This window comes from Myxine glutinosa, chromosome 1 (genome assembly GCF_964187855.1).
Source record: "Myxine glutinosa chromosome 1, kmMyxGlut1.1, whole genome shotgun sequence".
In the NCBI taxonomy this organism is placed as follows: Eukaryota; Metazoa; Chordata; class Myxini; order Myxiniformes; family Myxinidae; genus Myxine; species Myxine glutinosa.
In genome coordinates, this window is record NC_136261.1 from 111,039,861 (window position 1) to 111,175,915 (window position 136,055).

Genomic DNA, 136,055 nt, shown 5'->3' on the forward strand with positions numbered 1-136,055 from the left:
AGGAGAGGAGAAGGTCGTTGGTGATTTTGAGGAGAGCAGTTTCCAGTACTGTGGTTGGAGCGGAATCCGGATTGGAATGTTTCATACAGGTCATTGGCAGAGAGGTGATGTTTGAGTTGAGTGGCTACAGCGTGTTCCAAAACTTTCGACACAAAGGGTAGGTTGGAGATGGGTCTGAAGTTGTTTAGGGTGTCAGGGTTTAGTCCAGGTTTTTTCAGAATGGGGGTAACAGCAGCAATTTTGAGGGATGGTGGGACGATGCCTGTAGACAGGGAGGAGTTTATTGTTGCAATGATAAGTGGAGAGAGAGAGAGCACAAAGGGAGGCCTTGACAAAGCTGGAGGGGATGGGGTCAAGAGTGCAGGTGGCAGTTTTCATTCCTATGAGGAGTTCAGAGAGGTCAGTAGGGGAGACTGGGGAGAATTGAGACAGGGGATGGCAGGATAAGGGGGGGCAGGTGCGGCGGTGGTCAAGCTGTTGTAGATGTTTTCAATTTTGCGTTGGAAGAATGAAAGGAAGGAGATGCAGTTGTCTACTGTGAATGACTGGGTGGCGGTGTTCAGGGGGCTGAGGAGTTTATTTATTGTAGAGAAGAGTGCTTTTGGCTTTCCGGAGCCAGAGTGGATAAGTTGAGAGTAGTAGGCGGAGCGGGCGCGGGAGAGGGCATCTTTATAGTGTTGTAGGTGGTCCTTGTAGGCTTGGGAGTGAACTGTGAGACCTGTTTTATTGCTGAGTCTTTCAAGTTGGTGAGCACGAGTTTTCATCAGGCGGAGTTCAGGGGTAAACCAGGGAACAGAATGGGTGAAATAAACGGTTTTGGTTTTTATAGGCGCAAGTTGGTCAAGGCAGGAGAGAGTGCGGTTGTAGTAGTCAGTGAGGTCAGAAGGGGTGTCAACGAAGGAGGTCAACGAAGGGAGAAGTGGACATTTTTTCAGAGAGGGTGGATGACAATGAGGTAGGTGAAAGAGCGTTTAGCTTACGGAAGTTGATCGTGCGATAATGCCTTGGTGCTGGGGTGGGAACGTTGACGGTCATAGTGATGGCTAAGTGGTCAGAGAGGGTGAGGTCGGAGCCAGAGAGATGGTGCAAAATCAATCCAGTAGAGCAGACAAGGTCCGAAATGTGACCACGGTTATGGGTAGGAAAGTTGACATGTTGAGTGAGGTTAAAGCAGGTGAGTAAATCAGTGAAGTCAGTGGAGTCCATGTGGATATTGAAATCACCAAGGACGACGACGATTGAGGGGGAGAGGGAACATAGCTGGGTCAGAAAGTAGGAGAAGTCAGACAGGAATGATGGGTGTGGTTTGGGAGGGCGGTAGACAACAGCCATGACTGACTGTGCGTGACCAGAGAGTTTAGATACAGCTATTTGATCTTCATTTCAACAATATTGATATTTAAAGATGATATAATAAAACAAATATCATGAAATATTTACATTTTGTAGTCCATTGTATATTTTAAATAAACATAAATGCAAATTTCGCATGTGGAAAAAGTAAGTACACCCCTACATTTATTACTACTTCAAATACCTAAAATTAGAATCAGGTGCACCAGCTGAGGTGCAAATGATTAGAACATCGTTGGAGAGGATCTTGGAGGAACCTGTCTTATTTAAATCTGACATTTCGTTTGGTTTGCTCTTTGTTGTTGAAGTGTGCGGCGTCACCATGCCAAGATCAAAAGAGCTGTCTGCGGCCTTCAGAAAGAAGGTTATAGATGCCTACGAGTCTGGGAAGGGATTTAAAAAGATCTCCAAACAATTTGAAACGAATCATTCGACTGTCCGGAAGATCATCTACAGGTGGAGAAGATTCCAAACAACTGCCAACTTGTTCGGGCCATGCCGCCCCGGCAAGTTCAGCCCGAGAGCAGACCGCAAGATGCTGAAATAAGCTTCCGAGCACCCCAGAATGTCATCACGGGACCTACAGGTAGCTCTCGTCACCGTCGATGTCAAAGTGCACGAGTCCACCACTAGAAAGAGTCAGTCATTAGAGTTAGACTGTCCGCCCCATCCTTCCCTTTCTCCAAGCTATTCTGAAATCTCTGACACACCTTCAACGGCTCTCCCTACCTCTTGCACATCTTACCCGACCCCTCGTCCCCCCTGTTCTGTATCCGATGGTCCCCCTTCCTCTTCATTAACGAACGGTATGGACCTCAAACATCTGGGGCCTTCGTTCAAACTTGACCGATCTCTCCATACAGGTTGCTTCTGACAAAGCAGACGTGATCTGCTTAACAGAAACTTTCCTCCTTCATGATGTCTCTGATTCCTTGGTATCTCTCCCAGGTTACTCCCTCCTCCGGTATGATAGACCTGAGCCTCGTCCTGGAGGCGGGGTTGCTGTCTTTATCAAAAACTCTCTTCCTCAGTCGCCCTGCACTGCAATGCACTGCACTGCACTCTCTCCACCTCACCCCCTGGAATACCTGTGGCTACGGCTTCCCCTTCGCTCCCACCTCTTGTTCATATGTGTGTTGTACCGTCCACCAAACGGTGATGACTCCATCTACATGTCGCTGTCTGATAATATGGACCCACTTCTATGCACTCATCCCAAGTCTCTCTTCCTCATATGTGGTGATTTAAATTGTCACCATGCCAGTTGGCTGGGTGTGGGTACCTCTCTCACCAGCCATGGCTCCTCAGCAAAGGACTTCTGCGACTCACTGGGACTGACACAATCTGTCAATTTCCCCACCCGGATCTCAGTCAACGGAGCATCTTCTCTTCTGGACTTGGTTATGACTAACTTACCTGAAAATGTCTGCTGCTCTTCTTCTGCTCCAATCGGCTCTTCTGATCATGTGCTTGTTAAAGTGGACATCTCTCTGACCATTCTCAGGGAGCTCTGCTCAGCGTCGACGAGTCTGGCATTTCACTCAGGCCAACTGGCACGGTCTTCAAGCAGCCATCAATCATCTGGACTGGTCTCCCATCTCTACCACCTCTGACAGCAACTGACATCATCCTGGGAATTCTTCCAAAGTAAATTGCTCTCTCTCTCTCTCTCTCTCATGCACAGATTTATGCCATGTCGTCTTCAGTTGTCGTACGCTTCCTCCCGTCCATGGTGCAGCACGGAATGTTGCGGTGAGGCTGTTGCCCAGAAACAACTTGCCTTCGTCTCCTGGAAAGCAAATCCAACGGAAGGAAATGTCATTTCCTTTCACAAAGCCCGAAACAAGTGTGTGTCCACCCTCAGGAGAGCCAGGAAACAATATCTCTCCGTTCTCAATACCGAACTGTCTTGTCTGTCTCCCTCTTCCGAATCCTGGTGGCGTCTGGTCAAATCTGTTTCTGGTGTTTGTTCCCCCTCCATCCCCCCCCTCAGCTCAAACGGCTACACGGCTGCCTCCGCACGTGAAAAAGCTGAATGCCTCAACTCTGTGTTTGCCTCTAAATCTTGTGCGCCACACCCATCCCTCTCTGTACCCAGTCGTACCCAGGTGCTCCGTGTCCTTTCCGCCCGACGAGGTGGAAAAGTTTCTGTCAACCCTCGACTCCGATTCTGCAACTGGACCTGACGGCATCAGCCCACGGGTCCGAAAATGCTGTTCTTCCGCTCCTTCACTCCCTCTCTCTGTTCTCTTCACCCTCTCTTTTGCTCAAGGTCAACTGCCATCTGCTTGGAAATCAGCCAACATCACCGCTTTGCACAAAAACAGATCCTAGCGACTACAGACCAATCAGCCTTCTCCCAATTATTATCAGCAAAGTCCTGGAATGCATCATTGCTTCGGATATGAAATGTTTCCTCTTCTCCAATGGCTTGATCTCTGGTCATCAATTTGCTTCCAGACCAGGTCACTCCACTCTGGACATGCTGCTTCTGCTGTCTCAACAATGGATGGAGGGAGGGAGGGGTCCTCAATGCCAAACGGGAAATCAGAGGCGTCTCCCTCGACATACGACGTGCCTTCGATACGGTCTGGCACGCCGCTCCGCTCACCAAACTCTCCTCCTTTGGTATCCATAGAAATATCCGCGCATGGCTGGCGCATGGACTTCCTCTCTAGTCGTAGTGAGCGTGTGGCCCTGAATGGCTTTCTCTCACCTCCTCTTCCTGTTCAGGCTGGAGTTCCCCAAAGCAGTGTTCTGGGCCCTGTGCTTTTTCTGGTCTTCATCAATGATCTCTCTGACTCTTTGCTGACGACTGCACTCTGTTGTGCCGCTCCATTGCTCATCCCTCAGATCGGCAGTCTGCAGCCTCCTCGCTCTCTGCAGACCTGGACAAAATCACAGACTGGGCAAACAAGTGGAACGTGTCTTTCAATCCGAAACAAATCTCACACTCTTACGATGTCTCTCCGAAAAGACCGACTGGACAACCCTCCCATCCACTTTCTGAATATTCCTCTCCAAGAAGTTCTGTCACTCAAGCTTTTGGGTTGGGTCTCACTATGTGCCATGATCTTTCCTGGAAAAAAAGCACATTTCCAAGCCGGCCTCCAAAGCCAGTCGCCGACTGGGCATCCTCCGTCGTGCGAAGTCCTTCCTTGGCACACCTGAGCTCCTCGCCACATACGAGGCTTTCGTCCGCAGCTCAATGGAGTATTGCTCTCCCCTCTGGGCCGGTGCTCCTGCCTCACACCTAGCTCATCTTCACGCTGTTGAAACCAAAGCGTTCAGAATCATTGGAATCTCCCGCGATGACGCCATCTCCGAGGGCCTTTCACTTACTCACCGCAGGCAGGTTGGTGGTCTTTCCGTCTTCTACCGACTCATCTCCGGCGTAGCCCGCCCCCTCACCCCCCAGCCCTGTCTGTGCTCTGTCCCCCAAATATTCCTACAGGTCGCACAAGATCTGCCTGCAACCCTCTTGTGGTTAAACTGCCAAAATCAAGACTCTCCGCTCACCTTCACTCCTTCATTCTTCTTTTGTCCCGCCTCTGGAACAAACTCCCTCACTCTCTTCAATCGCACTCCTCCCTCCAGGTCTTTAAAACAGCTGTTCGCCACCATCTCTTATCTTCCCCAATCCAAAACCTTGATCTTTTCTACCCCCGCTAATTTCACCCCAAATCCACTTTTTTGAAATACCAACTTCTTTGCTGAAAGTCCTTGGTGTCCTTGCATTTTATACCGATCCTGCCTCCCCCCAAGCCCTCTCCCTCCCACACATCTCCCGATGTCCCTGCTCTCAAATGTTGTGTTTGTGTGCTTCCTCCCCTTCTCTCCCCATCTTGTGTACCGGTCCCCTTTTTATATACTTTGTTTGATAAATGTTAGCTCTTTCACGAGCCTCGATTCTGTATATAAAAAAACAAAACAAACAAAAAAAAGTCTTCTTCTTCTTCTTCAAATAAAATGACCACACTCTACATTAACCCTCTTAATTGCGTTAATTCCGCCAAGACCCTTCAGGCCACCAATACCCCAAAAGACCCCGAAGGCCCAAAACATCCCGAAGACCCAAAGCACCCCGAAATGGTCAAAGATGCCGACCCCTCCGATACGACGTGCGGTGAAGCGCGCGGGGCGCGCCGAGTCACGCACGCTGGACGCTAGTATATATAAATAAATCAAGCACCCTTCCTTCGCCAATATATCCACACTTTTGAGTACAACATTAAATTTAAAAAAAACTCAAAAGTATTTTTACATTTTTTGATTTATTTCACGTTCAATTGCACATTCATCCAATAACCTGAAACACTACTTTTCCTTTTGCCATTTTATATGTGGAGGCATTCTCGAATAAATTCTAATTTATTGATCATTCGATCATTCATTCGTTCATTCATGTAAAGCTCTTCACAAAATGCAAACACCACATATAGAAAATACCTGGGGTGATATCCATATCCATGTCACATGTCACATGTCACATTCATTGCGTCACTGAGAACGTTATTATACGAGTAAAAACAAAAACTGATCATTCTCTGCACAAATGATTTCTTTTTTCATGAATAATCTTTGCTCTCTCTCATTGGGAAATGTTAAAGGTACAATTATTTTGTTTGCAATGACTGCAGCTTTAAAACTATTTCACAAGGCTGTAACAAATGACCCTTCGTCAATGGAGCGACCATATTGGGGAAGACGGAACACTATGGGGGGAGCACAAGAAAAATGGACACGGGCGGGCGGGCGGAATGCCCATTGCCCAAGCATTTATAACTTTGAAGGTAACGGAGCGAAAAGGTAACAGTTCGGTTAATGCCTTTTTTCCTCGATTCTTCTTGAAGACGAAAATGTTTTGAACAACCGCTGTTCAAGAATCACACGTCAAGCAACAATCATAACATCGACGTTCGACGTATTCATGATGTATAAAACCGCTGAATGAGGTGGATTTCATTTTTCCATTTCCATCGGTGGATGAGCATGAACACCAGGCAAGGTGGTGCCAGGACATCACCGGTCCTGGCACTGCCAAAACGAATCAATCACCCCGAAGGTAATCGAGATCAGGCCTCCATTCAAGCTACTTCACCACAGCACTGTTCTTGCCCAACCTGAAAGGAAGACAAGGACGACAACAATATTTCAGGGAATGTTGCATCATTTATCCTGAAATATCATTTGGCAACATTCAGAAAATGACTACCGACCGCCAACAAAAGATGCCCTGACATTTGACATCATGCGAGCTACCTATCGAGCCCTGATCTGGACACATGCAGGACAGGCATATCCTGACCTTCCTCCACCAGAGGAATGTGGATAGCACATCGATGGCGCGAAGTTAGTACCAAAGCTAATGAGCCTCGTACCTGTACCAGATGCCTGCCGCGAGTTAATAAGCTGTGGATGCCAGAGAAGTTGTGCATCGTCAAGATGCTCGTGTAAAAGCATGTCCGTCTCCATGCATTGGTGCATGTAAATGCGGACCAAGATGCACAAAGCCGGCAAACTCTCTGGCTGGTGATGAGACATCTGATTCAGAAGCAGATGATTCGACTAACCGATGGACTTTCAGATGCATTGTAATTACCGTATGGTGGACATTTAAGTGAATTGTGAACATGATAGACATTAAAATGGATAGTTACCAAGATGGACATTCAAGTGAACTTTTATTTTGCTCGACATCTCAGTTAAATCATGAACATGATGGGCATTCAACTGAATAGAAAATATGATGGACATTCAAGTGAATTCTGATTTTGTTGGACAAACATTTAGTATTATGAAACACATTTGTATCTCCAAATGAAACATTTATGGTGTATTTTTGTGTTTGTGTGTATTATTCCACAGGTGGCCAAAATAATCTAAGGCATCTTTAATTCAGGTCTCTTTAGTCTTGATAATGTGCAATGCAGTCGCGAAAATCATGATATTTATCTCGATGTTATACCTGAAGTAATTGCCAATATCACATCGACTGTATCCAAACTTATGTTGTATGCATATTGCATATACCATGAAGAAAATAAGGGGGTACACTTCGGTTTTGCGGTATTAAACTCAGAAATATTAATATCAGATATATTTGTGTGGTATCATTATTTTGCACAGTGTACTGGGAAACTTTTAGAGTACACATTAAACCAATACCTTCGTTATTCTCTGTGTTATGAAGACAATTTATGATGTATCAAAATGTAAGACAAAATATACATTTCACCATTTTTACAGATTTCTTGACCCAGAGGTAACCGCAGATGTCACCGACAGCTGGGTTGCAGCTTCCATATTGTATGGAAGTACTCTGATCATTTTGACACCTCACACGACCCTCTATGTCCATTATTGGCAGAGTGATGTGTGATTTTAAGAATTCAAGAAAACGCGTTTGGACCCTGACACCGGCAGACATTAATCGCATTGTCGTAAACCCCCGCACACCGCGACAACTTGACAACCCTCCTAATGTGGTCCAAATGGGTGCACTTAATGAAATTATTGGGGATGTCGGTTTACACAAGGTGGGGGTGGGTGCAACGAAGTTTTAAAATATGGCCTATGGCCGCCATACGAACAACATTCACCCTAAATATTGGCCACGCGTGGGCGTGGCCTGTGCACGACCACATATACATGTCATGTAGGCCTACTCCCACAAGGGAGTGGCGCAGTTTAGGCTTGTCTGCGATTATTGGAGCCATTACCATTGCCTTCATCCATCATAATAAGAATGGAAATATTGTTCGAGTTTTTGGCCAATGCGCGTTATGCTGTCCCGAGGGCGGAATATTGACCTCGGCCGTTCGGCCCTCGGGACAACGTAGCTGCGTATTGGCCTGAAACCCAAGCAATATTATAATCTGACTATAATCCACCGACACCCACATTGCCAAGGTCACAATCACTGACATTTGTTTCGTGACATTCAAAGCACTATTAATATACCTACATGCCAACAAACCCAATAATAATATTGTATTGCAGAGTGTGCCTCGAAGTGCCAGGAAATGGCATCTAAGAGTTATTTTTTCAGGTCACTTTAATTTACCATAATTATTGTAGCTAATCTGAGCCACTGCCTAATCTGAGCCATAGTGCCGTGTCTGCATTCCTTAAAATTGTGACAAAGAACACTCACCACAAGCACTTGACCGCCTGGATGCTCCCCCGCAGCGTTGCATCTTCTCGGCAGATTGGTCGGCACGTCCACTTGTGTCAGCTGGCTGCAGAAACGGTGACGGGACAAAGTCGGGATGGGTTGGATTGTTCACCTCTTCTTCCCCTGTAGAAAGGACAATCAATTATTGTCAAATCAAACGTATGCAATCGATACGTTTACGATATTTTTGAACCATAATCATTGGGCAAACGCCGACCACTCCTATTGGGCTAGCCTTCAGCCTGAACCCGGACCCGAACCCCCCATCCCCGGTGACTTTCAACGTGGCACCGTCAAAGGATGCCACCTTTGCAACAAGTCAGTTCGTCAAATTTATGCCCGGTCGCAGCTGCCCACGGAGTGAAAAATACAATCTGGAGAGCCGATGAAGCCTCTCTTTTGAAACAGCCGGAAGTAATGAGACGGCCATGTTGGAGGGCCGATTGTTTGGACCAAGGGCACATTTGGAAGTAACATTTTGGAAGTGGGATGATGAAGTTGGAAAGAGGATTGACGAGAAGAGGAAGAAGTTCAAGGAGTGGCAGAAGGCAAAGGGTACGGGAGCAGAAACAGCAGAGCATGAAAGTTATAAGGCAGCCAGGAAGGCTGCAAAGAAAGAGGTAGCAAAGGCGCAGGAGGCATGTAGGAAAATGTTCGGAGAACGCTTGGATTCGGAAGAGGGTCAGAAAGCAGTATTCAGGATTGCAAAGCAGATGGCGAAAGAGAGGTGTGATGTGATGGGGGTGAGTTGCTTGAAGGATGAAGTGGGACAAATCGTTGTCGACCCAGATGGAAATAAAGGAAGATGGAAAAGATATATGGAAATGCTGTTGAATACAGAGAATGAATGGGATGGCAACATAGAGAGTAACCCAGTTTTAGGACCGGCAGAGAAGATAACTGAGAAGGAAGTTGAGGAAGCGATAAAAGCAATGAAGGGTAGAAAAGCCGGAGGGCCGACGGGAGTTGTGGGAGATATGTTGAAGGCAGCAGGAAGTTGGGGTGTGAAGAGAATGACAGAGATCTGTAATCTGGTGGTGAAAGAAGGCTGCATTCCAGTGGATTGGGAACTGAGTACCTTCGTCCCTCTATACAAGGGGAAAGGTGACCCTCTGGAGTGTGGCTCGTACCGAGCGAAAAAGTTATTGGAGCATGGAATGAAGGTATTGGAAAGGGTGTTGTAGAGGAGGATAAGGAAGAAAGTGAAGATCGACGAAATGCAGTTTGGATTCATGCCAGGAAGAGGAACGACAGACGCGCTTTTCATTGTGAGGCAGTTGCAGGAGAAGTACATGGAGAAGAGGAAGAAGTTGTTTCTTGGGTTTGTTGATCTGGAGAAAGCATTCGATCGGGTTCCACGCAAAGTATTGACATGGGCATTGAGGATGTTAGGAGTGGAGGAATGGTTGATCAGAGTAGTGATGGCAATGTACAAAAGAGCCGCACAGCTGTAAGGACGAAGGACGGGAACAGTGGTGAGTTTGAGGTGAAGGTGGGAGTGCATCAGGGGTCGGTACTAAGTCCACTACTATTTGTAGCTGTGATGGAGGTGCTGGCTCAGAACGTAAAGGAGGGTTTACCATGGGAGTTGTTGTATGCAGATGATCTGGTGTTGATTGCGGAAAGTATGGATGGACTGAAGGAAAAGATGAACACGTGGAAGGAATGTATGGAGACAAAAGGTCTGAAGGTGAATATCGGAAAGACGAAGGTGATGGCAAGTGGTAAAGCATGTGGTGAGGTGGAAAGAACTGGGAAGTGGCCCTGTGCTGTGTGTAGGAAGGGTGTCGGAGTGAACTCCATTCAATGTACAATGTGCGCTGAGTGGGTTCATCAAAAATGTAGTGGTCTGAGAGGGTCATTAACCAGTGTGGCAGCTACATTCAAATGTAAGGTGTGCACAGAGGGAGCTGCAGATGGAGGAAATGTTGAGTTGGATCTTGGAGACGGCGTGAAGCTGGAAGGTGTGAAAACATTTTGCTACCTCGGAGACATGCTGAATGGAGAAGGTGGGTCAGACTCGGCAACGGTTGCTCGAGTGAGATGTGCATGGAAGAAGTTTCGGGAACTGAGTGGCGTGCTGATGATGAGGGGAGTGTCGTTGAAGCTGAAGGGAAAGGTGTATGCTGCATGTGTGAGAAGTGTTGTGATTTATGGGAGCGAGACATGGGTAATGAACGTCGAGCAGCAACGAAGGTTGGAAAGGGTGGAAATGCGAATGGTTCGACGGATGTGCGGAGTATCGGTGAGAGAGAGGAAGACAAATGATGAATTGCGAAAGATGATGGGAATAGAGCCTGTGATTGATGCTGTGAAGAGGAACAGGTTGAGATGGTTTGGTCATGTGTTGAGGAAGGATGAAAGTGACTGGTTGAGAAGAGTGATGGAAATGAATGTAGAAGGAAGCAGAGGACGGGGAAGACCGAGAAAGACTTGGCTAAAGATGGTGGAAGAAGAAATGCGGGCAAGGGGGTTAACAAGGAGAGATGCAGAAAATAGGGCAAAATGGAGAAGATTGTCATGGGGACTGCAAGGCTAACCCCCGCTCTAGCAGGGAAAATGGCCTTTAAAATGCATGTTGTTGACACGACCATGAAGAAGATTTTGCCTTGATAGGACAAATTCTAACTTCACTTGGTGGGGAAAGTTAACCTGAAGTTTCCAACTGAGCATAAATCTCTTTATATTCCTCATCACATCCTCATGGCAAAGATGGATCGCAACGATTTAAATGTCAGACAAGGAAGATTGGATGTGGGATTTCAACTGTGTACCAACACTCACTGACCTACTCCTTTTCAAACGCTGCTCCTGGAATCTTTGATTTATACAAAAAAGTACTGCAAGACAAGACAGCCGATTTAAGAGTGATAAAAATTAGCAAATCAGGAGGACCTGAGGAGATATGAGTGAAGTATGGACCTGCCTCGGTGAACATGGGGTTCAGGTCCTGAATAAACTATTTAACTGTGTTTTGATGAGAGGAAATCCAAAGGGAATGGAGGCAAAGCATTCTGGGAAAAACATTTCATAGTCCAGTTGCCAGATGCATATATTTTAGATAATTTAAGTTATTTAAGATAATATAATTTAAGTTAGATAATTTAAGTCCAACAACATGAAGTTGTGCACATAAAATGTTTTTAAATGGTTTCTGGTGATTTAAGGTCTCCTGAATCAGAAACTGCATCACAATACTCTGTCATCATGAAAGATGTTTTATATATATTGTTGCGGATATGAGGACTGTATTTTTTTTTGATTGTGTGCTTTATCATTATTATTATTATTGTTATTCTGCGCCTCCTGCCTCCGCCGGAGCTGTGTAAAGGTCAAAAGGGCGTCCCATAACTAGTCCACAAGCATACACGTCAGCCAATAATAGAATACCCCTGTTCGATAGTTATATCTTATTCTGTAGCGGTTACCGCTGGATGCACACATTCGCCTTGCACCGGCCAGAACACGGCCAGACGCGCCTCTCCCGGGCATGCCCGGACTCACTGTTCCCGGGCACGCCCGAACCTCCCGGGCACGCCCGGTCTCGTCTTTCCCGGGCATGCCCGCTCTCGCCTTTCCAGGGCTCGCCCAGAGCGTCCGGGCATGCCCGCTATCGCCTTTCCAGGGCTCGCCCAGAGCGTCCGGGCATGCCCGCTATCGCCTTTCCAGGGCTCGCCCAGAGCGTCCGGGCATGCCCGCTATCGCCTTTCCAGGGCTCGCCCAGAGCGTCCGGGCATGCCCGCTATCGCCTTTCCAGTGCTCGTCCAGAGCGCCCGGGCACGCCCAGCCTCGACTTGCCAGGCCGCAGCCAAACACGCCCGGGCAGGTCCAGACTCACCTTTCCAAGGCTCGCCCTTGATACCCGGGCATGCCCGGTATAGCTTTTGCCGGGCAAACTTCCCGACATACAACAACAACACAACATGCATTTTAAAGGCCATTTTCCCTGCTAGAGCGGGGGTTAGCCTTGCGGTCCCCATGACAATCTTCTCCATTTTGCCCTATTTTCTGCATCTCTCCTTGTTAACCCCCTTGCCCGCATTTCTTCTTCCACCATCTTTAGCCAAGTCTTTCTCAGTCTTCCCCGTCTTCTACTTCCTTCTACATTCATTTCCATCACTCTTCTCAACCAGTCACTTTCATCCTTCCTCAACACATGACCAAACCATCTCAACCTGTTCCTCTTCACAGCATCAATCACAGGCTCTATTCCCATCATCTTTCGCAATTTATCATTTGTCTTCCTCTCTCTCAACGATACTCCGCACATCCGTCGAACCATTCGCATTTCCACCCTTTCCAACCTTCGTTGCTGCTCTACGTTCATTACCCATGTCTCGCTCCCATAAATCATAACACTTCTCACACATGCAGCATACACCTTTCCCTTCAGCTTCAACGACACTCCCCTCATCATCAGCACGCCACTCAATTCCCGAAACTTCTTCCATGCACATCTCACTCGAGCAACCGTTGCCGAGTCTGATCCACCTTCTCCATTCAGCATGTCTCCGAGGTAGCAAAATGTTTTCACACCTTCCAGCTTCACGCCATCTCCAAGATCCAACTCAACATTTCCTCCATCTGCAGCTCCCTCTGTGCACACCTTACATTTGAATGTAGCTGCCACACTGGTTAATGACCCTCTCAGACCACTACATTTTTGATGAACCCACTCAGCGCACATTGTACACTGAATGGAGTTCACTCCGACACCCTTCCTACACACAGCACAGGGCCACTTCCCAGTTCTTTCCACCTCACCACATGCTTTACCACTTGCCATCACCTTCGTCTTTCCGATATTCACCTTCAGACCTTTTGTCTCCATACATTCCTTCCACGTGTTCATCTTTTCCTTCAGTCCATCCATACTTTCCGCAATCAACACCAGATCATCTGCATACAACAACTCCCACGGTAAACCCTCCTTTATGTTCTGAGCCAGCACCTCCATCACAGCTACAAATAGTAGTGGACTTAGTACCGACCCCTGATGCACTCCCACCTTCACCTCAAACTCACCACTGTTCCCGTCCTTCGTCCTTACAGCTGTGCGTGCTCTTTTGTACATTGCCATCACTACTCTGATCAACCATTCCTCCACTCCTAACTTCCTCAATGCCCATGTCAATACTTTGCGTGGAACCCGATCGAATGCTTTCTCCAGATCAACAAACCCAAGAAACAACTTCTTCCTCTTCTCCATGTACTTCTCCTGCAACTGCCTCACAATGAAAAGCGCGTCTGTCGTTCCTCTTCCTGGCATAAATCCAAACTGCATTTCGTCGATCTTCACTTTCTTCCTTATCCTCCTCTACAACACCCTTTCCAATACCTTCATTCCATGCTCCAATAACTTTATCGCTCGGTACGAGCCACACTCCAGAGGGTCACATTTCCCCTTGTATAGAGGGACGAGGGTACTCAGTTCCCAATCCACTGGAATGCGGCCTTCTTTCACCACCAGATTACAGATCTCTGTCATTCTCTTCACACCCCAACTTCCTGCTGCCTTCAACATATCTCCCACAACTCCCGTCGGCCCTCCCGCTTTTCTACCCTTCATTGCTTTTATCGCTTCCTCAACTTCCTTCTCAGTTATCTTCTCTGCCGGTCCTAAAACTGGGTTACTCTCTATGTTGCCATCCCATTCATTCTCTGTATTCAACAGCATTTCCATATATCTTTTCCATCTTCCTTTAATTCCATCTGGGTCGACAACGATTTGTCCCACTTCATCCTTCAAGCAGCTCACCCCCATCACATCACACCTCTCTTTCGCTATCTGCTTTGCAATCCTGAATACCGCTCTCTGACCCTCTTCCGAATCCAAGCGTTCTCCGAACATTTTCCTACATGCCTCCTGCGCCTTTGCTACCTCTTTCTTTGCAGCCTTCCTGGCTGCCTTATAACTTTCATGCTCAGCTGTTTCTGCTCCCGTACCCTTCGCCTTCTGCCACTCCTTGAACTTCTTCCTCTTCTTGTCAATCGTCTTTCCAACTTCATCATCCCACCACCATGTTTCCGAGTGCCTTGGTGGTCCTTTTGTCCATCCACATACCTCACCAACGGCTCCCAACAGACTAGCTTTCATTGACATCCAACCACTTTCAAGCTCAACCACATCATCCTCGACCCTACTCAGCCTCTCTTTTAATGCCTCCCTTACTGTCACCTCTTTCAACCTCCACACCTTCATTCTCGGTTGGTACTTCACCCGCCGAGCTCTCCTCGCACCTTTCACCCTTACGTCGCAGACAACCAAGTGGTGCTGTGAAACAGCCTCCTCCCCCGGGATCACCTTTGTGTCTCGGAGGTGCCCCCTATCTCGCCTACGCACCATCAGGTAGTCAACGGTTGTCGTCGACCCACCTGACGTGTATGTAACAAGCTTATTATCCTCTTTCTGGAACTGAGTATTACAAATCAACAAATCAGCTCCATCAGCAAACTCCAAAATCCTCCGTAACCCCCATGAACTCCTTCAAAACCATCCATACTCCTTCCCACATGTCCATTTAGGTCTCCTCCTACCACAACAACTTCCTCATCTTTCACGTTTTCCATCAGCTTCTCTATCGCACACCAGAACATGTCCTTCTCTTCATCGCTCCGACCAACCTGCGGAGCATATCCCGAGATGACGTTCACCAAGAGCTTTCCAATCATCATTTTCACCATCATCAACCTATCACTCACTCTAGTCACACTCACCACACTGTCTACAAACTCCTCAGAAAACAGGACACCAACACCATTCATGCCCTCCAGGCACCCTTGCCACACAAACTTGTATTTCTGTCCCTGCCTACCCTTCACCATTCTCACACCACTTCCCTTCCATCTCGTCTCTTGCACACAACATATGTCCACTCTTCTTCTGACCAATACTTCCACCACTTCTCCTGATCTCCCTGTCATTGTCCCTACATTCCATGTCCCAAACCTCAGAAACCGATCTCCACTTCGGGCTGTACCCTGCCCACATGTAGTTGTAATTGTCATGGTTCTCTTTTTGAGGCAATGTTTTTTTTTTTTTATGGCCGGATGCCTTTCCCGACGCCAACCCACTTAGTCGCCTCCTACGACACGCAGGGATACGGCGTACCTATTCTTATCCAGGGTACACACTGGGAAACGTTTAAAACATGGAAATCCTGGGGGGGGGGGGGGGGGGGGGATCACCGCTGCGGTTTAAACATATTTAAAGAAATATTTCAACAAAACCATGAAAACAATCTGGGAAAAGTCTCTAAGTGAGAACGTGGATTTGAGAAAGCAGGAGCAGAGGTGAAAGAACAAACGAGAATATAGGGGGCGGGGCACAAGTCGAGACGAGGAGGCCGCACGAGACACCAGGCCGCACGAGGCGCGGACAAAGAAACGACTAATTACACACAAATTTGCAACAACTACAAAACCAAAACCAAATAGAAACACACAATAACACATACACAACAAAATACGCAGCGGAAATTTGACAAAGAAACGAACGGGAAAACACTCAAACTTTGATGCCGTGGAGAGATCAAAGCAAGCCCCGTCGCTCGAGGGACCGGAAGCGGATTTGGGAACTTCACGATTGGGAACAAACTTCCCGACATAAATGTGTATATATATTGCTGCCCGATAAACGGGCTTTTGAGAGTACCCGAGTGTGATACATTTATTAAACCTACTCGGACGAATTTCCATCTTTGGTCGCGTCAATTCTTTCAACTCGCGTTGGAGCACAGCTCCTTCAATTCTGTGTTTTAGGGTAAGGCTGTGTCTCCCATTAATAGAAATACTCCATTGCACCAGTGAAAGAGATAGATTCCCTTCATTCCCACTCCCAAAACTTCCATTCCCATTGCCAATTACCTCCCTTCCAATTGCCAACTGCATTTTGGGCGGTTTTCCCTTCATCCGCCATTGACCACGAGGCAGGGTTGGGGAAGAAAGGCGTGCCTCCACCTCGTCATAGAGGGGAGGAGTGAGCCAGCCCCACTCGACCAACCATGAACAAGGGGTTTGGCTTGAGAGGGCGGAGAGAGAACGTTTGGGGGAGGTTCGCAAAGGTTGAGGGGCGGGGCCTATATAACCCACGGCGGGGCGTTTCCGAAAAGAGATGCGCTTTGAGTAGAGTCGAGGAGGGAGGAGATCAGAAGACAGGAAGGCCTTGAGTTGGACTAAGCAAGAGAGGAAGTTGTTGGACTGGGTGGGACTAAGAAAGAGAGAGAAAGAGTCCTGAAGCTTGTGAGGGAAGGAGAGAGAACCCGTCACACCAACCCTCCACCAAGCTCCGCGTTGGCTCCACCAAGCGTTCACCTCCACCAAGGCTCCACCAAGCTCCGCGTTGGCTCCACCAAGCGTTCACCTCCACCAAGGCTCCACCAAGTTCCGTGTTGGCTCCACCAAGCGTTCACCTCCACCAAGGCTCCACCAAGCTCTGTGTTGGCTCCACCAAGCGTTCACCTCCACCAAGGCTCCACCAAGCTCCGCGTTGGCTCCACCAAGCGTTCACCTCCACCAAGGCTCCACCAAGCTCCGCGTTGGCTCCACCAAGCGTTCACCTCCAGCCATCCACCTCCTGCCATTCCTGTCATTCCCCGCGTGAGTCTGTCTTTTGTTTGTTCTGTCCTGGGTTAATTAAGACTGTAGGTAAGCTAGTATTTGCACTGTGTCACCTGCGTCTTATGTGTTGTAAATAAACGTGACTGCTTTCTTTTTGCTTGTGTGTATAATAAATCCTGTTATTCCTCCGTACTCTGTTTTCTTCTCTCTTCCTCTTTACATTCGGTCGCTTTAGAGGTTTCCCGATTGAATACCTGTGGCGCGATCTGGTCAACGTTCAGGAAGTCGGGCCAATCGGGGATCCTGCAATGGTCGCGGTTGACCATCCGCTCGGCCCAAAGTAACATCTTGTCCGCGACCCGTAACAATATATATATATAGATATTTTAAAAATACCGGGATCGAGTCTTAAGACGTCTCCTTTTTCAGGAGTAGAGGAAATGAAGTTTGGCACCATTCCACCCACAACTTATACTCCTTTATTAACAATCTTCGTGCGAAATAAGTTGTATAAGCACAAAGTAGAAAAATAATAGCTTCGCAATAAATTTAATTTCTGTCGACAGAGGTCAAAAGGTCATCTAAATTGGCAGAAGCCCAACATTGTGTTAAAAAAAATTTGTTTTGGTAAAATTCTTGAAAAGTTTATTTTGAAAATAATGTTACGTTTGTGGGGGGAGGGTGGGCAGTAGGCAATACCTTAGCCCAGGTAGATTTGCATAGATAGTGTGCTCTGATTGTCATGAAGAAGAAGAAGCCCCATGTATCATAAGTAGGGATCCGGTAGACCGTATGTCGTGCAAGAGCGTATTTTCGTTCCCATCACGAGGGGTGGGGTTATGTTAATTGGTGAAGGACTATGGGTAATTAATCCCTTGTATGTAATGGCCTCTGTTATTTTCCTCTGTTTCTTATGACACCAGCAACACACACAGATAGCCAGGCAATCACGCATTTATAACACTAAATAAAAACCAACTGGAAGCAGGACATTGAAAACTACCACTGATACCACCGACCTGGTGAGCACACAGGCACAGGAGGTCCGGGAGGCGACGCCCTGAAGAGCAGTGATTGGTCCGGGATTGATTGGCGCAAGGACTGCTAAGATGGGATTAGTGATTGGTGGAGTAGGCACGGATGAAGTCAGAGCATTGAGTTTAAAATAACGCTCTCCCCGACATTTTTTCCTCTTTGCTGTCCCTCTAGAAGACAAAAGACGTTGTTCCGACATTTTCTGCCCCTTACACCCGGGAGATCATAGCGAACGGTGGCATTTTTGCTCTCTTGCGTTGGGCATTGGTGCTGTGCAGTCAGCATTTCATATCCGTAACTTTGGGTTTTGACGATCGTGAGGAAAGGCGGTCGTGGCTTGTGGACTCTGGCACGCTTGGCCGTGGCTTTGTGATGGCTGAGGGCCATGCCGAGTGAACCGGAGAGGCGGCGGTGCTGTGTGGAGCAGAGACGAGTGAACGGGCGCGGCCTGCTCGCTGCGCACTCGACAGCTAGAGGGGTGAACTGTGCACGGAGGCCTGGTTCCTGCTCGCGTGCTGCACGACAAAGCGTGCTGTTCCCGCCAAGGACGCGGGGGTTTGGACGATTCCTAACGAGGTTTAAGAGCAGATCGGAGCTATGTGCCCACTAAACAAACACACATTTTTTACTTTCGTTCTTTTATATTTCCCTATGTGTGTATTTGAGTCTGTCTGGGGACGTCCCATTTAGGATATTAGTTTAACGTGAATTTTTTTGTTGCTGGCATTTATTTTCAATAAACCTGTATATTTTGAACATTTTAATTGTGTGTCGGTTTGAGTTAATTGTTGCAGGTTCAAAGACTGCTGGTGGACCCCGACTTCCCCCCCCTCTCCCCCCCAGCCCCACCACCCACTCTTCCCCCGTGCGTATAATGAAGGTGCGCCATAGGTTTGAACGCCTTGGAGTTAAAGCTCGTTTGGTCATCTGTGTCGCCCTGCGGTGTTCACGACAGGGCAGACACGACAATAACATTACCCCGTACCCCTCCATCTACCAAATGGTACACCTGGACACTCACCTTTCTGAGAAACCTCAGAGGAGATTTCCAGGAATGCCTCATTCTGAGATGTGGGAAAACCCCCAAAATATTCCACATTGAAAAGAAAGGAATCCTGATCAAGTTGCTGTTGATGTAAGAGAATAACTATTTTTACTCCGATAAATGTATTTTGATTATTGTTCTTTGAACAAATACAGGTTTGTAACATTTATCCCACAAATCGATCAACTTGTCCTATTTAAGGACGCTCAAATTAATTCTTGTGGAGCCCTGCTTGTTATTGAACGTACGAGGAAGATAATCAATTCAGTTCTTGTGAGATGTTATTGGGGAATATTGGATCAAGAGTGGACATGGGGTGCAAATTATTGTCAATAACTAAGTAAATAACGTCAATTGTGGTTATACACCTGTTATGGGAATTTCCCATTGATTTCAATGAAAGTTAAATACATGTGTTGACAAATATTGCAAAACAAATCAATGTAACTTATCAATGAAATATTTTACATGCATTGGGTCTTGACCCGCTCCATCCTCGGTGAAAGTACTTTCGTCTAAGATTGCACTTGTAAATGATTCGGTCAAATCGTGAAGAATTTTCTTTCTTTGTTACCTCCGCCACCAAAGGTGGATGGGGGTTATGTTTTTACCCCTGTTTGTTTGTTTGTGAACACGATATCTCAAAAAGTTGTGGACGGATTCGGACAAAATTTGGCAGTGAGGTAGTGTATGTGACAAAGACGAAATGATTAGATTTTGGTAAAGATCCGGATTCGGCTACGAGAATGTTTTACGTGATCCTTCATCATTGAGAGATAGGGTCAGAAACGGTACATAGCAGGATATCTCAAAAAGTTATGGACGGATTTTGACGAAACAGATTGCACAGGTTGTGTGTGTGACAAGGAAGAATCGATTCAATTTTGCTGAAGATCCGGATCCGACGAGTCACATTTTTTAAAGTGATTCGTCACCAATGGGAGATTGGGCCAAAAACGATTTTGTTTCACAAACGATTTGCCAAAAACGACAAAAACGATTAATGGGAAAAACGATACAGCAGGAAATCTCCAAAAGTTGTGGACGGATGATTTTGATTAAATGTGATTCTGTATTGTGATTTTCTGGTCTACTCTGGGATACAAAACGTAAACTATCCACCTGGCAGAGGTATGCTCTATACTGAGTGCCGTTCTCGTGAATTCAGTCTGCATTTGATGGGCCAGCGTACTCCTGACCACTTGCGCACAAGACGGAAAGCGAAGCGGGTTCCTTTAGTGGATCCGACCGTCATGTTTGAATAGAGTTTGGACGTTTGGGCGATTTGGTAGGTCTCGACCGGCGATTGTAGGACCGAAAGATCCATGAGGGTGAGAGTGGATCACGTGCAGGGTCGTGTTCTCTAAATTGCTGGATTCCTTTCTTGAAGTTTTACTCTTTGGTCCAGCATGAATTTTATGGGTTCTTGAGGTTCCCGTCAGTGGTTGGGGTGAGCACAACGACCAAGGTCAGTGGATATGTTGAGGGCAAGGGGTATTGCTCTCATGGTGGTGGATCGTGGCACTGGGGGCCATCTCTTCCCTTCCCTTGGCTGGTGATCTCATGTGACTTCACACATCTGCAGAGTTCCCTCCGGGTCATACTCCTCCTTACATCCTGTGAGATGGGGTAGGGGTTGAGCAGAGGCAGCCTCACTGAACCTTCTCGGGTGAGCCAGCTAAGGGAAGGGTGCATTTTCGCGATGCCCGCCCACCAACGTTGAGCTGTGATCCAGGGTCGTGTGGTCCATCGTATACTTTTCATCAACCATTTTGGATAAACACATTTCTATCCGTTCAAAAACATACAGAACGAGAAAGAGCAATTAATGGTTGCACACCCTCGCTTGGACTTTCTACCTCTGCCATCGAAGGTGGATGGAGGTCTGTATTTTTTTTTTTTTTTTTTGTTTGTTTGTTTGCAAGATCGAGGCTCGTGAAAGAGCGAACATTAATCACACAGAAAGACAAACCGACACACAAACATATAACATCGGGAGCGGTAGACAAGATGGGGAGAGAGGGGGAAGGACACAATCACAACATTTGAGAGCAGGGACCGAGAGACATGGAGACATCGAGAGATCTGAGAGAGGGCGAGGGCTTTGGGGGAGGGCATGGGAAGGGGGAGGGGGGGTGGGAGAGGTATAAAACATATGGACACGGCCAGGACTTCCAGGAAAGAAGTTGGAATTTCAAACAAGGTGGATCTGGGGTGAATTAGCGGGGGTAGAAAAGATCAAGGTTTTGGATGGGGGAAGATAAGAGATGGTGGTGAACAGCTGTTTTAAAGACCTGGAGGGAGGAGTGGGATTGAAGGGAGTGAGGGAGTTTGTTCCAGAGGCGGGAGAAAAGAGGAATGAAAGAGTGAAGGTGAGCAGAGAGCCGAGATTTCGGCAGTTTAACCATCAGAGGGTTGCTGGCAGATCTTGTGCGACCTGTAGGAATATTTGGAGGACAGAGCACAGAGAGAGCTGGGGGTGCAAGGCCGGAGAGGAGTCGGTAGAAGACAGAAAGACCACCTACCTGCTTGCGGTGAGTGAGTGAAAGGCCCTCAGAGATAGCTTCATCGCGGGAGATTCCAATAATTCTGAAAGCTTTGGTTTCAACAGCGTGAAGCCGAGCTAGGTGTGAGGCAAGAGCACCGGCCCGGCCCATAGGGGAGAACAGTATTCCATTGAGCTGCGGATGAAAGCCTTGTATGTGGTGAGGAGCTCAGGTGTGCCGAGGAAGGACTTCGCACGACGGAGGATGCCCAGTCGGCGACTGGCTTTGGAGGCCAGCTTGGAAATGTGGTTTTCCCAAGAAAGATCATGGCAGATAGTGAGACCCAAAAGCTTGAGCGACAGAACTTCTTGGAGAGGATTGTTGAGAAAGTAGATGGGAGGGTTGTCCAGTCGATCTTTTCGGAGAGACATAGTAAGAGTGTGGGATTTGTCAGGATTGAAAGACATGTTCCACTTGTTTGACCAGTCTGTGATTTTGTCCAAGTCTTCAGAGAGTGAGGAGGCTGCAGACTGCCGATCTGAGGGAAGAGCAATGGAGCGGCAGAGAGTGGAGTCATCAGCAAAAAGATAGAGAGGATTTTCAAGTGAGTCAGAGAGATCATTGATGAAGACCAGAAAAAGCACAGGGCCCAGAACACTGCCTTGGGGCACTCCAGCCTGAACAGGAAGAGGAGATGAGAGAACCCCATTCAGGGCCACACGTTGACGATGACTAGAGAGGAAGTCAGCCAGCCATACATGGAGATTTCCATGGATACCAAAGGAGGAGAGTTTGGTGAGCAGAGCGGGGTGCCAGACCGTATCGAAGGCACGTGATATGTCGAGGGAGACAGCTCTAATTTCCTGTTTGGCATTGAGGACCTCCATCCATTGTTGAGACAGCAGAAGCAGCATGTCCAGAGTAGCGTGACCTGGTCTGAAACCAAATTGATGCTCAGAGATCAAGCCATTGGAGAAGAGGAAAGATTTCATATCCGAAGCAATGATGGATTCCATGACTTTGCTGATAATTGGGAGAAGGCTGATTGGTCTGTCGTTGCTAGGATCTGTTTTTGCACCTTTTTTGTGCAAAGCGGTGATGTTGGCCGATTTCCAAGCAGATGGCAGTTGACCTTGAGCAAAAGAGAGGGTGAAGAGAACAGAGAGAGGGTGAGATAGAGCGGCAGAGCAGGATTTTAGGACCCGTGGGCTGATGCCGTCGGGTCCAGTTGCAGAATCAGAGTCGAGGGTTGACAAACTTTTCCACCTTGTCAGGAGGAAAGGACACGGAGTCCAGGAGCAGCTGGGTACGACTGGGTATGGTGGGTACAGAGAGGGATGGGTTTGGGACACAAGATTTAGAGGCAAACACAGAGTTGAGGCATTCAGCTTTTTCACGTGCGGAGTCAGCTGTGTAGCCGTTTGAGGTAAGGGAGGGGATGGAGGAGGAACAAACACCAGAAACGGATTTGACCAGACACCACCAGGTTTTGGAAGAGGGAGACAGATAAGAGAGTTCGGTCTTGAGAACGGAGAGATATTGTTTCCTGGCTCTCATGAGGGTGGACACACACTTGTTTCGGGCTTTGTGAAAGGAAATGAGATTTCCTTCCGTTGGATTTGCTTTCCAGGAGACGAAGGCAAGTTGTTTCTGGGCAACAGCCTCACCACAAGATTCCGTGTACCATGGACGGGAGGAAGGGTATGACAACTGAAGACGAGATGGGATAAATCTGTGCATGAGGGAGAGCAATTTACTTTGGAAGAATTCCCAGGATGAGTTGATGTCAGAGGTGGTAGAGATGGGAGACCAGTCCAGATGATTGATGGCTGCTTGAAGACCGTGCCAGTTGGCCTGAGTGAAATGCCAGACTCGTCGACGCTGAGCAGGCTCCCCGAGAATGGTCAGAGAGATGTCCACTTTAACAAGGACATGATCAGATGATCCGATTGGTGCAGAAGAGGAGCAGCAGACATTTTCAGGGAAGTTAGTCAGTACCAAGTCGAGAAGAGAAGACGCTCCGTTGACTGAGATCCGGGTCGGGAAATTGACAGATTGTGTCAGTCCCAGTGAGTCGCAGACGTCCTTTGCTGAGGAGCCATGGCTGGTGAGGGAGGTACCCACACCCAGCCAACTGGAATGACGACAGTTGAAATCACCACATATGAGGAAGAGAGAGTTGGGATGAGTAGATAGAAGTTGGTCCATATTATCAGACAGCGAGATGTAGATGGAGTCATCACTGCTTGGTGGACGGTACAACACACATATGAACAAGAGGTGGGAGCAAAGGGGAAGCCGTAGCCAGAGGTATTCCTGGGGGTGAGGTGGAGAGAGTACAGTGCAGGGCGAGTGAGGACGAGAGTTTTTGATAAAGATAGCAACCCCACCTCCAGGACGAGGCTCAGGTCTATCATACCGGAGGAGGGAGTAACCCGGGAGAGATACTAAGGAATCAGAGACATCATGAAGGAGGAAAGTTTCTGTTAAGCAGATCATGTCTGGTTTGACAGAAGCAACCTGTATGGAGAGATCAGTTAAGTTTGAACGAAGACCCCGGATGTTTGAGGTCCATACCGTTAATGAAGAGGAAGGGGGAGCATCGGATACAGAACAGGGGGGAGGAGGGGCAGGGTAAGATGTGGAAGAGGTGGAAGAGGTAGGGAGAGCTGTTGAAGGTGTGTCAGAGATTTCAGAATAGCTCGGAGAAAGAGAAGGATGGGGCGGACAAAATGTTTGATGGTGATTGGGTGAGGCACAATGAGGTGTTATTTGAGGAGGGGGAAGAGCGAGGCAGAAGGTTGGGGGAGATGGAGGTGAGAGTTGGAAGGGGGAAGAATCGGGGAGGACGCTTTGAGGAGGGGGAGTGAGAGGGCGGAAATTGAGAAGAAATGAGGGTGGGGAGATTTGAAGGGGAGGGGTGAGGGGGGAGTTTGGGAGGGAAGGGACAAGGGGAGGGATTTGAAAGGGATGGGATATGGGGGAGATTTGGAGGGGAGGGGTGAGGGAGGAGTCTAGGAGGGGAGGGGTGAGGGGGTAGTTTAGGAGGGAGGGGCAAGGGGGGAGATTTGAAAGGGATGGGTGATGGGGAAGATTTGGAGGGGAGGGGTTATGGGGAAGATTTGGAGGAGAGGGGTGAGATTTGATTTTAGAAAGTGTACGATTAATGGGAAACGAACATTTATTGCAAAATGAGTTTCTTGGTTGCACACCCTCGCTTGGACTTTCTACCTCTGCCATCGAAGGTGGATGGAGGTCTGTATCTGTTTGTGAACAGGATATCTCAAAAGTTTGTGGCCAGATTCGGACAAAAAATTGTGGACAGGTTGAGTGTGTGATGAAGTCGAATCGATTCGATTTTGGTGAAGATACGAATCCGGATACGAGAATTTTTGAAAATTTTAAGTGATTCTTCACCATTGAGTGATTGGACCAAAAGATATGCAGCATCATATTTCAAAAAGGTGTGGATGATTTATGACAAAACTTGGTGGATGAGTTTGGTAAGTGACAAGAACAAGCCGATTAGCTTTGAGTTCAGGTCCAGGTCTAGATCCGACCTGTCAGTGGATACAAAACGTAAACTGTTCAGCCTGGCAGGGGTATGCGCTCTACCGAGTGCCGGTCTAGTTTTACATGCGACCTGCTGCCATGTTCGAATCTGGGTGAACATTTCCAAACAGCAAACTGACCAAAGCCCTCACCATGCATGCCCAGAGATAATAAAAGGTGTTGTAGCTGAGAGAAGGCAAGGGCAGGCAACAATCATATCACCTGAGAAATAAAACTTGATCAAAATCCAGATATGACTTTACAATACCAGCGACAGTCCAACTACCTACATCTCCAAACACCAAAAACTGTCCAACTACCTACATCTCCAAACACCAAATCACAAAAACTGTCCAACTACCTGCACTCCAAGCAGCATCCCACAGAGACTGTGCAACTACACACACCTCCAAGCAGCATCCCACAAAAACTGTCCAACTACCTACATCTCCAAACACCAAATCACAAAAACTGTCCAACTACCTACACCTCCAAGCAGCATCCCACAGAGACTGTGCAACTACCTACACCTCCAAGCAGCATCCCACAGAGACTGTGCAACTACCTACACCTCCAAGCAGCATCCCACAGAGACTGTGCAACTACACACACCTCCAAGCAGCGTACCACAGACACTGTGAAACTACCTACACATACAAGCAGCATACCACAGCGACTGTACAACTACCTACACATACAAGCAGCATAACACAGAGACTGTACAACTACACACACCTCCAAGCAGCATCCCACAGACACTGTGAAACTACCTACACATACAAGCAGCATACCACAGCGACTGAGCAACTACCTACACATACAAGCAGCATACCAAAGCGAATGTGCAACTACCTACACCAACAAGCAGCATATCACAGCGACTGTCCAACTACATACACCTACAAGCAGCATCCCACAGGGACTGCAACTACCTACACCTACAAGCAGCATACCAGAGACTGTGCAACTACCTACACCTACAAGCAGTATACCACAGACACTGTGCAACTACCTACACCTACAAGCAGCATACCACAGGGACTGTGCAACTATGTACACCTACAAGCAGCATACCACAGCGACTGTGCAACTACCTACACCTACAAGCAGCATACCACAGCGACTGTGCAACTATGTACACCTCCAAGCAGAATACCACAGAGACTGTGCAACTACCTTCACCTACAAGCAGCATACCACAGAGACTGTGCAACTACCTACACCAACAAGCAGCATACCACAGCGACACTGCAACTACCTACACATACAAGCAGCATACCACAGCGAATGTGCAACTACCTACACATACAAGCAGCATACCACAGCGACTGTGCAACTACCTACACATACAAGCAGCATACCACAGCGAATGTGCAACTACCTACACCAACAAGCAGCATGCCACAGCGACTGTCCAACTACATACACATACAAGCAGCATCCCACAGAGACTGTGCAACTACGTACACCTACAAGCAGTATACCACAGCGACTGTGCAACTATGTACACCTACAAGCAGCATACCACAGAGACTGTGCAGTGTGCAACTACCTACACCTTCCAGCAGCATACCACAGAGACTGTGCAACTACCTACACCTACAAGCAGCATCCCACAGAGACTGTGCAACTACGTACACCTACAAGCAGCATACCACAGCGACTGTGCAACAACCTACACATACAAGGAGCATACCACAGCGACTGTGCAACTACCTACACCAACAAGCAGCATACCACAGCGACACTACAACTACCTACACATACAAGCAGCATACCACAGCGAATGTGCAACTACCTACACATACAAGCAGCATACCACAGCGACTGTGCAACTACCTACACATACAAGCAGAATACCACAGCGAATGTGCAACTACCTACACCAACAAGCAGCATGCCACAGCGACTGTCCAACTACATACACATACAAGCAGCATACCACAGCGACTGTGCAACTACGTACACCAACAAGCAGCATACCACAGCGACTGTGCAACTACCTACACCTACAAGCAGCATCCCACAGACTGTGCAACTACCTACACCTACAAGCAGCATACCACAGAGACTGTCCAACTAACTCCACCTCCAAGCAGCATACCAATATGACTCAGCCAGCTGATTCAGAGACAACGCAGGAATTGCAAAGTTACCATCATATTGAGTCAACTTACACACTGGTCTTTGAGGAACAATAAACTGCTCTATTCAAGGTGCTTAAGTTAATCCTTCAAATCATTTAAAAACAACCCAACGTTGACGAAGCATGGCATACGAGGCCCGTTCAAAAAGTTCACGGAACGACGTACTCTCAAAGGTCTGAGGCCAAAATGTTTGTTTTTTCCCCCCCTTACACAACGGAAACAACAACTGGATAGGTAGGGCCGAGGCCTACGCCTACGTTTCGTCACTCGGCGAAGTACACTTTGTTTTAAGCTTTCAGAAGCTGAAGCCTTGGTATTTATTGCTTTATATGATACTGATGGGCTGCTGATCAGTTTCACTTCGTTGTAATCACAGTATATGGAAGACATTATGGTAAACCCACCTGATGAGGTTAGCGTACAGCGCGATCGACGACACCGGCACAAATGGCGGAATGCATGATCAGGATTGTCCAATCAGCGGACGGCTTGTTGCGCCTTCACCCAGCAGACGCCAATACGATGGAGTCGTAAGATGGCGTCGTATCGGCCGTTAATCGGATGCTTTTGGGCCCCAACGTCGGCTAATTCAGATTTTTCGAGTATGGCTGTAGGTGATAAACAAAGAGCGCGGTTCGTAGATCGTAAATCCATTAGTGCCGGGGCATTGGGTCACTGGGTGCGGCGTAAAAGGGATAACAAAGTCGAGTCCTTACGGTATTATTATATAGATAATAATAATAATAATAATAATAATAATAATAATAATAATAATGCATTTATTTTATATAGCGCTTTTCAGGAAGCCCAAAGACGCTTTGACAGAGTGTAAAACATAAAAACAATTGCAAAAAAGACAAGAATCAACAGGGAAATATTCAAAGCAAAAAGGAGGGAGAAGGACAACAGATAGTCAGGGGTTAAATGCTGTGGGTTAAATGTTGAATGCAGTGTTGAACAGGTGGGTCTTGAGTGATGTTTTGAATGTGGTGAGTGAGGAGGAGGAGGACGAGTCTCTGATGGTGTGAGGTAGTGAGTTCCAGAGGGTGGGAGCAGCGATGGAGAAGGCCCTGTCCCCCCAGGATCTGAATTTGGTCCGGATGGGGGTGGGAGTGTGTCTGGAGAGGAGGTCAGCCAGGTAGGATGGGGATGGGGCCAGGTCATGGAGGGCTTTGTAGGTCAAGAGGAGGATTTTGTACTGGATTCTCTGGGAGATGGGGAGCCATCGGGGGGGTGATGTGGTCACGGGTCCGGGAATGGGTGAGTAGACGGGCAGCGGAGTTCTGAATGTATTGGAGTTTATTGGTGATTGTTGAGGGTGAACCATAGAGGAGGCTATTGCAGTAGTCCAGACGGGAGGTGATGAAGGCGTGGATGAGGGTTTCTGCAGCCGTGGAGGAGAGGGATGGACGGAGACGGGCGATGTTTTTCAGGTGAAAGAAGGCTGTCTTTGTGATCTGTTTAGTGTATTTGTCGAAGGAGAGGGATTGGTCAAAGATTATGCCAAGATTCCGGATGTGAGGGGACGTGGATACTGGGATACCGTCGATGTTGAGGGCAAAGTTATGGGTGGATTTTATGAGCGTTTTTGGGCCAATGATGATTATTTCAGATTTATCATAGTTAAGTTTGAGGAAGTTGATTTGAAGCCAGGATTTTATTTCAGTGATGCAATTTGTCAGGATAGAGTGGGTGGCGGTGCAGATGGACTTGGTGGAGATGAAAAGCTGGATGTCATCGGCGTAGCAGTGGAATTGGAGACCATGACGGCGGATTAAGTGACCGAGGGGGGACAGGTAAAGGATGAAGAGGAGGGGGCCAAGGACTGAACCTTGGGGGACACCTTGGGGGACACCTTGGGGGAGGGGAGCAGTGGGGGATTTGCAGTTATTGATGGAGATGAACTGGCGTCTGTCAGAGAGGTATGATTTAATCCAAGAGAGGGCAGTGCCGGTAACGTTAAAGGTGGTTTCAAGTCGGGTGAGGAGGATGGTGTGATCGATAGTGTCAAAGGCGGCGCGGCGCTCAGGTCGAGGAGGATGAGAATGTTGAGGTTGCCAGCGTCAGAGGAGAGGAGAAGGTCGTTGGTGATTTTGAGGAGAGCAGTTTCCAGTACTGTGGTTGGAGCGGAATCCGGATTGGAATGTTTCATACAGGTCATTGGCAGAGAGGTGATGTTTGAGTTGAGTGGCTACAGCGCGTTCCAAAACTTTCGACACAAAGGGTAGGTTGGAGATGGGTCTGAAGTTGTTTAGGGTGTCAGGGTTTAGTCCAGGTTTTTTCAGAATGGGGGTAACAGCAGCAATTTTGAGGGATGGTGGGACGATGCCTGTAGACAGGGAGGAGTTTATTGTTGCAATGATAAGTGGAGAGAGAGAGAGCACAAAGGGAGGCCTTGACAAAGCTGGAGGGGATGGGGTCAAGAGTGCAGGTGGCAGTTTTCATTCCTATGAGGAGTTCAGAGAGGTCAGTAGGGGAGACTGGGGAGAATTGAGACAGGGGATGGCAGGATAAGGGGGGGCAGGTGCGGCGGTGGTCAAGCTGTTGTAGATGTTTTCAATTTTGCGTTGGAAGAATGAAAGGAAGGAGATGCAGTTGTCTACTGTGAATGACTGGGTGGCGGTGTTCAGGGGGCTGAGGAGTTTATTTATTGTAGAGAAGAGTGCTTTTGGCTTTCCGGAGCCAGAGTGGATAAGTTGAGAGTAGTAGGCGGAGCGGGCGCGGGAGAGGGCATCTTTATAGTGTTGTAGGTGGTCCTTGTAGGCTTGGGAGTGAACTGTGAGACCTGTTTTATTGCTGAGTCTTTCAAGTTGGCGAGCACGAGTTTTCATCAGGCGGAGTTCAGGGGTAAACCAGGGAACAGAATGGGTGAAATAAACGGTTTTGGTTTTTATAGGCGCAAGTTGGTCAAGGCAGGAGAGAGTGCGGTTGTAGTAGTCAGTGAGGTCAGAAGGGGTGTGGAGGTCAACGAAGGGAGAAGTGGACATTTTTTCAGAGAGGGTGGATGACAATGAGGTAGGTGAAAGAGCGTTTAGCTTACGGAAGTTGATCGTGCGATAATGCCTTGGTGCTGGGGTGGGAACGTTGACGGTCATAGTGATGGCTAAGTGGTCAGAGAGGGTGAGGTCGGAGCCAGAGAGATGGTGCAAAATCAATCCAGTAGAGCAGACAAGGTCCGAAATGTGACCACGGTTATGGGTAGGAAAGTTGACATGTTGAGTGAGGTTAAAGCAGGTGAGTAAATCAGTGAAGTCAGTGGAGTCCATGTGGATATTGAAATCACCAAGGACGACGACGATTGGGGGGGAGAGGGAACATAGCTGGGTCAGAAAGTAGGAGAAGTCAGACAGGAATGATGGGTGTGGTTTGGGAGGGCGGTAGACAACAGCCATGACTGACTGTGCGTGACCAGAGAGTTTAGATACAGCTATTTGATCTTCATTTCAACAATATTGATATTTAAAGATGATATAATAAAACAAATATCATGAAATATTTACATTTTGTAGTCCATTGTATATTTTAAATAAACATAAATGCAAATTTCGCATGTGGAAAAAGTAAGTACACCCCTACATTTATTACTACTTCAAATACCTAAAATTAGAATCAGGTGCACCAGCTGAGGTGCAAATGATTAGAACATCGTTGGAGAGGATCTTGGAGGAACCTGTCTTATTTAAATCTGACATTTCGTTTGGTTTGCTCTTTGTTGTTGAAGTGTGCGGCGTCACCATGCCAAGATCAAAAGAGCTGTCTGCGGCCTTCAGAAAGAAGGTTATAGATGCCTACGAGTCTGGGAAGGGATTTAAAAAGATCTCCAAACAATTTGAAACGAATCATTCGACTGTCCGGAAGATCATCTACAGGTGGAGAAGATTCCAAACAACTGCCAACTTGTTTGGGCCATGCCGCCCCGGCAAGTTCAGCCCGAGAGCAGACCGCAAGATGCTGAAATAAGCTTCCGAGCACCCCAGAATGTCATCACGGGACCTACAGGTAGCTCTCGTCACCGTCGATGTCAAAGTGCACGAGTCCACCACTAGAAAGAGTCAGTCGTTAGAGTTAGACTGTCCGCCCCATCCTTCCCTTTCTCCAAGCTATTCTGAAATCTCTGACACACCTTCAACGGCTCTCCCTACCTCTTGCACATCTTACCCGACCCCTCGTCCCCCCTGTTCTGTATCCGATGGTCCCCGTTCCTCTTCATTAACGAACGGTATGGACCTCAAACATCTGGGGCCTTCGTTCAAACTTGACCGATCTCTCCATACAGGTTGCTTCTGACAAAGCAGACGTGATCTGCTTAACAGAAACTTTCCTCCTTCATGAAGTCTCTGATTCCTTGGTATCTCTCCCAGGTTACTCCCTCCTCCGGTATGATAGACCTGAGCCTCGTCCTGGAGGCGGGGTTGCTGTCTTTATCAAAAACTCTCTTCCTCAGTCGCCCTGCACTGCAATGCACTGCACTGCACTCTCTCCACCTCACCCCCTGGAATACCTGTGGCTACGGCTTCCCCTTCGCTCCCACCTCTTGTTCATATGTGTGTTGTACCGTCCACCAAACGGTGATGACTCCATCTACATGTCGCTGTCTGATAATATGGACCCACTTCTATGCACTCATCCCAAGTCTCTCTTCCTCATATGTGGTGATTTAAATTGTCACCATGCCAGTTGGCTGGGTGTGGGTACCTCTCTCACCAGCCATGGCTCCTCAGCAAAGGACTTCTGCGACTCACTGGGACTGACACAATCTGTCAATTTCCCCACCCGGATCTCAGTCAACGGAGCATCTTCTCTTCTGGACTTGGTTATGACTAACTTACCTGAAAATGTCTGCTGCTCTTCTTCTGCTCCAATCGGCTCTTCTGATCATGTGCTTGTTAAAGTGGACATCTCTCTGACCATTCTCAGGGAGCTCTGCTCAGCGTCGACGAGTCTGGCATTTCACTCAGGCCAACTGGCACGGTCTTCAAGCAGCCATCAATCATCTGGACTGGTCTCCCATCTCTACCACCTCTGACAGCAACTGACATCATCCTGGGAATTCTTCCAAAGTAAATTGCTCTCTCTCTCTCTCTCTCTCTCTCTCTCTCTCATGCACAGATTTATGCCATGTCGTCTTCAGTTGTCGTACGCTTCCTCCCGTCCATGGTGCAGCACGGAATGTTGCGGTGAGGCTGTTGCCCAGAAACAACTTGCCTTCGTCTCCTGGAAAGCAAATCCAACGGAAGGAAATGTCATTTCCTTTCACAAAGCCCGAAACAAGTGTGTGTCCACCCTCAGGAGAGCCAGGAAACAATATCTCTCCGTTCTCAATACCGAACTGTCTTGTCTGTCTCCCTCTTCCGAATCCTGGTGGCGTCTGGTCAAATCTGTTTCTGGTGTTTGTTCCCCCTCCATCCCCCCCCCTCAGCTCAAACGGCTACACGGCTGCCTCCGCACGTGAAAAAGCTGAATGCCTCAACTCTGTGTTTGCCTCTAAATCTTGTGCGCCACACCCATCCCTCTCTGTACCCAGTCGTACCCAGGTGCTTCGTGTCCTTTCCGCCCGACGAGGTGGAAAAGTTTCTGTCAACCCTCGACTCCGATTCTGCAACTGGACCTGACGGCATCAGCCCACGGGTCCGAAAATGCTGTTCTTCCGCTCCTTCACTCCCTCTCTCTGTTCTCTTCACCCTCTCTTTTGCTCAAGGTCAACTGCCATCTGCTTGGAAATCAGCCAACATCACCGCTTTGCACAAAAACAGATCCTAGCGACTACAGACCAATCAGCCTTCTCCCAATTATTATCAGCAATGTCCTGGAATGCATCATTGCTTCGGATATGAAATGTTTCCTCTTCTCCAATGGCTTGATCTCTGGTCATCAATTTGCTTCCAGACCAGGTCACTCCACTCTGGACATGCTGCTTCTGCTGTCTCAACAATGGATGGAGGGAGGGAGGGGTCCTCAATGCCAAACGGGAAATCAGAGGCGTCTCCCTCGACATACGACGTGCCTTCGATACGGTCTGGCACGCCGCTCCGCTCACCAAACTCTCCTCCTTTGGTATCCATAGAAATATCCGCGCATGGCTGGCGCATGGACTTCCTCTCTAGTCGTAGTGAGCGTGTGGCCCTGAATGGCTTTCTCTCACCTCCTCTTCCTGTTCAGGCTGGAGTTCCCCAAAGCAGTGTTCTGGGCCCTGTGCTTTTTCTGGTCTTCATCAATGATCTCTCTGACTCTTTGCTGACGACTGCACTCTGTTGTGCCGCTCCATTGCTCATCCCTCAGATCGGCAGTCTGCAGCCTCCTCGCTCTCTGCAGACCTGGACAAAATCACAGACTGGGCAAACAAGTGGAACGTGTCTTTCAATCCGAAACAAATCTCACACTCTTACGATGTCTCTCCGAAAAGACCGACTGGACAACCCTCCCATCCACTTTCTGAATATTCCTCTCCAAGAAGTTCTGTCACTCAAGCTTTTGGGTTGGGTCTCACTATGTGCCATGATCTTTCCTGGAAAAAAAGCACATTTCCAAGCCGGCCTCCAAAGCCAGTCGCCGACTGGGCATCCTCCGTCGTGCGAAGTCCTTCCTTGGCACACCTGAGCTCCTCGCCACATACGAGGCTTTCGTCCGCAGCTCAATGGAGTATTGCTCTCCCCTCTGGGCCGGTGCTCCTGCCTCACACCTAGCTCATCTTCACGCTGTTGAAACCAAAGCGTTCAGAATCATTGGAATCTCCCGCGATGACGCCATCTCCGAGGGCCTTTCACTTACTCACCGCAGGCAGGTTGGTGGTCTTTCCGTCTTCTACCGACTCATCTCCGGCGTAGCCCGCCCCCTCACCCCCCAGCCCTGTCTGTGCTCTGTCCCCCAAATATTCCTACAGGTCGCACAAGATCTGCCTGCAACCCTCTTGTGGTTAAACTGCCAAAATCAAGACTCTCCGCTCACCTTCACTCCTTCATTCTTCTTTTGTCCCGCCTCTGGAACAAACTCCCTCACTCTCTTCAATCGCACTCCTCCCTCCAGGTCTTTAAAACAGCTGTTCGCCACCATCTCTTATCTTCCCCAATCCAAAACCTTGATCTTTTCTACCCCCGCTAATTTCACCCCAAATCCACTTTTTTGAAATACCAACTTCTTTGCTGAAAGTCCTTGGTGTCCTTGCATTTTATACCGATCCTGCCTCCCCCCAAGCCCTCTCCCTCCCACACATCTCCCGATGTCCCTGCTCTCAAATGTTGTGTTTGTGTGCTTCCTCCCCTTCTCTCCCCATCTTGTGTACCGGTCCCCTTTTTATATACTTTGTTTGATAAATGTTAGCTCTTTCACGAGCCTCGATTCTGTATATAAAAAAACAAAACAAACAAAAAAAAGTCTTCTTCTTCTTCTTCAAATAAAATGACCACACTCTACATTAACCCTCTTAATTGCGTTAATTCCGCCAAGACCCTTCAGGCCACCAATACCCCAAAAGACCCCGAAGGCCCAAAACATCCCGAAGACCCAAAGCACCCCGAAATGGTCAAAGATGCCGACCCCTCCGATACGACGTGCGGTGAAGCGCGCGGGGCGCGCCGAGTCACGCACGCTGGACGCTAGTATATATAAATAAATCAAGCACCCTTCCTTCGCCAATATATCCACACTTTTGAGTACAACATTAAATTTAAAAAAAACTCTAAAGTATTTTTACATTTTTTGATTTATTTCACGTTCAATTGCACATTCATCCAATAACCTGAAACACTACTTTTCCTTTTGCCATTTTATATGTGGAGGCATTCTCGAATAAATTCTAATTTATTGATCATTCGATCATTCATTCGTTCATTCATGTAAAGCTCTTCACAAAATGCAAACACCACATATAGAAAATACCTGGGGTGATATCCATATCCATGTCACATGTCACATGTCACATTCATTGCGTCACTGAGAACGTTATTATACGAGTAAAAACAAAAACTGATCATTCTCTGCACAAATGATTTCTTTTTTCATGAATAATCTTTGCTCTCTCTCATTGGGAAATGTTAAAGGTACAATTATTTTGTTTGCAATGACTGCAGCTTTAAAACTATTTCACAAGGCTGTAACAAATGACCCTTCGTCAATGGAGCGACCATATTGGGGAAGACGGAACACTATGGGGGGAGCACAAGAAAAATGGACACGGGCGGGCGGGCGGAATGCCCATTGCCCAAGCATTTATAACTTTGAAGGTAACGGAGCGAAAAGGTAACAGTTCGGTTAATGCCTTTTTTCCTCGATTCTTCTTGAAGACGAAAATGTTTTGAACAACCGCTGTTCAAGAATCACACGTCAAGCAACAATCATAACATCGACGTTCGACGTATTCATGATGTATAAAACCGCTGAATGAGGTGGATTTCATTTTTCCATTTCCATCGGTGGATGAGCATGAACACCAGGCAAGGTGGTGCCAGGACATCACCGGTCCTGGCACTGCCAAAACGAATCAATCACCCCGAAGGTAATCGAGATCAGGCCTCCATTCAAGCTACTTCACCACAGCACTGTTCTTGCCCAACCTGAAAGGAAGACAAGGACGACAACAATATTTCAGGGAATGTTGCATCATTTATCCTGAAATATCATTTGGCAACATTCAGAAAATGACTACCGACCGCCAACAAAAGATGCCCTGACATTTGACATCATGCGAGCTACCTATCGAGCCCTGATCTGGACACATGCAGGACAGGCATATCCTGACCTTCCTCCACCAGAGGAATGTGGATAGCACATCGATGGCGCGAAGTTAGTACCAAAGCTAATGAGCCTCGTACCTGTACCAGATGCCTGCCGCGAGTTAATAAGCTGTGGATGCCAGAGAAGTTGTGCATCGTCAAGATGCTCGTGTAAAAGCATGTCCGTCTCCATGCATTGGTGCATGTAAATGCGGACCAAGATGCACAAAGCCGGCAAACTCTCTGGCTGGTGATGAGACATCTGATTCAGAAGCAGATGATTCGACTAACCGATGGACTTTCAGATGCATTGTAATTACCGTATGGTGGACATTTAAGTGAATTGTGAACATGATAGACATTAAAATGGATAGTTACCAAGATGGACATTCAAGTGAACTTTTATTTTGCTCGACATCTCAGTTAAATCATGAACATGATGGGCATTCAACTGAATAGAAAATATGATGGACATTCAAGTGAATTCTGATTTTGTTGGACAAACATTTAGTATTATGAAACACATTTGTATCTCCAAATGAAACATTTATGGTGTATTTTTGTGTTTGTGTGTATTATTCCACAGGTGGCCAAAATAATCTAAGGCATCTTTAATTCAGGTCTCTTTAGTCTTGATAATGTGCAATGCAGTCGCGAAAATCATGATATTTATCTCGATGTTATACCTGAAGTAATTGCCAATATCACATCGACTGTATCCAAACTTATGTTGTATGCATATTGCATATACCATGAAGAAAATAAGGGGGTACACTTCGGTTTTGCGGTATTAAACTCAGAAATATTAATATCAGATATATTTGTGTGGTATCATTATTTTGCACAGTGTACTGGGAAACTTTTAGAGTACACATTAAACCAATACCTTCGTTATTCTCTGTGTTATGAAGACAATTTATGATGTATCAAAATGTAAGACAAAATATACATTTCACCATTTTTACAGATTTCTTGACCCAGAGGTAACCGCAGATGTCACCGACAGCTGGGTTGCAGCTTCCATATTGTATGGAAGTACTCTGATCATTTTGACACCTCACACGACCCTCTATGTCCATTATTGGCAGAGTGATGTGTGATTTTAAGAATTCAAGAAAACGCGTTTGGACCCTGACACCGGCAGACATTAATCGCATTGTCGTAAACCCCCGCACACCGCGACAACTTGACAACCCTCCTAATGTGGTCCAAATGGGTGCACTTAATGAAATTCTTGGGGATGTCGGTTTACACAAGGTGGGGGTGGGTGCAACGAAGTTTTAAAATATGGCCTATGGCCGCCATACGAACAACATTCACCCTAAATATTGGCCACGCGTGGGCGTGGCCTGTGCACGACCACATATACATGTCATGTAGGCCTACTCCCACAAGGGAGTGGCGCAGTTTAGGCTTGTCTGCGATTATTGGAGCCATTACCATTGCCTTCATCCATCATAATAAGAATGGAAATATTGTTCGAGTTTTTGGCCAATGCGCGTTATGCTGTCCCGAGGGCGGAATATTGACCTCGGCCGTTCGGCCCTCGGGACAACGTAGCTGCGTATTGGCCTGAAACCCAAGCAATATTATAATCTGACTATAATCCACCGACACCCACATTGCCAAGGTCACAATCACTGACATTTGTTTCGTGACATTCAAAGCACTATTAATATACCTACATGCCAACAAACCCAATAATAATATTGTATTGCAGAGTGTGCCTCGAAGTGCCAGGAAATGGCATCTAAGAGTTATTTTTTCAGGTCACTTTAATTTACCATAATTATTGTAGCTAATCTGAGCCACTGCCTAATCTGAGCCATAGTGCCGTGTCTGCATTCCTTAAAATTGTGACAAAGAACACTCACCACAAGCACTTGACCGCCTGGATGCTCCCCCGCAGCGTTGCATCTTCTCGGCAGATTGGTCGGCACGTCCACTTGTGTCAGCTGGCTGCAGAAACGGTGACGGGACAAAGTCGGGATGGGTTGGATTGTTCACCTCTTCTTCCCCTGTAGAAAGGACAATCAATTATTGTCAAATCAAACGTATGCAATCGATACGTTTACGATATTTTTGAACCATAATCATTGGGCAAACGCCGACCACTCCTATTGGGCTAGCCTTCAGCCTGAACCCGGACCCGAACCCCCCATCCCCGGTGACTTTCAACGTGGCACCGTCAAAGGATGCCACCTTTGCAACAAGTCAGTTCGTCAAATTTATGCCCGGTCGCAGCTGCCCACGGAGTGAAAAATACAATCTGGAGAGCCGATGAAGCCTCTCTTTTGAAACAGCCGGAAGTAATGAGACGGCCATGTTGGAGGGCCGATTGTTTGGACCAAGGGCACATTTGGAAGTAACATTTTGGAAGTGGGATGATGAAGTTGGAAAGAGGATTGACGAGAAGAGGAAGAAGTTCAAGGAGTGGCAGAAGGCAAAGGGTACGGGAGCAGAAACAGCAGAGCATGAAAGTTATAAGGCAGCCAGGAAGGCTGCAAAGAAAGAGGTAGCAAAGGCGCAGGAGGCATGTAGGAAAATGTTCGGAGAACGCTTGGATTCGGAAGAGGGTCAGAAAGCAGTATTCAGGATTGCAAAGCAGATGGCGAAAGAGAGGTGTGATGTGATGGGGGTGAGTTGCTTGAAGGATGAAGTGGGACAAATCGTTGTCGACCCAGATGGAAATAAAGGAAGATGGAAAAGATATATGGAAATGCTGTTGAATACAGAGAATGAATGGGATGGCAACATAGAGAGTAACCCAGTTTTAGGACCGGCAGAGAAGATAACTGAGAAGGAAGTTGAGGAAGCGATAAAAGCAATGAAGGGTAGAAAAGCCGGAGGGCCGACGGGAGTTGTGGGAGATATGTTGAAGGCAGCAGGAAGTTGGGGTGTGAAGAGAATGACAGAGATCTGTAATCTGGTGGTGAAAGAAGGCTGCATTCCAGTGGATTGGGAACTGAGTACCTTCGTCCCTCTATACAAGGGGAAAGGTGACCCTCTGGAGTGTGGCTCGTACCGAGCGAAAAAGTTATTGGAGCATGGAATGAAGGTATTGGAAAGGGTGTTGTAGAGGAGGATAAGGAAGAAAGTGAAGATCGACGAAATGCAGTTTGGATTCATGCCAGGAAGAGGAACGACAGACGCGCTTTTCATTGTGAGGCAGTTGCAGGAGAAGTACATGGAGAAGAGGAAGAAGTTGTTTCTTGGGTTTGTTGATCTGGAGAAAGCATTCGATCGGGTTCCACGCAAAGTATTGACATGGGCATTGAGGATGTTAGGAGTGGAGGAATGGTTGATCAGAGTAGTGATGGCAATGTACAAAAGAGCCGCACAGCTGTAAGGACGAAGGACGGGAACAGTGGTGAGTTTGAGGTGAAGGTGGGAGTGCATCAGGGGTCGGTACTAAGTCCACTACTATTTGTAGCTGTGATGGAGGTGCTGGCTCAGAACGTAAAGGAGGGTTTACCATGGGAGTTGTTGTATGCAGATGATCTGGTGTTGATTGCGGAAAGTATGGATGGACTGAAGGAAAAGATGAACACGTGGAAGGAATGTATGGAGACAAAAGGTCTGAAGGTGAATATCGGAAAGACGAAGGTGATGGCAAGTGGTAAAGCATGTGGTGAGGTGGAAAGAACTGGGAAGTGGCCCTGTGCTGTGTGTAGGAAGGGTGTCGGAGTGAACTCCATTCAATGTACAATGTGCGCTGAGTGGGTTCATCAAAAATGTAGTGGTCTGAGAGGGTCATTAACCAGTGTGGCAGCTACATTCAAATGTAAGGTGTGCACAGAGGGAGCTGCAGATGGAGGAAATGTTGAGTTGGATCTTGGAGACGGCGTGAAGCTGGAAGGTGTGAAAACATTTTGCTACCTCGGAGACATGCTGAATGGAGAAGGTGGGTCAGACTCGGCAACGGTTGCTCGAGTGAGATGTGCATGGAAGAAGTTTCGGGAACTGAGTGGCGTGCTGATGATGAGGGGAGTGTCGTTGAAGCTGAAGGGAAAGGTGTATGCTGCATGTGTGAGAAGTGTTGTGATTTATGGGAGCGAGACATGGGTAATGAACGTCGAGCAGCAACGAAGGTTGGAAAGGGTGGAAATGCGAATGGTTCGACGGATGTGCGGAGTATCGGTGAGAGAGAGGAAGACAAATGATGAATTGCGAAAGATGATGGGAATAGAGCCTGTGATTGATGCTGTGAAGAGGAACAGGTTGAGATGGTTTGGTCATGTGTTGAGGAAGGATGAAAGTGACTGGTTGAGAAGAGTGATGGAAATGAATGTAGAAGGAAGCAGAGGACGGGGAAGACCGAGAAAGACTTGGCTAAAGATGGTGGAAGAAGAAATGCGGGCAAGGGGGTTAACAAGGAGAGATGCAGAAAATAGGGCAAAATGGAGAAGATTGTCATGGGGACTGCAAGGCTAACCCCCGCTCTAGCAGGGAAAATGGCCTTTAAAATGCATGTTGTTGACACGACCATGAAGAAGATTTTGCCTTGATAGGACAAATTCTAACTTCACTTGGTGGGGAAAGTTAACCTGAAGTTTCCAACTGAGCATAAATCTCTTTATATTCCTCATCACATCCTCATGGCAAAGATGGATCGCAACGATTTAAATGTCAGACAAGGAAGATTGGATGTGGGATTTCAACTGTGTACCAACACTCACTGACCTACTCCTTTTCAAACGCTGCTCCTGGAATCTTTGATTTATACAAAAAAGTACTGCAAGACAAGACAGCCGATTTAAGAGTGATAAAAATTAGCAAATCAGGAGGACCTGAGGAGATATGAGTGAAGTATGGACCTGCCTCGGTGAACATGGGGTTCAGGTCCTGAATAAACTATTTAACTGTGTTTTGATGAGAGGAAATCCAAAGGGAATGGAGGCAAAGCATTCTGGGAAAAACATTTCATAGTCCAGTTGCCAGATGCATATATTTTAGATAATTTAAGTTATTTAAGATAATATAATTTAAGTTAGATAATTTAAGTCCAACAACATGAAGTTGTGCACATAAAATGTTTTTAAATGGTTTCTGGTGATTTAAGGTCTCCTGAATCAGAAACTGCATCACAATACTCTGTCATCATGAAAGATGTTTTATATATATTGTTGCGGATATGAGGACTGTATTTTTTTTTGATTGTGTGCTTTATCATTATTATTATTATTGTTATTCTGCACCTCCTGCCTCCGCCGGAGCTGTGTAAAGGTCAAAAGGGCGTCCCATAACTAGTCCACAAGCATACACGTCAGCCAATAATAGTGTTACAGACGTGGCTTAGATGTTATTCACCGAGCGGTTTTGGGATGACCACGTCTGCACAAGATTATGCTCGATATTATACCCGAACGTTGACTAGTCGCGCGATGCTGGCTCAATAAGAAAAAGAAGACACCCGGCTGGATTACAATAACACAATACGACACCAATGGTTCAATTCTCAAGACCTCCGGAGGAGATTATATTCGTACGGAAAGGTTAGATTACAAGGACGAGAGGTACATCATAGGAAGACAGGCACTTAGACACAATCTTATATTATTCCCGACAGACCACAGAGAAACAGGACAAAAACTGACTCACACGGGGATTGATGGCAAGGAAAGCGGGTATTCGATGGCCAGCACAAGGTGCACCTTGTGCTCAGGGACAGGATGGCGCGGCCCAAAAGATGCAGGAGGTCTCTCAGCGCTCGAGGTGGCGTCTTGTCGTCTCAAGCTGGGGGCGCATCTGACGTCACATCCGGCGCGTGGCCGCGTATATCCGGCGGGGAGTGACACGCCCTCGGCTCGTTAGCTCCGCCTCGTGGAATCGGCACGTTGCTTCTCATTGGGTGCGTGCGGGGGGTTTACCAGGCTCCGCCCTTGACGAGGAGCTGACAAGGAGCCCCTTCGTGGTAACCCCGTGGAGCGCGTGGTCAATGGCGCTAATCGAGCCGGTGTGAGGACGCATCCTCCCCCGCTCCGCCGCCATCTCCTCTGTTGTTGTTGTAATTGTTGGGGAAGAAGATGGAAGGAGGTATGGGAAAGGTCCTAAACTCACTACTGATGCCATATAATCACATTCTGGTGCAACGAAGAGTCATAATTAATGGAGACGAGGCCTTAACTGACATAGAATAAGAATAACTAGGAAGATGTCCGAAAGTTGTCTACGTGTGGTGCGGTGGACCTGGGCACGACATTTAATGGGGGAATAAGGGGAAGGTCGGCTCTACTGATTGTTATTTACATGCAATGGGACTAGGGAATGGGGGATTGGGGAAAGTTGGGGAGTATTGGAGAAAATAGGGGAATATTTACAAGCGGATATGGAGGCCAAATTCCATATTCGCAACATTGCACCCTTCTCTACCCTCGGGGCGTCCCGACCCGATAAATTTTTACCTACTTTAGTGTGGCACGCAATGTAGTTCCCTCTACTATTAACTCTACCCTGAGTGCGACAGTTTTACAGATATTCACAAATGAGTAAATATGTCCCCCTGCGACGTTGCACCCTTCTCCTCACAGAAACACACCCACAGGATAACCGAATCCGGAAAGAATTCTCAAACTAAACATACAGCCGGTAGGGAGCATTATTTACAAGACTACGCTGCTATTTACACTACGATCCAGGACCTGTTTTTGGAGGAACACATGCAGATGTTATGCATAGAGAGAGCGCGCTTGCCAGCATCGATACACCAACCCACGAGTGCTCTGTGGCCGACGGCCTTTAATAACGTGCAGAGCACCCCATCCCAGCATCAAAAGCACCACCCCACCACCAATCGGTGCAGTCACCATTGTTCAATGAATAAAAATAAATTCGACAACCCCTAACCCTGCAGGTGTCTCTTGCTCTTCGTGTGGCCTTCAGTGGTGTTAATTAACAGTGGTTCACCTTTATGGCATAGGTGCCACGTTGACCCATAGGTCCATCCCCGGGTGGTGCTTGGCCGCAAACGAACTGCGGTCCATTGTGGGTGGCCACAAACATTGCGGTCCGTATGGTGTATCGATCCCGGCAGCAAACAGCGAAAGTGCAGGCCCACAACTGCGCAGCCAGCACCTCTCTCTCCTCTCTCTCTACCCCAAAGCCAGATCCTCGGAGGTGGGAGACAAAAGAAGCAGACAAGTGAGTAAGGTGGTAAGGGCGCAAAAGTGCACGCAATACAAGATGATGCACACTGGGGGCACATGGGAACCAGGTGAGACAGGTACGTTCCTATCGTACGCCCCCCCCCCCCCACCAGGTAACCTACATGGCCCCTCCCTTACCCCTTACTGTATCCACAAAACACAACACTACCCATAAACATCTACTTTACAAATCAACAAACATCCCTACTGTCTTCCCCGTTCCTCCCATAAACCAAATTCGTCTTCTCTCCCTCCTAACCAATCAAATTTGCCATTTTCAACTCTCCTCAAAATTTGCCATTTTCAACTCAACATCAAAATTTGCCATTACCAATTCATCATCAGTCCCTCCTAGGGAGGGAGAGATGGAATCACCCCAATGTCTCATCCACGTCGTGATGCGTCTCACAAATCCTCACAGCAATTCTCATTTCCTGCCAAAACAAAGAAAACACCGGTGTGGAGTCATCATCATCACCACAGGTAAGTGGCTGCGTATGGTGCGACAGGTTCTTCAATCCTAACTATCTCCTAAATGACTTTAACAACTTTACACTACCCGGGGTCTTTCTCCGGCCAAACCATTGGCCCTCTTACACTATGGGTTCTAAAAACCAATTCCCATTGGCCAAACTGTGGTGCTCTTCAATTTGGGGTCTCACTCCCCCGATTCATCTCCCGGTGCCCTCGCACAATTTCTGGGCTGCGGCGTGTACCTCTCCCAGTGGGTCTACCCACCTGCACACCTCCACCACTGCAGTTGCCTCCGAGCTTACCTGCTCCTTACCCTAACCTAACTAACTGGGGCAGGCCCTCTGGCGCTCTCCCCACTCGGTGCCCTCTCTGGCACTGGGCTACCCGGGTCCGTCCTCCGGATCCTCGGGCCCCATCCACAACTCTACCGGCTCCCAGAGCCCACCTGCGGCCTCACCTGGCCGACATCCTCACAGTGGTGGAGTGCCCAACCAACTATAGCTCAACCACACACTAACAGGCTACACGCCCAGCCATTTCCACAACACTAATGCACCCATTCACAACACCATTCTGCAACCGCACCACAGATGCCAATATCCAACCACAATTTACCTAGACCCTCTACCTAACACTTACACTACCCGCCCCGGGTACTCGTGAAAGGGGTCCACTCTTCCCCCATCCACACCTTCGCACCATGCACACCACTCCGTACCACTTACTCCAACTCTCTCCACACACCTGTACCTGCACACCTGTGCTCTCACACCTGGTGCCACCTGCACCCTTCTCTCCCCAAGCGCATTCGCGCTGATCCACAACACTCATTACTCATACACGGCTCCACACACCTGTCCAGTTGCACACCTGTGCAATCACACCTGTTCCATCCTCACACACACAGCATCATCTCAGCTAACTACTCCCTTCTGAAACTTGCGCTTCCCAGTCGTCCCTTTAAACTATTGCGCTCCCACGTCATCATCATCCATACTAATCTACCTGCGTCCCCACTACAGGTATCAGTCACTAACTAAACTTAACGTTACCTAATGTCATCTTCTCTAGATCCCTACACACAATATCCTAACCCACCCGGGCTAGTTTTCACTGCCATACACCCCATAAGCTATTGCTCCTTTGCCCCACATGGGAAGGATGGTGGATTTGCCATCCCACCACATCGGGGGTCTCTCACTACCGATTTCGCACATCAAATTTCAACAAATCAAAAATTTGCCAATCACTACCCATCATCTGCCAATCACTACTGCCAATCCCTTGCCAATCATCAAATTTTGTTTTTCTCTAATTTTGGGTCCAAAACACTAACCTCATCACCCAGTCGACTCACTAATACCTCTCGGTGCGCCAATCCCTGTCCAAAGCCCGGCTTCGTAAAGCCAAGCAATGGATGCTGGTTGTTTTGTGCCAGCGGCTGGATGCGTCCGGCACTCGGTGCAGGGACGGGGGCTTACCCGTGCCGAGATCCCACACACCACCTCGGCGTGGAGCCATCCAATGCCCCGATCTAGACCTGCCGGCACGTCTCACCAAAAAGTGGTCGCCATGACGACCCTTTCTATCGGGCTGCCAGCTCCGCCTAGTGGAGCACGGACGCGGCCGTTCAAAGCGAGGCCCGGCACGCACCGAGGGCCTGCTTCGGCTAAAAGTCGTTCTCAACTCTACCCCATCTAACGTCGATGCTTCACCTGGACGCTTACACCCCGCAGCCCGTTCCTTGCTCACACATCCAGCCGTTTCCATGCCCCTCGTACCTTTCCTTACACACCTCGGTACACCCATTCCACTCACAGCCTTGGTCACACACCTGACCACCGAACATTTTGGCACACATTCGTTCGTAGCACACCTCACCAAAACACCTCTTCGCGCCCCCTCCTCGGTCACCTCCTCTGTGACAATCACAGGTGTGCCCTCATTCACACACCCAACCACGTGCCTCACCACCAACTCCAGCGTGCATTCCCACTCACGCTCTACCATTCCAGGTGTGCATCCTTCCATCCCAGGTGTACATCCTCGCTCACCTGTCACAACTAACTCACGCTCCATGTCACTCTCACTACTTTCACCTCCATTCCTGACAGCGCACTCACCCTTACTCTTGACAGCACACTCTTTCCCCATGCACCTGTCCGTCACACACCTTTCTCGCGCACACTCTCCCGTTACACCCTCTGTAACACTCACCACAGGTGGACACTCTTCCTTACTTCTGACAGCGCACTCTTTCCTCATGCACCTGTCCGTCACACACCTTTCTCGCGCACACTCTCCCATTACACCCTCTGTAACACTCACCACAGGTGGACACTCTTCCTTACTTCTGACAGCGCACTCTTTCCTCATGCACCTGTCCGTCACACACCTTTCTCGCGCACACTCTCCCGTTACACCCTCTGTAACACTCACCACCCCGCGCTTCCATGTGCCCCCTCGCACACGCGCTACGACCGACTCACTCTCGCCAGCACCCTCACTCCTTGGCACGCACTTTTTCCTCACACACCCCAGAGTCGGACTTTCTCGCACACCTCCTCTTTCGCACACCAGACCTGTCGCACACTTCACCAACGGCCTCTCACGAACACCCGGATCCAAACCAATCCCCAAGCTTCTTAAATCCCCTGGCGCATCATACGCACGACCATATTGGTCACCACTTACACCGGGTCCTCTTCCTCTTCGCTTCTCCTCCATCACCTGCGAATCCCTCATCCGGTTAATGAGCACATCATCACGATCCAAACACAGACTTTGGACCAATTCTTTTATCTCCTCTTTTATTTCTTTCTTATCCCCTCTCCGTCGCTTCTTAATTTCGCTCATCCCTTCTTCCACTTCTTCTAGTTTCTGCTTCACCTCTTTTATGTCCCGGTACGTCTCCTCAAGCTCATCCTCTAAGGCTACCTTGACCGTTTCCAGGTGCGTCCTCACCTGCCGGTCCTTCGTCTCCATTACCTCTACCACCTCGTCCAACCTCGTTGTCAGTCCCTCACGTACCATCTGACATTCCCTCTTCGTCGCTATCAAGTCGTCTTTTAGTTCTTTCTGTGTCACTTTTAACCCTCCTAATACCGCAGTGTTCCTTTGAACCTGCTCCGTTAGTCCTTTTTGTCCCTCCGTCAGCTGTTCCACCTCCTGCGTCAGGACCTCTATGCCCCCTTGTAACTTTACAGTCCCCTTTCTCACCTCCTTCTCCATGTGCTCCTTACAGTGCCTCACCTCCTCGCGCACTCCTCCGACCTCCTCACTCACTCCTCTTCTGATCTCCTCTCCCATCACTTGCATCTCCTGCCCAGATGCCACCCTCATCTGCTCCATTTCCTCCCTGTGAGCATCCAGTTTGGTTTCTACCCCCATTCTGACCCCCTCTATCTGCTGCCCCATTTGGTTAACTTCCCTTTCCGCTTGGTCCCTCATGTCCCTCAATTTGCCTTCCATACTGTTTTCTAACCCCTCTAACCCAGTTTTCACTCCCTCTATCTGATTCTCCTGGGCAGCCATTCTATTTTCTACCCCCTCTAACCCCTTTTGCATCCCTTCCATTTGACTCTCTTGAGCGGCCATTCTGTTTTCTACCCCCGTTAACCCATGTTTCACCCCCTCTATCTGATTCTCTTGAGCGGCCATTCTGTTTTCTACCCCCGTTAACCCATTCTTTACTTCTTTTATCCCGTTGTCTAACCCCTCACCGGTACCCCTCGCTTCGTCCCTCATTACCCCCATTTGGTTTCCCATTACCCCCATTTGGCCCTCTAATCGCTCACTATTAACCCTCATTTGCTCACTCTGAGCATCCATCCGGTTCCCCAATCGCTCAATTTGGCTCCCCATACTCATCTGTACAGCTGCCTGTAGCTGCGCAATGAGGGCCTGTATGTCAATCGGCTGCATGTTAAAGCCCGCTGATACAGCCGGCTCGGCTACCGCGCGCTCGTGCGAGGCGCCTTTTTGCGCGCCTGAAGCATCGTGCGCGAGAGCGCCATTTTGTGCACCTGCTACCTTTGCTGTTTCGCTCTCCTCATGTCCCTCAATTTGGTCCTGGACCGACCCTGCTTCACTCTCCCCTACCGGACCCCAGCCGTCTTGATCCGCCATAGCGCGACTTGCAAAATTCGAGTTTCGTAAAACAAATCCAAATTTTTTTTTTTTTTTTTCGTTATAATTTCGTCGAGCGCAGTAACCGCGGGTCCGCGCTCCGAATCGATTCGGTCGAGCGCCGTACGCGCTCCGGCTCGATTTTCCCTCCCAAAATTTGGGCCTAACTAATTTAGTCCCGGGTTCGAATTCCACTCCTCGACACCAATTGTTACTCTAATAGTACAATTGGTGTTCCAAAATTTGGGCTAAATAAATTTAGTCCCAGGTTCGAATCCAACTCCTGACAACCAATTGTTACAGACGTGGCTTAGATGTTATTCACCGAGCGGTTTTGGGATGACCACGTCTGCACAAGATTATGCTCGATATTATACCCGAACGTTGACTAGTCGCGCGATGCTGGCTCAATAAGAAAAAGAAGACACCCGGCTGGATTACAATAACACAATACGACACCAATGGTTCAATTCTCAAGACCTCCGGAGGAGATTATATTCGTACGGAAAGGTTAGATTACAAGGACGAGAGGTACATCATAGGAAGACAGGCACTTAGACACAATCTTATATTATTCCCGACAGACCACAGAGAAACAGGACAAAAACTGACTCACACGGGGATTGATGGCAAGGAAAGCGGGTATTCGATGGCCAGCACAAGGTGCACCTTGTGCTCAGGGACAGGATGGCGCGGCCCAAAAGATGCAGGAGGTCTCTCAGCGCTCGAGGTGGCGTCTTGTCGTCTCAAGCTGGGGGCGCATCTGACGTCACATCCGGCGCGTGGCCGCGTATATCCGGCGGGGAGTGACACGCCCTCGGCTCGTTAGCTCCGCCTCGTGGAATCGGCACGTTGCTTCTCATTGGGTGCGTGCGGGGGGTTTACCAGGCTCCGCCCTTGACGAGGAGCTGACAAGGAGCCCCTTCGTGGTAACCCCGTGGAGCGCGTGGTCAATGGCGCTAATCGAGCCGGTGTGAGGACGCATCCTCCCCCGCTCCGCCGCCATCTCCTCTGTTGTTGTTGTAATTGTTGGGGAAGAAGATGGAAGGAGGTATGGGAAAGGTCCTAAACTCACTACTGATGCCATATAATCACATTCTGGTGCAACGAAGAGTCATAATTAATGGAGACGAGGCCTTAACTGACATAGAATAAGAATAACTAGGAAGATGTCCGAAAGTTGTCTACGTGTGGTGCGGTGGACCTGGGCACGACATTTAATGGGGGAATAAGGGGAAGGTCGGCTCTACTGATTGTTATTTACATGCAATGGGACTAGGGAATGGGGGATTGGGGAAAGTTGGGGAGTATTGGAGAAAATAGGGCAATATTTACAAGCGGATATGGAGGCCAAATTCCATATTCGCAACAATAGAATACCCCTGTTCGATAGTTATATCTTATTCTGTAGCGGTTACCGCTGGATGCACACATTCGCCTTGCACCGGCCAGAACACGGCCAGACGCGCCTCTCCCGGGCATGCCCGGACTCACTGTTCCCGGGCACGCCCGAACCTCCCGGGCACGCCCGGTCTCGTCTTTCCCGGGCATGCCCGCTCTCGCCTTTCCAGGGCTCGCCCAGAGCGTCCGGGCATGCCCGCTATCGCCTTTCCAGGGCTCGCCCAGAGCGTCCGGGCATGCCCGCTATCGCCTTTCCAGGGCTCGCCCAGAGCGTCCGGGCATGCCCGCTATCGCCTTTCCAGGGCTCGCCCAGAGCGTCCGGGCATGCCCGCTATCGCCTTTCCAGGGCTCGCCCAGAGCGTCCGGGCATGCCCGCTATCGCCTTTCCAGTGCTCGTCCAGAGCGCCCGGGCACGCCCAGCCTCGACTTGCCAGGCCGCAGCCAAACACGCCCGGGCAGGTCCAGACTCGCCTTTCCAAGGCTCGCCCTTGATACCCGGGCATGCCCGGTATAGCTTTTGCCGGGCAAACTTCCCGACATACAACAACAACACAACATGCATTTTAAAGGCCATTTTCCCTGCTAGAGCGGGGGTTAGCCTTGCGGTCCCCATGACAATCTTCTCCATTTTGCCCTATTTTCTGCATCTCTCCTTGTTAACCCCCTTGCCCGCATTTCTTCTTCCACCATCTTTAGCCAAGTCTTTCTCAGTCTTCCCCGTCTTCTACTTCCTTCTACATTCATTTCCATCACTCTTCTCAACCAGTCACTTTCATCCTTCCTCAACACATGACCAAACCATCTCAACCTGTTCCTCTTCACAGCATCAATCACAGGCTCTATTCCCATCATCTTTCGCAATTTATCATTTGTCTTCCTCTCTCTCAACGATACTCCGCACATCCGTCGAACCATTCGCATTTCCACCCTTTCCAACCTTCGTTGCTGCTCTACGTTCATTACCCATGTCTCGCTCCCATAAATCATAACACTTCTCACACATGCAGCATACACCTTTCCCTTCAGCTTCAACGACACTCCCCTCATCATCAGCACGCCACTCAATTCCCGAAACTTCTTCCATGCACATCTCACTCGAGCAACCGTTGCCGAGTCTGATCCACCTTCTCCATTCAGCATGTCTCCGAGGTAGCAAAATGTTTTCACACCTTCCAGCTTCACGCCATCTCCAAGATCCAACTCAACATTTCCTCCATCTGCAGCTCCCTCTGTGCACACCTTACATTTGAATGTAGCTGCCACACTGGTTAATGACCCTCTCAGACCACTACATTTTTGATGAACCCACTCAGCGCACATTGTACACTGAATGGAGTTCACTCCGACACCCTTCCTACACACAGCACAGGGCCACTTCCCAGTTCTTTCCACCTCACCACATGCTTTACCACTTGCCATCACCTTCGTCTTTCCGATATTCACCTTCAGACCTTTTGTCTCCATACATTCCTTCCACGTGTTCATCTTTTCCTTCAGTCCATCCATACTTTCCGCAATCAACACCAGATCATCTGCATACAACAACTCCCACGGTAAACCCTCCTTTACGTTCTGAGCCAGCACCTCCATCACAGCTACAAATAGTAGTGGACTTAGTACCGACCCCTGATGCACTCCCACCTTCACCTCAAACTCACCACTGTTCCCGTCCTTCGTCCTTACAGCTGTGCGTGCTCTTTTGTACATTGCCATCACTACTCTGATCAACCATTCCTCCACTCCTAACTTCCTCAATGCCCATGTCAATACTTTGCGTGGAACCCGATCGAATGCTTTCTCCAGATCAACAAACCCAAGAAACAACTTCTTCCTCTTCTCCATGTACTTCTCCTGCAACTGCCTCACAATGAAAAGCGCGTCTGTCGTTCCTCTTCCTGGCATAAATCCAAACTGCATTTCGTCGATCTTCACTTTCTTCCTTATCCTCCTCTACAACACCCTTTCCAATACCTTCATTCCATGCTCCAATAACTTTATCGCTCGGTACGAGCCACACTCCAGAGGGTCACATTTCCCCTTGTATAGAGGGACGAGGGTACTCAGTTCCCAATCCACTGGAATGCGGCCTTCTTTCACCACCAGATTACAGATCTCTGTCATTCTCTTCACACCCCAACTTCCTGCTGCCTTCAACATATCTCCCACAACTCCCGTCGGCCCTCCCGCTTTTCTACCCTTCATTGCTTTTATCGCTTCCTCAACTTCCTTCTCAGTTATCTTCTCTGCCGGTCCTAAAACTGGGTTACTCTCTATGTTGCCATCCCATTCATTCTCTGTATTCAACAGCATTTCCATATATCTTTTCCATCTTCCTTTAATTCCATCTGGGTCGACAACGATTTGTCCCACTTCATCCTTCAAGCAGCTCACCCCCATCACATCACACCTCTCTTTCGCTATCTGCTTTGCAATCCTGAATACCGCTCTCTGACCCTCTTCCGAATCCAAGCGTTCTCCGAACATTTTCCTACATGCCTCCTGCGCCTTTGCTACCTCTTTCTTTGCAGCCTTCCTGGCTGCCTTATAACTTTCATGCTCAGCTGTTTCTGCTCCCGTACCCTTCGCCTTCTGCCACTCCTTGAACTTCTTCCTCTTCTTGTCAATCGTCTTTCCAACTTCATCATCCCACCACCATGTTTCCGAGTGCCTTGGTGGTCCTTTTGTCCATCCACATACCTCACCAACGGCTCCCAACAGACTAGCTTTCATTGACATCCAACCACTTTCAAGCTCAACCACATCATCCTCGACCCTACTCAGCCTCTCTTTTAATGCCTCCCTTACTGTCACCTCTTTCAACCTCCACACCTTCATTCTCGGTTGGTACTTCACCCGCCGAGCTCTCCTCGCACCTTTCACCCTTACGTCGCAGACAACTAAGTGGTGCTGTGAAACAGCCTCCTCCCCCGGGATCACCTTTGTGTCTCGGAGGTGCCCCCTATCTCGCCTACGCACCATCAGGTAGTCAACGGTTGTCGTCGACCCACCTGACGTGTATGTAACAAGCTTATTATCCTCTTTCTGGAACTGAGTATTACAAATCAACAAATCAGCTCCATCAGCAAACTCCAAAATCCTTTCACCTTCTCCATTTCTCACACCATATCCGTAACCCCCATGAACTCCTTCAAAACCATCCATACTCCTTCCCACATGTCCATTTAGGTCTCCTCCTACCACAACAACTTCCTCATCTTTCACGTTTTCCATCAGCTTCTCTATCGCACACCAGAACATGTCCTTCTCTTCATCGCTCCGACCAACCTGCGGAGCATATCCCGAGATGACGTTCACCAAGAGCTTTCCAATCATAATTTTCACCATCATCAACCTATCACGCACTCTAGTCACACTCACCACACTGTCTACAAACTCCTCAGAAAACAGGACACCAACACCATTCATGCCCTCCAGGCACCCTTGCCACACAAACTTGTATTTCTGTCCCTGCCTACCCTTCACCATTCTCACACCACTTCCCTTCCATCTCGTCTCTTGCACACAACATATGTCCACTCTTCTTCTGACCAATACTTCCACCACTTCTCCTGATCTCCCTGTCATTGTCCCTACATTCCATGTCCCAAACCTCAGAAACCGATCTCCACTTCGGGCTGTACCCTGCCCACATGTAGTTGTAATTGTCATGGTTCTCTTTTTGAGGCAATGTTTTTTTTTATTTATGGCCGGATGCCTTTCCCGACGCCAACCCACTTAGTCGCCTCCTACGACACGCAGGGATACGGCGTACCTATTCTTATCCAGGGTACACACTGGGAAACGTTTAAAACATGGAAATCCTGGGGGGGAGGGGGGGGGGGGGATCACCGCTGCGGTTTAAACATATTTAAAGAAATATTTCAACAAAACCATGAAAACAATCTGGGAAAAGTCTCTAAGTGAGAACGTGGATTTGAGAAAGCAGGAGCAGAGGTGAAAGAACAAACGAGAATATAGGGGGCGGGGCACAAGTCGAGACGAGGAGGCCGCACGAGACACCAGGCCGCACGAGGCGCGGACAAAGAAACGACTAATTACACACAAATTTGCAACAACTACAAAACCAAAACCAAATAGAAACACACAATAACACATACACAACAAAATACGCAGCGGAAATTTGACAAAGAAACGAACGGGAAAACACTCAAACTTTGATGCCGTGGAGAGATCAAAGCAAGCCCCGTCGCTCGAGGGACCGGAAGCGGATTTGGGAACTTCACGATTGGGAACAAACTTCCCGACATAAATGTGTATATATATTGCTGCCCGATAAACGGGCTTTTGAGAGTACCCGAGTGTGATACATTTATTAAACCTACTCGGACGAATTTCCATCTTTGGTCGCGTCAATTCTTTCAACTCGCGTTGGAGCACAGCTCCTTCAATTCTGTGTTTTAGGGTAAGGCTGTGTCTCCCATTAATAGAAATACTCCATTGCACCAGTGAAAGAGATAGATTCCCTTCATTCCCACTCCCAAAACTTCCATTCCCATTGCCAATTACCTCCCTTCCAATTGCCAACTGCATTTTGGGCGGTTTTCCCTTCATCCGCCATTGACCACGAGGCAGGGTTGGGGAAGAAAGGCGTGCCTCCACCTCGTCATAGAGGGGAGGAGTGAGCCAGCCCCACTCGACCAACCATGAACAAGGGGTTTGGCTTGAGAGGGCGGAGAGAGAACGTTTGGGGGAGGTTCGCAAAGGTTGAGGGGCGGGGCCTATATAACCCACAGCGGGGCGTTTCCGAAAAGAGATGCGCTTTGAGTAGAGTCGAGGAGGGAGGAGATCAGAAGACAGGAAGGCCTTGAGTTGGACTAAGCAAGAGAGGAAGTTGTTGGACTGGGTGGGACTAAGAAAGAGAGAGAAAGAGTCCTGAAGCTTGTGAGGGAAGGAGAGAGAACCCGTCACACCAACCCTCCACCAAGCTCCGCGTTGGCTCCACCAAGCGTTCACCTCCACCAAGGCTCCACCAAGCTCCGCGTTGGCTCCACCAAGCGTTCACCTCCACCAAGGCTCCACCAAGTTCCGTGTTGGCTCCACCAAGCGTTCACCTCCACCAAGGCTCCACCAAGCGTTCACCTCCACCAAGGCTCCACCAAGCTCCGCGTTGGCTCCACCAAGCGTTCACCTCCACCAAGGCTCCACCAAGCTCCGCGTTGGCTCCACCAAGCGTTCACCTCCAGCCATCCACCTCCTGCCATTCCTGTCATTCCCCGCGTGAGTCTGTCTTTTGTTTGTTCTGTCCTGGGTTAATTAAGACTGTAGGTAAGCTAGTATTTGCACTGTGTCACCTGCGTCTTATGTGTTGTAAATAAACGTGACTGCTTTCTTTTTGCTTGTGTGTATAATAAATCCTGTTATTCCTCCGTACTCTGTTTTCTTCTCTCTTCCTCTTTACATTCGGTCGCTTTAGAGGTTTCCCGATTGAATACCTGTGGCGCGATCTGGTCAACGTTCAGGAAGTCGGGCCAATCGGGGATCCTGTAACGGTCGCGGTTGACCATCCGCTCGGCCCAAAGTAACATCTTGTCCGCGACCCGTAACAATATATATATATAGATATTTTAAAAATACCGGGATCGAGTCTTAAGACGTCTCCTTTTTCAGGAGTAGAGGAAATGAAGTTTGGCACCATTCCACCCACAACTTATACTCCTTTATTAACAATCTTCGTGCGAAATAAGTTGTATAAGCACAAAGTAGAAAAATAATAGCTTCGCAATAAATTTAATTTCTGTCGACAGAGGTCAAAAGGTCATCTAAATTGGCAGAAGCCCAACATTGTGTTAAAAAAATTTTGTTTTGGTAAAATTCTTGAAAAGTTTATTTTGAAAATAATGTTACGTTTGTGGGGGGAGGGTGGGCAGTAGGCAATACCTTAGCCCAGGTAGATTTGCATAGATAGTGTGCTCTGATTGTCATGAAGAAGAAGAAGCCCCATGTATCATAAGTAGGGATCCGGTAGACCGTATGTCGTGCAAGAGCGTATTTTCGTTCCCATCACGAGGGGTGGGGTTATGTTAATTGGTGAAGGACTATGGGTAATTAATCCCTTGTATGTAATGGCCTCTGTTATTTTCCTCTGTTTCTTATGACACCAGCAACACACACAGATAGCCAGGCAATCACGCATTTATAACACTAAATAAAAACCAACTGGAAGCAGGACATTGAAAACTACCACTGATACCACCGACCTGGTGAGCACACAGGCACAGGAGGTCCGGGAGGCGACGCCCTGAAGAGCAGTGATTGGTCCGGGATTGATTGGCGCAAGGACTGCTAAGATGGGATTAGTGATTGGTGGAGTAGGCACGGATGAAGTCAGAGCATTGAGTTTAAAATAACGCTCTCCCCGACATTTTTTCCTCTTTGCTGTCCCTCTAGAAGACAAAAGACGTTGTTCCGACATTTTCTGCCCCTTACACCCGGGAGATCATAGCGAACGGTGGCATTTTTGCTCTCTTGCGTTGGGCATTGGTGCTGTGCAGTCAGCATTTCATATCCGTAACTTTGGGTTTTGACGATCGTGAGGAAAGGCGGTCGTGGCTTGTGGACTCTGGCACGCTTGGCCGTGGCTTTGTGATGGCTGAGGGCCATGCCGAGTGAACCGGAGAGGCGGCGGTGCTGTGTGGAGCAGAGACGAGTGAACGGGCGCGGCCTGCTCGCTGCGCACTCGACAGCTAGAGGGGTGAACTGTGCACGGAGGCCTGGTTCCTGCTCGCGTGCTGCACGACAAAGCGTGCTGTTCCCGCCAAGGACGCGGGGGTTTGGACGATTCCTAACGAGGTTTAAGAGCAGATCGGAGCTATGTGCCCACTAAACAAACACACATTTTTTACTTTCGTTCTTTTATATTTCCCTATGTGTGTATTTGAGTCTGTCTGGGGACGTCCCATTTAGGATATTAGTTTAACGTGAATTTTTTTGTTGCTGGCATTTATTTTCAATAAACCTGTATATTTTGAACATTTTAATTGTGTGTCGGTTTGAGTTAATTGTTGCAGGTTCAAAGACTGCTGGTGGACCCCGACTTCCCCCCCCCCTCCCCCCCAGCCCCACCACCCACTCTTCCCCCGTGCGTATAATGAAGGTGCGCCATAGGATTGAACGCCTTGGAGTTAAAGCTCGTTTGGTCATCTGTGTCGCCCTGCGGTGTTCACGACAGGGCAGACACGACAATAACATTACCCCGTACCCCTCCATCTACCAAATGGTACACCTGGACACTCACCTTTCTGAGAAACCTCAGAGGAGATTTCCAGGAATGCCTCATTCTGAGATGTGGGAAAACCCCCAAAATATTCCACATTGAAAAGAAAGGAATCCTGATCAAGTTGCTGTTGATGCAAGAGAATAACTATTTTTACTCCGATAAATGTATTTTGATTATTGTTCTTTGAACAAATACAGGTTTGTAACATTTATCCCACAAATCGATCAACTTGTCCTATTTAAGGACGCTCAAATTAATTCTTGTGGAGCCCTGCTTGTTATTGAACGTACGAGGAAGATAATCAATTCAGTTCTTGTGAGATGTTATTGGGGAATATTGGATCAAGAGTGGACATGGGGTGCAAATTATTGTCAATAACTAAGTAAATAACGTCAATTGTGGTTATACACCTGTTATGGGAATTTCCCATTGATTTCAATGAAAGTTAAATACATGTGTTGACAAATATTGCAAAACAAATCAATGTAACTTATCAATGAAATATTTTACATGCATTGGGTCTTGACCCGCTCCATCCTCGGTGAAAGTACTTTCGTCTAAGATTGCACTTGTAAATGATTCGGTCAAATCGTGAAGAATTTTCTTTCTTTGTTACCTCCGCCACCAAAGGTGGATGGGGGTTATGTTTTTACCCCTGTTTGTTTGTTTGTGAACACGATATCTCAAAAAGTTGTGGACGGATTCGGACAAAATTTGGCAGTGAGGTAGTGTATGTGACAAAGACGAAATGATTAGATTTTGGTAAAGATCCGGATTCGGCTACGAGAATGTTTTACGTGATCCTTCACCATTGAGAGATGGGGTCAGAAACGGTACATAGCAGGATATCTCAAAAAGTTATGGACGGATTTTGACGAAACAGATTGCACAGGTTGTGTGTGTGACAAGGAAGAATCGATTCAATTTTGCTGAAGATCCGGATCCGACGAGTCACATTTTTTAAAGTGATTCGTCACCAATGGGAGATTGGGCCAAAAACGATTTTGTTTCACAAACGATTTGCCAAAAACGACAAAAACGATTAATGGGAAAAACGATACAGCAGGAAATCTCCAAAAGTTGTGGACGGATGATTTTGATTAAATGTGATTCTGTATTGTGATTTTCTGGTCTACTCTGGGATACAAAACGTAAACTATCCACCTGGCAGAGGTATGCTCTATACTGAGTGCCGTTCTCGTGAATTCAGTCTGCATTTGATGGGCCAGCGTACTCCTGACCACTTGCGCACAAGACGGAAAGCGAAGCGGGTTCCTTTAGTGGATCCGACCGTCATGTTTGAATAGAGTTTGGACGTTTGGGCGATTTGGTAGGTCTCGACCGGCGATTGTAGGACCGAAAGATCCATGAGGGTGAGAGTGGATCACGTGCAGGGTCGTGTTCTCTAAATTGCTGGATTCCTTTCTTGAAGTTTTACTCTTTGGTCCAGCATGAATTTTATGGGTTCTTGAGGTTCCCGTCAGTGGTTGGGGTGAGCACAACGACCAAGGTCAGTGGATATGTTGAGGGCAAGGGGTATTGCTCTCATGGTGGTGGATCGTGGCACTGGGGGCCATCTCTTCCCTTCCCTTGGCTGGTGATCTCATGTGACTTCACACATCTGCAGAGTTCCCTCCGGGTCATACTCCTCCTTACATCCTGTGAGATGGGGTAGGGGTTGAGCAGAGGCAGCCTCACTGAACCTTCTCGGGTGAGCCAGCTAAGGGAAGGGTGCATTTTCGCGATGCCCACCCACCAACGTTGAGCTGTGATCCAGGGTCGTGTGGTCCATCGTATACTTTTCATCAACCATTTTGGATAAACACATTTCTATCCGTTCAAAAACATACAGAACGAGAAAGAGCAATTAATGGTTGCACACCCTCGCTTGGACTTTCTACCTCTGCCATCGAAGGTGGATGGAGGTCTGTATTTTTTTTTTTTTGTTTGTTTGTTTGTTTGCAAGATCGAGGCTCGTGAAAGAGCGAACATTAATCACACAGAAAGACAAACCGACACACAAACATATAACATCGGGAGCGGTAGACAAGATGGGGAGAGAGGGGGAAGGACACAATCACAACATTTGAGAGCAGGGACCGAGAGACATGGAGACATCGAGAGATCTGAGGGAGGGCGAGGGCTTTGGGGGAGGGCATGGGAAGGGGGAGGGGGGGTGGGAGAGGTATAAAACATATGGACACGGCCAGGACTTCCAGGAAAGAAGTTGGAATTTCAAACAAGGTGGATCTGGGGTGAATTAGCAGGGGTAGAAAAGATCAAGGTTTTGGATGGGGGAAGATAAGAGATGGTGGTGAACAGCTGTTTTAAAGACCTGGAGGGAGGAGTGGGATTGAAGGGAGTGAGGGAGTTTGTTCCAGAGGCGGGAGAAAAGAGGAATGAAAGAGTGAAGGTGAGCAGAGAGCCGAGATTTCGGCAGTTTAACCATCAGAGGGTTGCTGGCAGATCTTGTGCGACCTGTAGGAATATTTGGAGGACAGAGCACAGAGAGAGCTGGGGGTGCAAGGCCGGAGAGGAGTCGGTAGAAGACAGAAAGACCACCTACCTGCTTGCGGTGAGTGAGTGAAAGGCCCTCAGAGATAGCTTCATCGCGGGAGATTCCAATAATTCTGAAAGCTTTGGTTTCAACAGCGTGAAGCCGAGCTAGGTGTGAGGCAAGAGCACCGGCCCATAGGGGAGAACAGTATTCCATTGAGCTGCGGATGAAAGCCTTGTATGTGGTGAGGAGCTCAGGTGTGCCGAGGAAGGACTTCGCACGACGGAGGATGCCCAGTCGGCGACTGGCTTTGGAGGCCAGCTTGGAAATGTGGTTTTCCCAAGAAAGATCATGGCAGATAGTGAGACCCAAAAGCTTGAGCGACAGAACTTCTTGGAGAGGATTGTTGAGAAAGTAGATGGGAGGGTTGTCCAGTCGATCTTTTCGGAGAGACATAGTAAGAGTGTGGGATTTGTCAGGATTGAAAGACATGTTCCACTTGTTTGACCAGTCTGTGATTTTGTCCAAGTCTTCAGAGAGTGAGGAGGCTGCAGACTGCCGATCTGAGGGAAGAGGAATGGAGCGGCAGAGAGTGGAGTCATCAGCAAAAAGATAGAGAGGATTTTCAAGTGAGTCAGAGAGATCATTGATGAAGACCAGAAAAAGCACAGGGCCCAGAACACTGCCTTGGGGCACTCCAGCCTGAACAGGAAGAGGAGATGAGAGAACCCCATTCAGGGCCACACGTTGACGATGACTAGAGAGGAAGTCAGCCAGCCATACGTGGAGATTTCCATGGATACCAAAGGAGGAGAGTTTGGTGAGCAGAGCGGGGTGCCAGACCGTATCGAAGGCACGTGATATGTCGAGGGAGACAGCTCTAATTTCCTGTTTGGCATTGAGGACCTCCATCCATTGTTGAGACAGCAGAAGCAGCATGTCCAGAGTAGCGTGACCTGGTCTGAAACCAAATTGATGCTCAGAGATCAAGCCATTGGAGAAGAGGAAAGATTTCATATCCGAAGCAATGATGGATTCCATGACTTTGCTGATAATTGGGAGAAGGCTGATTGGTCTGTCGTTGCTAGGATCTGTTTTTGCACCTTTTTTGTGCAAAGCGGTGATGTTGGCCGATTTCCAAGCAGATGGCAGTTGACCTTGAGCAAAAGAGAGGGTGAAGAGAACAGAGAGAGGGTGAGATAGAGCGGCAGAGCAGGATTTTAGGACCCGTGGGCTGATGCCGTCGGGTCCAGTTGCAGAATCAGAGTCGAGGGTTGACAAACTTTTCCACCTTGTCAGGAGGAAAGGACACGGAGTCCAGGAGCAGCTGGGTACGACTGGGTATGGTGGGTACAGAGAGGGATGGGTTTGGGACACAAGATTTAGAGGCAAACACAGAGTTGAGGCATTCAGCTTTTTCACGTGCGGAGTCAGCTGTGTAGCCGTTTGAGGTAAGGGAGGGGATGGAGGAGGAACAAACACCAGAAACGGATTTGACCAGACACCACCAGGTTTTGGAAGAGGGAGACAGATAAGAGAGTTCGGTCTTGAGAACGGAGAGATATTGTTTCCTGGCTCTCATGAGGGTGGACACACACTTGTTTCGGGCTTTGTGAAAGGAAATGAGATTTCCTTCCGTTGGATTTGCTTTCCAGGAGACGAAGGCAAGTTGTTTCTGGGCAACAGCCTCACCACAAGATTCCGTGTACCATGGACGGGAGGAAGGGTATGACAACTGAAGACGAGATGGGATAAATCTGTGCATGAGGGAGAGCAATTTACTTTGGAAGAATTCCCAGGATGAGTTGATGTCAGAGGTGGTAGAGATGGGAGACCAGTCCAGATGATTGATGGCTGCTTGAAGACCGTGCCAGTTGGCCTGAGTGAAATGCCAGACTCGTCGACGCTGAGCAGGCTCCCCGAGAATGGTCAGAGAGATGTCCACTTTAACAAGGACATGATCAGATGATCCGATTGGTGCAGAAGAGGAGCAGCAGACATTTTCAGGGAAGTTAGTCAGTACCAAGTCGAGAAGAGAAGACGCTCCGTTGACTGAGATCCGGGTCGGGAAATTGACAGATTGTGTCAGTCCCAGTGAGTCGCAGACGTCCTTTGCTGAGGAGCCATGGCTGGTGAGGGAGGTACCCACACCCAGCCAACTGGAATGACGACAGTTGAAATCACCACATATGAGGAAGAGAGAGTTGGGATGAGTAGATAGAAGTTGGTCCATATTATCAGACAGCGAGATGTAGATGGAGTCATCACTGTTTGGTGGATGGTACAACACACATATGAACAAGAGGTGGGAGCAAAGGGGAAGCCGTAGCCAGAGGTATTCCTGGGGGTGAGGTGGAGAGAGTACAGTGCAGGGCGAGTGAGGACGAGAGTTTTTGATAAAGATAGCAACCCCACCTCCAGGACGAGGCTCAGGTCTATCATACCGGAGGAGGGAGTAACCCGGGAGAGATACTAAGGAATCAGAGACATCATGAAGGAGGAAAGTTTCTGTTAAGCAGATCATGTCTGGTTTGACAGAAGCAACCTGTATGGAGAGATCAGTTAAGTTTGAACGAAGACCCCGGATGTTTGAGGTCCATACCGTTAATGAAGAGGAAGGGGGAGCATCGGATACAGAACAGGGGGGAGGAGGGGCAGGGTAAGATGTGGAAGAGGTGGAAGAGGTAGGGAGAGCTGTTGAAGGTGTGTCAGAGATTTCAGAATAGCTCGGAGAAAGAGAAGGATGGGGCGGACAAAAGGTTTGATGGTGATTGGGTGAGGCACAATGAGGTGTTATTTGAGGCGGGGGAAGAGCGAGGCAGAAGGTTGGGGGAGATGGAGGTGAGAGTTGGAAGGGGGAAGAATCGGGGAGGACGCTTTGAGGAGGGGGAGTGAGAGGGCGGAAATTGAGAAGAAATGAGGGTGGGGAGATTTGAAGGGGAGGGGCGAGGGGGGAGTTTGGGAGGGAAGGGACAAGGGGAGGGATTTGAAAGGGATGGGATATGGGGGAGATTTGGAGGGGAGGGGTGAGGGAGGAGTCTAGGAGGGGAGGGGTGAGGGGGAGTCTTGGAGGGGAGGGGTGAGGGGGTAGTTTAGGAGGGAGGGGGCAAGGGGGGAGATTTGAAAGGGATGGGTGATGGGGAAGATTTGGAGGGGAGGGGTTATGGGGAAGATTTGGAGGGGAGGGGTGAGGGAGGAGTCTAGGAGGGGAGGGGTGAGGGGGTAGTTTAGGAGGGAGGGGCAAGGGGGGAGATTTGAAAGGGATGGGTGATGGGGAAGATTTGGAGGGGAGGGGTTATGGGGAAGATTTGGAGGAGAGGGGTGAGATTTGATTTTAGAAAGTGTACGATTAATGGGAAACGAACATTTATTGCAAAATGAGTTTCTTGGTTGCACACCCTCGCTTGGACTTTCTACCTCTGCCATCGAAGGTGGATGGAGGTCTGTATCTGTTTGTGAACAGGATATCTCAAAAGTTTGTGGCCAGATTCGGACAAAAAATTGTGGACAGGTTGAGTGTGTGATGAAGTCGAATCGATTCGATTTTGGTGAAGATACGAATCCGGATACGAGAATTTTTGAAAATTTTAAGTGATTCTTCACCATTGAGTGATTGGACCAAAAGATATGCAGCATCATATTTCAAAAAGGTGTGGATGATTTATGACAAAACTTGGTGGATGAGTTTGGTAAGTGACAAGAACAAGCCGATTAGCTTTGAGTTCAGGTCCAGGTCTAGATCCGACCTGTCAGTGGATACAAAACGTAAACTGTTCAGCCTGGCAGGGGTATGCGCTCTACCGAGTGCCGGTCTAGTTTTACATGCGACCTGCTGCCATGTTCGAATCTGGGTGAACATTTCCAAACAGCAAACTGACCAAAGCCCTCACCATGCATGCCCAGAGATAATAAAAGGTGTTGTAGCTGAGAGAAGGCAAGGGCAGGCAACAATCATATCACCTGAGAAATAAAACTTGATCAAAATCCAGATATGACTTTACAATACCAGCGACAGTCCAACTACCTACATCTCCAAACACCAAAAACTGTCCAACTACCTACATCTCCAAACACCAAATCACAAAAACTGTCCAACTACCTGCACTCCAAGCAGCATCCCACAGGGACTGTGCAACTACACACACCTCCAAGCAGCATCCCACAAAAACTGTCCAACTACCTACATCTCCAAACACCAAATCACAAAAACTGTCCAACTACCTGCACTCCAAGCAGCATCCCACAGAGACTGCAACTACCTACACCTCCAAGCAGCATCCCACAGAGACTGTGCAACTACCTACACCTCCAAGCAGCATCCCACAGAGACTGTGCAACTACACACACCTCCAAGCAGCGTACCACAGACACTGTGAAACTACCTACACATACAAGCAGCATACCACAGCGACTGTACAACTACCTACACATACAAGCAGCATAACACAGAGACTGTACAACTACACACACCTCCAAGCAGCATCCCACAGACACTGTGAAACTACCTACACATACAAGCAGCATACCACAGCGACTGAGCAACTACCTACACATACAAGCAGCATACCAAAGCGAATGTGCAACTACCTACACCAACAAGCAGCATATCACAGCGACTGTCCAACTACATACACCTACAAGCAGCATCCCACAGGGACTGCAACTACCTACACCTACAAGCAGCATACCAGAGACTGTGCAACTACCTACACCTACAAGCAGTATACCACAGACACTGTGCAACTACCTACACCTACAAGCAGCATACCACAGGGACTGTGCAACTATGTACACCTACAAGCAGCATACCACAGCGACTGTGCAACTACCTACACCTACAAGCAGCATACCACAGCGACTGTGCAACTATGTACACCTCCAAGCAGAATACCACAGAGACTGTGCAACTACCTTCACCTACAAGCAGCATACCACAGAGACTGTGCAACTACCTACACCAACAAGCAGCATACCACAGCGACACTGCAACTACCTACACATACAAGCGGCATACCACAGCGAATGTGCAACTACCTACACATACAAGCAGCATACCACAGCGACTGTGCAACTACCTACACATACAAGCAGCATACCACAGCGAATGTGCAACTACCTACACCAACAAGCAGCAACCCACAGCGACTGTCCAACTACATACACATACAAGCAGCATCCCACAGAGACTGTGCAACTACGTACACCTACAAGCAGTATACCACAGCGACTGTGCAACTATGTACACCTACAAGCAGCATACCACAGAGACTGTGCAGTGTGCAACTACCTACACCTTCCAGCAGCATACCACAGAGACTGTGCAACTACCTACACCTACAAGCAGCATCCCACAGAGACTGTGCAACTACGTACACCTACAAGCAGCATACCACAGCGACTGTGCAACAACCTACACATACAAGGAGCATACCACAGCGACTGTGCAACTACCTACACCAACAAGCAGCATACCACAGCGACACTACAACTACCTACACATACAAGCAGCATACCACAGCGAATGTGCAACTACCTACACATACAAGCAGCATACCACAGCGACTGTGCAACTACCTACACATACAAGCAGAATACCACAGCGAATGTGCAACTACCTACACCAACAAGCAGCATGCCACAGCGACTGTCCAACTACATACACATACAAGCAGCATACCACAGCGACTGTGCAACTACGTACACCAACAAGCAGCATACCACAGCGACTGTGCAACTACCTACACCTACAAGCAGCATCCCACAGACTGTGCAACTACCTACACCTACAAGCAGCATACCACAGCGACTGTGCAACTACCTACACCTACAAGCAGCATACCACAGCGACTGTGCAACTATGTACACTGACAAGCAGCATACCACAGAGACTGTCCAACTACCTCCACCTCCAAGCAGCATACCACAGAGACTGTCCAACTAGATACAAGAACAAGCAGCGTACCACAGAGACTGTGCAACTGCCGAAACCAACAAGCAGCGCACCACAGAGACTGTGCAACTACCTGCACCTACAAGCAGCGTACCACAGAGACTGTGCAACTACCTGCACCTACAAGCAGTGTACCACAGAGACTGTGCAACTGCCGAAACCAACAAGCAGCGCACCACAGAGACTGTGCAACTACCTGCACCTACAAGCAGCATACCACAGAGACTGTGCAACTACCTGCACCTACAAGCAGCATACCACAGCGACTGTGCAGCTACCTACACCTACAAGCAGCATACCACAGCGACTGTGCAACTATGTACACCGACAAGCAGCATACCACAGAGACTGTCCAACTACCTCCACCTCCAAGCAGCATACCACAGAGACTGTCCAACTAGATACAACAACAAGCAGCGTACGACAGAGACTGTGCAACTGCCGAAACCAACAAGCAGCGTACCACAGAGACTGTCCAACTACCTGCACCTACAAGCAGCATACCACAGAGACTGTGCAACTGCCGAAACCAACAAGCAGCGCACCACAGAGACTGTGCAACTACCTGCACCTACAAGCAGCGTACCACAGAGACTGTGCAACTACCTGCACCTACAAGCAGTGTACCACAGAGACTGTGCAACTGCCGAAACCAACAAGCAGCGCACCACAGAGACTGTGCAACTACCTGCACCTACAAGCAGCATACCACAGCGACTGTGCAACTACCTACACCTACAAGCAGCATACCACAGCGACTGTGCAACTATGTACACCGACAAGCAGCATACCACAGAGACTGTCCAACTACCTCCACCTCCAAGCAGCATACCACAGAGACTGTCCAACTAGATACAACAACAAGCAGCGTACGACAGAGACTGTGCAACTGCCGAAACCAACAAGCAGCGCACCACAGAGACTGTGCAACTACCTACACCAACAAGCAACGTACCACAGAGACTGTGCAACTGCCGAAACCAACAAGCAGCGTACCACAGAGACTGTCCAACTACCTGCACCTACAAGCAGCGTACCACAGAGAATGTGCAACTGCCGAAACCAACAAGCAGCGCACCACAGAGACTGTGCAACTACATGCACCTACAAGCAGCGTACCACAGAGACTGTGCAACTACCTGCACCTACAAGCAGCGCACCACAGAGACTGTGCAACTACCTGCACCTACAAGCAGAATACCACAGCGACTGTGCAACTACCTACACCTACAACCAGCATACCACAGCGACTGTGCAGCTATGTACACCGACAAGCAGCATACCACAGACACTGTCCAACTACCTCCACCTTCAAGCAGCATACTACAGAGACTGTCCAACTAGATACAACAACAAGCAGCGTACGACAGAGACTGTGCAACTGCCGAAACCAACAAGCAGCGCACCACAGAGACTGTGCAACTACCTACACCAACAAGCAACGTACCACAGAGACTGTGCAACTGCCGAAACCAACAAGCAGCGTACCACAGAGACTGTCCAACTACCTGCACCTACAAGCAGCGTACCACAGAGACTGTGCAACTGCCGAAACCAACAAGCAGCGCACCACAGAGACTGTGCAACTACCTGCACCTACAAGCAGCGTACCACAGAGACTGTGCAACTACCTGCACCTACAAGCAGCGCACCACAGAGACTGTCCAACTACCTGCACCTACAAGCAGCGAACCACAGAGACTGTGCAACTACCTTCACCTACAAGCAGCATACCACAGAGACTGTGCAACTGCCGAAACCAACAAGCAGCGCACCACAGAGACTGTGCAACTACCTTCACCTACAAGCAGCGCACCACAGAGACTGTGCAACTACCTGCACCTACAAGCAGCGTATCACAGAGACTGTGCAACTACCTGCACCTACAAGCAGCATCCCACAGAGACTATGCAACTACCTACACCTACAAGCAGTATACCACAGAGACTGTGCAACTACCTCCACCTACAAGCAGCATACCACACAGACTGTGCAACTACCTACACCTACAAGCAGCATACCACAGCGACTGTGCAACTATGTACACCTACAAGCAGCATACCACAGGACTGTGCAACTACCTTCACCTTCAAGCAGCATACCACAGAGACTGTGCAACGACCTACACCTACAAGCAGCACACCACTGCGACTGTGCAACTATGTTCACCAACAAGCAGCGTACCACAGAGACTGTGCAACTACCTACACCTACAAGCAGTATACCACAGCGACTGTGCAACTATGTACACCTACAAGCAGCATACCACAGAGACTGTGCAGTGTGCAACTACCTACACCTTCCAGCAGCATACCACAGAGACTGTGCAACTACGTACACCTACAAGCAGCATACCACAGCGACTGTGCAACAACCTACACATACAAGGAGCATACCACAGCGACTGTGCAACTACCTACACCAACAAGCAGCATACCACAGCGACACTACAACTACCTACACATACAAGCAGCATACCACAGCGAATGTGCAACTACCTACACATACAAGCAGCATACCACAGCGACTGTGCAACTACCTACACATACAAGCAGAATACCACAGCGAATGTGCAACTACCTACACCAACAAGCAGCATGCCACAGCGACTGTCCAACTACATACACATACAAGCAGCATACCACAGCGACTGTGCAACTACGTACACCAACAAGCAGCATACCACAGCGACTGTGCAACTACCGACACCTACAAGCAGCATCCCACAGACTGTGCAACTACCTACACCTACAAGCAGCATACCACAGAGACTGTGCAACTACCTACACCTACAAGCAGCATACCACAGCGACTGTGCAACTACCTACACCTACAAGCAGCATACCACAGCGACTGTGCAACTATGTACACTGACAAGCAGCATACCACAGAGACTGTCCAACTACCTCCACCTCCAAGCAGCATACCACAGAGACTGTCCAACTAGATACAACAACAAGCAGCGTACCACAGAGACTGTGCAACTGCCGAAACCAACAAGCAGCGCACCACAGAGACTGTGCAACTACCTGCACCTACAAGCAGTGTACCACAGAGACTGTGCAACTGCCGAAACCAACAAGCAGCGCACCACAGAGACTGTGCAACTACCTGCACCTACAAGCAGCGTACCACAGAGACTGTGCAACTACCTGCACCTACAAGCAGCATACCACAGCGACTGTGCAACTATGTACACCGACAAGCAGCATACCACAGAGACTGTCCAACTACCTCCACCTCCAAGCAGCATACCACAGAGACTGTCCAACTAGATACAACAACAAGCAGCGTACGACAGAGACTGTGCAACTGCCGAAACCAACAAGCAGCGCACCACAGAGACTGTGCAACTACCTGCACCTACAAGCAGCGTACCACAGAGACTGTGCAACTACCTGCACCTACAAGCAGCATACCACAGCGACTGTGCAACTATGTACACCGACAAGCAGCATACCACAGAGACTGTCCAACTACCTCCACCTCCAAGCAGCATACCACAGAGACTGTCCAACTAGATACAACAACAAGCAGCGTACGACAGAGACTGTGCAACTGCCGAAACCAACAAGCAACGTACCACAGAGACTGTGCAACTGCCGACACCAACAAGCAGCGTACCACAGAGACTGTCCAACTACCTGCACCTACAAGCAGCGTACCACAGAGACTGTGCAACTGCCGAAACCAACAAGCAGCGCACCACAGAGACTGTGCAACTACCTGCACCTACAAGCAGCGTACCACAGAGACTGTGCAACTACCTGCACCTACAAGCAGCGCACCACAGAGACTGTGCAACTACCTGCACCTACAAGCAGCATACCACAGCGACTGTGCAACTACCTACACCTACAACCAGCATACCACAGCGACTGTGCAGCTATGTACACCGACAAGCAGCATACCACAGACACTGTCCAACTACCTCCACCTTCAAGCAGCATACCACAGAGACTGTCCAACTAGATACAACAACAAGCAGCGTACGACAGAGACTCTGCAACTGCCGAAACCAACAAGCAGCGCACCACAGAGACTGTGCAACTACCTACACCAACAAGCAACGTACCACAGAGACTGTGCAACTGCCGAAACCAACAAGCAGCGTACCACAGAGACTGTCCAACTACCTGCACCTACAAGCAGCGTACCACAGAGACTGTGCAACTACCTGCACCTACAAGCAGCGCACCACAGAGACTGTCCAACTACCTGCACCTACAAGCAGCGTACCACAGAGACTGTGCAACTACCTTCACCTACAAGCAGCATACCACAGAGACTGTGCAACTGCCGAAACCAACAAGCAGCGCACCACAGAGACTGTGCAACTACCTACACCTACAAGCAGCGTACCACAGAGACTGTGCAACTACCTGCACCTACAAGCAGCATCCCACAGAGACTATGCAACTACCTACACCTACAAGCAGTATACCACAGAGACTGTGCAACTACCTCCACCTACAAGCAGCATACCACACAGACTGTGCAACTACCTACACCTACAAGCAGCATACCACAGCGACTGTGCAACTATGTACACCTACAAGCAGCATACGACAAAGACTGTCCCACTACCTCCACCTACAAGCAGCACACCACAGCGACTGTGCAACTATGTTCACCGACAAGCAGCATACCACAGAGACTGTGCAACTACCTACACATACAAGCAGCATACCACAGCGACTGTGCAACTGCCGAAACCAACAAGCAGCGTACCACAGAGACTGTCCAACTACCTGCACCTACAAGCAGCACACCACAGCGACTGTGCAACTATGTTCACCGACAAGCAGCATCCAACAGAGACTGTGCAACTACCTACACCTTCAAGCAGCATACCACAGAGACTGTGCAACTACCTACACCTACAAGCAGCATACCACAGAGACTGTGCAACTACCTACACCTACAAGCAGCATACGACAAAGACTGTCCCACTACCTCCACCTACAAGCAGCATAACGCAGAGACTGTGCAACGACCAACACCGACAAGCAGCATCCCACAGAGACTGTGCAACTACCGAAACCAACAAACAGCATACCACAGCGACTGTGCAACTACCTACACCTACAAGCAGAATACCACAGAGACTGTGCAACGACCTACACCTACAAGCAGCATAACACAGCGACTGTGCAACTACTTACACCTACAAGCAGCATACCACAGAGACTGTGCAACTACCTACACATACAAGCAGCATACCACAAAGAATGTCCAACTACCTACACCAACAAGCAGCATACCACAGAGACTGTGCAACTACCTACACATACAAGCAGCATACCACAGAGACTGTGCAACTACCTACACCTACAAGCAGCGTACCACAGAGACTGTGCAACTGCCGAAACCAACAAGCAGCGCACCACAGAGACTGTGCAACTACCTACACCAACAAGCAGCGTACCACAGCGACTGTGCAACTGCCGAAACCAACAAGCAGCGTACCACAGAGACTGTGCAACTACCTGCACCTACAACTTACAGTTGCAGTGTGGCCGAGGACGACGAGTGACGAGTGACGAGTGACGAGTGACGAGCCGGAGGGTGGTTGTTCTTCTTCTTCTTCCTCTGGGGGTCAACTTCCTGGATCTGGAACGGGAAGTGATATTTTTTTCTTTTATTCTTTCCTTTACCCTGTGGATGGTCCATCGATTTTATATATAATTATAAACCGAAGGGTTTTATATATATATATATAAGTCCTTAAGGGTCAACGAGATTATTTAAATATCTTTCAAAAAAACAACAACATTTCATTTTACGGTCGGTTGAATGTGACGTCACGACAAGGAACGGTGGACGATTTCAAATGCATTAATTAGCTTTTCAGTGATTAATTATTGATTAATTGGTTTAGATTCAAAAGGGTGGAGGCCCGGGTGCCCGGGGCGTCCGTCCGGACGTCTTTGGCTTGAAGGCTCATTTTCCGCGGCGCAACACCTGCGGGGGCCCAGGATCGAGGGTTCGAACCTTTAGCAGTTTGCTTGCAGCTCTCGATCTCATCGTTGATACGTCATCGTGGCCCGCCTTAGCCCGGTGCACCACGACGCCTCCACCGATTGGAGCTCACTTGGAACATGCATTTAACCCCCATGTGATTGATCTAGTTACGTCACCGGCTGGAGCAAGGTTACGTCACCGGCTGGAGCAAGGCGATTCTGCTGCTGGTCTCGCTTGGGGGACCAATGGGTCGCTACAATATTAATATTAATATCGAGCAACACATTTATGCCAATAAATCATCAGCTATTGGAGTTGGACTAAAATCGTAAATACATAAATTGCTGGACAATAATATTAATAATATTCCTTGAACAACAACAACATGTTGTCTATTCTGATGGTATATATATTGTCATTACAATATTACATCCTTGTAGTTGCGTACATGTTACTGTTAGATATATGAGAGGTGCGCCGAGTCACAAGTAGAACACATTTGTATTGACTATTGAGTATTGTCTAAACACTCGGTATTATATTACTAATTATTATTATTCTTATTACATGGAAGCGTAAGATTTATTATGCAGGCAGGCATGCATAAACTTTTACAAATAACACTGCATGTGATGAAATGAAAGTGAGCCTCCTTGTTGAAAATATATACATAATTGGTTTTTGTCCAATAAAAAGGTGAAAAACACTGTACGGTATATTTATTTCTTGCCTCCGATCCTAAATGCATTGTACAGTCACGTGAAAGAGTAAGTAGGGGAAGGCGGGGCAAGTTGAGCATCGGGGTAAGTTGAAGTGAGGCACCACCTCCCAGCCATTTATGAATGAGTCAGACTTTGTGGTGGCGCCATCTATAGTATAGATGCCCCATTGCATAAGTCCACGTTGTGCCATATTGTTTTCTAAATTGAAATTGAAACGGAAACCAGTGTTGCAGAGGGAAAAATCCAATTTTCAGCCATAAAAGTAAAAAGGTGTAAAACAGGTAAGTTCACGTTTCTTCCATATGCAGCATGGAGATAATATGGATATCAGATGACAATTATTGTTAGTCCAGGTATGTGTCTCCATTCTTGTCGTAGACTTTAATACGATGGATGCATAGAAGATGTGTGTATGTGGAGACATCTCAGAAAGTTCAGACTGGGGTAAGTTGAGCCAGACCCTACGGGGCAAATCGAGCCATGGCTCAACTTGCCAACTCATGTTGGTGGAGATAATAATAATTAGCATTTATAATGCGCTTTTCCCCAAAGGCTCAAAGCGCTTACAGAATACCATATTATTACCGTACCCCGGTCATTGGATACATTGCGAGCCTGCACCACACTGGGTGTACCATCTCCACACCCCAGTATGCCAGGAGCTTGCAGCCCTATCTGAAAATCGCAAACGGAAGCCATCAGCCAAGAAATCAAAGAGATGCTTGTTCAAAGCTAATGGGAAAAAGACATGTCCCCCAAGATCAAACACCCCTAGTTCCAGTGAGACAGATGGTGATTCAGAAGTTGAGTATGATGACGAATCAGATGTGGACAGTGAATAGGATATCATTGAAGGTGACTTTGTAGTTGTCAAATGTGCTGGCAAATCAAGATTTGTGCATTACATTGCTCGGGTTGATGTACTGAATGGAGAGGAATTTCAGTTTGAAGGTGTCTTCCTGCAGAAAGTTGCTGGAAAAGTTGGATCTGACAACCCAGTGTTTGTTCCAAACCCAAAGGATGAAGCAGGATTTGAACTGCAAGACATCGTGCGTAAGCTGCCACAGCCTAAGTGCGTTGGCAGTTCTGCCCGTTGTTCTGGACAGCTTGTGTTCAATTATTGTGACTTGTCAGTTTGGCAGCTTAATTGACTTGATTTCTGACATGTTTTACTTTTAGTTGCAGATCCAAATGATGAAGCTGGCATTGATGAGCAAGATATTGTGCCTTAATTGCCACAGTCTGACTGTTGGCCTTTCTGGGTGTATTTGGGACACTTTTCTTTTATTGTGACTTGAAACTGTGACAGGTGGATCGAGTTGACTTTTCTTACCACAGTTGACAATCTTGTTTTTCTATGAGAGTGACTCAATTTGTTCGTAACTGATTACTATAACCATGAACACAAGGTAATCATTTCGTTCAGTGTTGTAGAATTTTACAACATTAAATATTTTTTTCTGGCAAAACAATGCTTTTCTACTTTAGTTATCTTTATTTGGGGCAATGATCAACTTACCCCTATGTGGTACAACTTACCCCAGAGGTTGGATCAACTTACCCCTCAGGCGGGTAAGTTGAGCCATTTTGCCTCCGTTTTTTCAAAATGTCACAGTGACTTTCAGTGTGGGGATAGAAAGTAAGAACCAGCTACAAAATGTTTCCCAAGGATTAAATTAGAAGGCAAGATACTCATTTGTGCAAGATCATCAGTAAGTTCAGTCCTAACATTCCAAGAACAAAAACTGGCTCAACTTGCCCCGCCTTCCCCTACACCCCATGTGAAGTTTTGACTTTTTCAACGTATTTCAACGTAATAATAATAATAATAATAATAACTAGCCGAAACCCGTGGAACATCCACGGAAGGGAGGATGTGGTGTATGGATAGAGTGTACCATTATGGATGGCATAGGGGATTTGCTTGTCCGAGTAAGAGTTAGGAAGAAAGATGAGAATGAAGAGTGCGTATATGAACAACGTATTTATTGCAAGCTAATTAAATGACAACGCTACGATATACTTTTGAAAATATCACGTACCGTCTCGAAGTCAATGGCATCCTTTTATCTCTTCGTATACAACTCTGATTTCTACCTTATCGTGAACAGGGTAAAGCCTACTTTGATAATCATGAACGGTGGCAGATGCAGGAGTTGGTGAAACGAAAGGGAGGGGGAGGGGGGGGGGCTGATCATGACCTACCCTACGCCAATATGACTCAGCCAGCTGATTCAGAGACAACGCAGGAATTGCAAAGTTACCATCATATTGAGTCAACTTACACACTGGTCTTTGAGGAACAATAAACTGCTCTATTCAAGGTGCTTAAGTTAATCCTTCAAATCATTTAAAAACAACCCAACGTTGACGAAGCATGGCATACGAGGCCCGTTCAAAAAGTTCACGGAACGACGTACTCTCAAAGGTCTGAGGCCAAAATGTTTGTTTTTTCCCCCCCTTACACAACGGAAACAACAACTGGATAGGTAGGGCCGAGGCCTACGCCTACGTTTCGTCACTCGGCGAAGTACACTTTGTTTTAAGCTTTCAGAAGCTGAAGCCTTGGTATTTATTGCTTTATATGATACTGTAGCGGCTGCCGCTGGGGTTACACAATCGCCTTGCACCTATCAAGGACGCGGAGCGATCACCAGGCCGGGCTCGTCCAGGACGCCCGGGCAGGCCCGCGCTCGACTTGCCAGGCCTCGGTCGGGACGCCCGGGCAGGCTCGCCCTCGGCTTGCCAGGCCGCAGCCGGCCCGCGGGGCCACGCCCCCTGGCGCCAGGCCTGGGCAAACCCCCTGGCGGAATAGATATATATTGCCGACCGTAAAACGTTTTTCCCAGAGTGCCTGAGTGTTTGATTCGAATAAAGCAGCTCAGATGAATTCAAGCTTTTTGTCGCGTCCATTCTTTCGATCGACGTGGGAGCCACAGCTCCTTCATTGGTGACCTACCGACATGGACACGGCAGTCGCCCTTAAACTGCCTACCTTCTGGGAGGCTCACGCGGCGGTTTGGTTCGCACAAGCGGAGTCCCTGTTCGCCCTGCGGGGCATCACGGCGGACGACACCCGCTTCCACCACGTGGTCGCTGCGCTCGGTTCAGCCACCGCAGCCCGCGCCCTGAGCCTCCTCGAGAGCCCGCCAGCCGCGGACAAATACGGCGCGATTAAGAAGCTTCTCCTCGATGCTTTCGCCCTCCCAGCGGCGGAACGCGCACGGCGCCTGCTCGATTTGCCGGAGCTCGGCGACACGCGCCCTTCCGAGCGAATGGACTACATGCTTTCGCTGCTCGGCGAGCACTCTCCGGCATTCCTGTTCCGGGAGCTGTTCCTCCGTCAGCTGCCTAACCCGGTACGCCTCGCCCTGGCAAGCACGACGATCACAGATCCCCGGGCCCTTGCCAGAGAAGCCGACAAAATCTCCGCCGCGGGACAGCGCATCGCAGCGGCGACATGGGACCCGCCGCCGCCTGATGCACCATCCATGGCGCCCGAGCACCCGGCGCGTTCGACGGCCGAACTGCCGACGCAATTGGCGGCCGCTATACCGAGCCGACCACGTTCAGCACGACGTCCGAAGCCTCCACCCGACCAAGCGTGGTGTTCCTATCATGCCAGGTTCGGACAGAAGGCCCGGACATGCCGACCCCCGTGCACCTTCGGCGGGTCGGGAAACGGCCAGGCCGGCGTTCATTACCTGCCATGAGCGCCGGCCACAGTCACACGGGCAACTTACTGTTCATCACGGATAAAGCGTCCGGACGGCGCTTCCTGTGCGACACCGGCGCCCAAGTGAGCGTCATGCCCGCCTCTGACCAGGACAGGCAATCCGCGGTTTGCGGCCCCTCCTTGGTTGCGGCCAACGGATCGACTATCCGCACCTTCGGCCCGCGCAACGTCACCCTCTGCTTCGGCGGCCAACGCTTCGCTTGGACGTTTGTAACCGCCAACGTGCCCATGGCTCTGCTAGGCGCCGACTTCCTCTGCGCACACGGACTGCTGGTGGACGTCCAACGGCGTCGTTTAATCAACGCTGAAACCTTCAGCTCCCTGGTATGCACATTGAGCAGCTCCGCGCCGACCGAGCTGGCTTGCACCGTCCCGGCGGCGAACGAGTTTGCTCGCCTGCTCGCGGAGTTCCCGGCCCTCACGCGGCCGACGTTTTCGGCCGTCGCAGTACGGCATGGGATCGAGCACCACATACCAACCACGGGCCCGCCGGTCTACGCCAGGGCCCGCCGCCTCGACCCAGCCAAGCTTGCCGTTGCGAAGGCCGAATTCGACGCGTTGGAGCACCTCGGCATCGTGCGGCGCTCCGATAGCGCGTGGGCCTCGCCACTGCACATCGTGCCAAAGCCGGGGGGTGGATGGCGCCCGTGTGGCGACTACCGCCGTCTTAATGACGCTACAACACCCGACAGGTACCCGATCCCGCATATCCAAGACTTCTCCGCCCGTCTGGCGGGACGGGTCATTTTTTCGAAAATTGATCTCATACGGGGATATCACCAGGTACCTGTCAGGGCGGCCGACGTCCCTAAAACGGCAGTCATCACGCCGTTCGGCTTATTCGAGTTCTTGCGGATGCCGTTTGGTCTCAAGAACGCGGCTCAGGCGTTCCAGCGCTTGATGGACGGCGTGCTGCGTGACCTGCCGTTCCTTTTCGTTTACCTGGACGACATCCTCGTCGCCAGCACGTCCCGGGCCGAGCACCTCCTCCACCTCCGAACACTGTTCGGGCGCCTCAGCGAGCACGGCCTCATCGTCAACCCGGCCAAATGCCACTTCGGCACGACGGCCGTTGATTTTTTGGGCCACCACATCACCAAGAACGGGGCTGTGCCGCTGCCAACCAAGGTCGAGGCCATCACCACTTTCCCGCGTCCCCGCACCATAAAGGCCCTGCAGGAATTCCTGGGAATGGTGAATTTTTATCACCGCTTCGTGCCCCGCGCTGCTCAACTCATGCGGCCCCTCTACGAAGCCCTCCGGGGCAAGCCGGCCAAGCACGACATCGCCTGGTCCGCAGCAATGGATGCGGCCTTCCAAAGCTCAAAGCGGGCCCTCGCCGACGCAACACTGCTCGCTCACCCGGTGCTCAACGCTCCCATCGCCCTCACCACGGATGCCTCCGACTACGCGGTGGGCGCCGTACATGAGCAATGGGTGAACGGGGTTTGGCAGCCACTCGCTTTTTTCAGCCGGCAGCTCCGGCCGAACGAGCTCAAATACAGCACGTTTGACCGGGAGCTCCTCGGTCTACACCTGGCCGTCCGCCATTTCCGCCACCTCCTGGAGGGCCGACCTTTCACGGCGTTCGTCGACCACAAGCCGTTGGTTTACGCCATGGCCAAGGTCACGGAGCCATGGTCGGCCCGCCAACAGCGCCACCTCTCCGCCGTGTCGGAGTTTACCACGGACATCCGGCACGTCGCCGGCAAAAACAACGCCGTGGCCGACTGTCTTTCCCGGGCCAGCGCGAACGCGGTCCACCTGGGCGTGGATTTAACGCCGCATCTTCGCCTCCCTCCACGGCCTTTCCCACCCGGGCCGGAAAGCTTCCCAGAAGCTGGTGTCGGCGCGTTTCGTCTGGCACGGCCTTCGTCGGGACGTCCGCGATTGGACCAGCGCCTGCACCGCCTGCCAACGGGCCAAGGTCCACCGACACACCCAGGCCCCGCTGGCACCTTTCACCGTGCCCGAACGACGTTTCGACCACGTCAACGTGGATCTGGTGGGCCCCCTTCCCCCATCACGAGGGTTCACACACCTGCTCACCATGGTGGACAGGACCACCAGGTGGCCGGAGGCCGTTCCCCTCGTCTCCACCACCACCGCCGACGTGGCGCAGGCCTTCATCGCCACCTGGGTCGCCCGCTTCGGCGCACCGGCGGACATCTCGTCAGACCGCGGACCACAGTTCACCTCCGAGCTGTGGGGCGCGGTCGCCCGCAACCTGGGGGTCAAGCTCCACCGTACTACGGCCTACCACCCCCAAGCAAACGGGTTGTGCGAGCGATTCCACCGCTCCATGAAGGCCGCGCTCATGGCCGGCCTTCAAGACGGCGGTTGGGCCGACCGGCTGCCGTGGGTCCTTTTGGGCCTTCGCACGGCCCCCAAGGAGGACCTCCAGGCATCCACCGCCGAGCTGGTCTATGGCCAGGTGCTACGCGTCCCGGGCGAATTCGTGCCCGACGCTACCAGCCCCTGGTCCGCAGCTCGCCAGCGCTCGGACCTCCAGGAGGCCGCCCGACGGTTTGCCCCCGTGCCGACATCCCACCACGGTGACCCCCAGTCCTACGTCCCCCCAGCACTCCGCACCGCGGAGTATGTTTTTGTGCGTCACGACGCACATCGGCGGCCACTCCAGCCGCCGTACGACGGGCCCTTCCGGGTGCTGCGACGGGACGACAAGTCGTTCGTCATCGACATCGGCGGCAGGTCGGACCGGATTGCAGTGGACCGCCTCAAGCCGGCGCACGTGGACGTCGACCACCCACCACGGGTGGCCCTCCCGCCGCGGCGAGGCCGCCCCCCGTCCACGGTGCCCCCCACTCGACCGCCCACCACCTCACCGGACCCCCTCCCACGACCCACCAGGGGTCGCTTCGGCCGGGTCATCAGGACCCCCCTCAAGTTGACCCTGCCGGTGCAAGTCGATTCTGGGGGGACGTGTGTAGCGGCTGCCGCTGGGGTTACACAATCGCCTTGCACCTATCAAGGACGCGGAGCGATCACCAGGCCGGGCTCGTCCAGGACGCCCGGGCAGGCCCGCGCTCGACTTGCCAGGCCTCGGTCGGGACGCCCGGGCAGGCTCGCCCTCGGCTTGCCAGGCCGCAGCCGGCCCGCGGGGCCACGCCCCCTGGCGCCAGGCCTGGGCAAACCCCCTGGCGGAATAGATATATATTGCCGACCGTAAAACGTTTTTCCCAGAGTGCCTGAGTGTTTGATTCGAATAAAGCAGCTCAGATGAATTCAAGCTTTTTGTCGCGTCCATTCTTTCGATCGACGTGGGAGCCACAGCTCCTTCAATACTGATGGGCTGCTGATCAGTTTCACTTCGTTGTAATCACAGTATATGGAAGACATTATGGTAAACCCACCTGATGAGGTTAGCGTACAGCGCGATCGACGACACCGGCACAAATGGCGGAATGCATGATCAGGATTGTCCAATCAGCGGACGGCTTGTTGCGCCTTCACCCAGCAGACGCCAATACGATGGAGTCGTAAGATGGCGTCGTATCGGCCGTTAATCGGATGCTTTTGGGCCCCAACGTCGGCTAATTCAGATTTTTCGAGTATGGCTGTAGGTGATAAACAAAGAGCGCGGTTCGTAGATCGTAAATCCATTAGTGCCGGGGCATTGGGTCACTGGGTGCGGCGTAAAAGGGATAACAAAGTCGAGTCCTTACGGTATTATTATATAGATAATAATAATAATAATAATAATAATAATAATAATAATGCATTTATTTTATATAGCGCTTTTCAGGAAGCCCAAAGACGCTTTGACAGAGTGTAAAACATAAAAACAATTGCAAAAAAGACAAGAATCAACAGGGAAATATTCAAAGCAAAAAGGAGGGAGAAGGACAACAGATAGTCAGGGGTTAAATGCTGTGGGTTAAATGTTGAATGCAGTGTTGAACAGGTGGGTCTTGAGTGATGTTTTGAATGTGGTGAGTGAGGAGGAGGAGGACGAGTCTCTGATGGTGTGAGGTAGTGAGTTCCAGAGGGTGGGAGCAGCGATGGAGAAGGCCCTGTCCCCCCAGGATCTGAATTTGGTCCGGATGGGGGTGGGAGTGTGTCTGGAGAGGAGGTCAGCCAGGTAGGATGGGGATGGGGCCAGGTCATGGAGGGCTTTGTAGGTCAAGAGGAGGATTTTGTACTGGATTCTCTGGGAGATGGGGAGCCATCGGGGGGGTGATGTGGTCACGGGTCCGGGAATGGGTGAGTAGACGGGCAGCGGAGTTCTGAATGTATTGGAGTTTATTGGTGATTGTTGAGGGTGAACCATAGAGGAGGCTATTGCAGTAGTCCAGACGGGAGGTGATGAAGGCGTGGATGAGGGTTTCTGCAGCCGTGGAGGAGAGGGATGGACGGAGACGGGCGATGTTTTTCAGGTGAAAGAAGGCTGTCTTTGTGATCTGTTTAGTGTATTTGTCGAAGGAGAGGGATTGGTCAAAGATTATGCCAAGATTCCGGATGTGAGGGGACGTGGATACTGGGATACCGTCGATGTTGAGGGCAAAGTTATGGGTGGATTTTATGAGCGTTTTTGGGCCAATGATGATTATTTCAGATTTATCATAGTTAAGTTTGAGGAAGTTGATTTGAAGCCAGGATTTTATTTCAGTGATGCAATTTGTCAGGATAGAGTGGGTGGCGGTGCAGATGGACTTGGTGGAGATGAAAAGCTGGATGTCATCGGCGTAGCAGTGGAATTGGAGACCATGACGGCGGATTAAGTGACCGAGGGGGGACAGGTAAAGGATGAAGAGGAGGGGGCCAAGGACTGAACCTTGGGGGACACCTTGGGGGAGGGGAGCAGTGGGGGATTTGCAGTTATTGATGGAGATGAACTGGCGTCTGTCAGAGAGGTATGATTTAATCCAAGAGAGGGCAGTGCCGGTAACGTTAAAGGTGGTTTCAAGTCGGGTGAGGAGGATGGTGTGATCGATAGTGTCAAAGGCGGCGCGGCGCTCAGGTCGAGGAGGATGAGAATGTTGAGGTTGCCAGCGTCAGAGGAGAGGAGAAGGTCGTTGGTGATTTTGAGGAGAGCAGTTTCCAGTACTGTGGTTGGAGCGGAATCCGGATTGGAATGTTTCATACAGGTCATTGGCAGAGAGGTGATGTTTGAGTTGAGTGGCTACAGCGTGTTCCAAAACTTTCGACACAAAGGGTAGGTTGGAGATGGGTCTGAAGTTGTTTAGGGTGTCAGGGTTTAGTCCAGGTTTTTTCAGAATGGGGGTAACAGCAGCAATTTTGAGGGATGGTGGGACGATGCCTGTAGACAGGGAGGAGTTTATTGTTGCAATGATAAGTGGAGAGAGAGAGAGCACAAAGGGAGGCCTTGACAAAGCTGGAGGGTGTCAGGGAATAAATATTCATATTGACAATATTGCTAGAATATATATCAATGTAATCTTGTTTAAAGTGGAATTATGTTTTACTTTACGAATGAGCAAAGGAGCATAGAACTAGAATTAACATGTGGTCAGGAGAGTTAATTTAAGGAAACAGAATGTGTAATGCTCGTGGACTGCCATCTGTGTCTTTCAATATTTAGCCTGTGTTCCATAGATGGAACACAGGCTGCAAACAGCTTCAGCAGGTCAGAGTATTTGACCTCTTGGACAGAAATAAAGTGGTGCTCTCAGTCTCCCAAAATAGAGGGATGGCCAAAAGAGCCAAATAAAGGCTTTTGGATGAAGGAGTCTGGGCCTTTAAAACCAAGAGAAAGTTGCATTGGAGGAGCAGAGTGGACTGGGAGAATGAACTGAAGAGGAGTGAAAACTGAAGACCAGTTGAACTGATCAACCAACTGGAGACTGGTCAACAACAGACCGAGCTTCAACCAAGACCGACCAAACAAGCGTCAACAAACTCTGGAACAGACTCATTAAAGATCTCGGCTTAGTATACAACAAATTCTCTAAAGTGAATAAACCATTGATTTTGCTAAACCGAGTCTCTTGAAGTTTTACTAACATAACACCAGTAATTGTTAATAATTCTCCAACAAGTGGTGGCCCGTAGGGACTCAACTGCCCAGGTAAGCTTTTGTTTGTTATCTGTGTAGTCTGATGTTAATCTGTGAAAATAGTTCAGTGTTTGAGTTTTGTGTACGTTTGTTGATGTGTGGAAGGAAAAAACACGAGGCCTTTAACAGGTTTCAGAAATCATGCCAATTTTTTTCTTCCAAAATTTATGTATACGCATTTTTGAGGGATGGTGCCATGAACTGTCACAAATATCCACTAAAGCTTGGTGTCTTTAGAAAAGGTGCTGTGCTTTCATGAAGGATTTGTTTTAAAATTTCAGAAGTCATGACGATAAAAAAAAATTTTAAAAAATTAATAATCAATTATTTTTTTGTTTTTTCTGTAATTTGAATTTTTTTTCGGTACATTTTACGAGTTTAATGAGACCATTGCAAAGAACCACTAACGAACCCCGGGCGTTAGCCAACAGGTGCTGCATTCGTCTTGTCATGTACAACTGAAATATGGATTTTGTATATTTCTTGCTCATTTCATGAATGTCATGAATTCATGAAATAGAACGTCAATTTTGTAAATATCTTTAAAATGATTTCCAGCAATGGTCTGCATTCAAATCTCTGCTCGTTTTCGTGATTAAATGACTTATAAGTGTGTCGATTTTCCCGTTAAAATAATGGTTGAGATCCTGCTTGGGTTGTGACCACAGGCACGAGCAGATTGCAGAATGGACACTATTTGATTTATAATCATATTAGCGGGTTTTGTAAAAAGCGATTTTATACAGCGCCTGTACAGTAAGCCAAATAATGGTAAAATCGACTGGCTCGATTTTAAGTCATAAAAAAAAAAAAAAAAAAAAAAATTTCATTGTGGCACAAATATGGGTTTTTGTACCTTCATAAGAGTTAATTCGAAGCGGTTTGGACGCACGTCTGCATTTTATGCACATTTATGTGTGTGATTGGCCAAATGTGCTCTTACGAACACAAGAAATTGTAATCTTATGAATTATGATGTTCTGACAGGGATGACTTGATGAAGTGCACCATCAATTCATTTTTCCCATGTAGGACAGTAATGTAATTTTTAATTTCTACTGTAATGTGATGTAATGTAATGTTTGCAATGCAATGTAATTTAAAAGAAAAAAAGTTTTCCGTGTCATCTCCAAGTAAGATTGGCACACACTGATGCCGGTAATTGTATCCTGCCAGTGGAATGCGTGCAGGCAGGTTGCCCATGGCAACCGTTTGATGTTGTTGGCCCTAGCCCAAACTTCTACATATAGGATGAGAAGCGATTTTTTAAATGTAACCTTTTTCACTTTTCTTGCCCTACACCCCCCAACCTTCCCTCGCCCTTTCCCCCTCCCTCCTTCCGTCCCCCCCCCCCTATCCAAACCCCCCATTTTTTCTTCCCTTCTGTATCCCTTCCCCCTTCCTGTTTTCTCTCCAAACTTACTTTTATCTGTATATTTACATCCTGATTAGAAAAAATATATATATATTTTAAGGATTTTTTATGGCGGCGGCCATCTTGGACCACAGCTAAAAATCCTTCAATCAAGATGAAATTTAATGAGAGCCAATCCCATGCTACTGTGATCCGTAATCTCTAAAAAATAGAACCATCAAATGTACCTTTGATCATTTTATATTTCATCTGTCTTTTAAGATTTTAAAAAGGGAATTTATTGATATAAGATCCTATGACATTTGACAAGGCAATTAAATGGAGGGAAACCAATGATGAAATATATTGTGATCTGTTTATACATGAATGAATTTACATGTACATGAATTTGTTGACCCCAACCCAATCTTAACCCTAACTTCATTCTACCATTATCCATCCCCTCCAAATCATGTTATATTACTGATTGAATGAGGCATGTATAGGATTGTTGATCCCATATCCCATTGGATCCCATGTTGATTTTAGCATATCACCTCATTATGTGGCTTGCTGTGTTTTTGTGTGTATGGGTGTGGGTATGTATGTGTGGGTATGCATGTGTTTTTGCACCCCTCTCTCCCCCCCCCCCCCTCCTCCAACCATGGCCCCAATACTGCTACAATAATTTGTGAAATGGTACGACACAGTTTAAATGGTTAAATAATACACAGATGAGTGTAATGGCTCGCACAGAAGTTCGAGAGGGAGACAGCATTTACCATATAATCTCACAGCCTTGTAAGGGAGCCATGAGTGCGGCCAATGATACACAGCTATCTTTAGGTTAAAATACAATGAGTGTCGTATTTCGCATAGTATTAATTCCCCATTCCTCCCTTGGCATTCTGCCACTTCTCCCCCTCCCTTCCCCACCCTTTTCCTCCCCTCGTTCCTCCTCCTTTCCTCCTCTTTTGCTTCTTCTTTTACCTGTTTTCACCTTTCATAGTTCTCATTGTTTTCTCATTTCTCTCATTGTTTCTCATTCTCATTGTTTTCTCTCATTGTTGATGAGATTCATCATTGTCATCATGATTGTCATATGCTGATTATCATTGATGTTCATTCTCAAATTTTGTACAATTATGGTAAGTTTACATTTACAATTTATAATTACAATGATTTACAATGGTCATGATTTTACAATCATGAAAATTGCTATGATTATCAGGCATGTCATCATTGGGTTTTGATGTAAATCGATTGCATGGACTTTAAGGATAGCTTTATAGCCCTGCAGGATTAATGATGTATTACAAGTTACAAAGTTTATTGGAGTGTCGAAATTTCGGTATGATTGGATTCCATTGATAAATATTATGAATTAATTGCCATTCATTGGTATACATTTCAGGAATATTACACCATTTTAATTGTCAAGAACTTTGAGTGTCTTTCAAAGTGAGACATGGTGGGTGACACATGACATGACATGTGACATCACATGACGTGTGACATGTGACACGTGACATGTGACATGAGTGACATGTGAGACATTGCCCAAATGGACTGGCTCATATCTGTCGGAGCAATTTTCGCTGATTATCTCACAAATGAAGGGTTGAGTTGCCTTCAGTGGTTGTTCAACTTTAATTTGTGATATAATGACCACACAGGATTGAACAAATATGTCAGATATGATCCAGAGGCAGAACGGTGATTTGTCAACTGATGGCAGATATGGGTCAAACGGTGACGACCGATGCTCATATTCCCCGTCAGTAGATGGAACTGTTTTGGCAACATTGGGAAAAGGTTTAGGTATAGAGTAATGTTGATCCCATATCATAGTTCAGTATCAGACATTGGTTTCAATTCGGTATCAGACTGATAAATGTAAATTTGGATATTATCATTTATATTATTTTATTATATATTATTATTAGAATTTTATTGATGAATATTGATAAATTGATTAAAATTGCATAATTGAATTGATTCTGATCCGATTGATCTGATTGATTTTGATCTGATTAATTTAATCTGATCTGCTTTTATTTAAATTTAATTTAAACAAGTCAATTGATGGATGAATAAAAAGTGCGGTCTCAAGAAAGAAGCTTTGAGACATTTGCAAAACATCAATGTGCAGACAACCTGGGATGATGAGCGAGGTGGTGAGTCCAGTGGTTATTTGTTATATTATGTGGTTATTTTGTTTGACCCCCCCCTTAACAGGACTTACTGATCCAGACTCATCTGCAACACTGATCAGTGAGATTGGGGTGTGGGAAAAGCCACAGGGCAGGGGGACTCTCTGGAAATCACCTGCAGTCATCAAGTGGACAGGTGGAGAGATACTTCCTGGAAGACCACAGAGTGGAGCTTATCGGAATAAGCTAGACAACAACGCATTCAACGCTACTTTGTATAAAGTGGAACAAACTTCTGCGATTTTTGCAGTACACACATTTGATAGTGGATACAGGTGTAGTCCGATGTGTAGTCCTTGTAGTTATTTGATATATTGAGTGAGTATAAAGAGGTACTCACACACAGGCAAAATGGGACATTGGATAAGGCGATGCCCATATCAAAGACAATTTCGGAAGAACAACCAAGAACAGGGATACTACCAGTTACCACCGCCTCCATCAACAAATAGGGTTCTATTGAGGAATGCCCCAAATTCAGGGAGGACCTCAGCAGACTAAATGGTCTGCCACACCCTGTTGACTAGACCAAAATGACCAAGTGGCAGCGCTTCCTTTAATCTCAGGGTCGGCTGCACAGGAACCAAGTGTTAATTTGACAGTAGGTGGACGCAAGGCACCCTTTCTCGTCGATACGGGAGCTACGCGTTCCACGTTACGACAAGCAGATTTTCCCGATATACCATTGTCAAAATACTATACAAAGGTGGTCGGAGTGTCAGGAGTTCCCATACACACGCCAGTCACGGAAGAATTGCGTGTCCAATTTGGTCCATTGACTGCACAACATGCCTTTCTTGTGGCATCTGGCGTTCCAGTAAATTTGATGGGAAGAGATTTATTGTGTAAATTGAATTGCACTGTCATCTGTAATGAAAACGGAGTGTATCTAGAAATGCCAGAACACTCCCACGACTTTATTTCTAAGGTACTAGATGGCCTGACAAGACCAACAACACATCGATGGGATATCGATGATACAATCATGGCGGAACTTTTGTGTGTTAGTTTTATGACACTGAAGGATGAAATGCCCGAAGTACAGGAATGGTTAGATAATTTTTTGATGGACTTTCTGACACGGCAGACTGATCTTCACTGTACAACATGTTATGATGCTACAGGAGAAGAGGGGTCCTATGCAGAGCGGGGTTTTAAATACCTGCACACCAAGTATGATATACATCTGACGTCATTGTGGGTGGGACGACAGGGAGTTGGGATGTCAGTGTCTTTGACGCCAGACCAACAACTCCTGTGGAATCAACCCGAAACAACAACCCCACACGTCACCTTAGCGGTGGCACAAGGGTACGAAGCAAAAGATGTTGGAATAATGATTGCAACTCTGAAAGAGTGTAACAACAGGGGATACATGGGAGAAATTCAAAGCGCCCCACTCTATGACTTAGATGGAGATGGATTTTGTTGGCAGCTCGGACAGCAGGTGCTTTCTACAACCTTCAACATGATTGTTGAATCGAATGATACTGACGATATTGGGGTATACCTACTCAGCTCTGACGCTGACGGTGACCAGGACCCACTCGATCAAATACCAATATGCTTGTGGACAACGCATCCAAATGATGTGGGACGAATCAAGAGTATTGCACCTGTAAGGATCACAGTAGATGATTCTAAGCCATTGCCTAGAAAGCGCCAATATCCATTGAGACCAGAGGCAAAAGCTGGTATTGCACCAGTGATTCGATCATTGGTGGAACAGGGAGTTATAGTTCGCACTGTGAGCATGTGCAACACTCCTATTTTACCTGTGAAGAAGCCAGGCAAGACTACTTGGAGATTTGTTCAAGATCTTCGAGCAATTAATGATTGTGTCATCCCAGCCTATCCAGTGGTCCCTAACCCGATCACTGTACTGTCAAGTATTCCATGCAACACGAAGTTTTATTCTGTGGTGGACTTATGTTCAGCGTTCTTCAGTGTACCCATTCATGTGGATTCGCGTTAACTTTTCGCATTCACGTACGAAAATTTACAGTTTACCTGGACTGTGTTACCACAAGGGTACACGGAGAGCCCAACTTTGTTTTCACGTGCTCTACATGAAGACCTCAGCGATGTTGAATTTCCTGGGGGTTCAGTGATGGTACAATATGTTGATGACCTTCTCATATGCTCAACTTCAAAGGAAGCATGTGAGCAGGACACTGTTGTGCTACTGACAGCGTTGGCAGACAAAGGCCACAAGGCCTCGAGAGATAAGTTGCAGTTCTGTAAGGAAGAGGTGAAATATTTAGGACATATTTCGAAAGGCGACACGAGACGATTGTGCCCTGAACGTGTAAAAGTGATCAGGACACTTCCAAAACCTAAAACTGTCAAGCAGATGAAATCTTTTCTAGGGACGGGGAGACCAAAGCAAAGATGGGGGGCTTGAAGAAAGAGGTGATACAGATACAGCATAGGTTGTGTAAGGTAGCAAATCAGATGCCTCTTCAAGTCAGTAATGGAGAGCAATCCCAACCCAAATTGTATCCAGAAGCCAGATCATACGAGACAAATGAACTGGAAGATGAAACTCCTCCACCTTATCGGAGACATATTGTATATCAGCCACAGGTAGTGCCTGTACCTGTACCTGCCGAAAGACCAGAACAGAGTGCAGCGATTGGTTCTAGTCAACAGAGGACAGGTGAAAGACGTGACCCATTTGAGGTAACTACCCAAGAGGGTGCAATTGGGGCACAGGAACCGACTCAAAGTGGGCAAACGATGCAACCAGCTGTTATACCCTTATCATGCTCTCCATTTCACCATACACGGAGTAAGGGTCGTGTGATCAATGCCAATCAATCTAACGATCAATGTGATTGGCTAATGAATGATCAAAAGTTGACTCTCTCACAAGGAGGGTTTGAGCAATGTGGTGTTATGAATTTTCCTCAGCGGCAATTTCCAGGGGCAAATCAGCAACATCCAGATCTGATGTATAGACCATGGCAGGTACATCAATTGAAGGCATTGCAGAGTAGTATGCCATCAATCAAAACAGATCCACTTCAATTTGCGGAGGAACTGCGGTTAATTGTGGAAACTCAGTTGCCCACTGCAAGAGACATGGAAATACTTTTAAAATGGTTAATTCCTAATACCACCACTTTGAGGAACTTAATGCGTGAGGCCAACTGGGTAAATACGGAAGATGGACAGGTGGACATGCCCACGGAGGCTAGAACGGCACAGATCAATAACTTGATAGAGGCCAAAAAAAAAATTGCCACCAGTGACGGATTGGAACAAAGTGGTTACATGCAAGCAGAACACAGGCGAAGATGCTAGCGATTATTTGGACAGATTGCGAGATGTTTTCCGACTATATTCAGGCATAGACCGGGCACAAATTGACAATGCCTTAAAACCCCTTTTTATTAATGGTCTATTGCCCAAATTGAAGAGTGAAGTGGAAAGACAATGTATTGCTTGGGAAGGCAAGCCAATGCAAGAAATATTGAATTACGCCTTGCATCATCAGCGGATTCAAGCCAGGAATAGTGCTGTAAATGCCGAGAAATTGATGCAACTACAGACTCAAGCCCTGATGACTACGAATCAACGCAATAGGTTTTCTGGGCAACAACGCAACAATGCAGTAGGAGATAACCAGGGAGTGGGGTGGCAACTCAGGGATCTGGAGAGGCAGCCCAGCGATACAAGTGAACAGGTGGACAAACCAGCCAATGACAGACATCGATGTTTTAATTGTGGAAATATTGGACACTGGAAACGATGTTGTCCATATTCAAATAGGAAGACGAGTTCATAGGACGAACCAAGATCAAGGGTACCAGTGCTTACCGGTACCTCAGATAACGATTAGGCCTTCATTGCTGCAGATCCCAAATGTCAAAAGACCAACATGAATAATTGTTCATGCTTCTTGTCTCAAACATTTTTGGAGCAAGAATGAATTTTACTTTTGCTTATTAGCAAATTAATAATTAGTTGATTAAATGCCAAAATTGGATTTTTTTTGGAACATGAATTAAAAGATCCAGAATTAGAGTTCATTCTGGAAGCCTCATATTTGCCAATTATAAATGTGGTTTTAGGGAGTATTTTGGGCGAAACAATTTTTTACAACAAAACAATTACCAAAGTGTGGAACATTGCTTTGCAAAATTTTTTGGAAACCAAGTGACGAGCATCACATGATCAGCAGGTGGGCATTTTGGACTATTTTTTGCATGCTCATAGGTCAGTGGTCGACTGACATGTAAATAGAGGTGTTGTAAAATTTGTACAATTTGTAAATTTGTAAAATTTGGATAAATTATTGTAGGACCAAAAAGGGTAATTTCAAGGTGACATTAGGGGTTTTCTAAAAAAATTAACTTTTTGTCTATTTGTGTATTAGCGTTTCTAACATTAAAGGATAAATTTTACGAAATTGAAATGAAATTGACACCCATCTTGATCTGTTAATGATGGTTCAAATGCAAACAAATATACATAATGCTTGGGTTTGTGTATGTTTGTGTGTCAATGTTTTTGTTTTGTGTGTCAACCTTACAAGAATATCCAGAAAATTCGTAAAATAAAATAGGAATATAATTTGATTATGAACATTATCTCTTTTGTCAAGGGCGATGGAATATACGGATTTGATGTGCTAGGTTATGAGCAGCCATTAATTAATAGTAAAATTGTGAGTAATCTTGGGATTCCATTTTTGATAGAATTCATATGAGAATAACAGCTATTTATGGATATGAGTTTCATAAAAAAAAAAATGAGAGAGTACAAAATTAGTCAAATTTGGAAAAGGTCTTACACTGACTTCCCAGAGTACTCTGCTCACAGATTTTTTACATATATAAACTTGACCTTTATCAGCATATAAATTGTGCTGTATGTATGGATGTGTCTTAAGCATAGACGATATGGGCAGATATGGGCAGATAGTAAAGACAATTTTGTTGAATTGAACTATTGTGAGTTTTACAACGAAATGCATTGTGAATCTTAAAACCAAGGGGCAGACGTGAACGCGCTGTTATGTTTTTACACTCAGATGTTTTTTGGGTTTTTATGGGTTTTTACACTCAGAACACGATGTTACGTGTACCTGCAACATATTTTGTTATTCTGCCACACCTATATTGGCATACTGGTGTCAGTAGTCTTCACTAAGTTGCATAGGAAATGGAGGAACAACTTTTAAGGGAGTATACAACCACGTATTTGGATATTTTCTACAAAAGTAGGGGTTTCAATAAGTGGGAGCTGTACACATGGGATTTATCAAATTAAGTTATGGAGTTTAAACAAAGTTACTGGTAAACAGAAGGGAAATGGATAGTAAATAAATTCTTCAATGCTGGGTAAATTTAATGAGATATTACAAAGACTTATAAGAGCTATTGTTCTTCCTTATAGCAGTGGGAAAAGAGTGAATTAGAACCAAATGAATCTATAAATGAATGTGATAGGGATAATATCCTCAATTTGTGTTACTTATTTGATTGTGGGTAAAGAAATTATTTTATCGTAATGGATTGATAACAGCAGCCTGCAATGTCCTGAGAGTGTGCATCCATGTAATTAGAAATCCCAGATTTGTTTTTACAAACAACATTTGGTAGACGTCTTATGTCGATGAGCACTTACTTGGTAGATAAAAAAAGGTACTGCATGTTGGCAGCCACTTTTGCGGCCATTTAGGCCAAACACATTGAGAGAAAATTGTCGTTCAATACGTAATTTACACATGGCTATTTGTAAAAGGGAAGTTGTTGCGATGGGCAACATTTCTAAAGGTTTATTAAAATGTTATAATATGACATGTGTCAAGGCAAACTATTGGATGGGAATATTAGATCTGGTTATAGAATGAATTTGCTGACCCTTTGAGTTTAATTTTTTGAAATTGATTGTTTTATTAGTATTTTGAGTTCACATTGGAAATAGTTTGGTAGAGCTTTGTTAAAACCTATAGTTGTGGTATCTTGGAACGAATTCACAGATCATAGGAAGTTGATAACAATAGAAATGAATATGGACCCCGGGAAATAGGGGCATCAGAATAAGGCAAATAATCAGATTTATGTTACATATTAAGGGATTTTTTCTTTAGTCACATTTTAAGAAGTTTGTTAGTTTGGTATATAATGTTGAATGTCATTGACATAAATGAGGGCATAACAACTTGTTGTGCACTATGTCTGTTTTACACGATCGATGAACTCATATCACCACAAGTAACACTGTTAAAGAAAAACAAAAAGCGGGGAGGACTATGCTAATAACATATTAGGCATAGTTTGCTTGTTTGCAAGAATTGTTGGGAATTAGATATTCCTGTTTGTGATTTAAATCATATATAATCATTATTAATGCATTTATTTTCTTTGAGTTGAGTTACAATACCTGCATGAGTTTAATTTTTTGAATTATATGAACCTGAAAGCAATTGTGGATGCTATTCTTAGTTTTAGTAGTGTAAAACACATGTCTGATTTGAATATTATTCGTGTGAAGTTGTTATAAAATATAGTGATTTCATGTTACAATGTACCCCATCTGATTCAATCTGTGTGGAGAGCAGATATAAATGTGGCTAAGTAAAGGAAAGACAAGACCACATCCCAAATGGAGTGATAACGACATCTGGGAAGAAGTTTGAAAAAGGAAAATTTGTGAAAATGAAGTTAATCTTGGCATACACCCTCTTTCTCAAAGAATGATGAAGAAATGCTCCTTTGGAAGATGGATGTTTTCCTTCACCAAGGGAAAATTATGTGACCATTTGTCTGGGTCACACGGCAACATATGGAAAAGGGCGATCACTTACTTGTGTTCAAATACCTCGAACAGTCATCACATCAGCAATTGCAGGACGACGATATTTTACCTGCAACGTTTACGGGATACGGTGACGTGTGTCATTACTTCACCAACTTCCGGGGAGCCAGCATGGAGCTGCAAGCGAACGACTGCCTTTTCCTTCACAACAGCTGTGCACGATTCTGCTGTGTGCTCCTGGTATGGACCATGGACAACTGAGTACCATGGTCCCAACATCATCATTGCGGATGCATCCGGCATCCCTGCTCCACATCTTGTTGACAAATCAACATCACATCAATACTTGCTCCATGCTCACGATTAGTGAGGAGGCAAGTCAACTACAACTGGATGGAGGCCTTGTTCAAATCTACTATGGCTCACAGCAAGAGTGGCAAGGATGCTGCATGGAGAGCAGGGTCAGTCTTTGACTCTGCCCAGCTATCACAACAGCAGAAAATCCTATGCAAATAGTGAAGGTGTGATGAAGACAACAGGAGAAAATGTTTTATGCTGAAATTCCAAACACAAGTGATCCGCCCCTTTTTCAAACAAAGAAAGTCAATATTTGATTAAAGGCAAATATTTTGCCAAATGTTGCAGATGCTTTATTATTTTAATGATGAACTGAAATTATTGCGTTTTGGTGAAGGTGAAATGTTTTGTGATCTTTATGCAAATGAGTTGAATTGAATTATCAACATAGAAAGAGTCAATGAACAAGGAAATGTATTGTGATCAAAATTCTTCCAGAATGACGGTGTATGCCTTAGGAAATTGAATTACCAGATTAGTGGTATGAATATTTAATGTGGTAATGTTTAGATTAATGGTTAATATAAACATAAAAGAAAAACTGGGGATTGTCAGGGAATAAATATTCATATTGACAATATTGCTAGAATATATATCAATGTAATCTTGTTTAAAGTGGAATTATGTTTTACTTTACGAATGAGCAAAGGAGCATAGAACTAGAATTAACATGTGGTCAGGAGAGTTAATTTAAGGAAACAGAATGTGTAATGCTCGTGGACTGCCATCTGTGTCTTTCAATATTTAGCCTGTGTTCCATAGATGGAACACAGGCTGCAAACAGCTTCAGCAGGTCAGAGTATTTGACCTCTTGGACAGAAATAAAGTGGTGCTCTCAGTCTCCCAAAATAGAGGGATGGCCAAAAGAGCCAAATAAAGGCTTTTGGATGAAGGAGTCTGGGCCTTTAAAACCAAGAGAAAGTTGCATTGGAGGAGCAGAGTGGACTGGGAGAATGAACTGAAGAGGAGTGAAAACTGAAGACCAGTTGAACTGATCAACCAACTGGAGACTGGTCAACAACAGACCGAGCTTCAACCAAGACCGACCAAACAAGCGTCAACAAACTCTGGAACAGACTCATTAAAGATCTCGGCTTAGTATACAACAAATTCTCTAAAGTGAATAAACCATTGATTTTGCTAAACCGAGTCTCTTGAAGTTTTACTAACATAACACCAGTAATTGTTAATAATTCTCCAACAAGGGGATGGGGTCAAGAGTGCAGGTGGCAGTTTTCATTCCTATGAGGAGTTCAGAGAGGTCAGTAGGGGAGACTGGGGAGAATTGAGACAGGGGATGGCAGGATAAGGGGGGGCAGGTGCGGCGGTGGTCAAGCTGTTGTAGATGTTTTCAATTTTGCGTTGGAAGAATGAAAGGAAGGAGATGCAGTTGTCTACTGTGAATGACTGGGTGGCGGTGTTCAGGGGGCTGAGGAGTTTATTTATTGTAGAGAAGAGTGCTTTTGGCTTTCCGGAGCCAGAGTGGATAAGTTGAGAGTAGTAGGCGGAGCGGGCGCGGGAGAGGGCATCTTTATAGTGTTGTAGGTGGTCCTTGTAGGCTTGGGAGTGAACTGTGAGACCTGTTTTATTGCTGAGTCTTTCAAGTTGGCGAGCACGAGTTTTCATCAGGCGGAGTTCAGGGGTAAACCAGGGAACAGAATGGGTGAAATAAACGGTTTTGGTTTTTATAGGCGCAAGTTGGTCAAGGCAGGAGAGAGTGCGGTTGTAGTAGTCAGTGAGGTCAGAAGGGGTGTGGAGGTCAACGAAGGGAGAAGTGGACATTTTTTCAGAGAGGGTGGATGACAATGAGGTAGGTGAAAGAGCGTTTAGCTTACGGAAGTTGATCGTGCGATAATGCCTTGGTGCTGGGGTGGGAACGTTGACGGTCATAGTGATGGCTAAGTGGTCAGAGAGGGTGAGGTCGGAGCCAGAGAGATGGTGCAAAATCAATCCAGTAGAGCAGACAAGGTCCGAAATGTGACCACGGTTATGGGTAGGAAAGTTGACATGTTGAGTGAGGTTAAAGCAGGTGAGTAAATCAGTGAAGTCAGTGGAGTCCATGTGGATATTGAAATCACCAAGGACGACGACGATTGAGGGGGAGAGGGAACATAGCTGGGTCAGAAAGTAGGAGAAGTCAGACAGGAATGATGGGTGTGGTTTGGGAGGGCGGTAGACAACAGCCATGACTGACTGTGCGTGACCAGAGAGTTTAGATACAGCTATTTGATCTTCATTTCAACAATATTGATATTTAAAGATGATATAATAAAACAAATATCATGAAATATTTACATTTTGTAGTCCATTGTATATTTTAAATAAACATAAATGCAAATTTCGCATGTGGAAAAAGTAAGTACACCCCTACATTTATTACTACTTCAAATACCTAAAATTAGAATCAGGTGCACCAGCTGAGGTGCAAATGATTAGAACATCGTTGGAGAGGATCTTGGAGGAACCTGTCTTATTTAAATCTGACATTTCGTTTGGTTTGCTCTTTGTTGTTGAAGTGTGCGGCGTCACCATGCCAAGATCAAAAGAGCTGTCTGCGGCCTTCAGAAAGAAGGTTATAGATGCCTACGAGTCTGGGGAGGGATTTAAAAAGATCTCCAAACAATTTGAAACGAATCATTCGACTGTCCGGAAGATCATCTACAGGTGGAGAAGATTCCAAACAACTGCCAACTTGTTCGGGCCATGCCGCCCCGGCAAGTTCAGCCCGAGAGCAGACCGCAAGATGCTGAAATAAGCTTCCGAGCACCCCAGAATGTCATCACGGGACCTACAGGTAGCTCTCGTCACCGTCGATGTCAAAGTGCACGAGTCCACCACTAGAAAGAGTCAGTCGTTAGAGTTAGACTGTCCGCCCCATCCTTCCCTTTCTCCAAGCTATTCTGAAATCTCTGACACACCTTCAACGGCTCTCCCTACCTCTTGCACATCTTACCCGACCCCTCGTCCCCCCTGTTCTGTATCCGATGGTCCCCCTTCCTCTTCATTAACGAACGGTATGGACCTCAAACATCTGAGGCCTTCGTTCAAACTTGACCGATCTCTCCATACAGGTTGCTTCTGACAAAGCAGACGTGATCTGCTTAACAGAAACTTTCCTCCTTCATGATGTCTCTGATTCCTTGGTATCTCTCCCAGGTTACTCCCTCCTCCGGTATGATAGACCTGAGCCTCGTCCTGGAGGCGGGGTTGCTGTCTTTATCAAAAACTCTCTTCCTCAGTCGCCCTGCACTGCAATGCACTGCACTGCACTCTCTCCACCTCACCCCCTGGAATACCTGTGGCTACGGCTTCCCCTTCGCTCCCACCTCTTGTTCATATGTGTGTTGTACCGTCCACCAAACGGTGATGACTCCATCTACATGTCGCTGTCTGATAATATGGACCCACTTCTATGCACTCATCCCAAGTCTCTCTTCCTCATATGTGGTGATTTAAATTGTCACCATGCCAGTTGGCTGGGTGTGGGTACCTCTCTCACCAGCCATGGCTCCTCAGCAAAGGACTTCTGCGACTCACTGGGACTGACACAATCTGTCAATTTCCCCACCCGGATCTCAGTCAACGGAGCATCTTCTCTTCTGGACTTGGTTATGACTAACTTACCTGAAAATGTCTGCTGCTCTTCTTCTGCTCCAATCGGCTCTTCTGATCATGTGCTTGTTAAAGTGGACATCTCTCTGACCATTCTCAGGGAGCTCTGCTCAGCGTCGACGAGTCTGGCATTTCACTCAGGCCAACTGGCACGGTCTTCAAGCAGCCATCAATCATCTGGACTGGTCTCCCATCTCTACCACCTCTGACAGCAACTGACATCATCCTGGGAATTCTTCCAAAGTAAATTGCTCTCTCTCTCTCTCTCTCTCTCATGCACAGATTTATGCCATGTCGTCTTCAGTTGTCGTACGCTTCCTCCCGTCCATGGTGCAGCACGGAATGTTGCGGTGAGGCTGTTGCCCAGAAACAACTTGCCTTCGTCTCCTGGAAAGCAAATCCAACGGAAGGAAATGTCATTTCCTTTCACAAAGCCCAAAACAAGTGTGTGTCCACCCTCAGGAGAGCCAGGAAACAATATCTCTCCGTTCTCAATACCGAACTGTCTTGTCTGTCTCCCTCTTCCGAATCCTGGTGGCGTCTGGTCAAATCTGTTTCTGGTGTTTGTTCCCCCTCCATCCCCCCCCTCAGCTCAAACGGCTACACGGCTGCCTCCGCACGTGAAAAAGCTGAATGCCTCAACTCTGTGTTTGCCTCTAAATCTTGTGCGCCACACCCATCCCTCTCTGTACCCAGTCGTACCCAGGTGCTCCGTGTCCTTTCCGCCCGACGAGGTGGAAAAGTTTCTGTCAACCCTCGACTCCGATTCTGCAACTGGACCTGACGGCATCAGCCCACGGGTCCGAAAATGCTGTTCTTCCGCTCCTTCACTCCCTCTCTCTGTTCTCTTCACCCTCTCTTTTGCTCAAGGTCAACTGCCATCTGCTTGGAAATCAGCCAACATCACCGCTTTGCACAAAAACAGATCCTAGCGACTACAGACCAATCAGCCTTCTCCCAATTATTATCAGCAAAGTCCTGGAATGCATCATTGCTTCGGATATGAAATGTTTCCTCTTCTCCAATGGCTTGATCTCTGGTCATCAATTTGCTTCCAGACCAGGTCACTCCACTCTGGACATGCTGCTTCTGCTGTCTCAACAATGGATGGAGGGAGGGAGGGGTCCTCAATGCCAAACGGGAAATCAGAGGCGTCTCCCTCGACATACGACGTGCCTTCGATACGGTCTGGCACGCCGCTCCGCTCACCAAACTCTCCTCCTTTGGTATCCATAGAAATATCCGCGCATGGCTGGCGCATGGACTTCCTCTCTAGTCGTAGTGAGCGTGTGGCCCTGAATGGCTTTCTCTCACCTCCTCTTCCTGTTCAGGCTGGAGTTCCCCAAAGCAGTGTTCTGGGCCCTGTGCTTTTTCTGGTCTTCATCAATGATCTCTCTGACTCTTTGCTGACGACTGCACTCTGTTGTGCCGCTCCATTGCTCATCCCTCAGATCGGCAGTCTGCAGCCTCCTCGCTCTCTGCAGACCTGGACAAAATCACAGACTGGGCAAACAAGTGGAACGTGTCTTTCAATCCGAAACAAATCTCACACTCTTACGATGTCTCTCCGAAAAGACCGACTGGACAACCCTCCCATCCACTTTCTGAATATTCCTCTCCAAGAAGTTCTGTCACTCAAGCTTTTGGGTTGGGTCTCACTATGTGCCATGATCTTTCCTGGAAAAAAAGCACATTTCCAAGCCGGCCTCCAAAGCCAGTCGCCGACTGGGCATCCTCCGTCGTGCGAAGTCCTTCCTTGGCACACCTGAGCTCCTCGCCACATACGAGGCTTTCGTCCGCAGCTCAATGGAGTATTGCTCTCCCCTCTGGGCCGGTGCTCCTGCCTCACACCTAGCTCATCTTCACGCTGTTGAAACCAAAGCGTTCAGAATCATTGGAATCTCCCGCGATGACGCCATCTCCGAGGGCCTTTCACTTACTCACCGCAGGCAGGTTGGTGGTCTTTCCGTCTTCTACCGACTCATCTCCGGCGTAGCCCGCCCCCTCACCCCCCAGCCCTGTCTGTGCTCTGTCCCCCAAATATTCCTACAGGTCGCACAAGATCTGCCTGCAACCCTCTTGTGGTTAAACTGCCAAAATCAAGACTCTCCGCTCACCTTCACTCCTTCATTCTTCTTTTGTCCCGCCTCTGGAACAAACTCCCTCTCTCTCTTCAATCGCACTCCTCCCTCCAGGTCTTTAAAACAGCTGTTCGCCACCATCTCTTATCTTCCCCAATCCAAAACCTTGATCTTTTCTACCCCCGCTAATTTCACCCCAAATCCACTTTTTTGAAATACCAACTTCTTTGCTGAAAGTCCTTGGTGTCCTTGCATTTTATACCGATCCTGCCTCCCCCCAAGCCCTCTCCCTCCCACACATCTCCCGATGTCCCTGCTCTCAAATGTTGTGTTTGTGTGCTTCCTCCCCTTCTCTCCCCATCTTGTGTACCGGTCCCCTTTTTATATACTTTGTTTGATAAATGTTAGCTCTTTCACGAGCCTCGATTCTGTATATAAAAAAACAAAACAAACAAAAAAAAGTCTTCTTCTTCTTCTTCAAATAAAATGACCACACTCTACATTAACCCTCTTAATTGCGTTAATTCCGCCAAGACCCTTCAGGCCACCAATACCCCAAAAGACCCCGAAGGCCCAAAACATCCCGAAGACCCAAAGCACCCCGAAATGGTCAAAGATGCCGACCCCTCCGATACGACGTGCGGTGAAGCGCGCGGGGCGCGCCGAGTCACGCACGCTGGACGCTAGTATATATAAATAAATCAAGCACCCTTCCTTCGCCAATATATCCACACTTTTGAGTACAACATTAAATTAAAAAAAAACTCTAAAGTATTTTTACATTTTTTGATTTATTTCACGTTCAATTGCACATTCATCCAATAACCTGAAACACTACTTTTCCTTTTGCCATTTTATATGTGGAGGCATTCTCGAATAAATTCTAATTTATTGATCATTCGATCATTCATTCGTTCATTCATGTAAAGCTCTTCACAAAATGCAAACACCACATATAGAAAATACCTGGGGTGATATCCATATCCATGTCACATGTCACATGTCACATTCATTGCGTCACTGAGAACGTTATTATACGAGTAAAAACAAAAACTGATCATTCTCTGCACAAATGATTTCTTTTTTCATGAATAATCTTTGCTCTCTCTCATTGGGAAATGTTAAAGGTACAATTATTTTGTTTGCAATGACTGCAGCTTTAAAACTATTTCACAAGGCTGTAACAAATGACCCTTCGTCAATGGAGCGACCATATTGGGGAAGACGGAACACTATGGGGGGAGCACAAGAAAAATGGACACGGGCGGGCGGGCGGAATGCCCATTGCCCAAGCATTTATAACTTTGAAGGTAACGGAGCGAAAAGGTAACAGTTCGGTTAATGCCTTTTTTCCTCGATTCTTCTTGAAGACGAAAATGTTTTGAACAACCGCTGTTCAAGAATCACACGTCAAGCAACAATCATAACATAAACTTTCGACGTATTCGACATAAACGAAGTTCGACGTATTCATGATGTATAAAACCGCTGAATGAGGTGGATTTCATTTTTCCATTTCCATCGGTGGATGAGCATGAACACCAGGCAAGGTGGTGCCAGGACATCACCGGTCCTGGCACTGCCAAAACGAATCAATCACCCCGAAGGTAATCGAGATCAGGCCTCCATTCAAGCTACTTCACCACAGCACTGTTCTTGCCCAACCTGAAAGGAAGACAAGGACGACAACAATATTTCAGGGAATGTTGCATCATTTATCCTGAAATATCATTTGGCAACATTCAGAAAATGACTACCGACCGCCAACAAAAGATGCCCTGACATTTGACATCATGCGAGCTACCTATCGAGCCCTGATCTGGACACATGCAGGACAGGCATATCCTGACCTTCCTCCACCAGAGGAATGTGGATAGCACATCGATGGCGCGAAGTTAGTACCAAAGCTAATGAGCCTCGTACCTGTACCAGATGCCTGCCGCGAGTTAATAAGCTGTGGATGCCAGAGAAGTTGTGCATCGTCAAGATGCTCGTGTAAAAGCATGTCCGTCTCCATGCATTGGTGCATGTAAATGCGGACCAAGATGCACAAAGCCGGCAAACTCTCTGGCTGGTGATGAGACATCTGATTCAGAAGCAGATGATTCGACTAACCGATGGACTTTCAGATGCATTGTAATTACCGTATGGTGGACATTTAAGTGAATTGTGAACATGATAGACATTAAAATGGATAGTTACCAAGATGGACATTCAAGTGAACTTTTATTTTGCTCGACATCTCAGTTAAATCATGAACATGATGGGCATTCAACTGAATAGAAAATATGATGGACATTCAAGTGAATTCTGATTTTGTTGGACAAACATTTAGTATTATGAAACACATTTGTATCTCCAAATGAAACATTTATGGTGTATTTTTGTGTTTGTGTGTATTATTCCACAGGTGGCCAAAATAATCTAAGGCATCTTTAATTCAGGTCTCTTTAGTCTTGATAATGTGCAATGCAGTCGCGAAAATCATGATATTTATCTCGATGTTATACCTGAAGTAATTGCCAATATCACATCGACTGTATCCAAACTTATGTTGTATGCATATTGCATATACCATGAAGAAAATAAGGGGGTACACTTCGGTTTTGCGGTATTAAACTCAGAAATATTAATATCAGATATATTTGTGTGGTATCATTATTTTGCACAGTGTACTGGGAAACTTTTAGAGTACACATTAAACCAATACCTTCGTTATTCTCTGTGTTATGAAGACAATTTATGATGTATCAAAATGTAAGACAAAATATACATTTCACCATTTTTACAGATTTCTTGACCCAGAGGTAACCGCAGATGTCACCGACAGCTGGGTTGCAGCTTCCATATTGTATGGAAGTACTCTGATCATTTTGACACCCCACACGACCCTCTATGTCCATTATTGGCAGAGTGATGTGTGATTTTAAGAATTCAAGAAAACGCGTTTGGACCCTGACACCGGCAGACATTAATCGCATTGTCGTAAACCCCCGCACACCGCGACAACTTGACAACCCTCCTAATGTGGTCCAAATGGGTGCACTTAATGAAATTCTTGGGGATGTCGGTTTACACAAGGTGGGGGTGGGTGCAACGAAGTTTTAAAATATGGCCTATGGCCGCCATACGAACAACATTCACCCTAAATATTGGCCACGCGTGGGCGTGGCCTGTGCACGACCACATATACATGTCATGTAGGCCTACTCCCACAAGGGAGTGGCGCAGTTTAGGCTTGTCTGCGATTATTGGAGCCATTACCATTGCCTTCATCCATCATAATAAGAATGGAAATATTGTTCGAGTTTTTGGCCAATGCGCGTTATGCTGTCCCGAGGGCGGAATATTGACCTCGGCCGTTCGGCCCTCGGGACAACGTAGCTGCGTATTGGCCTGAAACCCAAGCAATATTATAATCTGACTATAATCCACCGACACCCACATTGCCAAGGTCACAATCACTGACATTTGTTTCGTGACATTCAAAGCACTATTAATATACCTACATGCCAACAAACCCAATAATAATATTGTATTGCAGAGTGTGCCTCGAAGTGCCAGGAAATGGCATCTAAGAGTTATTTTTTCAGGTCACTTTAATTTACCATAATTATTGTAGCTAATCTGAGCCACTGCCTAATCTGAGCCATAGTGCCGTGTCTGCATTCCTTAAAATTGTGACAAAGAACACTCACCACAAGCACTTGACCGCCTGGATGCTCCCCCGCAGCGTTGCATCTTCTCGGCAGATTGGTCGGCACGTCCACTTGTGTCAGCTGGCTGCAGAAACGGTGACGGGACAAAGTCGGGATGGGTTGGATTGTTCACCTCTTCTTCCCCTGTAGAAAGGACAATCAATTATTGTCAAATCAAACGTATGCAATCGATACGTTTACGATATTTTTGAACCATAATCATTGGGCAAACGCCGACCACTCCTATTGGGCTAGCCTTCAGCCTGAACCCGGACCCGAACCCCCCATCCCCGGTGACTTTCAACGTGGCACCGTCAAAGGATGCCACCTTTGCAACAAGTCAGTTCGTCAAATTTATGCCCGGTCGCAGCTGCCCACGGAGTGAAAAATACAATCTGGAGAGCCGATGAAGCCTCTCTTTTGAAACAGCCGGAAGTAATGAGACGGCCATGTTGGAGGGCCGATTGTTTGGACCAAGGGCACATTTGGAAATAACATTTTGGAAGTGGGATGATGAAGTTGGAAAGAGGATTGACGAGAAGAGGAAGAAGTTCAAGGAGTGGCAGAAGGCAAAGGGTACGGGAGCAGAAACAGCAGAGCATGAAAGTTATAAGGCAGCCAGGAAGGCTGCAAAGAAAGAGGTAGCAAAGGCGCAGGAGGCATGTAGGAAAATGTTCGGAGAACGCTTGGATTCGGAAGAGGGTCAGAAAGCAGTATTCAGGATTGCAAAGCAGATGGCGAAAGAGAGGTGTGATGTGATGGGGGTGAGTTGCTTGAAGGATGAAGTGGGACAAATCGTTGTCGACCCAGATGGAAATAAAGGAAGATGGAAAAGATATATGGAAATGCTGTTGAATACAGAGAATGAATGGGATGGCAACATAGAGAGTAACCCAGTTTTAGGACCGGCAGAGAAGATAACTGAGAAGGAAGTTGAGGAAGCGATAAAAGCAATGAAGGGTAGAAAAGCCGGAGGGCCGACGGGAGTTGTGGGAGATATGTTGAAGGCAGCAGGAAGTTGGGGTGTGAAGAGAATGACAGAGATCTGTAATCTGGTGGTGAAAGAAGGCTGCATTCCAGTGGATTGGGAACTGAGTACCTTCGTCCCTCTATACAAGGGGAAAGGTGACCCTCTGGAGTGTGGCTCGTACCGAGCGAAAAAGTTATTGGAGCATGGAATGAAGGTATTGGAAAGGGTGTTGTAGAGGAGGATAAGGAAGAAAGTGAAGATCGACGAAATGCAGTTTGGATTCATGCCAGGAAGAGGAACGACAGACGCGCTTTTCATTGTGAGGCAGTTGCAGGAGAAGTACATGGAGAAGAGGAAGAAGTTGTTTCTTGGGTTTGTTGATCTGGAGAAAGCATTCGATCGGGTTCCACGCAAAGTATTGACATGGGCATTGAGGATGTTAGGAGTGGAGGAATGGTTGATCAGAGTAGTGATGGCAATGTACAAAAGAGCCGCACAGCTGTAAGGACGAAGGACGGGAACAGTGGTGAGTTTGAGGTGAAGGTGGGAGTGCATCAGGGGTCGGTACTAAGTCCACTACTATTTGTAGCTGTGATGGAGGTGCTGGCTCAGAACGTAAAGGAGGGTTTACCATGGGAGTTGTTGTATGCAGATGATCTGGTGTTGATTGCGGAAAGTATGGATGGACTGAAGGAAAAGATGAACACGTGGAAGGAATGTATGGAGACAAAAGGTCTGAAGGTGAATATCGGAAAGACGAAGGTGATGGCAAGTGGTAAAGCATGTGGTGAGGTGGAAAGAACTGGGAAGTGGCCCTGTGCTGTGTGTAGGAAGGGTGTCGGAGTGAACTCCATTCAATGTACAATGTGCGCTGAGTGGGTTCATCAAAAATGTAGTGGTCTGAGAGGGTCATTAACCAGTGTGGCAGCTACATTCAAATGTAAGGTGTGCACAGAGGGAGCTGCAGATGGAGGAAATGTTGAGTTGGATCTTGGAGACGGCGTGAAGCTGGAAGGTGTGAAAACATTTTGCTACCTCGGAGACATGCTGAATGGAGAAGGTGGGTCAGACTCGGCAACGGTTGCTCGAGTGAGATGTGCATGGAAGAAGTTTCGGGAACTGAGTGGCGTGCTGATGATGAGGGGAGTGTCGTTGAAGCTGAAGGGAAAGGTGTATGCTGCATGTGTGAGAAGTGTTGTGATTTATGGGAGCGAGACATGGGTAATGAACGTCGAGCAGCAACGAAGGTTGGAAAGGGTGGAAATGCGAATGGTTCGACGGATGTGCGGAGTATCGGTGAGAGAGAGGAAGACAAATGATGAATTGCGAAAGATGATGGGAATAGAGCCTGTGATTGATGCTGTGAAGAGGAACAGGTTGAGATGGTTTGGTCATGTGTTGAGGAAGGATGAAAGTGACTGGTTGAGAAGAGTGATGGAAATGAATGTAGAAGGAAGCAGAGGACGGGGAAGACCGAGAAAGACTTGGCTAAAGATGGTGGAAGAAGAAATGCGGGCAAGGGGGTTAACAAGGAGAGATGCAGAAAATAGGGCAAAATGGAGAAGATTGTCATGGGGACTGCAAGGCTAACCCCCGCTCTAGCAGGGAAAATGGCCTTTAAAATGCATGTTGTTGACACGACCATGAAGAAGATTTTGCCTTGATAGGACAAATTCTAACTTCACTTGGTGGGGAAAGTTAACCTGAAGTTTCCAACTGAGCATAAATCTCTTTATATTCCTCATCACATCCTCATGGCAAAGATGGATCGCAACGATTTAAATGTCAGACAAGGAAGATTGGATGTGGGATTTCAACTGTGTACCAACACTCACTGACCTACTCCTTTTCAAACGCTGCTCCTGGAATCTTTGATTTATACAAAAAAGTACTGCAAGACAAGACAGCCGATTTAAGAGTGATAAAAATTAGCAAATCAGGAGGACCTGAGGAGATATGAGTGAAGTATGGACCTGCCTCGGTGAACATGGGGTTCAGGTCCTGAATAAACTATTTAACTGTGTTTTGATGAGAGGAAATCCAAAGGGAATGGAGGCAAAGCATTCTGGGAAAAACATTTCATAGTCCAGTTGCCAGATGCATATATTTTAGATAATTTAAGTTATTTAAGATAATATAATTTAAGTTAGATAATTTAAGTCCAACAACATGAAGTTGTGCACATAAAATGTTTTTAAATGGTTTCTGGTGATTTAAGGTCTCCTGAATCAGAAACTGCATCACAATACTCTGTCATCATGAAAGATGTTTTATATATATTGTTGCGGATATGAGGACTGTATTTTTTTTTGATTGTGTGCTTTATCATTATTATTATTATTGTTATTCTGCGCCTCCTGCCTCCGCCGGAGCTGTGTAAAGGTCAAAAGGGCGTCCCATAACTAGTCCACAAGCATACACGTCAGCCAATAATAGAATACCCCTGTTCGATAGTTATATCTTATTCTGTAGCGGTTACCGCTGGATGCACACATTCGCCTTGCACCGGCCAGAACACGGCCAGACGCGCCTCTCCCGGGCATGCCCGGACTCACTGTTCCCGGGCACGCCCGAACCTCCCGGGCACGCCCGGTCTCGTCTTTCCCGGGCATGCCCGCTCTCGCCTTTCCAGGGCTCGCCCAGAGCGTCCGGGCATGCCCGCTATCGCCTTTCCAGGGCTCGCCCAGAGCGTCCGGGCATGCCCGCTATCGCCTTTCCAGGGCTCGCCCAGAGCGTCCGGGCATGCCCGCTATCGCCTTTCCAGGGCTCGCCCAGAGCGTCCGGGCATGCCCGCTATCGCCTTTCCAGTGCTCGTCCAGAGCGCCCGGGCACGCCCAGCCTCGACTTGCCAGGCCGCAGCCAAACACGCCCGGGCAGGTCCAGACTCGCCTTTCCAAGGCTCGCCCTTGATACCCGGGCATGCCCGGTATAGCTTTTGCCGGGCAAACTTCCCGACATACAACAACAACACAACATGCATTTTAAAGGCCATTTTCCCTGCTAGAGCGGGGGTTAGCCTTGCGGTCCCCATGACAATCTTCTCCATTTTGCCCTATTTTCTGCATCTCTCCTTGTTAACCCCCTTGCCCGCATTTCTTCTTCCACCATCTTTAGCCAAGTCTTTCTCAGTCTTCCCCGTCTTCTACTTCCTTCTACATTCATTTCCATCACTCTTCTCAACCAGTCACTTTCATCCTTCCTCAACACATGACCAAACCATCTCAACCTGTTCCTCTTCACAGCATCAATCACAGGCTCTATTCCCATCATCTTTCGCAATTTATCATTTGTCTTCCTCTCTCTCAACGATACTCCGCACATCCGTCGAACCATTCGCATTTCCACCCTTTCCAACCTTCGTTGCTGCTCTACGTTCATTACCCATGTCTCGCTCCCATAAATCATAACACTTCTCACACATGCAGCATACACCTTTCCCTTCAGCTTCAACGACACTCCCCTCATCATCAGCACGCCACTCAATTCCCGAAACTTCTTCCATGCACATCTCACTCGAGCAACCGTTGCCGAGTCTGATCCACCTTCTCCATTCAGCATGTCTCCGAGGTAGCAAAATGTTTTCACACCTTCCAGCTTCACGCCATCTCCAAGATCCAACTCAACATTTCCTCCATCTGCAGCTCCCTCTGTGCACACCTTACATTTGAATGTAGCTGCCACACTGGTTAATGACCCTCTCAGACCACTACATTTTTGATGAACCCACTCAGCGCACATTGTACACTGAATGGAGTTCACTCCGACACCCTTCCTACACACAGCACAGGGCCACTTCCCAGTTCTTTCCACCTCACCACATGCTTTACCACTTGCCATCACCTTCGTCTTTCCGATATTCACCTTCAGACCTTTTGTCTCCATACATTCCTTCCACGTGTTCATCTTTTCCTTCAGTCCATCCATACTTTCCGCAATCAACACCAGATCATCTGCATACAACAACTCCCACGGTAAACCCTCCTTTACGTTCTGAGCCAGCACCTCCATCACAGCTACAAATAGTAGTGGACTTAGTACCGACCCCTGATGCACTCCCACCTTCACCTCAAACTCACCACTGTTCCCGTCCTTCGTCCTTACAGCTGTGCGTGCTCTTTTGTACATTGCCATCACTACTCTGATCAACCATTCCTCCACTCCTAACTTCCTCAATGCCCATGTCAATACTTTGCGTGGAACCCGATCGAATGCTTTCTCCAGATCAACAAACCCAAGAAACAACTTCTTCCTCTTCTCCATGTACTTCTCCTGCAACTGCCTCACAATGAAAAGCGCGTCTGTCGTTCCTCTTCCTGGCATAAATCCAAACTGCATTTCGTCGATCTTCACTTTCTTCCTTATCCTCCTCTCCAACACCCTTTCCAATACCTTCATTCCATGCTGCAATAACTTTATCGCTCGGTACGAGCCACACTCCAGAGGGTCACATTTCCCCTTGTATAGAGGGACGAGGGTACTCAGTTCCCAATCCACTGGAATGCGGCCTTCTTTCACCACCAGATTACAGATCTCTGTCATTCTCTTCACACCCCAACTTCCTGCTGCCTTCAACATATCTCCCACAACTCCCGTCGGCCCTCCCGCTTTTCTACCCTTCATTGCTTTTATCGCTTCCTCAACTTCCTTCTCAGTTATCTTCTCTGCCGGTCCTAAAACTGGGTTACTCTCTATGTTGCCATCCCATTCATTCTCTGTATTCAACAGCATTTCCATATATCTTTTCCATCTTCCTTTAATTCCATCTGGGTCGACAACGATTTGTCCCACTTCATCCTTCAAGCAGCTCACCCCCATCACATCACACCTCTCTTTCGCTATCTGCTTTGCAATCCTGAATACCGCTCTCTGACCCTCTTCCGAATCCAAGCGTTCTCCGAACATTTTCCTACATGCCTCCTGCGCCTTTGCTACCTCTTTCTTTGCAGCCTTCCTGGCTGCCTTATAACTTTCATGCTCAGCTGTTTCTGCTCCCGTACCCTTCGCCTTCTGCCACTCCTTGAACTTCTTCCTCTTCTTGTCAATCGTCTTTCCAACTTCATCATCCCACCACCATGTTTCCGAGTGCCTTGGTGGTCCTTTTGTCCATCCACATACCTCACCAACGGCTCCCAACAGACTAGCTTTCATTGACATCCAACCACTTTCAAGCTCAACCACATCATCCTCGACCCTACTCAGCCTCTCTTTTAATGCCTCCCTTACTGTCACCTCTTTCAACCTCCACACCTTCATTCTCGGTTGGTACTTCACCCGCCGAGCTCTCCTCGCACCTTTCACCCTTACGTCGCAGACAACCAAGTGGTGCTGTGAAACAGCCTCCTCCCCCGGGATCACCTTTGTGTCTCGGAGGTGCCCCCTATCTCGCCTACGCACCATCAGGTAGTCAACGGTTGTCGTCGACCCACCTGACGTGTATGTAACAAGCTTATTATCCTCTTTCTGGAACTGAGTATTACAAATCAACAAATCAGCTCCATCAGCAAACTCCAAAATCCTTTCACCTTCTCCATTTCTCACACCATATCCGTAACCCCCATGAACTCCTTCAAAACCATCCATACTCCTTCCCACATGTCCATTTAGGTCTCCTCCTACCACAACAACTTCCTCATCTTTCACGTTTTCCATCAGCTTCTCTATCGCACACCAGAACATGTCCTTCTCTTCATCGCTCCGACCAACCTGCGGAGCATATCCCGAGATGACGTTCACCAAGAGCTTTACAATCATCATTTTCACCATCATCAACCTATCACTCACTCTAGTCACACTCACCACACTGTCTACAAACTCCTCAGAAAACAGGACACCAACACCATTCACGCCCTCCAGGCACCCTTGCCACACAAACTTGTATTTCTGTCCCTGCCTACCCTTCACCATTCTCACACCACTTCCCTTCCATCTCGTCTCTTGCACACAACATATGTCCACTCTTCTTCTGACCAATACTTCCACCACTTCTCCTGATCTCCCTGTCATTGTCCCTACATTCCATGTCCCAAACCTCAGAAACCGATCTCCACTTCGGGCTGTACCCTGCCCACATGTAGTTGTAATTGTCATGGTTCTCTTTTTGAGGCAATGTTTTTTTTTTTTTATGGCCGGATGCCTTTCCCGACGCCAACCCACTTAGTCGCCTCCTACGACACGCAGGGATACGGCGTACCTATTCTTATCCAGGGTACACACTGGGAAACGTTTAAAACATGGAAATCCTGGGGGGGGGGGGGGGGAGGGGGGGAGGATCACCGCTGCGGTTTAAACATATTTAAAGAAATATTTCAACAAAACCATGAAAACAATCTGGGAAAAGTCTCTAAGTGAGAACGTGGATTTGAGAAAGCAGGAGCAGAGGTGAAAGAACAAACGAGAATATAGGGGGCGGGGCACAAGTCGAGACGAGGAGGCCGCACGAGACACCAGGCCGCACGAGGCGCGGACAAAGAAACGACTAATTACACACAAATTTGCAACAACTACAAAACCAAAACCAAATAGAAACACACAATAACACATACACAACAAAATACGCAGCGGAAATTTGACAAAGAAACGAACGGGAAAACACTCAAACTTTGATGCCGTGGAGAGATCAAAGCAAGCCCCGTCGCTCGAGGGACCGGAAGCGGATTTGGGAACTTCACGATTGGGAACAAACTTCCCGACATAAATGTGTATATATATTGCTGCCCGATAAACGGGCTTTTGAGAGTACCCGAGTGTGATACATTTATTAAACCTACTCGGACGAATTTCCATCTTTGGTCGCGTCAATTCTTTCAACTCGCGTTGGAGCACAGCTCCTTCAATTCTGTGTTTTAGGGTAAGGCTGTGTCTCCCATTAATAGAAATACTCCATTGCACCAGTGAAAGAGATAGATTCCCTTCATTCCCACTCCCAAAACTTCCATTCCCATTGCCAATTACCTCCCTTCCAATTGCCAACTGCATTTTGGGCGGTTTTCCCTTCATCCGCCATTGACCACGAGGCAGGGTTGGGGAAGAAAGGCGTGCCTCCACCTCGTCATAGAGGGGAGGAGTGAGCCAGCCCCACTCGACCAACCATGAACAAGGGGTTTGGCTTGAGAGGGCGGAGAGAGAACGTTTGGGGGAGGTTCGCAAAGGTTGAGGGGCGGGGCCTATATAACCCACGGCGGGGCGTTTCCGAAAAGAGATGCGCTTTGAGTAGAGTCGAGGAGGGAGGAGATCAGAAGACAGGAAGGCCTTGAGTTGGACTAAGCAAGAGAGGAAGTTGTTGGACTGGGTGGGACTAAGAAAGAGAGAGAAAGAGTCCTGAAGCTTGTGAGGGAAGGAGAGAGAACCCGTCACACCAACCCTCCACCAAGCTCCGCGTTGGCTCCACCAAGCGTTCACCTCCACCAAGGCTCCACCAAGCTCCACGTTGGCTCCACCAAGCGTTCACCTCCACCAAGTTCCGTGTTGGCTCCACCAAGCGTTCACCTCCACCAAGGCTCCACCAAGCTCTGTGTTGGCTCCACCAAGCGTTCACCTCCACCAAGCTCCGCGTTGGCTCCACCAAGCGTTCACCTCCAGCCATCCACCTCCTGCCATTCCTGTCATTCCCCGCGTGAGTCTGTCTTTTGTTTGTTCTGTCCTGGGTTAATTAAGACTGTAGGTAAGCTAGTATTTGCACTGTGTCACCTGCGTCTTATGTGTTGTAAATAAACGTGACTGCTTTCTTTTTGCTTGTGTGTATAATAAATCCTGTTATTCCTCCGTACTCTGTTTTCTTCTCTCTTCCTCTTTACATTCGGTCGCTTTAGAGGTTTCCCGATTGAATACCTGTGGCGCGATCTGGTCAACGTTCAGGAAGTCGGGCCAATCGGGGATCCTGTAACGGTCGCGGTTGACCATCCGCTCGGCCCAAAGTAACATCTTGTCCGCGACCCGTAACAATATATATATATAGATATTTTAAAAATACCGGGATCGAGTCTTAAGACGTCTCCTTTTTCAGGAGTAGAGGAAATGAAGTTTGGCACCATTCCACCCACAACTTATACTCCTTTATTAACAATCTTCGTGCGAAATAAGTTGTATAAGCACAAAGTAGAAAAATAATAGCTTCGCAATAAATTTAATTTCTGTCGACAGAGGTCAAAAGGTCATCTAAATTGGCAGAAGCCCAACATTGTGTTAAAAAAATTTTGTTTTGGTAAAATTCTTGAAAAGTTTATTTTGAAAATAATGTTACGTTTGTGGGGGGAGGGTGGGCAGTAGGCAATACCTTAGCCCAGGTAGATTTGCATAGATAGTGTGCTCTGATTGTCATGAAGAAGAAGAAGCCCCATGTATCATAAGTAGGGATCCGGTAGACCGTATGTCGTGCAAGAGCGTATTTTCGTTCCCATCACGAGGGGTGGGGTTATGTTAATTGGTGAAGGACTATGGGTAATTAATCCCTTGTATGTAATGGCCTCTGTTATTTTCCTCTGTTTCTTATGACACCAGCAACACACACAGATAGCCAGGCAATCACGCATTTATAACACTAAATAAAAACCAACTGGAAGCAGGACATTGAAAACTACCACTGATACCACCGACCTGGTGAGCACACAGGCACAGGAGGTCCGGGAGGCGACGCCCTGAAGAGCAGTGATTGGTCCGGGATTGATTGGCGCAAGGACTGCTAAGATGGGATTAGTGATTGGTGGAGTAGGCACGGATGAAGTCAGAGCATTGAGTTTAAAATAACGCTCTCCCCGACATTTTTTCCTCTTTGCTGTCCCTCTAGAAGACAAAAGACGTTGTTCCGACATTTTCTGCCCCTTACACCCGGGAGATCATAGCGAACGGTGGCATTTTTGCTCTCTTGCGTTGGGCATTGGTGCTGTGCAGTCAGCATTTCATATCCGTAACTTTGGGTTTTGACGATCGTGAGGAAAGGCGGTCGTGGCTTGTGGACTCTGGCACGCTTGGCCGTGGCTTTGTGATGGCTGAGGGCCATGCCGAGTGAACCGGAGAGGCGGCGGTGCTGTGTGGAGCAGAGACGAGTGAACGGGCGCGGCCTGCTCGCTGCGCACTCGACAGCTAGAGGGGTGAACTGTGCACGGAGGCCTGGTTCCTGCTCGCGTGCTGCACGACAAAGCGTGCTGTTCCCGCCAAGGACGCGGGGGTTTGGACGATTCCTAACGAGGTTTAAGAGCAGATCGGAGCTATGTGCCCACTAAACAAACACACATTTTTTACTTTCGTTCTTTTATATTTCCCTATGTGTGTATTTGAGTCTGTCTGGGGACGTCCCATTTAGGATATTAGTTTAACGTGAATTTTTTTGTTGCTGGCATTTATTTTCAATAAACCTGTATATTTTGAACATTTTAATTGTGTGTCGGTTTGAGTTAATTGTTGCAGGTTCAAAGACTGCTGGTGGACCCCGACTTCCCCCCCCCCCCCTCCCCCCCAGCCCCACCACCCACTCTTCCCCCGTGCGTATAATGAAGGTGCGCCAGAGGATTGAACGCCTTGGAGTTAAAGCTCGTTTGGTCATCTGTGTCGCCCTGCGGTGTTCACGACAGGGCAGACACGACAATAACATTACCCCGTACCCCTCCATCTACCAAATGGTACACCTGGACACTCACCTTTCTGAGAAACCTCAGAGGAGATTTCCAGGAATGCCTCATTCTGAGATGTGGGAAAACCCCCAAAATATTCCACATTGAAAAGAAAGGAATCCTGATCAAGTTGCTGTTGATGTAAGAGAATAACTATTTTTACTCCGATAAATGTATTTTGATTATTGTTCTTTGAACAAATACAGGTTTGTAACATTTATCCCACAAATCGATCAACTTGTCCTATTTAAGGACGCTCAAATTAATTCTTGTGGAGCCCTGCTTGTTATTGAACGTACGAGGAAGATAATCAATTCAGTTCTTGTGAGATGTTATTGGGGAATATTGGATCAAGAGTGGACATGGGGTGCAAATTATTGTCAATAACTAAGTAAATAACGTCAATTGTGGTTATACACCTGTTATGGGAATTTCCCATTGATTTCAATGAAAGTTAAATACATGTGTTGACAAATATTGCAAAACAAATCAATGTAACTTATCAATGAAATATTTTACATGCATTGGGTCTTGACCCGCTCCATCCTCGGTGAAAGTACTTTCGTCTAAGATTGCACTTGTAAATGATTCGGTCAAATCGTGAAGAATTTTCTTTCTTTGTTACCTCCGCCACCAAAGGTGGATGGGGGTTATGTTTTTACCCCTGTTTGTTTGTTTGTGAACACGATATCTCAAAAAGTTGTGGACGGATTCGGACAAAATTTGGCAGTGAGGTAGTGTATGTGACAAAGACGAAATGATTAGATTTTGGTAAAGATCCGGATTCGGCTACGAGAATGTTTTACGTGATCCTTCATCATTGAGAGATAGGGTCAGAAACGGTACATAGCAGGATATCTCAAAAAGTTATGGACGGATTTTGACGAAACAGATTGCACAGGTTGTGTGTGTGACAAGGAAGAATCGATTCAATTTTGCTGAAGATCCGGATCCGACGAGTCACATTTTTTAAAGTGATTCGTCACCAATGGGAGATTGGGCCAAAAACGATTTTGTTTCACAAACGATTTGCCAAAAACGACAAAAACGATTAATGGGAAAAACGATACAGCAGGAAATCTCCAAAAGTTGTGGACGGATGATTTTGATTAAATGTGATTCTGTATTGTGATTTTCTGGTCTACTCTGGGATACAAAACGTAAACTATCCACCTGGCAGAGGTATGCTCTATACTGAGTGCCGTTCTCGTGAATTCAGTCTGCATTTGATGGGCCAGCGTACTCCTGACCACTTGCGCACAAGACGGAAAGCGAAGCGGGTTCCTTTAGTGGATCCGACCGTCATGTTTGAATAGAGTTTGGACGTTTGGGCGATTTGGTAGGTCTCGACCGGCGATTGTAGGACCGAAAGATCCATGAGGGTGAGAGTGGATCACGTGCAGGGTCGTGTTCTCTAAATTGCTGGATTCCTTTCTTGCAGTTTTACTCTTTGGTCCAGCATGAATTTTATGGGTTCTTGAGGTTCCCGTCAGTGGTTGGGGTGAGCACAACGACCAAGGTCAGTGGATATGTTGAGGGCAAGGGGTATTGCTCTCATGGTGGTGGATCGTGGCACTGGGGGCCATCTCTTCCCTTCCCTTGGCTGGTGATCTCATGTGACTTCACACATCTGTAGAGTTCCCTCCGGGTCATACTCCTCCTTACATCCTGTGAGATGGGGTAGGGGTTGAGCAGAGGCAGCCTCACTGAACCTTCTCGGGTGAGCCAGCTAAGGGAAGGGTGCATTTTCGCGATGCCCACCCACCAACGTTGAGCTGTGATCCAGGGTCGTGTGGTCCATCGTATACTTTTCATCAACCATTTTGGATAAACACATTTCTATCCGTTCAAAAACATACAGAACGAGAAAGAGCAATTAATGGTTGCACACCCTCGCTTGGACTTTCTACCTCTGCCATCGAAGGTGGATGGAGGTCTGTATTTTTTTTATTTTTTTTATTTTTTTGTTTGTTTGTTTGCAAGATCGAGGCTCGTGAAAGAGCGAACATTAATCACACAGAAAGACAAACCGACACACAAACATATAACATCGGGAGCGGTAGACAAGATGGGGAGAGAGGGGGAAGGACACAATCACAACATTTGAGAGCAGGGACCGAGAGACATGGAGACATCGAGAGATCTGAGAGAGGGCGAGGGCTTTGGGGGAGGGCATGGGAAGGGGGAGGGGGGGTGGGAGAGGTATAAAACATATGGACACGGCCAGGACTTCCAGGAAAGAAGTTGGAATTTCAAACAAGGTGGATCTGGGGTGAATTAGCGGGGGTAGAAAAGATCAAGGTTTTGGATGGGGGAAGATAAGAGATGGTGGTGAACAGCTGTTTTAAAGACCTGGAGGGAGGAGTGGGATTGAAGGGAGTGAGGGAGTTTGTTCCAGAGGCGGGAGAAAAGAGGAATGAAAGAGTGAAGGTGAGCAGAGAGCCGAGATTTCGGCAGTTTAACCATCAGAGGGTTGCTGGCAGATCTTGTGCGACCTGTAGGAATATTTGGAGGACAGAGCACAGAGAGAGCTGGGGGTGCAAGGCCGGAGAGGAGTCGGTAGAAGACAGAAAGACCACCTACCTGCTTGCGGTGAGTGAGTGAAAGGCCCTCAGAGATAGCTTCATCGCGGGAGATTCCAATAATTCTGAAAGCTTTGGTTTCAACAGCGTGAAGCCGAGCTAGGTGTGAGGCAAGAGCACCGGCCCATAGGGGAGAACAGTATTCCATTGAGCTGCGGATGAAAGCCTTGTATGTGGTGAGGAGCTCAGGTGTGCCGAGGAAGGACTTCGCACGACGGAGGATGCCCAGTCGGCGACTGGCTTTGGAGGCCAGCTTGGAAATGTGGTTTTCCCAAGAAAGATCATGGCAGATAGTGAGACCCAAAAGCTTGAGCGACAGAACTTCTTGGAGAGGATTGTTGAGAAAGTAGATGGGAGGGTTGTCCAGTCGATCTTTTCGGAGAGACATAGTAAGAGTGTGGGATTTGTCAGGATTGAAAGACATGTTCCACTTGTTTGACCAGTCTGTGATTTTGTCCAAGTCTTCAGAGAGTGAGGAGGCTGCAGACTGCCGATCTGAGGGAAGAGCAATGGAGCGGCAGAGAGTGGAGTCATCAGCAAAAAGATAGAGGATTTTCAAGTGAGTCAGAGAGATCATTGATGAAGACCAGAAAAAGCACAGGGCCCAGAACACTGCCTTGGGGCACTCCAGCCTGAACAGGAAGAGGAGATGAGAGAACCCCATTCAGGGCCACACGTTGACGATGACTAGAGAGGAAGTCAACCAGCCATACGTGGAGATTTCCATGGATACCAAAGGAGGAGAGTTTGGTGAGCAGAGCGGGGTGCCAGACCGTATCGAAGGCACGTGATATGTCGAGGGAGACAGCTCTAATTTCCTGTTTGGCATTGAGGACCTCCATCCATTGTTGAGACAGCAGAAGCAGCATGTCCAGAGTAGCGTGACCTGGTCTGAAACCAAATTGATGCTCAGAGATCAAGCCATTGGAGAAGAGGAAAGATTTCATATCCGAAGCAATGATGGATTCCATGACTTTGCTGATAATTGGGAGAAGGCTGATTGGTCTGTCGTTGCTAGGATCTGTTTTTGCACCTTTTTTGTGCAAAGCGGTGATGTTGGCCGATTTCCAAGCAGATGGCAGTTGACCTTGAGCAAAAGAGAGGGTGAAGAGAACAGAGAGAGGGTGAGATAGAGCGGCAGAGCAGGATTTTAGGACCCGTGGGCTGATGCCGTCGGGTCCAGTTGCAGAATCAGAGTCGAGGGTTGACAAACTTTTCCACCTTGTCAGGAGGAAAGGACACGGAGTCCAGGAGCAGCTGGGTACGACTGGGTATGGTGGGTACAGAGAGGGATGGGTTTGGGACACAAGATTTAGAGGCAAACACAGAGTTGAGGCATTCAGCTTTTTCATGTGCGGAGTCAGCTGTGTAGCCGTTTGAGGTAAGGGAGGGGATGGAGGAGGAACAAACACCAGAAACGGATTTGACCAGACACCACCAGGTTTTGGAAGAGGGAGACAGATAAGAGAGTTCGGTCTTGAGAACGGAGAGATATTGTTTCCTGGCTCTCATGAGGGTGGACACACACTTGTTTCGGGCTTTGTGAAAGGAAATGAGATTTCCTTCCGTTGGATTTGCTTTCCAGGAGACGAAGGCAAGTTGTTTCTGGGCAACAGCCTCACCACAAGATTCCGTGTACCATGGACGGGAGGAAGGGTATGACAACTGAAGACGAGATGGGATAAATCTGTGCATGAGGGAGAGCAATTTACTTTGGAAGAATTCCCAGGATGAGTTGATGTCAGAGGTGGTAGAGATGGGAGACCAGTCCAGATGATTGATGGCTGCTTGAAGACCGTGCCAGTTGGCCTGAGTGAAATGCCAGACTCGTCGACGCTGAGCAGGCTCCCCGAGAATGGTCAGAGAGATGTCCACTTTAACAAGGACATGATCAGATGATCCGATTGGTGCAGAAGAGGAGCAGCAGACATTTTCAGGGAAGTTAGTCAGTACCAAGTCGAGAAGAGAAGATGCTCCGTTGACTGAGATCCGGGTCGGGAAATTGACAGATTGTGTCAGTCCCAGTGAGTCGCAGACGTCCTTTGCTGAGGAGCCATGGCTGGTGAGGGAGGTACCCACACCCAGCCAACTGGAATGACGACAGTTGAAATCACCACATATGAGGAAGAGAGAGTTGGGATGAGTAGATAGAAGTTGGTCCATATTATCAGACAGCGAGATGTAGATGGAGTCATCACTGTTTGGTGGACGTTACAACACACATATGAACAAGAGGTGGGAGCAAAGGGGAAGCCGTAGCCAGAGGTATTCCTGGGGGTGAGGTGGAGAGAGTACAGTGCAGGGCGAGTGAGGACGAGAGTTTTTGATAAAGATAGCAACCCCACCTCCAGGACGAGGCTCAGGTCTATCATACCGGAGGAGGGAGTAACCCGGGAGAGATACTAAGGAATCAGAGACATCATGAAGGAGGAAAGTTTCTGTTAAGCAGATCATGTCTGGTTTGACAGAAGCAACCTGTATGGAGAGATCAGTTAAGTTTGAACGAAGACCCCGGATGTTTGAGGTCCATACCGTTAATGAAGAGGAAGGGGGAGCATCGGATACAGAACAGGGGGGAGGAGGGGCAGGGTAAGATGTGGAAGAGGTGGAAGAGGTAGGGAGAGCTGTTGAAGGTGTGTCAGAGATTTCAGAATAGCTCGGAGAAAGAGAAGGATGGGGCGGACAAAAGGTTTGATGGTGATTGGGTGAGGCACAATGAGGTGTTATTTGAGGAGGGGGAAGAGCGAGGCAGAAGGTTGGGGGAGATGGAGGTGAGAGTTGGAAGGGGGAAGAATCGGGGAGGACGCTTTGAGGAGGGGGAGTGAGAGGGCGGAAATTGAGAAGAAATGAGGGTGGGGAGATTTGAAGGGGAGGGGCGAGGGGGGAGTTTGGGAGGGAAGGGACAAGGGGAGGGATTTGAAAGGGATGGGATATGGGGGAGATTTGGAGGGGAGGGGTGAGGGAGGAGTCTAGGAGGGGAGGGGTGAGGGGGAGTCTTGGAGGGGAGGGGTGAGGGGGTAGTTTAGGAGGGAGGGGGCAAGGGGGGAGATTTGAAAGGGATGGGTGATGGGGAAGATTTGGAGGAGAGGGGTGAGATTTGATTTTAGAAAGTGTACGATTAATGGGAAACGAACATTTATTGCAAAATGAGTTTCTTGGTTGCACACCCTCGCTTGGACTTTCTACCTCTGCCATCGAAGGTGGATGGAGGTCTGTATCTGTTTGTGAACAGGATATCTCAAAAGTTTGTGGCCAGATTCGGACAAAAAATTGTGGACAGGTTGAGTGTGTGATGAAGTCGAATCGATTCGATTTTGGTGAAGATACGAATCCGGATACGAGAATTTTTGAAAATTTAAAGTGATTCTTCACCATTGAGTGATTGGACCAAAAGATATGCAGCATCATATTTCAAAAAGGTGTGGATGATTTATGACAAAACTTGGTGGATGAGTTTGGTAAGTGACAAGAACAAGCCGATTAGCTTTGAGTTCAGGTCCAGGTCCAGATCCGACCTGTCAGTGGATACAAAACGTAAACTGTTCAGCCTGGCAGGGGTATGCGCTCTACCGAGTGCCGGTCTAGTTTTACATGCGACCTGCTGCCATGTTCGAATCTGGGTGAACATTTCCAAACAGCAAACTGACCAAAGCCCTCACCATGCATGCCCAGAGATAATAAAAGGTGTTGTAGCTGAGAGAAGGCAAGGGCAGGCAACAATCATATCACCTGAGAAATAAAACTTGATCAAAATCCAGATATGACTTTACAATACCAGCGACAGTCCAACTACCTACATCTCCAAACACCAAAAACTGTCCAACTACCTACATCTCCAAACACCAAAAACTGTCCAACTACCTACATCTCCAAACACCAAATCACAAAAACTGTCCAACTACCTGCACTCCAAGCAGCATCCCACAGAGACTGTGCAACTACACACACCTCCAAGCAGCATCCCACAAAAACTGTCCAACTACCTACATCTCCAAACACCAAATCACAAAAACTGTCCAACTACCTACACCTCCAAGCAGCATCCCACAGAGACTGTGCAACTACCTACACCTCCAAGCAGCATCCCACAGAGACTGTGAAACTACCTACACATACAAGCAGCATACCACAGCGACTGTACAACTACCTACACATACAAGCAGCATAACACAGAGACTGTACAACTACACACACCTCCAAGCAGCATCCCACAGACACTGTGAAACTACCTACACATACAAGCAGCATACCACAGCGACTGAGCAACTACCTACACATACAAGCAGCATACCAAAGCGAATGTGCAACTACCTACACCAACAAGCAGCATATCACAGCGACTGTCCAACTACATACACCTACAAGCAGCATCCCACAGAGACTGCAACTACCTACACCTACAAGCAGCATACCAGAGACTGTGCAACTACCTACACCTACAAGCAGTATACCACAGACACTGTGCAACTACCTACACCTACAAGCAGCATACCACAGGGACTGTGCAACTATGTACACCTACAAGCAGCATACCACAGCGACTGTGAAACTACCTACACCTACAAGCAGCATACCACAGCGACTGTGCAACTATGTACACCTCCAAGCAGAATACCACAGAGACTGTGCAACTACCTTCACCTACAAGCAGCATACCACAGCGACTGTCCAACTACATACACATACAAGCAGCATCCCACAGAGACTGTGCAACTACGTACACCTACAAGCAGCATACCACAGCGACTGTGCAACAACCTACACATACAAGGAGCATACCACAGCGACTGTGCAACTACCTACACATACAAGGAGCATACCACAGCGACGGTGCAACTACCTACACCAACAAGCAGCGTACCACAGAGACTGTGCAACTACCAACACCTACAAACAGTATACCACAGCGACTGTGCAACTATGTACACCTACAAGCAGCATACCACAGAGACTGTGCAGTGTGCAACTACCTACACCTTCCAGCAGCATACCACAGAGACTGTGCAACTACCTACACCTACAAGCAGCATCCCACAGAGACTGTGCAACTACGTACACCTACAAGCAGCATACCACAGCGACTGTGCAACAACCTACACATACAAGGAGCATACCACAGCGACTGTGCAACTACCTACACCAACAAGCAGCATACCACAGCGACACTACAACTACCTACACATACAAGCAGCATACCACAGCGAATGTGCAACTACCTACACATACAAGCAGCATACCACAGCGACTGTGCAACTACCTACACATACAAGCAGAATACCACAGCGAATGTGCAACTACCTACACCAACAAGCAGCATGCCACAGCGACTGTCCAACTACATACACATACAAGCAGCATACCACAGCGACTGTGCAACTACGTACACCAACAAGCAGCATACCACAGCGACTGTGCAACTACCTACACCTACAAGCAGCATCCCACAGACTGTGCAACTACCTACACCTACAAGCAGCATACCACAGCGACTGTGCAACTACCTACACCTACAAGCAGCATACCACAGCGACTGTGCAACTATGTACACTGACAAGCAGCATACCACAGAGACTGTCCAACTACCTCCACCTCCAAGCAGCATACCACAGAGACTGTCCAACTAGATACAAGAACAAGCAGCGTACCACAGAGACTGTGCAACTGCCGAAACCAACAAGCAGCGCACCACAGAGACTGTGCAACTACCTGCACCTACAAGCAGCGTACCACAGAGACTGTGCAACTACCTGCACCTACAAGCAGTGTACCACAGAGACTGTGCAACTGCCGAAACCAACAAGCAGCGCACCACAGAGACTGTGCAACTACCTGCACCTACAAGCAGCGTACCACAGAGACTGTGCAACTACCTGCACCTACAAGCAGCATACCACAGCGACTGTGCAACTACCTACACCTACAAGCAGCATACCACAGCGACTGTGCAACTATGTACACCGACAAGCAGCATACCACAGAGACTGTCCAACTACCTCCACCTCCAAGCAGCATACCACAGAGACTGTCCAACTAGATACAACAACAAGCAGCGTACGACAGAGACTGTGCAACTGCCGAAACCAACAAGCAGCGTACCACAGAGACTGTCCAACTACCTGCACCTACAAGCAGCGTACCAAAGAGACTGTGCAACTGCCGAAACCAACAAGCAGCGCACCACAGAGACTGTGCAACTACCTGCACCTGCAAGCAGCGTACCACAGAGACTGTGCAACTACCTGCACCTACAAGCAGTGTACCACAGAGACTGTGCAACTGCCGAAACCAACAAGCAGCGCACCACAGAGACTGTGCAACTACCTGCACCTACAAGCAGCGTACCACAGAGACTGTGCAACTACCTGCACCTACAAGCAGTGTACCACAGAGACTGTGCAACTGCCGAAACCAACAAGCAGCGCACCACAGAGATTGTGCAACTACCTGCACCTACAAGCAGCATACCACAGCGACTGTGCAACTACCTACACCTACAAGCAGCATACCACAGCGACTGTGCAACTATGTACACCGACAAGCAGCATACCACAGAGACTGTCCAACTACCTCCACCTCCAAGCAGCATACCACAGAGACTGTCCAACTAGATACAACAACAAGCAGCGTACGACAGAGACTGTGCAACTGCCGAAACCAACAAGCAGCGCACCACAGAGACTGTGCAACTACCTACACCAACAAGCAACGTACCACAGAGACTGTGCAACTGCCGAAACCAACAAGCAGCGTACCACAGAGACTGTCCAACTACCTGCACCTACAAGCAGCGTACCACAGAGACTGTGCAACTGCCGAAACCAACAAGCAGCGCACCACAGAGACTGTGCAACTACCTGCACCTACAAGCAGCGTACCACAGAGACTGTGCAACTACCTGCACCTACAAGCAGCATACCACAGCGACTGTGCAACTACCTACACCTACAACCAGCATACCACAGCGACTGTGCAGCTATGTACACCGACAAGCAGCATACCACAGACACTGTCCAACTACCTCCACCTTCAAGCAGCATACCACAGAGACTGTCCAACTAGATACAACAACAAGCAGCGTACGACAGAGACTGTGCAACTGCCGAAACCAACAAGCAGCGCACCAAAGAGACTGTGCAACTACCTACACCAACAAGCAACGTACCACAGCGACTGTGCAACTGCCGAAACCAACAAGCAGCGTACCACAGAGACTGTCCAACTACCTGCACCTACAAGCAGCGTACCACAGAGACTGTGCAACTGCCGAAACCAACAAGCAGCGCACCACAGAGACTGTGCAACTACCTGCACCTACAAGCAGCGTACCACAGAGACTGTGCAACTACCTGCACCTACAAGCAGCGCACCACAGAGACTGTCCAACTACCTGCACCTACAAGCAGCGTACCACAGAGACTGTGCAACTACCTTCACCTACAAGCAGCATACCACAGAGACTGTGCAACTGCCGAAACCAACAAGCAGCGCACCACAGAGACTGTGCAACTACCTACACCTACAAGCAGCGTACCACAGAGACTGTGCAACTACCTGCACCTACAAGCAGCGTACCACAGAGACTGTGCAACTACGTGCACCTACAAGCAGCATCCCACAGAGACTATGCAACTACCTACACCTACAAGCAGTATACCACAGGGACTGTGCAACTACCTCCACCTACAAGCAGCATACCACACAGACTGTGCAACTACCTACACCTACAAGCAGCATACCACAGCGACTGTGCAACTATGTACACCTACAAGCAGCATACCACAGGACTGTGCAACTACCTTCACCTACAAGCAGCATACCACAGAGACTGTGCAACGACCTACACCTTCAAGCAGCACACCACAGCGACTGTGCAACTATGTTCACCAACAAGCAGCGTACCACAGAGACTGTGCAACTACCTACACCTACAAGCAGTATACCACAGCGACTGTGCAACTATGTACACCTACAAGCAGCATACCACAGAGACTGTGCAGTGTGCAACTACCTACACCTTCCAGCAGCATACCACAGAGACTGTGCAACTACCTACACCTACAAGCAGCATCCCACAGAGACTGTGCAACTACGTACACCTACAAGCAGCATACCACAGCGACTGTGCAACAACCTACACATACAAGGAGCATACCACAGCGACTGTGCAACTACCTACACCAACAAGCAGCATACCACAGTGACACTACAACTACCTACACATACAAGCAGCATACCACAGCGAATGTGCAACTACCTACACATACAAGCAGCATACCACAGCGACTGTGCAACTACCTACACATACAAGCAGAATACCACAGCGAATGTGCAACTACCTACACCAACAAGCAGCATGCCACAGCGACTGTCCAACTACATACACATACAAGCAGCATACCACAGCGACTGTGCAACTACGTACACCAACAAGCAGCATCCCACAGACTGTGCAACTACCTGCACCTACAAGCAGCGTACCACAGAGACTGTGCAACTACCTGCACCTACAAGCAGTGTACCACAGAGACTGTGCAACTGCCGAAACCAACAAGCAGCGCACCACAGAGACTGTGCAACTACCTGCACCTACAAGCAGCGTACCACAGAGACTGTGCAACTACCTGCACCTACAAGCAGCATACCACAGCGACTGTGCAACTACCTACACCTACAAGCAGCATACCACAGCGACTGTGCAACTATGTACACCGACAAGCAGCATACCACAGAGACTGTCCAACTACCTCCACCTCCAAGCAGCATACCACAGAGACTGTCCAACTAGATACAACAACAAGCAGCGTACGACAGAGACTGTGCAACTGCCGAAACCAACAAGCAGCGTACCACAGAGACTGTCCAACTACCTGCACCTACAAGCAGCGTACCACAGAGACTGTGCAACTGCCGAAACCAACAAGCAGCGCACCACAGAGACTGTGCAACTACCTGCACCTACAAGCAGCATACCACAGCGACTGTGCAACTACCTTCACCTACAAGCAGCATACCACAGAGACTGTGCAACTGCCGAAACCAACAAGCAGCGCACCACAGAGACTGTGCAACTACCTGCACCTACAAGCAGCATACCACAGCGACTGTGCAACTACCTTCACCTACAAGCAGCATACCACAGCGACTGTGCAACTATGTACACCGACAAGCAGCATACCACAGAGACTGTCCAACTACCTCCACCTCCAAGCAGCATACCACAGAGACTGTCCAACTAGATACAACAACAAGCAGCGTACGACAGAGACTGTGCAACTGCCGAAACCAACAAGCAGCGCACCACAGAGACTGTGCAACTACCTACACCAACAAGCAACGTACCACAGAGACTGTGCAACTGCCGAAACCAACAAGCAGCGTACCACAGAGACTGTCCAACTACCTGCACCTACAAGCAGCGTACCACAGAGACTGTGCAACTGCCGAAACCAACAAGCAGCGCACCACAGAGACTGTGCAACTACCTGCACCTACAAGCAGCGTACCACAGAGACTGTGCAACTACCTGCACCTACAAGCAGCGCACCACAGAGACTGTGCAACTACCTGCACCTACAAGCAGCATACCACAGCGACTGTGCAACTACCTACACCTACAACCAGCATACCACAGCGACTGTGCAGCTATGTACACCGACAAGCAGCATACCACAGACACTGTCCAACTACCTCCACCTTCAAGCAGCATACCACAGAGACTGTCCAACTAGACACAACAACAAGCAGCGTACGACAGAGACTGTGCAACTGCCGAAACCAACAAGCAGCGCACCACAGAGACTGTGCAACTACCTACACCAACAAGCAACGTACCATAGAGACTGTGCAACTGCCGAAACCAACAAGCAGCGTACCACAGAGACTGTCCAACTACCTGCACCTACAAGCAGCGCACCACAGAGACTGTGCAACTGCCGAAACCAACAAGCAGCGCACCACAGAGACTGTGCAACTACCTGCACCTACAAGCAGCGTACCACAGAGACTGTGCAACTACCTGCACCTACAAGCAGCGCACCACAGACTGTCCAACTACCTGCACCTACAAGCAGCGTACCACAGAGACTGTGCAACTACCTTCACCTACAAGCAGCATACCACAGAGACTGTGCAACTGCCGAAACCAACAAGCAGCGCACCACAGAGACTGTGCAACTACCTACACCTACAAGCAGCGTACCACAGAGACTGTGCAACTACCTGCACCTACAAGCAGCATCCCACAGAGACTATGCAACTACCTACACCTACAAGCAGTATACCACAGAGACTGTGCAACTACCTCCACCTACAAGCAGCATACCACACAGACTGTGCAACTACCTACACCTACAAGCAGCATACCACAGCGACTGTGCAACTATGTACACCTACAAGCAGCATACCACAGGACTGTGCAACTACCTTCACCTACAAGCAGCATACCACAGAGACTGTGCAACGACCTACACCTACAAGCAGCACACCACAGCGACTGTGCAACTATGTTCACCGACAAGCAGCATCCAACAGAGACTGTGCAACTATCTACACCTACAAGCAGCATACCACAGAGACTGTGCAACTACCTACACCTACAAGCAGTATACCACAGCGACTGTGCAACTATGTACACCTACAAGCAGCATACCACAGAGACTGTGCAACTACCTACACCTTCAAGCAGCATACCACAGAGACTGTGCAACTACCTACACCTACAAGCAGCATACCACAGAGACTGTGCAACTACCTACACCTACAAGCAGCATACGACAAAGACTGTCCCACTACCTCCACCTACAAGCAGCATACCGCAGAGACTGTGCAACGACCAACACCGACAAGCAGCATCCCACAGAGACTGTGCAACTACCGAAACCAACAAACAGCATACCACAGCGACTGTGCAACTACCTACACCTACAAGCAGAATACCACAGAGACTGTGCAACGACCTACACCTACAAGCAGCATAACACAGCGACTGTGCAACTACCTACACCTACAAGCAGCATACCACAGATAATGTCCAACTACCTACACATACAAGCAGCATACCACAAAGAATGTCCAACTACCTACACCAACAAGCAGCATACCACAGAGACTGTGCAACTACCGACACATACAAGCAGCATACCACAGAGACTGTGCAACTACCTACACCTACAAGCAGTATACCACAGCGACTGTGCAACTATGTACACCTACAAGCAGCATACGACAAAGACTGTCCCACTACCTCCACCTACAAGCAGCACACCACAGCGACTGTGCAACTATGTTCACCGACAAGCAGCATCCAACAGAGACTGTGCAACTACCTACACCTTCAAGCAGCATACCACAGAGACTGTGCAACTACCTACACCTACAAGCAGCATACCACAGAGACTGTGCAACTACCTACACCTACAAGCAGCATACGACAAAGACTGTCCCACTACCTCCACCTACAAGCAGCATAACGCAGAGACTGTGCAACGACCAACACCGACAAGCAGCATCCCACAGAGACTGTGCAACTACCGAAACCAACAAACAGCATTCCACAGCGACTGTGCAACTACCTACACCTACAAGCAGAATACCACAGAGACTGTGCAACGACCTACACCTACAAGCAGCATAACACAGCGACTGTGCAACTACCTACACCTACAAGCAGCATACCACAGAGACTGTGCAACTACCTACACATACAAGCAGCATACCACAAAGAATGTCCAACTACCTACACCAACAAGCAGCATACCACAGAGACTGTGCAACTACCTACACATACAAGCAGCATACCACAGCGACTGTGCAACTGCCGAAACCAACAAGCAGCGTACCACAGAGACTGTCCAACTACCTGCACCTACAAGCAGCGTACCACAGAGACTGTGCAACTACCTGCACCTACAACTTACAGTTGCAGTGTGCCCGAGGACCACGAGTGACGAGTGACGAGTGACGAGCCGGAGGGTGGTTGTTCTTCTTCTTCTTCCTCTGGGGGTCAACTTCCTGGATCTGGAACGGGAAGTGATATTTTTTTCTTTTATTCTTTCCTTTACCCTGTGGATGGTCCATCGATTTTATATATAATTATAAACCGAAGGGTTTTATATATATATATAAGTCCTTAAGGGTCAACGAGATTATTTAAATATCTTTCAAAAAAACAACAACATTTCATTTTACGGTCGGTTGAATGTGACGTCACGACAAGGAACGGTGGACGATTTCAAATGCATTAATTAGCTTTTCAGTGATTAATTATTGATTAATTGGTTTAGATTCAAAAGGGTGGAGGCCCGGGTGCCCGGGGCGTCCGTCCGGACGTCTTTAGCTTGAAGGCTCATTTTCCGCGGCGCAACACCTGCGGGGGCCCAGGATCGAGGGTTCGAACCTTTAGCAGTTTGCTGCAGCTCTCGATCTCATCGTTGATACGTCATCGTGGCCCGCCTTAGCCCGGTGCACCACGACGCCTCCACCGATTGGAGCTCACTTGGAACATGCATTTAACCCCCATGTGATTGATCTAGTTACGTCACCGGCTGGAGCAAGGCGATTCTGCTGCTGGTCTCGCTTGGGGGACCAATGGGTCGCTACAATATTAATATTAATATCGAGCAACACATTTATGCCAATAAATCATCAGCTATTGGAGTTGGACTAAAATCGTAAATACATAAATTGCTGGACAATAATATTAATAATATTCCTTGAACAACAACAACATGTTGTCTGTTCTGATGGTATATTGTCATTACAATATTACATCCTTGTAGTTGCGTACATGTTACTGTTAGATATATGAGAGGTGCGCCGAGTCACAAGTAGAACACATTTGTATTGACTATTGAGTATTGTCTAAACACTCGGTATTATATTACTAATTATTATTATTCTTATTACATGGAAGCGTAAGATTTATTATGCAGGCAGGCATGCATAAACTTTTACAAATAACACTGCATGTGATGAAATGAAAGTGAGCCTCCTTGTTGAAAATATATACATAATTGGTTTTTGTCCAATAAAAAGGTGAAAAACACTGTACGGTATATTTATTTCTTGCCTCCGATCCTAAATGCATTGTACAGTCACGTGAAAGAGTAAGTAGGGGAAGGCGGGGCAAGTTGAGCATCGGGGTAAGTTGAAGTGAGGCACCACCTCCCAGCCATTTATGAATGAGTCAGACTTTGTGGTGGCGCCATCTATAGTATAGATGCCCCATTGCATAAGTCCACGTTGTGCCATATTGTTTTCTAAATTGAAATTGAAACGGAAACCAGTGTTGCAGAGGGAAAAATCCAATTTTCAGCCATAAAAGTAAAAAGGTGTAAAACAGGTAAGTTCACGTTTCTTCCATATGCAGCATGGAGATAATATGGATATCAGATGACAATTATTGTTAGTCCAGGTATGTGTCTCCATTCTTGTCGTAGACTTTAATACGATGGATGCATAGAAGATGTGTGTATGTGGAGACATCTCAGAAAGTTCAGACTGGGGTAAGTTGAGCCAGACCCTACGGGGCAAATCGAGCCATGGCTCAACTTGCCAACTCATGTTGGTGGAGATAATAATAATTAGCATTTATAATGCGCTTTTCCCCAAAGGCTCAAAGCGCTTACAGAATACCATATTATTACCGTACCCCGGTCATTGGATACATTGCGAGCCTGCACCACACTGGGTGTACCATCTCCACACCCCAGTATGCCAGGAGCTTGCAGCCCTATCTGAAAATCGCAAACGGAAGCCATCAGCCAAGAAATCAAAGAGATGCTTGTTCAAAGCTAATGGGAAAAAGACATGTCCCCCAAGATCAAACACCCCTAGTTCCAGTGAGACAGATGGTGATTCAGAAGTTGAGTATGATGACGAATCAGATGTGGACAGTGAATAGGATATCATTGAAGGTGACTTTGTAGTTGTCAAATGTGCTGGCAAATCAAGATTTGTGCATTACATTGCTCGGGTTGATGTACTGAATGGAGAGGAATTTCAGTTTGAAGGTGTCTTCCTGCAGAAAGTTGCTGGAAAAGTTGGATCTGACAACCCAGTGTTTGTTCCAAACCCAAAGGATGAAGCAGGATTTGAACTGCAAGACATCGTGCGTAAGCTGCCACAGCCTAAGTGCGTTGGCAGTTCTGCCCGTTGTTCTGGACAGCTTGTGTTCAATTATTGTGACTTGTCAGTTTGGCAGCTTAATTGACTTGATTTCTGACATGTTATACTTTTAGTTTCAGATCCAAATGATGAAGCTGGCATTGATGAGCAAGATATTGTGCCTTAATTGCCACAGTCTGACTGTTGGCCTTTCTGGGTGTATTTGAGACACTTTTCTTTTATTGTGACTTGAAACTGTGACAGGTGGATCGAGTTGACTTTTCTTACCACAGTTGACAATCTTGTTTTTCTATGAGAGTGACTCAATTTGTTCGTAACTGATTACTATAACCATGAACACAAGGTAATCATTTCGTTCAGTGTTGTAGAATTTTACAACATTAAATTTTTTTTTCTGGCAAAACAATGCTTTTCTACTTTAGTTATCTTTATTTGGGGCAATGATCAACTTACCCCTATGTGGTACAACTTACCCCAGAGGTTGGATCAACTTACCCCTCAGGCGGGCAAGTTGAGCCATTTTGCCTCCGTTTTTTCAAAATGTCACAGTGACTTTCAGTGTGGGGATAGAAAGTAAGAACCAGCTACAAAATGTTTCCCAAGGATTAAATTAGAAGGCAAGATACTCATTTGTGCAAGATCATCAGTAAGTTCAGTCCTAACATTCCAAGAACAAAAACTGGCTCAACTTGCCCCGCCTTCCCCTACACCCCATGTGAAGTTTTGACTTTTTCAACGTATTTCAACGTAATAATCTATCTATAATTCCAGTAATCTCTGTGTGTCTGTGTGTCTGTGTGTCTGTGTGTCTGTGACCGCTGTTTCTCGACAACCACGGGTCCGATATACTTGAAACTTGCCAGGTATATTGCTGGGGACCCGAGGATGTGCCTTTTCAAGGTTTGAAATTAATCGGACAAGTACTTACCGAGCTATGGCGATTTAGCCGTTCGCCGTTCGCTTTGGCGTTGCGAATGGACCAAACCATTCATGTAAATAGAGGGGGGGGGGGGGGTTCTGTGGTCGTTCGCTTTGGCTTTGCGAATGGACCAAACCATTCATGTAAATAGAGGGGGGGGTTCTGTGGTCGTTCGCTTTGGCTTTGCGAATGGACCAAACCATTCATGTAAATAGAGGGGGGGGGGTTCTGTGGTCGTTGCGAATGGACCAAACCATTCACATCGAATCATCGAATCACATCGAATGGACCAAACCGTTCGCTTTGGACCAAACCATTGCATGTAAATAGAGGGGGGGGGTTCTGTGGTCGTTGCGAATGGACCAAACCATTCATGTAAATAGAGGGGGGGGGGGGGTTCTGTGGTCGTTACTGCCACGTGGTTTCAAAGTTTTTTTTTGTTGTTGTTGTTTGCACGCATGTTTTTTTGCACCCACGTACGGGCACGCCCTAGGATGTTTACACACACACACCCCTACACAAATTTTTTTTTTTTTTTTTTTTTTGGCAAGGAACGGGCACCCACGTACGGGCACGTCCTAGCTTATATATAGTACGGGCATGCCCTAGTCTATCTATAATTCCAGTAATCTCTGTCTGTACGTTTGTTTGTCTGTGACCGCTGTTTCTCGACAACCACGGGTCCGATATACTTTAAACTTGCCAGGTATATTGCTGGGGACCCGAGGATGTGCCTTTTCAAGGTTTTAAATTAATCGGACAAGTACTTACCGAGCTATGGCGATTTAGCCGTTCGCCGTTCGCTTTGGCGTTGCGAATGGACCAAACCATTCATGTAAATAGAGGGGGGGGGGGGGGGTTCTGTGGTCGTTCGCTTTGGCTTTGCGAATGGACCAAACCATTCATGTAAATAGAGGGGGGGGTTCTGTGGTCGTTCGCTTTGGCTTTGCGAATGGACCAAACCATTCATGTAAATAGAGGGGGGGGGGGGGGTTCTGTGGTCGTTGCGAATGGACCAAACCATTCACATCGAATCATCGAATCACATTGAATGGACCAAACCGTTCGCTTTGGACCAAACCATTGCATGTAAATAGAGGGGGGGGGGGGGTTCTGTGGTCGTTGCGAATGGACCAAACCATTCATGTAAATAGAGGGGGGGATATAATTTTAGATATAGATATAGTACGGGCATGCCCTAGTAATAATAATAATAATAACTAGCCGAAACCCGTGGAACATCCACGGAAGGGAGGATGTGGTGTATGGATAGAGTGTACCATTATGGATGGCATAGGGGATTTGCTTGTCCGAGTAAGAGTTAGGAAGAAAGATGAGAATGAAGAGTGCGTATATGAACAACGTATTTATTGCAAGCTAATTAAATGACAACGCTACGATATACTTTTGAAAATATCACGTACCGTCTCGAAGTCAATGGCATCCTTTTATCTCTTCGTATACAACTCTGATTTCTACCTTATCGTGAACAGGGTAAAGCCTACTTTGATAATCATGAACGGTGGCAGATGCAGGAGTTGGTGAAACGAAAGGGAGGGAGGGGGAGGGGGGGGGGCTGATCATGACCTACCCTACGCCAATATGACTCAGCCAGCTGATTCAGAGACAACGCAGGAATTGCAAAGTTACCATCATATTGAGTCAACTTACACACTGGTCTTTGAGGAACAATAAACTGCTCTATTCAAGGTGCTTAAGTTAATCCTTCAAATCATTTAAAAACAACCCAACGTTGACGAAGCATGGCATACGAGGCCCGTTCAAAAAGTTCACGGAACGACGTACTCTCAAAGGTCTGAGGCCAAAATGTTTGTTTTTTCCCCCCCTTACACAACGGAAACAACAACTGGATAGGTAGGGCCGAGGCCTACGCCTACGTTTCGTCACTCGGCGAAGTACACTTTGTTTTAAGCTTTCAGAAGCTGAAGCCTTGGTATTTATTGCTTTATATGATACTGATGGGCTGCTGATCAGTTTCACTTCGTTGTAATCACAGTATATGGAAGACATTATGGTAAACCCACCTGATGAGGTTAGCGTACAGCGCGATCGACGACACCGGCACAAATGGCGGAATGCATGATCAGGATTGTCCAATCAGCGGACGGCTTGTTGCGCCTTCACCCAGCAGACGCCAATACGATGGAGTCGTAAGATGGCGTCGTATCGGCCGTTAATCGGATGCTTTTGGGCCCCAACGTCGGCTAATTCAGATTTTTCGAGTATGGCTGTAGGTGATAAACAAAGAGCGCGGTTCGTAGATCGTAAATCCATTAGTGCCGGGGCATTGGGTCACTGGGTGCGGCGTAAAAGGGATAACAAAGTCGAGTCCTTACGGTATTATTATATAGATAATAATAATAATAATAATAATAATAATAATAATAATAATAATGCATTTATTTTATATAGCGCTTTTCAGGAAGCCCAAAGACGCTTTGACAGAGTGTAAAACATAAAAACAATTGCAAAAAAGACAAGAATCAACAGGGAAATATTCAAAGCAAAAAGGAGGGAGAAGGACAACAGATAGTCAGGGGTTAAATGCTGTGGGTTAAATGTTGAATGCAGTGTTGAACAGGTGGGTCTTGAGTGATGTTTTGAATGTGGTGAGTGAGGAGGAGGAGGACGAGTCTCTGATGGTGTGAGGTAGTGAGTTCCAGAGGGTGGGAGCAGCGATGGAGAAGGCCCTGTCCCCCCAGGATCTGAATTTGGTCCGGATGGGGGTGGGAGTGTGTCTGGAGAGGAGGTCAGCCAGGTAGGATGGGGATGGGGCCAGGTCATGGAGGGCTTTGTAGGTCAAGAGGAGGATTTTGTACTGGATTCTCTGGGAGATGGGGAGCCATCGGGGGGGTGATGTGGTCACGGGTCCGGGAATGGGTGAGTAGACGGGCAGCGGAGTTCTGAATGTATTGGAGTTTATTGGTGATTGTTGAGGGTGAACCATAGAGGAGGCTATTGCAGTAGTCCAGACGGGAGGTGATGAAGGCGTGGATGAGGGTTTCTGCAGCCGTGGAGGAGAGGGATGGACGGAGACGGGCGATGTTTTTCAGGTGAAAGAAGGCTGTCTTTGTGATCTGTTTAGTGTATTTGTCGAAGGAGAGGGATTGGTCAAAGATTATGCCAAGATTCCGGATGTGAGGGGACGTGGATACTGGGATACCGTCGATGTTGAGGGCAAAGTTATGGGTGGATTTTATGAGCGTTTTTGGGCCAATGATGATTATTTCAGATTTATCATAGTTAAGTTTGAGGAAGTTGATTTGAAGCCAGGATTTTATTTCAGTGATGCAATTTGTCAGGATAGAGTGGGTGGCGGTGCAGATGGACTTGGTGGAGATGAAAAGCTGGATGTCATCGGCGTAGCAGTGGAATTGGAGACCATGACGGCGGATTAAGTGACCGAGGGGGGACAGGTAAAGGATGAAGAGGAGGGGGCCAAGGACTGAACCTTGGGGGACACCTTGGGGGACACCTTGGGGGAGGGGAGCAGTGGGGGATTTGCAGTTATTGATGGAGATGAACTGGCGTCTGTCAGAGAGGTATGATTTAATCCAAGAGAGGGCAGTGCCGGTAACGTTAAAGGTGGTTTCAAGTCGGGTGAGGAGGATGGTGTGATCGATAGTGTCAAAGGCGGCGCGGCGCTCAGGTCGAGGAGGATGAGAATGTTGAGGTTGCCAGCGTCAGAGGAGAGGAGAAGGTCGTTGGTGATTTTGAGGAGAGCAGTTTCCAGTACTGTGGTTGGAGCGGAATCCGGATTGGAATGTTTCATACAGGTCATTGGCAGAGAGGTGATGTTTGAGTTGAGTGGCTACAGCGCGTTCCAAAACTTTCGACACAAAGGGTAGGTTGGAGATGGGTCTGAAGTTGTTTAGGGTGTCAGGGTTTAGTCCAGGTTTTTTCAGAATGGGGGTAACAGCAGCAATTTTGAGGGATGGTGGGACGATGCCTGTAGACAGGGAGGAGTTTATTGTTGCAATGATAAGTGGAGAGAGAGAGAGCACAAAGGGAGGCCTTGACAAAGCTGGAGGGGATGGGGTCAAGAGTGCAGGTGGCAGTTTTCATTCCTATGAGGAGTTCAGAGAGGTCAGTAGGGGAGACTGGGGAGAATTGAGACAGGGGATGGCAGGATAAGGGGGGGCAGGTGCGGCGGTGGTCAAGCTGTTGTAGATGTTTTCAATTTTGCGTTGGAAGAATGAAAGGAAGGAGATGCAGTTGTCTACTGTGAATGACTGGGTGGCGGTGTTCAGGGGGCTGAGGAGTTTATTTATTGTAGAGAAGAGTGCTTTTGGCTTTCCGGAGCCAGAGTGGATAAGTTGAGAGTAGTAGGCGGAGCGGGCGCGGGAGAGGGCATCTTTATAGTGTTGTAGGTGGTCCTTGTAGGCTTGGGAGTGAACTGTGAGACCTGTTTTATTGCTGAGTCTTTCAAGTTGGCGAGCACGAGTTTTCATCAGGCGGAGTTCAGGGGTAAACCAGGGAACAGAATGGGTGAAATAAACGGTTTTGGTTTTTATAGGCGCAAGTTGGTCAAGGCAGGAGAGAGTGCGGTTGTAGTAGTCAGTGAGGTCAGAAGGGGTGTGGAGGTCAACGAAGGGAGAAGTGGACATTTTTTCAGAGAGGGTGGATGACAATGAGGTAGGTGAAAGAGCGTTTAGCTTACGGAAGTTGATCGTGCGATAATGCCTTGGTGCTGGGGTGGGAACGTTGACGGTCATAGTGATGGCTAAGTGGTCAGAGAGGGTGAGGTCGGAGCCAGAGAGATGGTGCAAAATCAATCCAGTAGAGCAGACAAGGTCCGAAATGTGACCACGGTTATGGGTAGGAAAGTTGACATGTTGAGTGAGGTTAAAGCAGGTGAGTAAATCAGTGAAGTCAGTGGAGTCCATGTGGATATTGAAATCACCAAGGACGACGACGATTGGGGGGGAGAGGGAACATAGCTGGGTCAGAAAGTAGGAGAAGTCAGACAGGAATGATGGGTGTGGTTTGGGAGGGCGGTAGACAACAGCCATGACTGACTGTGCGTGACCAGAGAGTTTAGATACAGCTATTTGATCTTCATTTCAACAATATTGATATTTAAAGATGATATAATAAAACAAATATCATGAAATATTTACATTTTGTAGTCCATTGTATATTTTAAATAAACATAAATGCAAATTTCGCATGTGGAAAAAGTAAGTACACCCCTACATTTATTACTACTTCAAATACCTAAAATTAGAATCAGGTGCACCAGCTGAGGTGCAAATGATTAGAACATCGTTGGAGAGGATCTTGGAGGAACCTGTCTTATTTAAATCTGACATTTCGTTTGGTTTGCTCTTTGTTGTTGAAGTGTGCGGCGTCACCATGCCAAGATCAAAAGAGCTGTCTGCGGCCTTCAGAAAGAAGGTTATAGATGCCTACGAGTCTGGGAAGGGATTTAAAAAGATCTCCAAACAATTTGAAACGAATCATTCGACTGTCCGGAAGATCATCTACAGGTGGAGAAGATTCCAAACAACTGCCAACTTGTTTGGGCCATGCCGCCCCGGCAAGTTCAGCCCGAGAGCAGACCGCAAGATGCTGAAATAAGCTTCCGAGCACCCCAGAATGTCATCACGGGACCTACAGGTAGCTCTCGTCACCGTCGATGTCAAAGTGCACGAGTCCACCACTAGAAAGAGTCAGTCGTTAGAGTTAGACTGTCCGCCCCATCCTTCCCTTTCTCCAAGCTATTCTGAAATCTCTGACACACCTTCAACGGCTCTCCCTACCTCTTGCACATCTTACCCGACCCCTCGTCCCCCCTGTTCTGTATCCGATGGTCCCCGTTCCTCTTCATTAACGAACGGTATGGACCTCAAACATCTGGGGCCTTCGTTCAAACTTGACCGATCTCTCCATACAGGTTGCTTCTGACAAAGCAGACGTGATCTGCTTAACAGAAACTTTCCTCCTTCATGAAGTCTCTGATTCCTTGGTATCTCTCCCAGGTTACTCCCTCCTCCGGTATGATAGACCTGAGCCTCGTCCTGGAGGCGGGGTTGCTGTCTTTATCAAAAACTCTCTTCCTCAGTCGCCCTGCACTGCAATGCACTGCACTGCACTCTCTCCACCTCACCCCCTGGAATACCTGTGGCTACGGCTTCCCCTTCGCTCCCACCTCTTGTTCATATGTGTGTTGTACCGTCCACCAAACGGTGATGACTCCATCTACATGTCGCTGTCTGATAATATGGACCCACTTCTATGCACTCATCCCAAGTCTCTCTTCCTCATATGTGGTGATTTAAATTGTCACCATGCCAGTTGGCTGGGTGTGGGTACCTCTCTCACCAGCCATGGCTCCTCAGCAAAGGACTTCTGCGACTCACTGGGACTGACACAATCTGTCAATTTCCCCACCCGGA

At 47.8% G+C, this 136,055-nt stretch overlaps 1 protein-coding gene and 2 long non-coding RNA genes across 4 annotated transcripts; all 3 read right to left on the reverse strand.

Moving 5' to 3' along the window:
• Positions 1 to 5,608: 5,608 nt before the first annotated feature.
• On the reverse strand, positions 5,609 to 9,151 carry LOC144891770 (uncharacterized). The gene is made up of 2 exons (XR_013623090.1): positions 8,510 to 9,151; positions 5,609 to 6,476 (listed from the first exon to the last, which is right to left on the reverse strand). It is a non-coding gene; the product is annotated as an uncharacterized LOC144891770 (long non-coding RNA).
• A 25,884-nt stretch (positions 9,152 to 35,035) lies between these two features.
• Positions 35,036 to 70,927, reverse strand: LOC144891772 (uncharacterized). Its single transcript, XR_013623091.1, has 4 exons — positions 70,889 to 70,927; positions 70,401 to 70,507; positions 37,937 to 38,080; positions 35,036 to 35,903 (listed from the first exon to the last, which is right to left on the reverse strand). It is a non-coding gene; the product is annotated as an uncharacterized LOC144891772 (long non-coding RNA).
• A 28,276-nt stretch (positions 70,928 to 99,203) lies between these two features.
• LOC144889746 (uncharacterized) lies at positions 99,204 to 127,048 on the reverse strand. Of its 2 annotated transcripts, XR_013622041.1 has the most exons (4): positions 126,988 to 127,048; positions 126,509 to 126,608; positions 101,437 to 101,580; positions 99,204 to 99,403 (listed from the first exon to the last, which is right to left on the reverse strand). XR_013622041.1 is itself a non-coding variant. In XM_078770933.1 (3 exons), the coding sequence occupies exons 1-3, from the start codon at positions 126,666 to 126,668 to the stop codon at positions 99,378 to 99,380; spliced, it is 330 nt and encodes a 109-aa protein (XP_078627059.1). In that variant the 5' UTR covers positions 126,669 to 126,670; the 3' UTR covers positions 99,204 to 99,377. The 2 variants fall into 2 exon arrangements, 1 of the variants encoding a protein (XP_078627059.1); XM_078770933.1 differs by lacking the exon at positions 126,988 to 127,048 and having other exon boundaries at positions 126,509 to 126,670.
• Positions 127,049 to 136,055: the final 9,007 nt, after the last annotated feature.

Bases quoted from the DNA above. Each gene is read 5' to 3' on its own strand.
- LOC144889746 (XM_078770933.1), bottom strand. From the start codon at position 126,668: ATGGACCATCCACAGGGTAAAGGAAAGAATAAAAGAAAAAAATATCAC. The intron at 101,581-126,508 runs GTAAGTTGTAGG...TCCTTTCTACAG, and splicing joins TCCTCGGGCACACTGCAACT to GGGAAGAAGAGGTGAACAAT. The intron at 99,404-101,436 runs GTGAGTGTTCTT...TCTTCCTTTCAG, and splicing joins CAGGCGGTCAAGTGCTTGTG to GTTGGGCAAGAACAGTGCTG.